This window comes from Malania oleifera, chromosome 8, assembly GCF_029873635.1.
Source record: "Malania oleifera isolate guangnan ecotype guangnan chromosome 8, ASM2987363v1, whole genome shotgun sequence".
Lineage (NCBI taxonomy): Eukaryota > Viridiplantae > Streptophyta > Magnoliopsida > Santalales > Ximeniaceae > Malania > Malania oleifera.
Window position 1 is genome coordinate 109,313,944 of NC_080424.1, and position 144,179 is coordinate 109,458,122.

A 144,179-nucleotide genomic window follows, 5' to 3' on the forward strand; every position below is an offset into this window, starting at 1 on the left:
CGACATTCTGGTATATTCGAGGAGTTCGGAAGAGCATGAAAACCATTTGAGGTTGGTGTCGCGACGTCCCGGGAGCGTGTGTGCCCCGGGGTGGCGAAATAAAAAATCAGTTTTAATTTTCAAGAAAAATCATGGAATATCGGAGTCGCCACTAACCTTTAGTGTGGTTAGAAAACGTGATTACTACCCCGTTAGGGGTAGGATGGGTCTACATTACCAGAGCTAGGGTCGGGAGTTCGGTTACGCGAGGGGAAGGTACGAGCACCCCCTACGCGCCTGTTCTTACGAACGGTACCTAATTAATTTAAAATTATCCCTAAGTTAATCTAATAAGTCTTTAAATTACTCCTTTTTATGAATTTATAAATACACATGAAAAATAAATAAATAAATAAAATAATAAATAAATAAAGATAATATATATACATATATATATTCCCTCAGAGCTTAGGGTACGTAATGCCCGAAGGCTCATACCCCTGCAATAAAATCATAGGGATAAAAAATCAAAAATAATTTACCAAATACACTCCCAAAATTTTGGAAATCTTCTAGAGTTTTTTTTTTTAAGTATTAAAATACTAGTTGGGAGGTTTTAATATATGGTAATAGAGTAATAAGCAACTCACAATTACCAAAATATCATGCATATCAAAATAAGTAATTAGATACCATATTACTATATATATATATTAATATACTAAGGATACTATAATAAATAACAAATTACCATAATACTATATATACTAAATATATAATATAATAGCATGATACCAAAACACCAAATATACATTATTAACTAAAATGCCAAACTTACCATAATAAATAATACCTTGTATATTAACATACTAAAAATATAATAATAATATATAATATTACCTAAAATGCTATATTACTAAATGTACACGGTCACCTAAATTAAATGTATAATGTTACTTAAAATTCTATGTTGCTAACTATAAATATCACTTATTCAAATAAATATTATAGCATTAAAAATTCCACAACAATATTATGAACACGACAAAATAATAATACAATCGTATACAAGAAATAAATAAATAATAAACAATAATGAACATAAATATATACGCAATAACAATATAAAGTAAATTAAATAAAACACTACTCAAAACCCTAATAACGTGAAATAGCTAAAACCCTAAAATAAAACAATAACCCAAAACCCTAAATGGTCGTATTATGAGAACAATGTAAATAATCAAGAATCTTGGATGTGCATAAATACTACAATCTTAAATAATAAACAAAATCCCTAAACATCGTATGAAAAATAAACATGATAAATATCCTAAATACATCGAAAACCTAAATAATATCTACACAACAACATGGTATACGAACCCCTTAGATATATATAACAATAATAAAAAATCCTATGATAATATACCCACCATAATATATAATATACCACAAATATGTAACAATGACAAAACTATATATCATAAATACATAATAACAATAAGGAACTAAAATGATAGACTATATACATGATAGGAGAACAATAATGAGAGCAAACCGGGTAATATTTATAATAATTATCACAAAAAAAAAAAAAATTTAAACAAACATCACCGCGATTAAATAAGATCGTGAACACAATATTTAAAAATTTATCATATATATAATAGAAAGCCTAAATGCGAATATTTACTTACTACGATAAATAACATATTAATATAAATACCTATACAATGAAGCCCTAAGCTTTAAGTATTAAAACGAAACCAAATAAGAAAAGAAACAGAAAAATAAATAAATAAATGAATGAAAAGAAGAAAAAAATAAAATAAAATAAAATAAAAGATAATACAAGCATATATCCTTACCTTCACAATAAAAACAAACCTGTAATAAAAACAATTTTGGACAAAATTCTTACTCTAATTATTGGAAGGAGCCCCAAAAAAAATCTGCAAAAACGAGAACAAACCAGTTAATATTTGCAGCGATGATAAGAAGAAAAAAAAAAGAAAAAAAAAGAAAGATAATAATATAAAAATGGCATCTTTAAATATACAAGGAAGTGTGTGTGTTATGTATGCTGTGTGTGTGTGTCGTGTGCTGTGTGTGTGTGTTGTGTATTGTGTGTTTATGCTGTATGTGTGTTGTGTGCATGTTGTTCCTGGTGTGATCTAGAGGTGGAGTAGAGGGTGGCCGTGCTCAATTCACAGCTGTGTGTTGCTTGAGGCAGCAGCCGACGCCGGGTTTTTGGCTGGAGCTCTCGGGTGGCTTGCAGCAGTTGGAAGTCTGGGGGTTGCTGCAGTGTGAGTTGCAGCAGCTGGAGTAGCAGGGCCACTGGGGGTGGCAGGGGTTGAGCGTGGCCGACTGGAGACGTTAGAGGACACTCCATTGCTGGTATGAAGACGCCGGCCGGCGATGATGAAGGAGGTTGAATGTGCGGCGACCAGAGGGCAGAGACGATCGGAGGCTAGGCAGTGGGGCGAGGTGAGGTTGTTTGGTGCTGGTTCAGATGTTGTGACGAAATGGGAGAGAGGGACGGAGGTGCTGAGAGATGAGGGTGTGGGAATGGATGCTGGAGGTAGGGCTGCGGCTGCTGGTGAGGGAGAGTGAGATTGGGAGCCTGGGGGACGGCGCTTGTGTGTCTCCGAGGAGAAGAAGATGAAGAAGTAGAAGCAGGATCTTTTTTTTTTTTGGCTCCGGCTGTGGCTGTGCGCCCCCGGCCCTTTTTGTGAAGAAGGAGAAGTCTTTTTATAAAAGAAATTGGAAACCTAGCTCCTCTCCCTTTCCGTTTTGGTTTATGGTATTTTTCTTTTGGAAATAATATATACTACTATTATGGTAATAAGGAAATAATAATAATAATAATAATAATAATAATAATAATAATAATAATAATAATAATAATAATAATAATAAGGTAAAAATAATAATAATAATAATAAAGTGAATATGGAAATAATGTTAATAATAAAATAATAATAATAATAATAATAAAAGTAATAGTGATAATAAGCCACTTATAATACTATAGGAAAATAACAATAATATAATAATAGTAATAATAATAAATTACTTATATCCATATAGGAAAATAAATAATAATAACATAATAATAGTAATAATAATAAATTACTTATATCAATATGGAGAAATAATTAATAATAATAATAATAGTGAAAAATAAAAATAAAAAAAATAATAATAATAGTGTAAATAACAACAATAGAAATCATAACAATAATGATAATAATAATAATAATAATAATAATAATAATAATAATAATAATAATAATAATAATAATAATAATAATAAATTACTTATATCAATATAGGAAAATGATTAATAATGATTATAATAGTGAAAATAAAAATAATAAAAATATTGGGCCTGGGTAAAAATGGGGTTTCTACAGTTGGTACTACAGATTCCGCAGGAAAGGAAGTTGTATGCTAAGCTGAAGAAGTCTGAGTTATGGTTGAATCAAGTCGCATTTTTAGGCCATGTGGTGTCTAAGGGTGGTATCTCAATTGATCCTAGCAAGATTGAAGCTTTAGTCTCAATTGATCCAAGCAAGATTGAAGCTTTAGTCGACTGGATGAGACCGAAGAGTGTTCAGGAGGTTCAGAGTTTTTTGGGACTGGCGGGTTACTATTGTTGGTTCGTGGAGGGATTCGCTTAATTTTCTGGGCCTTTGACATGATTGAACAGGAAGGGGGTGAAGTTTGATTGGAGAGAGGATTACGAGCAGTGTTTCTAGGAGCCGAAACAGCAATTGGTTACTACTCCAGTTTTAAACATTCCTTCGGGGGAAGGCAATTTTGTGATCTATAGCGATGTGTTTCTAAAGGGTTTGAGATGTGTGCTTATGCAATAAGGTAAGGTAATAGCGTATGCTTCTCAGCAACTATAGGAATATGAGAAGAATTACCCTACGCATGATCTGGAATTAGCTGTTGTAGTTTATGCTCTGAAGATCTGGCGACATTACTTGTATGGTGTGCAGTGTGAGATTTTCACTGACCACAAAAGCCTCAGGTACTTTTTAATGTAGAAGGAGTTAAATATGAGGCAGAAACAGTGGCTTGAACTGATCAAGGACTACGATTTCACCATTAGCTATCATTCGGGGAAAGCCAATGTGGTGGCTGATGCGTTGAGTCGGAAGTCAGAGCATGTGACGATATCTGTGTTGGTAGCTCAGCATCACATTAGACAAGATTTGGAAACCCTTGGAATTGAGTTGGTGGCCAGAGATCATCAGGCTTTCATTGCTAGCTTGGTGGTCCAATCAACTTTGTTTAAACGTATTAAAGCCGTGCAAGCTAGTGATGCAGAGTTAGTTGAGATTGTGGAGAAAGTGTAGCAAAGGTTGGCTGCAGATTTTAATATCTCTGGGGGAGGTGTGTTAAGGTTTGGAATTAGGCTATGTGTTCCAAATGACGACGAGATCAGAAGGAAAATTCTGGAGGAAGCGCATCGTTCTTTGTATACAGTACATATGGGTGGCACGAAAATGTATCAAGATTTGCTTAAGACCTTCTGGTGGAGTGGTATGAAAAAGTAGATCGCTCAGTTCATAGAGCAGTGTCTAATGTATCAGCAGGTAAAAGTTGAACATCAGAGGTCGGCAGGGCCGTTACAGTCCTTAGTTATTTCGAAGTGGAAATGGGAGCATATTTCCGTGGACTTTGTGACCAGTTTGCCGCCAGTGCTTCATGAGTGGAATGCCATTTGGGTGGTCATGGATAGATTGACGAAATCTGCTCATTTCATATCGATGAAGGTTAACTACCCTTTGAGTAGTTTAGAAGACTTATACGTGTTGGAGATAGTTAGAATACATGGGGTACCAGTGTCTATAGTGTCAGATCGAGACCCCAGGTTTACCTCTCGTTTCTAGAAGAGCTTGCAGGAAGCACTGGGGATGAAGCTTTCTTTCTGTACAGCGTTCCACCCCTAGACTGATGGACAGTCAGAGAGAACAATATAGATCTTAGAGGATATGTTACGGGCTTGCATGTTAGACTTTGGTGGTAGTTGGATGCAATTTATGCTACTAGTAAAGTTCGCTTATAACAATAGTTTCCTGGCTAGTATCGAGATGGCACAGTTCGAGGCTCTGTATGGTCGGAGGTGTTGATCTCCTCTGTATTGGGATGAGGTTGGTGAATGTCAGATGTTAGGACTTGAACTTATGCAGCAGGCGTCTGAGAAGGTCGGTTTGATCCGGGATAAGATTAAATCGGCTCAAAGTTAGCAAAAGAGTTATGCGGATGTTTGCCGCCGTGAGTTGGAGTTCAAGGTGGGGGTAAGATATTCCTAAGAATCGCTCTGATGAAAGGGGTGATGAGATTTGGGAAGAAGGGCAAGCTAAGGCTGAGGTATATCGGACCATTCGAGGTTGTTGAGTGAGTGGTTCTGGTAGCCTACAAGATTGCACTACCCCTAGTACTCTCGAGGATCCATGATGTGTTTCACGTATCCATTTTGAGGAGGTATGTGTCGGATCCATCTCATGTTATTAGTTACGAGAACTTGGAAATTTGGGATACTTTAGCGTACGAGGAGCTACCCGTTCAGATTATGGACCATAAAGTTCAGAAGCTATGTACCAAAGACATACCGCTAGTGAAGGTGTTATGGCAGAATCATGAAGTTGAGGAAGCTTCTTGGGAATTAGAAGCAGAGATACGCCGGAAGTACCCTTAGTTATTCTGAGTATGTATGTACTACCCTACTTTGTATTGGAATAGGTGGTTAGGCTTTGGGAGTGTGTGTTAATGTGAACACCTGAGATGGTTTATGTATGTAACCACGGTATTCCTCTGCCATAAGTGAGGGTATGTATGTATTGTGACAGGGTTTCTTTGTAGTAGCCGCCGGTTCGTTCTAGAGTCGACTGTGTATTTGATTGTATGAATTAGTTTGTGAATGAGAGATTACAAATTTCAAGGACGAAATTTTTGTAAGGAGGCGAGGTTGTAAGAACCCGAACCGTGATACATATAATAAATTAATAAAGAGAAGGGTAAAATAGTAATGGAGCAAGCTTCGTCGACAAAGCTAGAGTTCGTCGACGAAGGCCTTTTGCTGCTCTGCGACGGAATATAGGAGCTTGTTGACGAGGAGAAGTCAAGAGGTTTCGGGAATCCAGAAATCTCAGGCTCGTTGATGAGGCTACCGTTTTGTTGACGAGTTGTCTACATTGACTCGTCGACAAAGACGTCATCTCATTGACAAGGTTGGCCGAGTCAAAGGTGCTATAAATATCCATTTGGATTGCTTATAAGCTAAGAAATGAAATTTTTTGTTCTCTTTCTCTCTAAGAACTCAAAATTCACTCACTCACACACTCTCTCTCTCTCTAGATTTCTTCATCGTACTTTACTGAAATCGTCGATCCGACATTACTACTTGGATCAGGGAAGGATTCTCTTTGAGATTTACGAAACGAATCTTCCTTTTGAGCATTTTTGGGTTTTGACTTGAAATCGAGGTAAGGCTCGGTTTTCATTTCCGTTTCCGTAGTTGTGTAGGCAATGGATTTGTGAGTATATTTTGTACTGTGATTTATAGGTTTTGGGAACTCGGTTCGCTGTTTAGGAGCCGTAGAGTTCGGATTTGGTGTAGTTAGGGAAAGATAAGGGGATTCGCAGTCCTGTGTGTGTTTTGGCTACTCCTTTGGGGGGGGGGATCTAATGAGTAAAATTATGGGTTTTGCATATTACAATTTTGGGAAAAAGGGGGCATTAGGTTGTATCTCTGGTCTTGTTAGAAAACCATGAATATATTGTGATATATATTGTGTTATGGAGATGGTCATTCCTTAACTTCTTTTATACTGTATTTTGAAAACCATGATGTGATTACGTAATGAGTGTGGATTGATGTGTTATAAGAGCATATAGGAACTGGGTTATGAATTGTTCTAGGTTGTGAAAGAGTGTCCAGATCTATATTCGAGGGTGTGAAATATCACCTGCATTATTTGGAAAGAGTATTCGGCTCTATATCCGAGGGCATGAACCTTACCGGTTAATCATCGAAGGGTGTGGATCCACCAGTTGTACCGATACGATGCCATGGGAGCCTAGGGCTAGGCCATGTGTCGGGGATGCTGTGTAATGCGGGCTGACTTCGGGCTGAAGGGTGTGATGACACCGAGTTACTTGATTATGTGTGTGTGCGTGTGATGCACTATACTGGAACTGTTTTGTGAAAATAATGGAATTGTTTTGAACTATGTATGTTTTATGTCATGATAACACTTATATGTCATACACCGATATAACCTGGATCTGCCTTACTGAGAAGTATCTCACCCCAATCATACATACATATTTTTCAGGTCCTTTGAGTAATCGGAACTAGCGTCCTTATGTTGGGTGCGTAGTGGTCGGTGTATTGAGGGCAGTACTTGCGTAAGTACTAGGACTATATCGAGTTGTCTTTTTGGGGTTTTGGTTCACACCTAGGTTTATGTTTGTATTATGGAGCTCAAACTCTTTTGTATAGACTCTGGTACGGTACGATGTTTGTATAGAAGTAACTTTTTCTACAGCCTATTTTTCATGTATGTGAGTGTGTATAGAGTGTAAGGGAAGCACACGGGGTCAGACCCTCATTCATTATTGTATCATTGGTATTGTTGTATAATACAAGGACATGTTAGGTTACTACATCACACCATGGGTCCCATTATCGGGTTCGGGGCTTGACACTCACTCAAAAAATGAGCAGCTCGAAAGCTATCCCAAGTATAAGAGTTCTGTCGTATAATATTCAGCCCAAAGGTCAGATCATTTCCTTAGGAAATGCGATTTAATCTCAAATTTTACGTATTTTCAATCGAAAATAAAAAGTTACTGAACTCAGTCCAGATTCAGGTTTTCTAGATTGTTGAGATTTTCTTTTGACAAATTAAATAAACATGCAATTTAAACTCTAAACCCTAACTTGCACTAAATTTAACGAGAAACGGAATTCCTATGTGTAATCAGGCAGACATTGAAACACGCGTTGAACTTCGGAATGAAAACTAAAGATGGTATGTAATAACCCAAAAAAAAATAAAAAAATATATTAATTAATTAAAATTATTAATCAATTAATCAGTATTGGCCTTACAAGGCTTAACATCTTATTTTGATGCTAACAAACAAGTAGAACTTAAACATGCTTTGTTTAAGTGATGTATTTTCAGAACTCAATGATAGAGCGTTAAAGAATTGATGAAAGCTTGTATTTCAAAGAAGGAATTCAATATGAAGCTTAAAGCATGGATTCAAAAATGGATTTAAAGATAAAGCTTGAAAATCATGAGAGCATGAGGATTAAATTGATGAAAGCTAAAAAAAAAATGAAACAAGTATAAAGGCCTCAAGGAATTCAAGAATTGAAAAAGTCTAAGAAATTTCATGTAAGTACTTCAAAGAATTTCAAAATGGATGCATGAAGCTCTTAGGTAAATTTATTAGACCTAGATACCTTTGAACATACTTGGAAAATATTTTTATAAGGTCAAAAATTGTTTCAAAAAGGATAGAATTAGTTGTGGAATGAAAAGCACCAAAAAGAGGATTTCTCAAATACTGTCAATTTTTCTATATCTGCATTGATACAAATTTTTATCCATCAAAAAGTATTTATTTTAAAATTTGTTTAACGATAAAGTTGTATGATTTTTTCTTAGCTTTCATTTGACATCAAGATCATCAAATTTGGAGTTATATATAAAAAGTTATGACCAAAAGACTGAAGGGTACTTGAAGTTGACAACATGACAGACGACTGTCAAGAACTTGACAGATGACTGTCAGAGCAAAATGAGATGTCTGTGTGGGTTGGATAGATTACTGACACCCTATTGCCTCTTTGTTTTAATTGGACAGACGACTGGCCAAAATGGACAGTCATCTGCCACGTGGCTGTTTTGATTTTTTTTCATAACGGTCAAATTTTTAAATGGGGTTGTTTAAGGCTCAAAATTTATGAAAACTTGGGGGATACTTTAAGCCACTTGAGGATCAAGTTTTACACTTTTTAAATTCTATAAATAAGCTTCAAAGATCATTGAATCAACACAACAAAGAATTCAAATTCTGAAAAAATTCAAAGTCTCTCTCAAATTGCTCTCAAATTCTCAAGGCTCTCTCTTGCTCTCAAGCTCACATATTGTGCACGAATTCAACTGATTTTTAGCTGATCTTTTTCCACTAGAATTGTGCTACAAATTCTAAATCTTTCAATCATTGAAAGAATTGATCGGTGATATACTTCCTTGAGCTTCAAGTTAATTTCCATATTGTGATCTACTTTGAAGTATATTAGTTGTGCTGTAATTGGTGTAACTAGCTCTTTGAGGAGCAAGTTCTTTGTACGCATCGATTTGAACTTTATCTTGTAGATTGAAGATTCCAAGGGTTGTTTGGATCGTTGGCTAAGCAAGAGGATATTTCTTCGAGAGGTGGACTCTAGCCTAGTTAAGGAGTGACCGGACAAGGGGATATCTTTTGGAGAAGGCAGGCTTTAGCCTTAACTAAGGAGTGTTGTAAAGGTTTGTTCCACCCGTTAAAGGAATAGGTTTAGTGAATCCTTTGGTGGTTTACCAAAGGCGAGGACGTAGGGTGGGTATAAACCGAGTCTCGTAAAAATCTTCGTCTCACTCTCTTTTTCTCTACTCTTTATTTTCAGTACATATTTAAATTGCGTGGATGGTCTAACTTGAAAATCATATATACTACGTATATTTGGGAATCAAGTAAACTTAAAGTTTTATTTTGATTTGGGTTGCGGAAACCAAAAGGGGGTACGTTGGTTAAACCATATCTTGCGGAAACCATATGGGAGTACGTTACTTGGTTAAACATCCCAAAGAGAAATTAACTAAGAGTTTATTTGAATTCTAAATATTTGGAAAGAGTGATTGGATTATATATAGGACATCATATTAAAGAAGCAAATTCATTTATACAAAGCTTGGTTCAAATTTGGCTAATATAGACAAACAACCATCTTGAGTTTTTATATTACATAAGTGTTGTGTATTGACTTTGTTGTTTGCTTTCTAATTATAGTTAAGGATTAAATAAAGAAACTAAGTTCTTGAGTGCTTAACAAAATTAAACAAACAAGTCACAAATTGGTTAAAAGAAATAAAATAAGTTTAAGAATTCTAAGAAAATCTGCCACACACCCGCAGGGTTCCCCGTTCAATACCCCGAAAACAACATTCCCCAGAACTAAAGTTCAGTATTTCTACCCGTATAACACTTTCTATAACTGTAAAAAATCCAAATATTGAGTAGAAACCCTTACCCTAGATTTGGGATGGTTTCCACCTCAGCCCCACCTACAATCCACTTCGGTAGACTTGCAGAGAACTTTCCTAGGAGTGTCGTGGTAGCTTCAAATCGTCAAATCGGCGGAAATCCGGCCCAAAATCGAAGAAAGAAGGAGAAAGAACCGAAGGGTAGGAGAGAGAGAGAGAGGTGCTGCGCAAGAATTTCGGCAAAAAAAAAAAAGAGTTTTAGGCCTATTTAAACTGTGGCCTTCGTCGACGAGCCACGTCACCTCGTCGATGAGGTCAATAAAAAATTCATCAACGAACTCTCCCCTTCATCGACGAAATTTAGAAACCCCAAAATCACCCCCTCGATATTTCCTTGTCGATGAGCCACGTCACCTTGTCAACGAGCCCAATTATATTTTCATCGACGAACCCTATCCTCATCGACGAGCTCCTATTATACCCTCATCGACGAGTCCCTTGTATTCGTCAACGAGGAGCTGAAAAATTTCCTCGGGATTTATCCTTACCCAAATGCAATGTCATCGACGAACGCGAAGTCAACTGCTTCCTTCTATTTTCAATTTCCATTTCCCTTTCTTTTATTATTTAAATACCTTTATTCTTCAGGTCATTACATTCTCTCCCCCTTATAAAATTTTGTTCTCAAAATTTATTATTCATGTAACTCGCCATTCCTTAACAAGAAAAGGGTCTACTTATTTTATTACTTACCCTCACTTATGATAGAGGAATACCGTGGTTACATTTCGAGTCGTGGGAGATTACATATACAAAAGAAAAATTCTCCCAAAACTAAAATGCTGCACTAATTAAACCATTACATGTACCTACAAAAGAAATACTACCTAACCACTTACATTTTACCCAATTAGACCTCTTGGAATAAATGCGGATACCTCTGCTTCATTTGCTCATCAAATTCCCGAGAAGCCTCTTCAATTGCATGATTCCTCCATAAAAGTTTTACTTGAGGAATCTTCTTGTTACATAACTCCTATACTTTCCTATCCAAAATCTGTATGGGTACCTCCTCATACACCAGTGAATCATTAAGCTCTAATTCAATATAACTGATGATATGAGAAGGATCTGGGACATATTTCCTCAACATAGCAATATGGAATACGTCGTGGATCTTGGACAACACAGGTGGCAAAGCTAGCCTGTAAGCTACTGGTCCCACTTTATCTAGAATCTCAAATGGACCGATAAACCCAGGACTAAGTTTACCCTTCTTCCCAAATCGCATAACCCCTTTCATCGGAGCTATCTTCAAAAACACATAATTGCCCACATCAAATTCCAGATTCCTGTGGCGATTATTAGCATAAATTTTTTGTCGACTCTGAGCTGCACTGATCCTATCTTTGATAAGTTGAACCTTATCACGCGCTTGTTGCACAAGCTTTGGCCCCACTACTCGCCGCTCACCCACTTCATCCCAAAATAAAGGAGAACGACATCTCCTACCATATAAAGCCTCAAACGGTGCCATGCCAATGTTGGTCTGATAACTTTTATTATACGTGAACTTTACCAGCGGCATGAATTGAGTCCAACTACCTCTAAAATCTAATACACACGCTGGAAGCATATCTTCTAGTATCTGAATCGTCCTCTCTGTTTGCCTGTCTGATTGCGGATGGAATGTCGTTCAACACCCTGAAAACAACATTCCCTAGAACTAAAGTTCAGTATTTCTACGCGTATAACACTTTCTACAACTGTCAAAAATCCAAATATTGAGTAGAAACCCTTACCCTGGATTTGGGATGGTTTCCATCTCAGCCCCACCAACAATTCGCTCCAGAAGACTTGCAAAGAACTTTCCTAGAAGCATCGTGGTGGCTTCAGATCGTCAAACCGGCAGAAATCCGGCCTGAAATCAATGAGAGAAGGAGAAAGGACCAAAGGGTAAGAGAGAGAGAGGTGTTGCGCAAGAATTTCGGCAAAAAAATTGAGTTTTAGGCTTATTTAAACTGTGGCCTTTGTCTACGAGCCACGTCACCTAGTCGACGAGGTCAATACAAAATTCGTCGAAGAACTCTCCCCTTCGTCGACGAAGTTTAGAAACCCCAAAATCACCCCCTTGGTATTTCCTTGTCGACAAGCCGTCACCTCATCAACAAGCTCAATTATATTTTCGTCGACGAACCCTATCCTCATCGATGAGCTTCTGTTATACCCTCGTCGACAAGTTCCCTATATTCATCGACGAGGTGCTGAAAAATTTCCTCAGAATTTATCCTTTCCAAAATGCAATTTCGTCAACGAACGCGAAGTCGACTGCCTCCTTCTATTTCCGGTTTCCATTTTCCTTTCTTTTATTATTTAAATACTATTATTCTTCGGGTCGTTACATGCTACTTGTATGGGCGGGTAACCACTCCTATCCTTAGGCAGTCTTATGGGTAAATATTTTGCATTTGTATGATTAGGAAAAGGAAATGGTTTCAAAATTCACGTTAATGGTTTGCAAATGATATTAATATGTTATTTATAAATCTCATGTTGACCACACACTGTTTTAATATATATTGTTTCTTCCCATACTGAAATGTGTCTCACCCGAATATGAACTTATTTATTTTTTCAGGACCTCCACGAGATCGAGCTTAGAGAGTTCGAGGTTATTACAACATTTTTTTTGGGTTATAGAAGGGAAAAGGGTTTAATTTTGATGATATTTTTGGGATATATATTAAGTTAGGCTTTATGTTTTATGTTTTAAGTCTTTTGAGATATGGATGGTTGTGAAACATACTAGTGTTTGTGACTGAATGTTTTTGGAGATATGTGTATATATGAGAATAAAGGTGATGGATAGTTATTTTGGATTATGGGTAGAAATAGTAAACTCTGGTATTATATTTGTGCAGATTATATTTATGTTTTCTGCTACGTACGTTATGTTAGAATGTAGACTATGTAACAATCCAAGAAATTTTAAAAATTTGAAATAATTAGGAAGATAAAAGGGAAGGAGGAATAAGTTGGAAAAGGGGGGAGGGGGTAGAAATCATTTGTCGACGAACAAATTGGTCTGTTCGACAAATGTTTATACTGGATCGTCAATGAGGGTATGTGTCTCGTCGACGAGGAGGTACCGAGAGGAGGGCTTTCACGAACTAAAATTGTGATGACTTGCCTAATTTTCCTATATATTATAATTATTATTTTTTCTAATAATAATAAAATCAATATCATAAATCTTAGCAGATCATAATCAACCTAGACCCGTGGGTACCAGGGATACATCAGAAACACATCACGGAAGCCTATGCAGCAGGAAACATAAATCATAAACACCTCATTGTACCATACATCACAATACCAGAGTTACTACAATCACTGTATATATATATGTACACAATACACAACCCAAAAGATATCTAGGGCCATCCCACAAAATACATTCGACCCTATTAAAACACTTACCCTTCTAGAAGGGCAGACCAACCGTACTAGATCAGCGGGGCTTTACCCGCTCTCGTATCAGGGGCTCCTGAAATATTTATAAAATTCGGGGTGAAACACCTCTCAGTAAGGGAAATAAACTAATACTAGTGTGTGGCAACATGAGTATTCCATGTTATACATATACCATACAGAACATATTCAGTAACTGTTTTGTCAAATCTGGGAAAGCATATATATCATCAAAACATGGCAAAACATATTGCATTTTTATAAACATATTTCATCTCATATAATAATAATAACACAAAAAAATTCCTGGTAGGTTAGCTGGTTGTTGTCATGTATTACCCCCACATGACTGGATTATGTGGCCTGAAGGCAGGACCTAACAATGATTGGCCGACCACTACCAAGTCAAAAGTGCAGTCTGTAAGTCTGATGGGTCTGCTAGACCTGATCCGTACACCAGGGGCGCTCACACACTTCTTAAAAACCATATCGACCATCCAATCTCACACCACTCCATACAACGGCGTTAAAACAAATATCATGATCATGAAGACTATGGACACGCAGCAACGGTACCGTGCAAGTGCTAGCCTAGACCAAGCCAACTAGGTTATGATATTATATAACATATACTGAAACTGTGATACATGGATATCTCATATCATTAATTATCAGATCAATCATATCATTTTGCATATATACGTATATCAGGAAAATCATCGGCCCATACGTCGGTATTACACATTTTATCATAGCTCGGCCCGTACGCCGGCAAATCATAGCACATCTCGTACGCTAGCAAATCACATTGTTGACTCTACGAGTCCAATCTTATTTTGATAATGACAAATCACTTAATATTTGTTCTGTACATTGAGTTTGTGAACAGGACTTACACTAAGCATGCACGGAAAGTTAACAAAACTTGGCAAAGATCCATGGAACTCAAAGAGTACGGGAATCAAGATGTAAGCGGCAAAGTTCAAGAATATCTTAGGAAAGGGTATTTAGAACTCATGTATTAACATTTTCATATGATTTAATTTGAGGCTCATTATAACTTATAATGGTTTTAGGATTCATGCATTTCATGTACATCATTAGGAAACTCTCATGGACATTGAAATGTTTTCAAAATCATGAAAAATATATTTTATGAAAGACCCAAGAAAAGAAGCCAAGCAGATTTTGTAGTTAGAAATGAAAATTTGAGAGAATGGGGAGTTCGGTCGCCTGAACTCAAACCTCAGTAGCCTGAAGAATTTCTTCGGTTGCCTACAGATTAAGTTCATTCACCTGAAGAATTAAATGGAGAAGACAGAACCTGGCCGAGGCTCTTCGGTCGCCTGACCTTGGAACCTCAGGCGTCTGAAGTCGAGTTCGGTTGCCTGAACTCGCAGGAAAGCCTAAAAATCAGCTCTTTATTAAAAAGACACGCGAAATATCTTATTGATCCAACGGCTGAGATTAATTCTAAGAGGAATATAATATATATTATGAATATCTAAACCCTAGAGCACAAGCTAAGAGATACAACAAGAAAGATATACATCTAATTGCAAGACTTGAACCCTAGAGCTGATTTTCTGCACTTCAATCTTCTTCCATCTTTTTTTGGGAAATTCTCCACTGAAATCAAAAGGGCATTCATTCATCCAACTAAACTTTGATCCAGTATTAAGGTTTGATTTGTCAAGTTATTAATTTTCAAGAAGTTCTCATCTCTTTACGTATTTATCGTTAGAAAGAGGTTTTGATCTTGAGTGTGTATTCACATATAAAAACTGATTTTCTGGAAGATCATGTTTTGAGAAAAACTTGTTAGCTTGGTTGATTGATTTGAAATTCAAGAAGTACATAAACACATATTCATATATATATATTGTTCATTGGGTTTCTTATTGAAAAACCTACCTTGATTAAAATATTGGAACTTGAAGGAAAATTTTGTGATTTTTGATTGAGTTGTATTCGAGTCAAATTTTTGTTAAATAGCTCACTTCAAATATACTTAAGCATCTTTACAAAGTGAATCAAGAACCCTAGTGGACTCCAAAGCATTCCAAATATATTTTCCCTTGGGAGTTTTGATTAAATACAAATTTGTGTGTTGACACATATCATACATCAAACGATTGTATCGTTTTTTCATACATTCTTGAGTTTCAAGTTATATCATATGTTATTGTACTAGGAAATTGAATTGTACTCACGAGCTTTTGTTAGAAGCATTGTTTTGAGTGTTATTTTCAGATTTCATTGTAAACACGGTTTGGGTTGTGAACCATGTGTGGGGAGGAAGCTGTACTTCTAGTAAGCAATGGATAAGGAGGGAGTTGTACCTCTTGTAAGCAGTGGTTTGTAAGGGAAGCTCTGTCCCACTTTAAGGAGTAGGGTTTTTAGTGAATCCTTGAGTGGTTGCTCAAGGTGAGGACGTAGACCAAGTCAGTTGAACCTTGTAAAATCGCGTTTGTCTTCTCTCTTCCTTTTACTCTTTATTTTCCGCATTATGTTTAAATTGAGTATATTGCATGCATGGATAGGATTGCTGCACTCACACATACTTGAGCAACTAGAAGTAGTTGGTAAACTTATAAGAAGTTTGTAAAAGAAAATTAAGTGAATTTTTTTTTAATATCCAATTCACCTCCCCCTCTTGGGATTACACCTTAATCAACACACATTCATAGCTCAGTCCGTACACCAGCAAATCATATCACAACACTACCCGTACAATGGCAAATCACATCCATAGCGGGGCCCGTACTCAGGCAAATTATATACATAACTCAGCCCATACGCTGGCAAATCATACACATAGCATGGGCCGTACGTCGGAAAAACATATAAAAATCTCGGCCCATACGTCGGTTTTCCATTATAAAAATCCTTATTATAATCACATTTCTAGAAAACAGTATTTCATAACAATTTCTACTCATGCCACACTAAATAGGTTTTCCATATACTCAACATACCATCATTTTCAACAGTGTTTTCTCAAATATAAATCATATATATGAACATATTTACTTTCTTAAAATCAAATGCTATATATATACATACATGTCTAAAAAAGAACTAGCTTAGTTTATCCCCTTACCCGATTCCTGAAAAGCCCCTAAAAAAATTTGTCCCGCACCCACAGGGTTCCCAACTCAACACCCTGAAAACAACATTCCCAAAACTAAAGTTCAATATTTCTAAGCATATAACACTTTCTACAACTACCAAAAATCCAAATATTGAGTAGAAAGTCTTACCCTGGATTTGGGATGGTTTCCACTTCAGCCCCACCGACAATTTGCTCCTGCAGACTTGTAAAGAACTTTCCCAGGAGCATCGTGGTGGCTTCAGATTGTCGAACCGGAGGACAGCCGGCCTGAAATTGAAGAGAGAAGGAGGAGGGACCGAAGGGTAGGAGAGAGAAAGGATTTGCATAGAAAATTTCAGCTGAAAATGAACTTTAGGCCTATTTAAACTGTGGCCTTTGTCGACGAACCATGTCACCTCGTCGACGAGGTCAATACAAAATTCATCGAAGAACTCTCCCCTTCGTTGATGAAATTCGAAAACGCTAAAATCATCCTCTTGATATGTCCTCATCGACGAGCCATGTCACCTCGTCGACGAGCCCAATTATATTTTCGTCGACGAATCCCATCCTCGTCTACGAGCTCGATTTCCTTTTATTTTATTATTTAAATACCATTATTCTTCGGGTCGTTACATTCTCCCCTCCTTATAAAATTTTATTCTCAAAATTTACTATTCACGTAACTTGTCATCCCTTAACAAGAAAAGGGTCTACTTATTTTATTACTTACTCTCACTTATGGCGGAGGAATACCGTGGTTACATTCCAAGTCTCGAGATATTACACATTAACAAAAGAAAATTTCTCCCCAAACTAAAATGTTACACTAATTAAACCATTACATGTACCTACAAAAAAAAATACTACCTAACTACTTACATTTTACCTATCTAAACTTCTTGGAATAGATGCGGATAACTCTGCCTCATCTGCTTCTCGGATTCCCAAGAAGCCTGTTCAATTGCATGATTCCTTCACAAAACTTTTACCTGAGGAATCTTCTTATTACGTAGCTCCTGTACTTTCCTATCCAGAATTTGTATGGGTACTTCCTCATACACTAGTGAATCACTAAGCTCTAATTCATTATAATTGATGATATGAGAAGGATCTGGGACGTATTTCCTCAACATAGCAAAATGGAATATGTCGTGGATCCTGGACAACACCGGTGTTAAAGCTAGCCTGTAGGCTACCGGTCCCACTTTATCTAGAATCTCAAATGGACCGATAAACCTAGGACTAAGTTTACCCTTCTTCCTAAATTGCATAACCCCTTTCATCGGAGCTATATTCAAAAACATATGATTACCCACATCAAATTCCAAATTCTTGCGGCGATTATCAACATATCTTTTCTGTCGGCTCTGAGCTGCACCGATCCTATCTCTGATAAGTCGAACCTTATCACGCGCTTGCTGCACAGGCTCTGGCCCCACTACTCGTCGCTCACCCACTTCATCCCAAAATAAAAGAGAACGATATCTCCTACCGTATAAAGCCTCAAACGGTGCCATGCCAATGCTAGACTTGTAACTGTTATTATACACAAACTCTACTAATGGCATGAACTGAGTCTAACTACCCCCAAAATCCAATACGCACACACAGAGCATATCCTCTAATTTCTATATTGTCCTCTCAGTCTACCCATCTGACTGCGAATAAAAATGTCGTGCTAAACGATAACTGAGACCCTAGAGCTTCCTGCAAGCTCCTCCAAAAACGTGATGTAAAACGTGGGTCTCGATTTGACACAATCGATACTGGTACCCCATGAGAACGAACTATCTCTTGAATGTAGATCTCCACTAAACGGTTGAGGAAGTAGCTAATCTTTATAGGTATAAAGTGGGCGGTCTTAGTCAAATGGTCAACAATCACCCATATGGCCTGGCTATGTAATTCCATCGGCAGTTCTGACACGAAGTCCATAGATATATGATCCCACTTCCACTCTGGGATAATTAACAACTGCAACTGCCCTGCCAGCCTTTGGTGCTCAGCCTTTATCTACTGGCACGTCAAACACTGGGCTACGTACTCGGCAATCTCTCTTTTCATACCACTCCACCAGTACAACTCTCGGAGATCTCTGTACATCTTCGTACTACCATGATGAACTATATACAAAGATCTATGAGCCTCCTCTAAAATAGTCTTTCTGATCTCTGTATCAGCAGGAACCATAATCTGGAACCGAACTGCAAAGCTCCGTCATCTGTAATGCTGAATTCCTCCCCCTGACACCTCTACTAATTCTGAGCCTTCTTTCTGAGCAGCTTTAATTCTTTCCTTCAGAGTAGGTTGTACTACTAGGCTGGAAATACACACTGGAGGATCACTCTCTACCAACTCTATGTTGAGTCTCTCTAGATCTATCATGATCAGATTCTGGATCTCCATAGCCGCTAACACTGGTTCCCTGGATTTCCTGCTCAATGCATCAGCTACCACGTTTGCTTTCCCTGGGTGATAACTGATGGTACAATAAAAATTCTTAATCAGCTCTAACCACCTTCTCTACCTCATATTCAGTTCCTTCTACGTGAAGAAATATTTTAAACTCTTGTGGTAGGAGAAAATCTCAAACTGCTCGCCGTACAGGTAATGCCTCCAAAATTTCAATGCGTGTACCACTGCAGCCAATTCAAGATCATGTATAGGGTAGTTCTTTTCATATTCTTTCAACTGCCTGGACACATACGCCACTACCCTGTCATGCTACATCAATACACAGCCAAGTCCCTTCATGGACGCATCTCTCTAAATGACATACCCCTCACCCCCTGATGGGATAACCAATACTGAATCTGTGACTAACCTTTGCTTCAGTTCTTGAAAACTCTGCTCACAGCTATCGTCCCACTCAAATCTGACATTCTTCTTTATCAGTCGTGTTAAAGGTCCTGACAAAGCTGAGAATCTCTCAACGAAACGGCAGTAATAGCTAGCTAGCCCTAAGAAATTCCTGATCTCCTGGACATTTCTCGGTCTAGCCCAATTCATTACCACCTCAATCTTGCTAGGATCCACACAAATACCTTCTCCAGATACAACATGCCCCAAGAACACGACATTCTCAAGCCAGAATTTACATTTTCTGAACTTGGCGTACAACTTCTTTTCCCGAAGTGTCTGCAAAACCTGCCTCAAGTGTGTCTCATGCTCCATATAGCTCCTCGAATAGACCAGTACATCATCAATAAAAATAACAACAAACTGGTCTAGGTATTGGTGGAAGACTCTGTTCATCAAGTCCATAAATACCGCAGAGCATTCGTCAAACCAAATGGTATAACGAGAAACTCATAATGCCCATACCTGGTCTTGAAGGCCGTCTTCAAGACATCTTCTGCTTTCACTTTTACCTGATGGTAGCCGAATTTGAGGTCAATCTTCGAATACACCCGTGTACCTTGGAGCTGGTCAAACAAATAGTCGATACCGGGTAGAGGATACTTGTTCTTGATTGTCACTTTTTTAATCTCCCTATAGTCTATACACATCCTCATAGTCCCGTCTTTCTTCTTTACAAATAATACTGGAGCTCCCCACGGAGATACACTGGGTCATATGAAACCCTTGTCACGTAGATCTTGCAACTGATTCTTCAATTTTTCCAATTATGTTAGCGCCATCCGATAAGGTACTTTAGAAATCAGTGTTGTACTGAAAGGTAGATCAATAGGAAAATCTACCTCACGATTGGGTGGCAAGCCTGGTAACTCGTCTAGGAAAACATCTGTAAACTCCTTTACTACATGCGTGCTAGTAAGTTTTAATTCATTCTCTAACATCTCCTTCACAAACGCTACAAATCCCTAACAACCACTCAGCATTAGTCTTCTGGTCTGAATAGCTGAAACTAGCTAAGGTGAGGAAAACTTGAATTCTGCATCCCCCAGAGATCTGAATATCATTTCTCGTGCTCGACAATCTATGCTGGCAAAATTAGCTGCTACCCAATCCATGCCAAATATAACATCAAACCCGTGCATGTCTAGCACTATCAGATCAGTAGACAAAATCTTTCCTTGAATATCAATTGGGCAACCCCAGAGTATTTTACTACATCTTACTACAGATCTAGTCGGTGTAGACACCAACAATTCAACATCTAATGATTGTGTTTCAGCCCCACATAATTTAACACACCCCGAAGGCACAAAAAAGTGTGTAGCTCCTAAATCAAACAATGCAATAACTTTAAAATAAAGCATAATAACCATACTTGTCACCACGTCACTGGTCGTCTCAGCCTCACCCGGCGTTAGAGTAAACACCCTTGCTGGAGCCGTATTCCTTTACTAGCCCCCACGTGGCGCCTGATAACCTCCTTGGTATGGTCTGAGAGCTGGAACTACATTTGGTGGGGTAGGGTTGTCTCGCACCATATGCCCCGATCTACCACAACGATAGCACACCACACCACCAGTTCGGCACTCTCCCTAGTGCCTCCTATCACAAGTCTGACAAATTGGAGGACCCTACCCTGTCTGCACCTCACGTCCTTCTGTCTCCTGTCTCCGCCCTCTGTCCTGGTTTCCTCTCCTCCACTGACCCGGTCTACGACCCTGTTGGTAGCCGGTAGATGCAGATCTCTTCCTCTGTCCCTGCTCCTCTACATCAAGATGCTCACCAATCTCTGCCAAGGCCACCTTGTCGACCAACTCAACAAAAACCAGGATCCACAGCACCACCAACTTCCTGAATATACTCCATCTCAAGCCTCTCTCAAACTGCCTCGCCTTCTTTACTTCATCAGGAACAATATACGGGGCGAAATGAGAGAGCTCGATGAAACACGCTGTATACTGCTGGACGAATAGCTGTCCCTGCTTTAGATTCAGGAACTCTTCTACCTTAGCCTTCCTGATAGTAGCTGGAAAATACCTATCAAAGAACCATTCTTTAAACCGGTCCCATGTCATGGCTATTGGAGTCACCCTCTGCTGCTCTAATAATCTCACCACAGTCCACCACCTCTCGGCCTCTCCTGCCAATCTATAGGTGGCAAAGAGGACCCTCTGTTCCTCGGTACACTGCAATACAACCAAAACCTTCTTGGTCTCCTGCATCCAGTTCTCAGTGGCTGCAGGATCAACTCCACATGAGAATGTCGGAAGATTCATCTTCGTAAACTTCTCGATAGTGCACCCATGGCCTGCAGATGGACCAATCTGCTCCTTCGAGCTCCTAGCGATCTCAACAATAACCTACTGAACCACGCTACGTAATACCGCATCAGAGTCGGTCCCAGCTGCACGTGATGGTCCTGCTCCATCACTACCACTCGCATGGGCACTACTTCCTTTTGGATCCATCCTAGAAATAACAAACACAACTTATAAATTCTATCCTTATAATTTACCCACCTATCCTCACCATTTATATCAATATTTCTAACTCATTTCTAATCCCCAGTCCTAAATTCTAGGAACACAATCTGACAATAGCTTGCTATGGTTTTCCTGAAATCTTCACCCCAAGAAAAACATAAAAACTACCACGGAAGTCCAGCCTCTAGAATGTAGAACAAAACCTCAAATCATTTCCTTAACTCTGGTACTGTTTTCGCTGCATTCTGAAGTCTATAAAACCTAGCAACCTAGACTCTGATACCAAACTGTGACAACCTACTTAATTTTCCTATATATTATTATTTTTTTTTCTAATAATATAAAAATCAATATCACAAATCTCAGCAGATCATAGTCAACCTAAACCCATGGGTACCAGGGATACATCAGAAACACATCACGGAAGCCTATGCAGTAGGAAACATAAATCATAAACACCTCATTGTACCATACATCACAATACCAGAGTTACTACAATCATTGTATATATATATATATACACAATACACAACCCAAAAGATATCTAGGGTCATCCCACAAAATACATTCAACCCTATCAAAACATTTACCCTTCTAGAAGGGCAGACCAATCGTACTAGATCAGCGGGGCTTTACCCGCTCTCCTATTAGGGGTTCCGAAAATATTTATAAAATTTAGGGTGAGACACCTCTCAGTAAGGGAAATAAACTAATATCAGTGTGTGGTAACATGAGTATTCTGTGTTATACATATACCATATAGAATATATTCAGTAACTGTTTTGTTAAATCTGGGAAAACATATATATCATCAAAACATGACAGAACATACTGCATTTTCATAAACATATTTCATCTCATATAATAATAATGACACAAAAACATTCCTGGTAGGTTAGCTGGCTGTTGTCATGTATTACCCCCACATGACTGGGTTGTGTGGCCCGAAGGCAGGACCTGACAATGGTTGGCCAACCACTGGCAAGTCAAAAGTACAGTTTATAAGTCTGATGGGTCTGCCAGACCTAGTCCGTACACCAGGGGCGCTCACACACTTCATAAAAACTACATCAACCATCCAATCTCACACCACTCTATACAGCGGCGTTAACACAAATATTATGATCATGAAGACCATGGACACATAGCAACGGTACCGTGGAAGTGCTAGCCTAGACCAAGCCAACCAAGTTCTGATATTATATAACATATACTGAAACTATGATACATTTATATCTCATATCATTAATTATTAGATCAATCATATCATTTTGCATATATACGTATATCATGAAAATCATTGGCCCCATACACCGGTATTACACATTTTATCATAACTCGGCCCGTACGCTGGAAAATCATAGCACAACTCATACGCTAGCAAATCACATCCATAGCTCGGCCCATATCCCAGCAAATCATATCATAGCATAGCCCGTACGATGGCAAATCACATCCATAGCTCGGCCCGTACGTCAGCAAATCATATACATAGCTCAACCCGTACGTTGGCAAATCATACACATAACATGACCCGTACACCGGCAAAACATATAAAAATCTTGGCCTGTACGCCGGTTTTCCTTTATAAAAATCCATATTATAATCACATTTCCAGAAAACAATATTTCATAACAATTTCTACTCATGCCACACTAAACAGGTTTTCCATATATTCAACATACCATCATTTTCAGCAGTTTTTTCCCAAATATAAATCATATATATATGAACATATTTACTTTCCTGAAATCAAATGATATATATATATATATACATACATTTCTAAAAAAGAACTAGCTTAGTTTATTCCCTTACTTGATTCCTAAAAAGCCCTTAAGAAAATCTATCCCGCACCCGCAGGGTTCCCAACTCAACACCCTTGAAACAACATTCCCCATAACTAAAGTTCAGTATTTTTAAGCATATAACACTTTCTACAACTACCAAAAATCCAAATATTGACTAGAAAGTCTTACCCTGGATTTGGGATGATTTCCACTTCAGCCCCACCGACGATTCGCTCCGGCAGACTTGCAGAGAACTTTTTCAGGAGCATCGTGGTGGCTTTAGATCTTCGAACAGGCAAAAATCCGGCCCGAAATCGAAGAGATAAGGAGGAGGGACTGAAGGGTAGGAGAGAAAAAGCATTTGCGCAGAAAATTTCAGCTGAAAATTAACTTTAAGCCTATTTAAACTATGGCCATCGTCGACGAGCCACGTTACCTCATCGACGAGGTCAATACAAAATTCATTGATGAACTCTCCCCTTCCTCGACGAAATTTAGAAACCCCAAAATCATCCTCTCGTTATTTCATCGTCGACGAGCCACGTCACCTCGTCAACGAGCCCAATTATATTTTCATCGACGAATCCCATCCTCGTCGATGAGCTCCTGTTATACCCTCATCGACGAGTCCCTTGTATTCGTCGATAAGGAGCTAAAAAATTCTTGGAATTTATCATTTCCAAAATGCAATGTCATCGACGAACGCGAAGTCTACTTCCTCCTTTTGTTTTCGATTTCTATTTCCCTTTTTTTTATTATTTAAATACAATTATTCTTCAGGTCGTTACAAAAATTCATCGACGAGTTCACTGTCTTGTCGCCGAATTATGTACTTGGACTCATCAACGAGTCCACGTGTCTCGTTGATGAACCTCTGCTTATAAATAGTGAGATCCTTCATTTCTCATGGAATTTCCTCTGTTCCAGCCACCTGCTGGAACCCAAGCAGCACCAGCAGCTCCAGTAGACAGCACCTGCGCACAGCAGCCCCATGGAGACCCGAAGCCACCACCATCCAAGTTGTTCCAACTCTGCAGATCAAGCTTACGGCCAGCTGCTCCGGACACTCCCATGGCTGCCTCTCTCTCTCTCTCTCTCTCTCTCTCTCTCTCTCTCTCTCTCTCTCTCTTTCTCACTAAAATTTGGCCCTACCACCTTCTCTCTTTGATTTCGGGCCGGATTTAGTTCTTTTCGACGATCGGAAGCTACCACGAGACTCCTGGGAAGATTCTCTACAATATAGGTGGAGTGGATCTTTAATTTGAGAAGTTTGGGAAACAGCCCAAAACCAGGGTAAGTAAAATAATTTAAGGTATTAACATTATTTTGAGATATTTGGAGTCTAGGAAGTATTATACGGGTATTTTATTTAGATTTGTGGAATTAGAGATTTTTGGATTATAGGGTCTCGTTTTGTTGATTTTGGGTCGAATTTCAAAGAGTAGGTAAGGGGAAATATTTAATTGGGAAAAATAAAATGCTGGCTGGTATTACAGGTATAATTTTCTAAATCTCGCTGGTATTGAAAATGCTGTTCTTAGATAAATAAATTATATTGGGAAAAATCATGTGGTTGAAACCATTTTGATAATTAAATGATTGTGAATAATGTGGAATGAAGAATTGTTGTGGGTGTGAATACCGTTTGATTGTGAATTCTGGATGATTGAAATACTGATGTTGTTATATTGTGGTAAAATTGTGATTATGTTGAATGATTGATTATTGTTGATTTGGGTTGTGGTTCATGTAAATTACAATATAGCGTTGACAGTGGTATGAAGAGGTCGTTATATCGTACCTAGTATAACCATCATATAATGTTGGCAATGGTATGAGGAGGCTATTATATGGACGTTTATATTGGGAGGCAAACATTGGCAATGGTATGAGGAGGTTGTTTACCTATTTACCATGAACGGAGTGTTGCTTTGTAACCTGTGTGGACATATATGTGTGATTTGATGTGTGGACATTTATGCTGTAATTTGATTAGTCCTGTGTGGACCATTCATGTGTGGACATTTATGATGTGATTTGATAGGGTCCTGTGTGGACGATTACATGATATGTGGATGTAAACCCTGTGTGGGTAAAATTGGGAATTGTATGAATATCCTATGTGGATTGATTGAGATATGAGTGTATATGTGACTTTAATTAAATAAGTATTTATGGTAAAGTAGTTTACTCCACCTGAGGGCTTGCTGAGAAAGGCGAGTACTCTGGTAATTTATTTGTTTATACCAGAGTAGAGGGAAACCACTTGTATGAGCGGGTGATCTTCCCTATTCTCAGTGACTTTACCTGAACACATAACCCAAGGGCTTACTGAGAAAGGTGAGTGCCCTGGTGTTAGCACTAGAGCATAGGGAACTACTTATATGGGCGGATAGATTTCTCTATTCTCGAGAATTATCATAAAAATATTGTTAATTATGGGAAGGTGATTGGTTGGCAAAGATGTTGACTTTATGTGATTATGGGCACTATATTTTGGGTTACTTGTGGTTTATGAATACAAGGGATTCATCAACGAAGGCTTTAGAGAATTCGTTGAAGAATACACGAGACTTATCGAAGAAGAAATGCCAAGAGGGGGGGTTTGAGCTGACTGAAGTTCATCAATGAAGGACTGAATTTCGTCGACAAAATTAATAAAGAATTCGTCGGCGAAGGATGGGTTCGTCGACGAAATCCCCTGTTCTATAAATATGGGAAAATCCGACTTTTACTTAAGGATTAAGAAATTTATCCTCTCTCTCTCTCCTTTTCGGTTCTCCCTCTTTCTTTTGCCGATTTCGGGCCATATTTTCACCAGATTGACAATTCGAAGTCACCACGACGCTCCTGGAGAAGTTCTCTCCAAATCTGCTAGAGTGGATCGTTGGTGAAAAGAAGTTGGAAACCATCCCAAATCCAAGGTAAGGCTTTTTACTCATTATTTGGAGTTGTGACAGTTGTAGAAAGTGTTATACACTTAGAAATACTGAACTTTAATACTGGGAGTTTTCATTTCCAGGGTGTCGAGTGGAGAACCCTGCGGGTGCGGGGAGGATTTCTTAGGGGCTTTTCAGGAATCAGGTAAGGGGATAAACTAAGCTAGTTTTGTTTTGAAAAAATGCATGTATATATATAGCATCTAGTTTCAGGAAAAATAATTATATTTATATATATATATATATATATATGATTTATATTTGGAAAATACTGTGAAAATGATTGTATGTTGAATATGTGGAAAATCTATTATGTGGCATGAGTATAAAATGTATGAGATACTGTTTCTGGAAATGTGATTATGATATGAATTTTTATGATGGAAAATCGGCGTATGGGCCGAGATTTTATATGATTTGCCAGCATACGGGCCGTGCTATGTGACTTTGATTTGCCAGCGTACAAGTTATGCTATGATTTGTCGGCGTACGGGCCGTGCTATGTGACTGCGATTTGCCAGTGTACAAGCTGTACTATGATTTTCCAACGTACGGGCTGTGCTATGTGGATGTGATTTGTCAGCGTACGGGCCAAGCTATGATAAAATGTGTACTACCGGCGTACGGGTCGATAATTTTTATGATATACATATATGTGCAAAATGATATGGTTGATTTGATAATTAATGATATGAGATATCCATGTATCATGATTTTAGTATATGTATATGATATTAGAACCTAGTTGGCTTGGTTTAGGCTAGCACTTGCACAGTACCATTGCTATGTGTCCATGGTCTTCGTGATCATGATATTTGTGTTAACGCCGCTGTACGGAGTGGTGTGAGATTGGGTGGTTGATGTAGTTATTAAAGAAGTGTGTTGTGATCGCCCCTGGTGTACGGACCAGTTCTAGTAGACCAGCCTTCGGGCCACACAACCCAGTCATGTGAGGATGATACATGACAACAGCCATCTAACCTACTAGGAATGTTTTGTGATATTATTATTGTATGAGATGAGATATGTTTATGAAAATGCAGTATGTTCTGACATGTGTTGATATATATATATATATATATATATATATATGTTTTCCAGATTTAACAAAATAGTACTGAATATGTTATGTATGGTATATGTAGAACACAGAATACTTATGTTGTCACAAACTGGTATTAGTTTATTTCCTTTACTGAGAGGTGTCTCACCCATAAATCTTATAAACTTTTCAGGAGCCTCAGATAGGAGAGCGAGAAAAGCCCCGCTGATAGTGTTACTTATCTGCCCTCTGTGAAGGGTAAGTTGGTAGGGACAGTTAGATTTTTGTGGGGTATGTCCCTAGATTTTATTTTTGAGATGTATATATGGAAATACAGTGGGTATAGTAATTCTGGTATATTGTGATATATGGTATTGAGATGTACATTATTGTATGTTTTCTATTGCTAGGGCTTCTGCTTATGTTCTGATATATCCCTGGTACCCACGGGTCCAGGTGGATTGTGACCAGTTGAGCTGGAATATGCGATATGTGGTATTGATATCTTTATAATTAAAAAAAATGTGTGGAAAATGAGCAGGTCGTGACACTTTATTTTTCTTCCAAGTTTTGTAATATAGAAGCTGTGGATGTGTGAAATGAGGTTGATGATGTATAAATATAGAACTCTGGTATTTCATGTTTAAGGTTGCCTTATTATTTTTCTACTGCATAAATGGTATCAGAGACACGTGTCGGTCTCATAACACTTTGGGCCCCACGTGGAGGGTCCAGAGCATTACAGATTATTAGGTAAATGAATGGATTAGTAGCACTCTGAGCAGATGGTATCAGAGCAATGTCCAGCTGAAAGTGTGATTAGATTCACATCGCCTGGTTATGGAAATATTAGAGTATTAGGTTAGGGATGATTTATACCAGAGTATAGGATTTAGTTGTGATAAGGATAGGAATGGGTAGATTAACTTACCGTTAGGATTTCTTAGTTGTGTTTCGTAAGCTTGGCAGCAGAAATCCCTTGATGGTATTCTATATTTTTCTGAAGAAGTAGCTAGCTTTAGAAAATGATGGTAAATCCATTGATGATGATATTTTCGACTAGAGAAATTAGAACTTGGAATTTGAACTCGAAGTCTAGGTTGCTTGATTGAGGGGAAAAAAAAGTCTTTGAAGGAGAATAATTTAGGTGCTCAGTACTCATCGTTGTTACTTTGCCCATTTTAGTTTCTAAATTATGTATATGCATATTGAACTCATCCCAGCTGTGAAACATCATAACAACACCATTTACTTCCCCCATGGTAAGGGTTGTGCGGTTTGTGGACCCTTACTAGCCTTGGCGACCACCACACTAGTCACATACTTTTTCTTCAACCCAACTTGGCCTTCACCATCTCGGTACGTAACCAATGGTCCATCGTACCAATCGACTACACATACATACCCATACTCAAGAATAACATGTGGTTGTACTGTATCTCTCTTTCTAGCAACGATATTGTGCTCTCTTAGTAACAAGCTTGTTGACTCTACGAGTCCAATCTTGTTTTGATAATGAAAAATCACTTAATATTTGATCTGTCTATTAAGTTTGTGAACGGGACTTACACTAAGCATGCACGGAAAGTTAACAAATCTTGGCAAGATCCGTGGAACTCAAAGAGTATGCGAATCAAGATCCAAGCGGCAAAGTTCAAGAATATCTTGGAAAATGGTATTTTGAATTCATGTACTTACATCTTCATATGATTTAATTTGAGGCTCATTATAACTTAGAATGGTTTTAGGATTCATGCATTTCATGTACATCATTAGGAAACTCTCATGGACCTTGAAATGTTTTCAAAATCATGAAAAATATGTTTTATGAAAGACCCAAGAAAAGGAGCCAAGCATATTTTTAGTTAGAAATGAAAATTTGAGAAAATGAGGACTTTGGTCACCTGAACTCAAAACCTCAGTAGCCTGTAGAATTTCTTCAGTTGCCTGAAGATTAAGTTCAGTTGCCTGAATAATTAAATGGAGAAGACAGAACCTGGCCGAGGCTCTTCGGTCGACTGACCTTGGAACCTCAGGCGCCTGAAGTTGACACTTCAGGAGCCTGAAGTCGAGTTCGGTTGCTTGAACTCACGGGAAAGCCTAAAAATTAGTTCTTTATTAAAAAGACACGCGAAGTATCTTATTGATCCAATGACTGAGATTATTCTAAGGATAATATACTATATATTATGAATATCTAAACCCTAGAATAAAAAAAAGTTAAGACACACAACAAGAAAAATATACATCTCATTGCAAGACTTGAACCCTAGAGCTGATTTTCTGCACTTCAATCTTCTTCCATCTTCTTTGGGCAAATCTCTATTGAAATCAAAAGGGACTAAACTTTAATCCAGTTTTAAGGTTTGATCTTTCAAGTTATCACTTTTCAAGAACCTCTCATCTCTTTACGTGTTTATCATTGGAAAGAGGTTTTGATCTTGAGTGTGTATTCACATATAAAAACTGATTTTTAAAAAGATCATGTCTTGAGAAAAACTTGTTAGCTTGGTTGATTGATTTGTGATTCAAGAAGTATATAAACACACACACACACACACACACACCCACACACACACACACACACACACACACACACACACACACACACATATATATATATATATATAGTGTTCATAGGGCTTCTTAATGAAAAACCTACTTTGATTAAAGTAATGGAACTTGAAGGAAAACTTTGTGATTTTTGTTGAGTTGTATTCAAGTCAAAGTTTTGTTAAATAGCTCACTTCAAACATAATTGTGTATCTTTACAAAGTGAATCAAAAACCCTAGTTGACTCCAAGGCATTTCAAATATCACTTTACTTAGGAGTTTTTGATTAAATACGAATTTGTGTGTTGATACATATCATACATCAAACGATTGTATCGTTTTTCATACATTCACGAGCTTCAAGTTATATCATATGTTAATGTGCTAGGAAATTGAATTGTACTCACAAGCTTTTGTTAGAAGCATTGTTTTGAGTGTTATTTTCAGATTTCATTGTAAACACAGTTCGGGTTGTGAACCGGGTGTGAGGAGGAAGTTGTACCTCTTGTGAGCAATGGATAAGGAGGGAGTTGTACCTTTTGCAAGCAGCGGTTTGTAAGGGAAGCTCCGTCCCACTTTAAGGAGTAGGGTTTTTAGTGAATCCTTGAGTGGTTGCTCAAGGCGAGGACGTAGGCCAAGTCGGCTGAACCTTGTAAATTCGCGTTTGTCTTCTCTCCTCCTTTTACTCTTTATTTTCCTCGTTATATTTAAATTGGTTATATTTCATGCATAGATAGGATTGCCACACTCATACATAATTGAGCAACAAGAAGTAGTTGGTAAATTGATAAGAAGTGTGTAAAAGGAAACTAAGTGGGTTAATTTTTTTTTTATATCCAATTCACCCCCCCCCCCTCTTGGGATTACACCTTAATTAACAAAGCTTTCTAAGGCGGTTCATATTTTATACATACAATTTATAACATAAGTACCATAACCTGTTTTCATTTCATAAAGCATTTAAGCAATCCCAGTATCTTTCACAATTTCATCCATTCATTCTTTCATTCTTTCATTCTTTCATTCTTTGGTATAAAATGGCAAACATAGCTCTAGGTTTAACCCTGTACATACATTTCTCCGTAATTAACCGGCATCTCTTTTATACATTTCCTAATAGCAATTTGGAACTCCAGTTCCCATATCTCATTCTCATATTCCTCACTTCAGTATACTAACATTTAATATCTCATGCCACACTCATTTGGTTTAATATGCAAAAGTATAGTAAATGGCTTGTGAAATATCATTTAAATTGAAAACAAGGGTTTCAAGCATCTCCTACTTTAAGTTTAATACAAATACATGAGTTTTTAAAAGATTGGAGACCATACCCCAAAACCCTAGTTTTTACCAAAACCATAAAATAGAAAAAATCAGCAATTCTACCTGGTAAAATTTCCAAACAAGCAGTCATATCGTACATATAAACATAAGTTACAGTTCTACTAATTTAGATTTTGAAAACAATTGATGTAAACAAATCCCCTTACGTTTTTTTGCAAAAATAAACCTGAACAGCTTGAAACGGTAAAATCCTAGGATTTCCAACCTGTGAAAACACGTATGCTGGCTATACCAAGGGTGAGAGAGGTAACCGGGACCCAAGGGAGAGCTCGGAAAAGCTTTTTGGTGAAAAAGTTTTGAAACCCTAGGAAAGAGAAGAGAGGGATTTGAAATTTCCTAAAAAAATGAGTTCAAACTTATCTATAGGTGAGCAGGCTCAGAGGAAAACCAGCGCCGGTTTCCCCTATATCCACAAAACCATCGCCGATTTTGTAGTTGATTGACCTGATTGACCCAAAACCGTGGCCAGTTTTCTTCAAGCTTACAAAACCATCACTGGTTTGGGTCCTAACTTTCCAAATTCCTTCTTTTTCTTTTAATTTCCTTTATTTCTCTCTTTTATATTCATTTTCTTTTATTTTCCGGGTTCGAGATCCTACACACCATGCCCTAGCAAATGAGAAAATTTAAAATATAAATGATTTTGAAGAGTATATATCATAAATCAAACCTCCAAGCCAACCTCTATTATTAATAAGGCCACAAGAAAATTTTTTTTTTCACTCATAGAAAAAAAAATGGAGAAATAATTTGAGGATGGAAAGTGAGAGTGCTATCTCTTCATAGGGAGAACCACTTTGAATAAAGTGATTGCGTTGTTAATATTTTCATGTCAATGTCAATGTTCTTATAAGGTGTAAGACCACTTAATGGAATAGAATTTTGTGCAAAATGTTTAGGTGTCATAGATTAATTAAATTTCTACTATCATTTATGAACTATCAGTGAGGCAGTGTACAAGGAAGGATTCAAACATTTTCGGTGCTACTAAATGGAAGTCTAGTATACTTTTTTAAATCTCAAAGAGGTCTAAGACAAGGAGACCCTTTAACCTCAAACTCTCTTCATTCTATCTACTAAAATCTTACCTACTACTAAGCTAACATGTCTTCTAAAACAACTTGGTATGAGTTGTTTTGACGGGCCAAGCTACTACTAAACTCTCTTCATTCAAATTAAGGCTTCTAAAATACATATAGCACTTATATTCTATCTCTCAAGACATTCATTTTACCCACTGCATTCAATTCATTGTGTTTGCTGTCGGTGATGGTTAGGCTTACGGATGATGTGTAAGAACTCGTAAAACAACTTGGTATGAGTGTTTTGACGGGCCAAGCTAGTGCATCTTAATTACATGCACACCAATTTGCAGTCCAACATTTTAGAACGTTAACGAATAAAAGAGTACCTCACACAGTTCACACTAGCAAATATTTCTAAACTTGAAACTCAAAGCTAACATGTCTCATGCTTCCAACAACAAAAGAAAGCTAAAAAGGTCTTCTTGCACTACTCTTCTTCTTCTTCTGTCATGAGTATGGCTTTTGACTTTGAGATGTTTGTGTTTTACTTTTCATTTTTTTAGAGAGAGAAAAATATATTTGTATGTTCTACTTCTTGCACTAGAAAAAGTCGGCTGGCTCCCTCAAATTTTTCCTGCCAACCTTTCCATTTCTATTTCTATCTTTTTCAAAGTTTGAATCTCAATGCCTGTCTCTCTCTTAACTTTTCAACTATTATGTGAATTAGATGTTAAAGTCGTGTATACATATGAGATGAGACATATAAGAAAAAAGCATTATTATTTGGTTTCTATTTGAAACGTTTTACAAAATAAATATTTTTTTTTCAAAAGAACGTACTTTTTATAAGTACTTGCATCAACAAGTAGTGTTTGATTTATATTTAAATAAGTACTTATTTCAAAACATATTTTTCTCATTTTTTTTGTTAAAAAAAGAGTATTTTTTTAAAAATATATATTTTTAATTAAAAATTTATAATAAGTGATGTCAAACTATTTTTAGGTAAGTACCTTTTTAGATAGGTACTTTTTTTTCTCCTATAAAAGTAATTTTCTATAAGTGATTTCAAACGGTCTCTTAGAGGAGAAATTAATTATTATAAAGGTTAATTAATTTTTTAATGTTGGACCATGCATATAAATTTATCAATTAATTTATAATTATTTTTATGACGGGAAATATGAAACAAGTATTGAACAAAACTTGCTGTATACTTTTTTTTTTGTTAACAAACAAAATTAATTATCATCTAAAATTGACTGAGGTAGTGTTTTGGAAATATGAATCTTGAACATTGGATTTGGATTTGGTTAGATTTAAACAAACTTTAAAATAATTTTATATCACCGCTTATTCAAATTCAATATAATTTCAAATTTATGGTATCTCTACAAAATCAAATTCTTGGTTGTGCACTAAGTCTTCATCTTGAATTGACTTATAGAACATTTGACCAACCTATTGTCAAGGATTAGCAATTAGTCCCAATCCTCATGTAATGACACTAGCTTTTGGTCATCAATGACATGCAATTACAAAGACATAATAGATATATAGGGAGGATTAAGAGAGAAGGACGGAATACATAGATGTAACATATATAAGATTTGTAATAGTCCAATCCCATATTACTAAGTCAAAAACTATATATATATATATATGATAATGTACTTATTGGTTAGATTTATTCAATGTCAACGCTTTGAACCTACCTTATTTATATACATATTGTAAACATAGCAAAATGGGATTTGAGAAGTATAAACCTTGCATGTAAGTAGTCGAGGCTATTGTCCACATTAGATCGACATATTTTATAAGAATGCTTCGGACTTTAATAATATAAAGCGGGTTTAGATTTCAGACCGTTATATTTGACATCATAGTCCCCATAGGAGTACTATTTTATGGGTGGATATGAAATAGGAGACATGTCGCAGTTCCACATAGGATGCATATAAGGAGATATTGGGTTTATAAGGATAGTTCAGCCTTCAATTTTAAGAGACACTTTTTGTATAACAAAAACATAAAGTTAGTGAGTAAAAGCAAAAATATCTCACCAGAGTTGAGTTAGATACTTCCCCTGAGATTTCAAAAAAGTCACAAACCTCTCCTAAAATTTTTCACAAATCTCCTAAATAAAGTTTGTCAAAAAGATGCAGATTTCACCTAATTAAACAAAAGTTATTTTCTTATAAGATACAAGAAGGCTTGTATGTTTTTGATAAATTTGAAGGGAAATCTTTGAAAATTTATAAATCTTAGTAGAGATATCTTTCATTTTTAAAACTTCAATAAAAGACAAATTTTTTCTGCCCTAAGAATAAATATGATCAGCCAAATATTTTTAATTTCCATCCACACACCCAAATTAATGATGTGTTTAATAAGAGTGTTACATTGGGAATTCATCATTAGTAGGTTTGATAAATTTGAATGAGTACCAAACGTGACATTATGTCATGTTTGGCTCGTGGAATAAAGTAGGATAGAAAAGAAAATTTCAAGGGAACATTCATATGGAGCCTAGCTCCATCGCACAGGTTCAGCGCGTAGCTAATATCTAGTAGTATAGCTACCACCAAGTTCCAACCTTCAAATCGATAATAATAATAATAATAATAAACTTGCCCAAAAACGGGTTTACAAACAGAGCCTGCCAATGTTTTAGCTTTATAATTGGGCAGCATGCTGAGCTAGCTATTTTAATTAATAAATAATTTTTAAAAATAGCTGCAACGGATATCCATTAATAAATAATTTTATATTATGTTTGGGAGTATAGATTTTGAAACTTGAATTTAAATTTGGATAGATTTAGATAAATTTTAATATAATCTTATTTCATATTTATCTAAATCAGTGATTCACTTGACGGATTTCTCTAGACCCCTATAAATGAAGATCATCAAATGTTTAAAGTCTAACTCGGCCTTAGTTTTTGGGATTTGTAGAAATTGTGATGGGCTCTTAGGTGACTTGAACAAGCAAAGCAAAATCATAGAAACAATAGGGACCCTTTGAGTTTGAGTTATTATAAGAAAGAAGTTTTTTCTATTTTTAAAAGAACGTAACGTTTAGTTTATAAAATGATTATCCTTATTTTAAATACGGTAGCAGGTTGTATAATGTAATAGTATTCAATGTAGAGGAAGTAGGAGTAGCAGATGTTACATAGTAGCAAGCGGGCATTCGGGGCATGAGGGCTATGAATATTTTTTACCAAGCATACACAATCTTATGTATATTGGTATATTACATGTTTTAAGCTTAACTCTTCCTAAAAAGTGTTTTAGTGCATTTTGAATCTTTTAATTCAACTTACTAATATTATTTAATAAGGACAAGAAATTTTTACATTTGTTTTAAACCGCTATCGACTGAAAAATTTTATATATAAAAACATTTATTCTTTTTTCATTAATCTTATGCTTGATGAATTAATTAATAAAAAATTTCATAGACTCAACTAAACAAGCATATAAGACATAGATTATTTTGTTTGTTTAAGTAATAAAAATTTAAAAATTTAAACTAACAGTTGTATGTGGTGTATAATTTAACTATAACTTAAGCTTCAAAACTATAATATATAATTGTTGGGGCCGCCTCATTTAATTAAGCAAGACAAAGTTGCAGTCAATTGATAGTGTCCGCTGGTGCAAATAATTAATAAAGAAAAACAAGGCAAACTTCACATGGGGTCAAATATGACAGGCTTCACATAGGGTCAAATATGGCAGTAGGATTGTTGCAGCCGGCTGGTGTAAAGGAGATAACTTGCTAAAATAATTTTCTCCTATCTACCTATAAAAGGAGTACTCCTCCTCCATTGTTTTATGCTCTCCGGTGGTGAATTGATACCTCCATTGTTTTATGCTCTCCGGTGGTGAATTGATATACACAGAAAAGTGTTGATATACACCCAAATGAAGTTTGAGTGAGAGTGAGTAAAGACACAATAAGTGTGAATGCACTGTGAGTGTGTACTGAAGTGAGTGAGTTGAGTGTATTTTAATTCTCCTCATATATATATATATATATATATATATATATATATGGGTATATAGTGAAAGAGAAGGAGAATTAAAATACACTCAACTCATATAGTGAAGTTACTCTTCTCTTTTGGACGTAGGCAAAATTGGCTGAACCACGTAAATCTCATGTGTTATTTGTGAGTGTGTTATTTGATCTTGGGTCAGATTCATATCCTAACAATTGGTATTAGAGCTACTAGTTTACTGCATTGTTGAAAGGTTTTATATATATATATATATAGGCAGGTTTTATTTCCGTGTATCAATGCCGCCTTAATGGCAAGTTTTATTGATGTGTATTGATATTGTCTATGGCGACGTCCCGGGCCCGCCAAACACACACAGGTGCGGCTGCGAACTGGGAAAAATGGAGTGAATTTTGAAAAGAATTTTCTTGAAAAAACAAAGTGTGATGGAGTCGCCACTAACCTTTTGAAGTGTGATTAGAACACTTGATTACTACCCAATTAAGGGTAGAATTGGTCTGCGCTACTAAAGTTAGGATCGAGAGTACGGTTACGCGAGGGGAAGATATTAGCACCCCTCATACGCCCGTTCTTACGAACTGTACCAGATTAATCGAAAATTATCCCTTAAACTAAACTTAGTAAGCCTTTGAAATTACTCCTTTCCAAAAATTGAACAAAAAATAATGAAAATACTATATAGATATTCTAAAACGACCTGCTAATAAAATAAAATATTTTTCCCTAATTTTAAATTCAATCATTAACCTAAACAGCGGAACGTCAATCACATAAAACAAAACCACACATAATACAATACCAGAGTGTCAAATCATGCCACAATATACAAACATTATTGTTCCTCGAAAACTACCCTTACAATTACCAAGGGTTTACAAAACATGCCACTCAAAATTAATACTCACTCTCAAAAGGGGAGGTACTACAGTCCCTCTACCTGCGAGCCTACTTCGCTCGCTTAACTGGTTCACCTGAAAAACAATTCAACACTAGGATGAGTCAACACTCAGTAAGATGAAACATGCTATTACTAGTGTGTGGTTACTGAGTTATATTCTTGTATTTATAATCTGTTTTAAAAAAATAGTATCATGAATAACTGGAACTATAAATGCTAGTATAAGGAACGTATGTTAAAACTATATAAATTTACTTTTCATAATACTACTACTATTTCTGCAAATCTACTTATAATATTTGAGAAACTTTTCCTAGATGGTTATATGTCATGATTTAACCTATCATGGCAGGGTTGTGCGGCTCGAAGGTAAGACCTATCCAAGCTGGCCGACCAGGGTAAGTCAACTAAACTCCTACAGTCTGATCGGCCCCCTCAATCCATATATGATGGAGAGCCTGTCCCGACGTGGGTATGATCGACCTCATACCACTTACTATCTAAGTAAAGTGGTTGCACTCTGAACTGAATATATGTAGCTACGGTACCGTGCTCTGCTGTCTGATCCATCAGGGTCTAATACTATATAAGTAGCTAATATTTGTAATATACTGTTTTTACTGTGGTTTCTAAAATAACCATAACCCATAGAATTTATCTGAAATTTTAAATAAACTGACTGAAAATCTTATTTCTGTATAACTGAACTGTTGTTTGAATATTTGTTTATTGGGGCATTATGGTACTGATGAACGTGTTATTTTGAAATTACTGATAATGCATATTTCTGAGTATACTATACACTGAAAAATTCGTCATTCTATAAACATGCAAATATCATGGTATTTTTGTTAATAACTATAAACATGGTACTCACAAATTCTATAAATATAGCACTGTTCGGTTATCCACTCAAGCCACACAAATACATATTAATATTATCAAGTTCTAGAAACTGTACATATATATATATATATATATATATAATTTGAATAATAATTTGATAAAAATATATACTTCATGCTGAAATCGTAAAAGAGTTTCCTAGCATAACATATTTTCTTTACCTGACTAACACCCGTAGGGCTTCCTACTCAATACCCTGAAAACAACATTCGTCAGAACAGAATATCATTATTTCTTTGCCCCCATCATTTCCTACAACTGCGAGAATGTCAAAAACTGAATAAAAGACCTTACCCTGATTCTGGGAAGAAATTCAACTCGATTCCACCGACGATCTGCTCCGGTAAACTTGGAGAGAACTTCGCCAGGAGAATCGTGGTGGCCTCAGATCATCGATCCTGTGACTGACGAGGCCGAAATCGAAGAGAGATCGAGGAGAGAGAGAGAGAGAGAGATAGAGGAAAGTTGCGTTGATTTTTCTGCGATTAAACTGAGTTTAGGGCTATTTATACTATGAGATTCATCGACTTGCCACGTCACCTCATTGACGAGTCCTGTAGAAAGTTTGTCAACGAATCTGCACCCTCATCGACGAATTTCAGACTTCCCAAAAATCCTCTCTCGGTATCTTCTCGTCAACGAGACGAGACCTCGTTGACGAGATCCTGAAGAACCCTCGTTGACGAAACCGCGAGCGCTTGGAAAATTTCTTGGGTTAATCTATTCCTGTTCCCATTTCCCTTTCTCTTTATCATTTAAATAACATTATTCTTCGGGTCGTTACATATTCCCTCAGAATCGAAGACATATTGCACTCCAAAGAGTTCATGCCTCCCTTTGAAATTATCGAGATTGGAAATTTGAGAAAATAAGGTACAAAATACACTCTCAGGATTTTTTGAAATTTATAGGATTTGTCTAAGTATAAAAATAATATTCCGGGAGGTTTTCAAACTCCTTTAGGGCGACATAGACCTTAAAATTATTTTTATGGCTTTCCAAAGAACTTTTCGAATTTTTTTTTTTTTTTTTGTGGTTTTTTTTCAAGTGCAAAGACATTTTGGGAAATTTTGATTTTTTTTTATTTTCCAACATTTTTCCCGAAGTAATTAAATAACATAAAGGGAATTAAGGCAAAATCCGTGAAAATTGAAAAAAAAAAAAAAAAAAAAAAAAGACGAAAAATAAAATTGAAGGCTAAACCGATTTCATACTGGTTTAGAGGACCCAAACCGGTTCAGGAATGAACCAGTCAAAGGGGGGTCAACCAGTTTTAGGCCCGGTCAAGGCCATCAAGCCAACACATAGTGATTTTTGTGAGGGTGCGTGAGAGTGAATGTATCAGGATGACAAGGTGCTAGGAATAGTCTTCATGTTCCAAAACATTTTTTCTAATTTTTATCTTCTCTATTTTTTTTGTAATTTTCCATATCTCCCTAATCTTAAATATCGAAAAGATAATTAAAAATAATGAAATTCAAGTTGAAAACATTTTTAGAATTTTCTCCTGAATTTTTTGAAATTTTTTTGTGATTTTTCTAATATTTTTATGATTTTTGTGGAATTTTTAAGAATTTTAGGCATTTAAAAGGAATTATTAAAGATAAAAGAAAAGCAAATCGGTGTAAACCAGGTTCTCATGAATGCTCCTGACATAGGAAATCTTGTTCGTTGACGGAATGTATGATCCAACAGCTGGGAGACGAAACGTCTTCCAGCATTGATGACCTGGGTGATAGGCCTACCACGTGTTGCGCAGAGGGACGGGACGCGGTTAATGCCCCTATGCAGATGATCAGGACTGTTAACTCTCTGCAAGGATTTAACGGTGGTAGTCGAATATGTCATAGATGCTTACGTCGAGGAAATTGTGGCCATTCAAGCTTATCTGGATCAGACGGTGGTGGGTGAGGCTAGAGCGGATTGCTGATGCATGCAGATTTTAGCCATGCAAGACTACCTTGATCAAATAGCGGATAATCCAGTGCACACAGATTGGTGATCTGGCACGATCATGACCGTGCAAAGGAAACACACGACGGATGGCCATGATTTATTCACACCGAACGGTAATGATGTGACCAGGTGTCAATATCCAGTGGCTCCGGGGGTCAAGATACTTAAACTCCATTTTTTTGTTTCTTTCATTTTGTATTCCTCATCTCGAATGCTCTCTCCCCTCTCTCTTTGTAATCAGAGTGAACTCAAAAGCCCTAGGGCTTCTATTATCTACCCTCTTCGAACACTCACCCTCTACACTTCACTTCTCCCATCATCCCCATCTCAGTGTCTCTTGATTTCTCTCTTCCTCCTTTTTCTTCTACCTTCGCAAACCCTCTTCTTGCTTCTTCCTTTCCTAAACCCCAATCTTTGAATCATAAACTCTCTCATGTTCTCTCTGTTCCCAATAAAATGAGACTGAAAGCATTAACTAGCCTTCCAACTAGTTTTGGAGAATTTGAAGGCTTTCCAGTCGTGGTGAGGCAAACTGGGAGATCGAACAGATAAGTTCCTCTCCTCTCTTGAGTTTTTTTTTATTACTTTATTTTTTTGTCTTGGTTTTTTTTTTTTTTGGATTCGAGGTGTGTGTAAATTTGAATGCGATGGTTCAGATTCAAATGCTTGTTTGTGATATGGTTTAGGATTCTCTATGTCGGGCCTTAGGGTTTCGATTTCAGGTTCAGGAAGACGAGGCAACTCGTTACCATACGTTGTTTTTATGGACTGTTTCGGCATTACTCTATAATCTGGGCATAACTTTCTCGTTCAAACTTCAATCGATATGATTCAAAATTATGAGGAAATTTGAGAAAGAGTTCTACAACTTTCATGTTTTGATCATTGAGAGATACGGGCGTTTACTAGGTCAAAATCGGCCTTAAAAATTCAGAACTGATTATATGTTAACAAAAAGAAGAAAGAAGAAAAAAATAATAATAATAAAATAAGTTGATTTGACCCGGCCATGCAGTCGGGTCTGTTTCCTCTCCCATGCGCTAGGCTGTGTGGGTGCAAGTTGGGAGCCCAATTGGATTGAAAAAAAGATTTTGAAAAGTCAAAGTGAGGAGGGTTAGAATAAAAAGGTAGTTTTCTAGCTAGGTTTTGTTTTTATGTTTTGGGGAGGCCTTTGGAGGCCCGAGGGCAGCAAGAGGAGATCCTCCATATAGCTAGCTCTCTTTCTCTCTCTCTGAATTCAATAGTGTAGAATTATTTTTTGTTAAGAATTTAGATTATTTCAATTCTAAGTTGGGATTAATTTTTTGTTTAAGTTAGTTCTTTAATTTAAGAATATTATTGTTAGATAAATTTTTGCTCCATCTCTCTTCTTTTCCCTCTCTTTCATTCTCTATTTTCCTTTAAATAATTGTTTATGTTCATCTTGCTTATTTAAGTTGTGTTTTAATTTAAGTCTTGAAATTTTTAATTTCTGTCTGATTATTATTAAAGTTCAGTTTTTAATTTACGTTTTGTTAAGTTTTGATTGTGTTAAAATTTAATTTTGGTTGCGTTAGTGGTTGATTGAAGATTTTAAGGTTGAATGTTTCACTTGCATAATAAAGTTTCCATTTTTAGGCTTTTGTCCGAAATTTCAAACGTAGGTTTTATTCCCTATATGAATGGTTAGATGTAGGATTATTTTTTATGCAGTTAATTTTGTTACCACCTATTTTATTGTGCTTGTTTCCTGTTTCTTGTCGTTAATTTAGTGCGTGTTAGGTTCATAAATTAAATTTCACGTTGTTTTAATTTCGTCACAAAATCTCAAAAGTCCTAAGAAATTGAATTTGGTAAAACAGTTATTACATAATCATGGTAAAACAGATAGTTGTATATATAAAGATGTATTATATAGTATCAGACCTTGTTAGACCATACAGTTTACAGAGCACGGTACCGTAGTTACATACAGTTTATAGAGTACAACCACATATTCAGATAACACGTGGTATAAAGGTCGATCACATAGATCCCACGAGTGGACAGGCTCCCCATCAAATATGGGTTGAGGAGGGCTGATCAGACTATGGAGTATAGTAGTTTATTCCTGATTGGCCAACCAGGGTAAATCCCGCCTACGGGCCGCACAACCCTGTCATGAGGGGTTAAATCATGACACACAGTTATCCACAAGGAAGTTTACAGTTATTATTACTATTTATACAGAGTTACAGAAACAGAAAATATATATACATGTTAGAAGTATTTTGAATAGAAACCTAAAGTATAGAAATGTTAAGCAACAAGAAAAAGTGATGGTTTATATTACTGGTATTGTATTTTACAGATTCAGATGGACATGATTATATAGTAATAGATTTTCACAGTATTGTAACTCATTTTCCACACACTAGCAATAGCATATTTCGTCTTACTGAGCGTTGGCTCATCCCAATTACTTTAATATTTTTCAGGTGATCCAGGTAGGTGAGCAGACCAGGCTCCCAGAAAGAGGGGCCACAGTACTGCCATGTCAGTAGATAGTGAGTATATTTTGGAGTATTTTTTTATAGCCTCAGCCAATTGAGGGTATTTTAGGAAACAGACGTACATGTATATTTTGGGAAATAATTTAGTACTCTGTTATTGTATATAATTACATATGATTATGTTTATTTGATTTATGCTTCTCGCTGCTTAGGTTGATGATTGGGTTTAATCCAGTATGGTATCAGAGTATTTTAAATGTCATAGTGTATATAAAAAAAAAACCCCCCATTAAAATAGCAGGTCGTTACAATTTGGTATCAGAGCCTAGGTTACTAGGTTCTGTAGAATTTAGAGTGTAGCAGAAGCAATACAAGAGTATAGGAAAAGGATTTGTGGTTTGTTCGGTTGTCTAGATACAAGATTTTCGTGGTGGTTTCCGTGTTTTTCCTGGGGTGACGATTTTAAGAAAACCATAGTAAACTATTGTCAGGTCATGTGTCTAGGTGATAGAATTGGATATTGAGTTAAGGTTAGGGAAGGTAATTAATTTTGAATTGGTACAGGATAGGTCCGTATAGGAGAAAAAGTGTTTAAGTATATTTCTTGTTTTCAGGATGGACCCAGGGAGCAGTGGCATGAATGTTGGGGAAGATAGGCCAGGACCTTCCAGCATAGGTGAAGGAGATATAGATGGTGTACTGCGTAGTGTCACTCAGCAGGTGATGGCTGAGATGGCCAAGAGCTCTGGGGAGCGTGGCTATTCGATCGAGCAATTTACGCGGATGAAACCCCCATCCTTTGCTAGAGGAGATGACACGATCATAGCTGAAAATTGGGTCTAGGATATCGAAGAGACACTGGTTTTGCTTCCATGTACGAATGAGTAGAAGGTAGCATTTGCCACATTTAAGTTGACAGGGGAGGCGAAGCGCTGATGGAGAGTAACGCGATTGATGGAGGAGTAGAGGCCGGTTCCAGTACCAGTGACTTGGGATCGATTCAAGAAGTTGTTCTTCGAGCGATATTTTCCTTCTGTCATTCGGAGGGCGAAGGCAGCAGAGTTTCTGCATCTGGTACAGGGGTATATGACCGTATCCCAGTATACAGCTCGATTTATCAAGTTGTCGCGTTTTGCTCCACATCTAGTACCTGATGAAGAGAAAAAGGTAAGGAAGTTTGAGGAGGGACTGAGGCAGAATTTGTTTGAGCAGGTAATTGGTTTCATGGCTCAGACATTTACAGAGGTTGTAGATAGAGTTGCAGTCATTGAGAGTGGTATACAGAGGGGTGTAGCAGCTCAGAGTCAGAGAAAGAGACCTGCGCCTCAAGTTTTTCAGGCTAGCTCCAGTAGGGGTCCATAGAGAGGAGGTCACGATAGGGGAGACTAGAGGCAGATGGCGGGACCTCGAGGAAATCAGGGTGCCCGCCGATCATCCCAGTATGTCAAACGTGCGGGAGACGTCATCCGAGGGAGTGCCGGGTAGGGAGTGATGTATGCTATCGATGTGGGAGGCCCAGCCACATGGCACGTGCATGTCTAGGTTCGCCAGACCAAGTCCCAGCTCCCAGGCCCTATCGGAAAGGATATCAGACAGCTCGGGGAGGATATCAGGAGCCTAGTGGTGGCCAACAGAGAAATGTGGCCCCAGCACGAGTATATGCTCTGACGCAAGGTGATGCTGAGGCTACTACGGATGTGGTGACAGGTACATTTACTGTTTTGTGATATCCAGTCATTGTTCTTTTTGACTCAGGTGCTACTCATTCTTTCATCTCTACATCTTATTTTAATTTATCTAAGAGTGAGACCCAGTTATTAGATATAGCATTGTCAGTAGCTACACAATCAGGGTAAATGATCATATGTCAAAGGGTACGTAGGGGCTATCCGATAGAAATTTAGGGGAAAGTGTTTCCAGTTGACTTGATTGTGTTTGATATGTGTGGGTTTGATATAATATTGGGTATGGACTGGTTGGCTGCCAATCTCGCCAGCATTGATTGTCATCGAAAAGAGGTGATTTTCAGACCCCCTGGTACGCAGGAATTCAGATTCGTTGGTTCACGGGTACGTGCTCCAACACAGCTGGTGTCAGCCATGCAGGCGAGCAGATTACTTCTGGACGAAGGTCAAGGGTTTATAGCGTTTGTGAAAGAAGTATCTAAAAATGAATTGAAGATTGACGGCACCCCAAAGGTACGAGAATTCCCAGAAGTTTTTCCAGAGGAGTTACCTAGATTGCCTCTTGTGCGTGAGGTGGATTTTCCTATGATTTACCTCCAGGGACCGCGCCGATTTCTAAGGTTCCTTACTGTATGGCTCCAGCTAAATTAGGAGAATTAAAGGAACAGTTACAAGGCTTGCTGGACAAAGGGTTTATATGAACCAGTGTATCGTCATGGGGAGCTCCAGTGTTATTCGTAAAGAAGAAAGATGGGTCTATGAGGATGTGTATCGATTAAAGAGAAATCAACAAGGTTACTATTAAGAATAAACATCCTCTACCCCGTATAGATGATTTCTTTGATCAGCTCCAGGGTACACGGGTATATTCCAAAATCGACCTCAGATCCGAGTATCATCAAGTGAGAGTAAAAGCAGAGGACGTCGTGAAGATAGCCTTTAGGACCAAGTATAGGCACTACGAGTCCCTCGTTATGCCGTTTGATCTGATGAATGCCCAGCCGTGTTCATGGACTTGATGAATAGAGTTTTCCACCAGTATCTAGATCAGTTTGTAGTAGTTTTCATTGATGATATACTGGTGTACTCTAGGAGTTTTGAGGATCATGAGGTGCATTTGAGGCAGGTATTGCAGATGCTTAGGGAGAAGAAGCTCTATGCCAAGTTTAGCAAGTGTAAGTTCTAGCTTGAGAAAGTTACATTTTTAGGCCACATGATCTCAGGGGACGGTATTCAGTGGATCCCAGCAAGATCGACGCGGTGGTAAGTTGGGCTAGGCCGAAGAACGTATAGGAAGTTAAAAGTTTCTTGGGACTAGCAGGTTATTACCGTCATTTTGTTGAGGGGTTTTCAGCTTCGTCAGTACCACTCACGTGATTGACTAGGAAAAATGCCAAATTTTTGTGGGATGAATAATACGAGCAGAGCTTTCAGGAATTAATGTAGTGGCTCGTCACTGCACCAGTTCTGACGATTCCATCAGGAGGTGATGGTTATGTTATCTACAGTGACGCGTCTTTGAAAGGGCTTGGGTGTGTACTGATACAGCATGGTAGGGTGGTGGAATATGCATCTAGGCAGTTGAAAGAGTATGAAAGGAACTATCCTACGCATGATTTGGAATTGGCTACGGTTGTACATGCACTGAAGATCTAGAGGCATTACCTTTATGATGAGAGGTGTGAGATATTTTTGGATCACAAGAGCCTAAAGTATTTCTTTACACATAAAGAGTTGAATATGCGACAGAGGAGGTGGTTGGAACTCATCAAGGATTACGACTGCACCATTAGTTATCACCCAGGTAAAGAAAATGTGGTACATGATGCACTGAGCCGTAAATTAGGAGACACAGCTCAGCTTGCAACAGTAGTTTAGCATCCAATTCAAATGGACTTGGAAAGACTCGGTGTGGGGTTAGTGGAAGATGATCCTCAGGCGCTTATTATCAGTTTGGTTGTACAGCTTACACTTTGTGAGAGAATTAAAGCTGCTCAAAATGATGATCCAGAATTGGCAGAAGTGATAGCCAGAATACAGGATGGTTAGAGGGAAGAATTTAGCATTTCTGACGATGGGGCTTTGAGATTTCACACCAGATTATGTGTGCTTGCGTATGACAGTATCATAAGAAAGATTCTAGAAAAGGCACACAGATCTCTATACATTGTCCATCAGGGTAGCACGAAAATTTATAAGGGTCTGCGGGAGTATTTTTGGTGGAGTGGCATGAAGAGAGAAATAGCAGAATTTGTGCAGTAGTATTTGACGTGCCAGTAGGTTAAGACTGAGCACGAGAGACCGGCTGGTCAATTGCAGCCATTATTCATTCCTGAGTGGAAGTGGGACCACGTATCCATGGATTTTGTTACTGGGTTGCCACCAGCATCACATGGTCAGAATGCCATTTTGGGTGGTGGTTGCTAGGTTGACAAAGACAGCGCACTTTCTTCCCATAAAAGTCAGCTACCCTATGAACCGGTTAGCAGAGATATATATATAAGAGATTGTTTGACCCCATGGAGTTTCGATATCCATAGTCTCGGACCGTGATCCACGTTTTACATCACGGTTTTGGAGGAGCTTACAGGAGGCATTAGGGACTCAATAAGCATTCAACACTGCTTTCCACCCTCAGACCGATGGTCAGACTGAGAGAACAATCTAGGTATTATAAGATATGCTTCGTGCCTATGTGCTAGACTTTGGAGGTAGCTAGATTCAGTTTTTGCAACTAGTTGAATTTGCTTATAATAACAGTTATCAGACTAGCATCGGCATGGCACCCTACGAGGCATTATATGGTAGGAGATGCCGATCTCCTCTTTTCTGGGATGAAGTAGGCGAAAAGTGATTTTTGGGTCCAGAGATAATTCAGTAAGCGTGCGATAAAGTCTGACTTACTTGAGACAAGATCAGTGCAGCGCAGAGTCGGCAAAAAAGTTACGCAAATACTCGCCGCTGAGAACTGAAATTTGAAGTGGGTGATCATGTATTTTTTAGAATAACTCCATTGAAGGGGATCTTGAGGTTTGGGAAGAAGGGTAAGTTGAACCCTAGGTTTATTGGCCCATTTGAGATACTTGAGAAGATTGGGTCAGTAGCCTATCAACTAGCTTTACCGCCATCTCTATTTCGAGTTCATGACGTATTTCATGTTTCCATACTAAGGAAATACGTCCCAAATCGTTCTCATATCGTCAGCCATGTGGAACTGGAAGTCAGTGAGACTTTAGCATATGAAGAAGCTCCTGTACAGATCCTAGATAGGAAAGAACAGGAATTGTGCAATAAAAAGATACAGTTGGTAAAATTCTTGTGGAGGAATCACGCAATAAAAGAAGTTTTGTGGGAGCTTGAAAGAGAGATTAAACAGAAATATCCCCACTTGTTTAGTGGGTCATAGCAGTGATGTATAATTAAAGTAATAGTAATTTTACTTTGTTTAGCATAGTGGAATTGTAATGTAGTGTATAGGATAGGTAGTATTTCGGTTTTTGGAGAATTTTATTTTATATTTGTAATCTCCCAGAACTACCCATGTAACCATGATATTCCTTCACCATAAGTGAGGGCAGGTAATAAAATAAGTAGACTATTTTCCTTTACTCAATGATGGAGTGTAAAGATAAAGAAACAGATAGTAAATTTCGAGGACGAAATTTTTATAAGGAAGGGAGAATGTAGTGACCCGAAGAATAATAGTATTTTAATAATAAAGGGGGAGGAAAATGGAAACAATAACAGAAGGAGGCAGTCGACTTCGTCGACGAACGCGCATTGCACTTTTGGAAAATAAAATACCCTAATAAATTTATCAAGGCCTCGTCAACGAATATAGGGGATTCGTCGACGAGGGCACAACAGGACCTCATCGACAGAGGGCGAGCTTCATCAACGAGAAAATACTGAGAAAAGAATTTGGGCTACTCTAAAACGAGATGACGTGGCTCGTCGACGAATCCCATAGTATAAATAGCAATAAACCGATTTTTATCGCAGAAATTTGCCGCAAACCCTCTCCTCTCTCTCTCTCTCTCCTACAGCCTCTCTCTCTTCTCTCTTCGATTCTGGCCACGTCAATCACCGGATTGACGATCTGAGGCCACCACGACGCTACGAGCGGAGTTCTCTTCAAGTCTGCCAGAGCAGATCGTTGGTGAAACGAAGTTGAAATTCATCCCAAATCTAGGGTAAGGACTTTTATTCAATTTTTGACCTTTTGGCAGTTGTAGGAAATGATGTAGGCCAAGAAATATTGATATTCTGTTCTAGAAAATGTGGTTTTCAGGGTGTTGAGTGGAGAACCCTGGGGGTGTAGGACCCGTTATAGTAGGGGATTTTTAGTAGGAAACAGGTAAAAGAAATATGTTATGCTAGGTTATTTAAGCATGATTTCAGTATAAAATTATAAATGTTCAACGAGAGTATTATTCACAGTAGAGATTTATACAGTTTATCAAAAATGATTAATATGTTTTAAAATTACTATGTGGCTTGAGAATATAGATATAGTATAGAAACATGTTTTACAGTATTTTTCAGATATGTGTTTTACAGAATAAACAGACAGTGAATGTATTTTACGAAAATTACAGAAATACCATAATTATACAGTCTTACAGTACCATGACATACATATTTACAGTTAATTACAGAAATACAGTTGATATAAATACAGTTTTCGACAGCATCATGGTTTATACAGTTATTATAGAATCATGGTAAAACATATAGTTGTATATATAGAGATGTATTATATAGTATCAGACCCTGTTAGACCATACAGTTTACAGAGCACGGTACCGTAGTTACATATAGTTTATAGAGTGCAACCACCTATTCAGATAACACGTGGTATAAAGCTCGATCACATAGATCCCACGAGTGGATAGGCTCCCCATCAAATATGGGTTGAGGAGGGCTGATCAGACTATGGAGTATAGTGGTTTATTCCTGATTGGCCAGCCAGGGTAAATCCCGCCTACGAGCCGCACAACCCTGTCATGAGGGGTTAAATCATGACACACAGTTATCCACAAGGAAGTTTGCAGTTATTATTACTATTTATACAGAGTTACAGAAACAGAAAATATATATACATGTTAGAAGTATTTTGAATAGAAACCTAAAGTACAAAAATGCTAAGCAACAGGAAAAATTGATGGTTTATATTACTGGTATTGTATTTTACAGATTCAGAGATACATGATTATATAGTAATAGATTTTCACCGTATTGTAACTCATTTGCCACACACTAGCAATAGCATATTTCATCTTACTAAGCGTTGCCTCATCCCAATTACTTTAACATTTTTCAGGTGATCCAGGTAGGCGAGCAGACCAGGCTCCCAGAAAGAGGGGCCACAGTACTGCCATGTCAATAGATAGTGAGTATATTTTTGGAGTATTTTTGTATAGCCTCAGCCAATTGAGGGTATTTTGGGAAACAAACGTACATGTATATTTTGGGAAACAATTTAGCACTCTATTATTGTATATAATTACATATGGTTATGTTTATTTGATTTATGCTTCTCGTTGCTTAGGTTGATGATTGGGTTTAATCCAGTATGGTATCAGAGCCTTTTAAATGTTATAGTGTATATAAAAAAAAACCCCATTAAAATAGCAGGTCGTTACAAACCCTGCTGTAACTCCCTTTTTACCTTTTTCTTAGTTATTTTTCCTTATTTAGGGGTTCGGGTCTCTACAGTTTAGACCTCCAGGGAACTAGGAGTTTAAATTCATTGGGACATGTGTGCGTTCTGCACCACGGATCCTTTCAGCAATTTAGGCAAAGAGGTTACTTCTAGAAGGTGGCTAGGGGTACCTTGCATTTGTAAAAGAAGCACCGAAAGAGGGACTTAAATTGGAGGATTTCTCAGTAATAAGGGAGTTCTTGGATGTTTTTCCTGAGGATTCACCAAGATTGCCTCCTGATTGCGAGGTGGAGTTTGCCATTGAATTAAATCCAAGGTCAGCACCCATTTCTAAGGCTCCATACAGAATGGCTCTAACTAAATTAAAGGAGCTAAAGGAGCAGTTGCAAGACCTACTTAACAAGGGGTTTATCATACCTAGTGTATCACCCTGGGGAGCATCAGTGTTGTTTGTAAAGAAGAAAGATAGGTCGATGAGGATGTGCATTGACTACAGGGAAATTAATAAGGTAATAGTGAAGAACAAGAACCCATTACCTCGTATAGACGATCTGTTTGACTAGCTAAAGGGCACACAAGTTTTCTCCAAGATCGATCTGTGATCCGGGTATCATCAGGTGAAGGTTAGGGCAGAAGATGTTCCAAAGACAGCATTCAGGACCAGGTATGGCCATTATGAATTCCTAGTTATGTCGTTTGAATTGACAAATGCTCCTGTAGTGTTCATGGATTTGATAAACTGGGTTTTCCACCAGTATTTGGACCAGTTCATGGTAGTATTTATTGACGATATACTGGTGTATTCAAAGAGCGCTGAAGAACACGAGGAACATCTGAAGATAGTGCTTCAGGTGCTGAGAGAAGGAAAGTTGTATGCTAAATTTAAGAAATGCGAGTTTTGGCTAGAACAAGTTGCATTTCTGGGACATGTAGTGTCCGGGGAGGGAATTTCAGTGGACCCGAACAAAGTAGAGGAGGTAGTTGATTTGTTATGACCCGAAGAATAATAGCATTTTAGTAATAATAAGAGGGAGATAATAGAACCAGAATTAGAAGGAGGTCGTAGACTTCGTCGACGAACGCGGACATTGCATTTTGGAGATAATATTAAATAATCATAAATTCAGAAAATTACCAAGCTTCGTCGATGAACACAGGGTTTCGTCAACGAAGGTCTTCAGAATTTCGTTGACAAACACAGGGCTTCGTCGATGGGAAAATACCGAGAGAGGTTCTGGGGCGATATGAATTTCATCGACGAATACAGGGCTTCGTCGACGAATTTATTGAAGGATTCTTTGACAAAGTGACAGGCCTCGTCGACGAATCTGGCAATATATAAGGCGAGAAACCGAGATATTTCTCATTTCTCTCGCCGCTCTCTCTCTCTCCTCTCTCTCTCTCCTATGACTCTCTCTCCCTTCTCTCTTCGTTTTCGGCCCCACCAGTCGCCAGATCGATGATCTGAAGCTACCACGACGCTCCTGGCGGAGTTCTCTACAAGACTGCCGGAGCGGATCGTCTGGAAAACAAAGTTGGATTTCATCCCAAATTCAAGGTAAGGACTTTTATCCAGTTTTTGACTTCTTGGTAGTTATAGGAAATGATGTAGGCAGAAAAATACTGATGTTTAGTTCTGACATATGTTGATTTCAGGGCATTTTGTAGGATGTCCTGCGGGTATCAGGCTAGAGTACAATATGGGCTTTTCAAAGTTAAGGTAAGGGATATATGCTATGTTAGGAAATTTTTAAATATTATGCAGTGTATTTATTTACGAAGATTATGTATTACAGTATGGTGTGGCTTGAGAATGTGTATGTAGTATGGGAGTATGTTTTATGAATTGTAGTTTCATGATTTTATGTATTTCAGTGCTATGATTATGTGAATTACAGTACCATGATTTTACGGATTTTAATACCATGATTATATGAATTACGGATACAATATTTTGATTACGTAGTACCAGTATTATGATTTACAGAGTTTAAAGCATGACATGTTTTCTATTACCATAACATCCAAAGTATACAGACAGAGCATTTATAGAATATATAGACAGTATTACAGAGATAGCATCGAGATGCTACAGTTACAGTATGTACAGAACAGAAAGATAGCGTTATGGTAATTTTGAAATCATGATGAAAACAGTGAAAGAGTATATATATACATATATGAATATGTATATAGTATCAGACCCTGTTGGACCATACAGTTTATAGAGCACGGTACCGTAGCTACATACAGTATACAGTTTACGGAGTGCAACCGCCTATTCAGATAATAGGCTGTAGGTCAATCGTATAGTGCCCTTGACATGGACAGGCTCCCCATCAGATATGGGTAGAGGTAGGAAGATCCGACCGAGGGAGTATAGTGATTTACTTGGTCGGCCAGCCAGTGTAGATCCCGCCTACGGGCCGCACAACCCTGTCATGAGGGACTAAATCATGACACACAGATATCCAAAGGGGAAAGTTTACAGTTACTATTATGTATATACTGATTTATAGAGACAGGGAAATTACTTATGTATGTTAGAAGTATTTTGAACAGTAACTTAAATATAGATGTGTTAAATGACATGGAATTGGGGATGGATATTATGATTTGTACTGTATTTATAAATTCAGATATACATGATTATATGGAAATAGATTTTTATGAAATGATAAATCAATTGCCACACATTAGTAATAGCATATATCGTCTTACTGAGCGTTGGCTCATCCCAGTGTTAAAACATTTTTCAGGTGATCCAAGTAGGCGAGCAAATCAGGCTCGCAAGTAGAGGGGCGACGGTAGTGACCTGACAGCAAAGTGAGTACAGTGGAAGATTTTTTTTGTTTACCCCAGCTAGCTGAGGGTATTTTGGGAAAACAGTGTTATGTGTATATTTTGGGGAAAATTGTAGCACTCTGGTATTGGTTTTTGTATTGTATATAATGGTTTATGGTTATGTTTGTATGACTTCTGCTTCCTACTGCTTAGGTTAATATCATGGTATCAGAGTATGTTATTTTCTATAAAAAAAAATTATGTTAATTAAGCAGGTCGTTACATGATTGGACGAGACCAAAGAAAGTGCACGAGGTTAGAAGTTTCTTGGGTCTGGCAGGATACTATCGCCAGTTCGTTGATGGCTTTTTGAGGCTATTAGGTCCTCTGACATGGCTTATGAGAAAGAAAATGTAAGTTTGAGTGGACTGGTGAATGTGAGCAGAGTTTTCAAGAATTGAAGCAATGACTAGTCACTGCTCCAATGTTGACCGTTCCGTCAAGAGAGGGTGGATTTGTGATCCACAGTGATGCATCCCAGAAAGGACTCGGGTGTGTCTTGATGTAGTAAAGGAAGGTTATTGCGTATGCTTCTCGCCAACTCAAGGAGTACGAGAAGAATTATCTGACACACGACTTGGAGTTACCAGTTGTAGTTTTTGTAATAAAGATCTCGAGGCACTACCTAAACGGTGAAAAGTGTGAGATCTTTACTGATCATAAGAGCCATAAATACTTTTTCACAACATAAGGTAGAGAAGATGGCTTGAGTTGATTAAAGACTACAACTATACCATTAGTTACTACCCAGAAAAGGCTAATGTGGTAGCTGATGCTTTGAGTCAGAAATCAGTGGGTGCGTCAGTTTCAGTAGTTATTGTACAGCATCATATCAGGATGGACCTGGAGAGGTTGGGTGTAGAGTTAGTGGACAGGGATCCACAAGCGATCATGGCTAGTTTGATCATTCAACCAACCTAATAGGAGAAAATTAAAGCTGCTCAGATGAGAGACACAGAGTTGATGGGAATTATAAAGAAAGTGGAAAGTGAGTAGCAACCAGATTTTAATGTTTTTTAGGATGGAGTTCTCAGATTTCGCACCAGGTTGTGTGTACCTAATGACGCAGAGATTAAAAAGACGATTCTGGAGAAGGCTCATCACTCTCTCTATAATGTTCATCCAGGAAGCAGAAAGATGTATAGAGATCTGCGAGAATCCTTCTTGTGGAGTAATATGAAAAGGGAGACTGTCAGATTCGTGGAATAGTGTTTGACATGTCAGCAGGTTAAAGCAAAGCACTAGAGGCTAGTAGGACCACTTCAATCACTTAATATCCCTAAGTGGGAATGAGAGCATATCTCGATGGATTTCGTATCGGGGTTGCCTTTAGCGATGCATGAGCAGAATACTATTTGGGTTATACTGGATCGGCTGACAAAGATTGCGCACTTTGTTCCAACCAGAGTCAGTTATTCTCTGAATAGGTTGGTAGAGTGTTGGCCTTACAAGGCTTAACATCTTATTTTGAAGCTAACTAACAAGTAGAACTTAACATGCTGTGTTAAGTGATGTATTTTCAGGACTCAAGGATAGAGCATTAAAGAATTTATGAAAGCTTGTACTTCAAAGAAGGAATTCAATATGAAGCTAAAAGCATGGATTCAAAAATGGATTCAAAGATAAAAGCTTGAGGATCATGAAAGCATGAGTATTACAAAGAACTTGATGAAAGCTCAAAGAAAGATGAAGCAAGCATAAAGACCTCAAGGAATTCAAGAATTGAAAATTTGAAAGAGTCTATAGGAAATTTCATATAAGTACTTCAAACAATTTCAATATGGATACATGAAACTCTTAGGTTAATTTATTGGACCTAGATACCTTTTAATATACTTGGAAAATATTGTTATAAGGTCAAAAATTATTTCAAAAATGTTAGAATCATTTTTGGAATGAAAAGCACCAAAAAGAGGACTTTCCAAATGCTGTTAATTTTTCTACATAAGAATTGAGGTGAATTTTTCTCTATCAAAAACTCTTTATTTTAAAATGTATTCAACATTAAAGTTGTAGTATTATCTCTTAGCTTTCGTTTGACACCAAGATCATCAAATTTGGAGTTACAAAGAAAAAGTTATGACTGAAATACGGAAAGGTACTCAAAACTGACATTAGCCTGACAGCAGCCTGGGTGGTCAAGCCAGGCGACTGGCTGTGTCCTGGCAGGAGAATGCCACCCTACTGCCCCTGCTGCCCCTTTAAAAATAACGTGGCGGGCGACGGCCATGAACAAAATTTTAAAGAAACCTCAACGAAAACATTTTTAAATGGTTTGCTTGGGGCTCAAACTTTGTGAAAACTTGGGGGATACTCCGAGTCATTTGGGGACCAAGTTACATACCTTTTAAAGTTTATAAATAAGCCTCAAAGATTATTGAATCAATACACCAAGAATTCAAATTCAGCAAAAATTCAAAATCTCTCTCAATTGCTCTCAACACTCAAAGGCTCTTTCACTCTCATCTTGTATATGAAATTTGCTGAGGTATTGCTGATTCAATCACCAATCTTGTACTACAAATTTTAAATCTTTCAATCATTGAAAGAATTAATCGGTGATATACTTAATTGAGTTTCAAGTTAAATTTCATATTGTTATTTACTTTGAAGTATATTAGTTTCTAAATTGTTGTACTAATAAGCTCTTTGTGTGAGCAAGTTCTTGTACATATCTATTTGATTTATTTCTTGTAGATTGACAATTCCAAGGATTGTTTGGATCTTTGTCTAAGCAAGGGGATATTGCTTAGAGAGGCAGGCTCTAGCCTAGATAAGGAGTGATTGAACGAGGGGACATCGTTTAGAGAAGGCGGGCTTTAGCCTTAACCAAGGAGTGTTGTCAAGGTTTGTTCCACCAGTCAAAGGAATAGGTTTAGTGAATCCTTTGGTGGTTTCTCAAAGGCGAAGACGTAGGCTGGGTATAAGCCGAACCTTATAAAAATCCCTGTCTCACTCTCTCTTTCCCTTACTCTTTATTTTCAGCATATTTAAATTGCGTGGATGGTTTAATTGACAATCATATATACTACGTAATATAGAAATCAAGTAAACTTGAAGTCTAATTTTGATTTGGGTTGCAGAAACCGAAAGGGAGTACATTGGTTATACCATATCTTGCGAAAACCATACAGGAGTACGTTACTTGGTTAACCGCCCAAAGATAAATTAACTAAGAGTTTAGTTGAGTTTTGAATATTGAGAAGAGTGTAGATATTGTGTTGATTGGATGTTATATTTCACATCATATTGAAGAAGCAAAACCATCAATACAGGGCTTTATATCAGCAAGTACAAATTTCATATATATAGGGCTTATATAAACAAACAAACTATTTTAAGTGCTTATATTGCCAAAGTGGTGTATGTGTTAATTTTGGTTTGGTTGTTTACTTTTAATTTGTGATTGATTGATTGGCTTGGCTATTTGGTTGAATGATTGATTACTTGTTTGGCTAAGTAATAGTATTGTTGATTGGATAAAAGAATCTAAGTTCTTTTGTAATTAAAGAGTTAAACAAACAAGTCAAGAATTGTTTAAAAGAAATAAAAGAAGTTTAAGAATTCTCAAAAGGAATTAAAATAAAGTTTTAAAATCCAATTCACCCCCCTCTTGGGACTACACCTTGCTTTTCATAGAGCTTTATGTGTAGGAGATTGTACGACTTCATGGCGTCCCGATTTCTATTGTTTCAGATCGAGATCTGCAGTTCACCTCTTGGTTCTGGAAGAGTTTGCAAGACACCTTAAGATCTCAACTCACTTTCAATACAGTGTTTCACCCACAGAAGGATGGGCAATCTGAGAGGACCATTCAGATTCTAGAAGATATGTTGCATGCATGTGTACTAGATTTTGTAGATAGTTGGATTCAGTATCTACCGCCCGTTGAGTTTGTGTATAATAATAGTTATCAAACTAGTATCGAGATGGAACTATATGAGGCTTTGTGTGGTCGCCGGTCCTGATCTTTGTTATATGGGGATGAGGTAGGTGAGCTACAAATTTTGGGGCCAGAACTAGTTCAACAGACCTCTGCAAAGGTCGAGCTTATCAAGGAGAGTATTAAAGCAGTACAAAGTTGGCAAAAGAGCCTTGTAGATACTCGCTGACGGGAGCTGGAGTTTAAGATTGGTGATATTGTATTTTTTTAGAATTGCTCCAATGAAAGGGTTGATGAGGTTTGGGAAGAAATGCAAGTTGAGTCCTAGGTACATTGAGCCCTTTGAGATTCTAGAAAGGATTGGTCCAGTTGTCTATCGAGTGGCATTACCCCCAACGTTGTCTAGGGTTCATAATGTTTTCCACGTATCAGTACTGAGGAAGTACATGTCAGATCCTTCGTACATGATAAGTTACGAGCCTTTAAAGATAGGGGATGCTCTGGCATACGAGGAGGTACCAGTTTAAATTATGGATCGAAAAATACAGGAACTGCATACTAAGGATATACAATTAGTGAAGGTGTTATGGCGCAATTATGCAGTTGAGGAGACTTCTTGGGAATTAGAGACAGAAATACGCCAGAAGTACCTTTTCAGAGAAGTTTAACGCTAGACAGATCAATACGATGGTACAGGTAAGTGTTGGTTTGGTTTGCAAGTTAGGTAAGGTAGATTTGGTTAGTTTTATCAATTAGTTACGGTTTAGTATATGAATGTTCTTGGGAGAGTTTTGTTTGATATTGTAATCTCCAGAGACATTGTGTGTAATCATGGTATTTCTCTGACATAAGTGAGGGTATTTAATAAACTAGGGACGAGTTCATTATGTGGGTGGCTACCGACTCTTCTGTAGAGATGGATCATGAGTTAAGGATATGATCGGTAACAGTTAGCGAATTTCGAGAACGAAATTCCTATAAGGAGGGAAGAATGTAACGCCCTAAAAAATTAATATGTACAGAAGTGTAAAAAAATATAATAATAATAATTAATTAATGAATTAATTAATTATGTGATTAATTAAATAAGATAATAAAATAAATAATATATATAAAGTAAAAGATAAAGATAAGAATTATTTTAATATATACATATAATAATATATATCAATCTAATTGAATTGAATTCAATCAGATTGGTAGCCTCCCCCCCCCCCAACACCTTTCCAATTCACTCTACGCACACCCTCCCCCCCCCCCCCCAAGCCGAATTTTCTCTCCTCTCTCTCTTTCTCTTTCGATTTTTTCGGCCAAATGGGCACCGATTGAAAAACGAAAGATACCACTGAGTTCTATTCTCTGCTACCGACATTCCTACTTGAGTGGATTTGTCGTAAGAGTGACGTAGGCACCACTCCTAGGGTAAGATAAACTCTTTTCTTTTCCTCAGTTTTTCCTTAAATGTTTAACCAAATCGACGATCACAAACCACCATAGGGTCTTAGCCTTGATTGTCGCCATTTTAATCAGAGTGATTTTCAATTTGGGTTTCGTAGGCACCACTTCAAAGCTAGGGTAAGGTTTAGAGAATTAAGCAAATTTTCTATTTTTGAGAATTTAATTATTTATTTGGAGTTTATAAGTTTAGGAAATGTTAAAATAGTTATTGGGAATTTTGTGAGCCTAGGAATATTAAGGAAATTCTAATTTTGGGGTTGAGCTGATGGAATTGGGAAAATGTGGTTTCAGGATTTTTGAGCTCCGTGGCGCCGTGGGTTTGGTTTAGGGTCGTCAAAGGAAATATCTTAGTAAATAGGTAAAGGGATTAAGTTAAGTTAGGTTTTTATTAAATTTGAATAGATTAAATTGCTTTATATATATATATATATATGTATATATATATATATATATATATATATATATGTATGTATGTATACTTGATTTCTAGGATTATTTCAAAAACTGACCGTTCAAAATGGATTTTTACAAATATAGGATATATGGTACGGTATTTTGAATAATACGAATGGTAGAAAGCTTGTTTTATCATATGGATTTAAAATGCTGTGTTTCTTAATTGTTTATTAGGCTATGTTCAAATATGGAAATTGTGTGGCAGGTGAATAATTCGTATGGCTTATTGTAGTAACCGGATATGGATATGGTTGTGAAATTCTGGAACTATTTGTGAAACATACTGGAACTGCTTGTGTAAAATACTATGATTTTTATATGACGACTAAGAGCCGGGATTTTTATATGACGGCTAAGAGTTGGGATTTTTATATGATAGCTAAGAGTCGAGTTCTTTATTGGCGGCTAAGAGTCGGGATTGATACGACAGATTTATACTGGATTTTGAAACATATATTTATACTACTGTTTTATTATTTAAAATTGCATGATATGGTTTTAAAAGCCCTAAGGATCTGTTGTATTGTGAGCACGGTGTCGTGGCTAGGGGAATATTTGGCCATGTGTGCCCATTTTGTAGTGGAAGTGTAGGGTGGTTGCAATAGGCGATTGAGCTACGTAAGGGTGGAGTTATATAAGGCAATCTGACTTACAAGAGGGTTGCAGACGCACTTGCAGATGATTATGTTGAGTTAGTTTTGGGCTCATCACCCAGGCTAATTCTAGCCTCCAGGCCGTACATGTAACGACCCGAAGAATAATGGTATTTAAATAATAAAGAGAGAGAGAAAAGGAAACAGTAACAGAAGGAGGCAGTTGACGAACACAGGGGATTCGTCAACGAGGGTACAAGAGGGTCTCGTCGATGAGGGCAAGTTTCGTCGACGAGAAGATATCGAGAGAGGATTTTTAGAAGTCTGAAATTCATCGACAAGTGTGCAGATTCGTCGACGAACTTTCCAAAGGAGACGAAGCCCGCAGTATAAATAGCCTAAACTTGGTTTATACGCATAATTTCCGGCGTAAATCTCTCCTCTCTCTCTCTCTCTCTCTCTCTCTCTCTCTCTCTCTCTCTCCTGGACGGTTCTTCCTCCCTTTTTCTTTGATTTTGGTTCCGTTAGTCGCCGGATTGACAATCTGAGGCCACCATGATGCTCCTGGCGAAGTTCTCTTCAAGTCTGCTGGGGTGGATCGTCGGTGGGATTGAGTTAAATTTCTCCTCAGAATCAGGGTAAGGTCTTTTATTCAGTTTTTGACCTTCTGGTAGTTGTAGGAAATGATGTAGGCCAAAAAATATTGATATTCTATTTTGGAAAATGTGGTTTTCAAGGTGTGGAATAGGAAGCCCTGCGAGTATAGGACCAGTATACGATAGGGGCTTTTTGACAGTTTGGTGAGGGAAACATGCTATGCTAGGAAAACTTAGTATGATTTCAGTATGAAGTTTACATTTTTACCAGATTACTATTCAGAGCAAAAATTTATGCAATTTATTATTAAGGTTAAAATATTCTAAATTATTGTGTGGCATGAGAGTAAGAATACAATATAGAAACATGATTTTACAGTATTTTCAAGAATGTGTTTTACAGAATATACAGACAGTGAAATGCGTTCACTGTATCTTTTAGAATACCATGATTTTACAATTTTACAACACCATAACAGGAAGATTTACAGTTTATCTCAGAAAAACACAGTTGATATAGTTACAGATTGTTAGCTTTACCGTGATACCAAGAGGGGGCTAAATTGGTATTTAAAATTTATCTCCTAGGTATTCCTCCTAAGAGTAGTATGTTCACAAACCTATGGTCAATCTAGTGCAAGTAATATAAATATATCAAAAATTAAGTAAAGCAGTTTAATTACTCACACAAGCACCAGAAAGCAATAAAGAGAGTGTGACACGCAGATATGTTATCGAGGTTCGGCCAACTGCCTACGTCCCCACCTTGGCTAACCAACACAAGGATTATCACAATAACTTGCTCACTTAAATGGGTAGAGTGGCACCTATACAAACTAGGTCAATTAGCACAGGGCTGACCTCAACCTTTACACCAATCTTTACCGGGCTAGATTACCACCCCCTTAGGCCACTCCTGGAATCTCTCAAATATACAATCAAAAGGTACAATATAAGGGTGCTTTCATGTAAAGCAGATTTGTACCCCAAATGCACAATCACAAACATCACAGATGATTTAAAATGTAAGCTCAGTGTGGTCTAGATAGTTCAACTCTCAAAAGGTATTTTCTATCAGTGTAATGCATACGTGAGAGTGTCAATAAGCAATCTTTGTATTTCAATGTGTTCTCAATCAAGATGCTCAAACAAAGATATTATGCAAGTTTTAAATATTTCAACTAGTGTATATGCTTGGTTTGCAAAGCTAAGCAATCTTTGTATTCAACAAATAATATGAACTTGAATAGATATTGCCACAAAGATTTGTATATCAAACACAAATATCTTTTCGCAACAATGTCAATATAAGTACCACAAGATATTTGAGTTAGTTTGATTATATTTTTGCAAGTTAAAAACAAATACAATCTTCCAAAGATATTACAATGAAAATGCAACACTCTGAATTTCACCACAAGCCTTCTTAGGGTAGGCTTATTAGAAAAGCCTCCTAAGAATGCTTGGGTTATGCTCTCGTAAAAATCGATTCAAGCACTCACGAAATGAGAGAGCAAACCTCTAAATGAACACACTCAATACACTTACAAATGATACCAAGAAGTGAGGAAGGTAAGTTTCAGTGGATTTGGAAATAGTATGAGCAGTAGGAAGAATTTAGCTTGAGAGAGAAATTTGATTTTTGTTTTTACTAATCAATTACCTAATTTTCCCAAATGAAAGGGTATATATAGACATACAAGAATTTTTTACCGTTGGGGACCTATTAGGGATTCTTAGAAAAGTTTAATGATGTTTAAAAAATTTTAATCCTATTTAAAAAATATTTAACCACGGTAAAAATCAGGGCAACCCGAGAGGTCCGGTCGACTAGAAATGTTTCGATCGACCAGATCTCATATGGTTCGATCGACCAAGAGGATTTTGAACTAAATGGTTGGTCGACCGAAAGTGCCTTTCCAAAGGTGATTTTCCTATTTTATCGAGGTTCGGTCGACCAGGACAATTTAAACTGGTTGGTTTGGTCGACCAGACCGCTGGGATATTTTTCGAGGACCCTCGATCGACCAGGTAGTTGGTGTACAAAAATGGCTCGGTCGACCAGATGGTCAAACTGTTGACCAAAGAGGGTTTCGGTCGACCGAGGGTTTTCAACTGCATTGGTTCGGTCAACCAAGACCTTGGTCAACGGTTGACACAGGTCTGGTTCGGTCGACCAAGCCAAAATGAACTGTGTTGGCCGATCGACCGAAAGTGCAACAAGTGTGCATTTCTGTCCCGTCTTGAAACATACAGACCCTATTGAAGTTCCTAACAAACATATATGCAAATGTGTGTGTCTTAGGGTCATTTCTATGGTCATTTTTAGTTCATATTTGGTTTGAGCTTACAAAATAAATCATGCATGTGTTGTGTGTGCTTATTACAAACCAAATATCCTAATTACTATTACAAACAAATTTCACTACTGAATATTACAATTGAGAACATAAATTTGTCTTCAAGCTTTGAGCTTTCACATGCCATCAATGTATCTACTAATATAGACCTGCACATGAACTAGATATTTATTAAATACAAGAATATTTGTCATTATCAAAACTAGGCGTGACCTATAAGGTCAACACAGATTATTACAACGTTATGGTTTATACAGTTATTACAGAATCATGGTAAAATAGTTAGTTGTCTATAGAAACGTATTATATAGTATCAAACCCTGATGGATCAGACAGTAGAGCACAATACCATAGCTACAGATATACAGACATTCAGTTCAAAGTGCAACCACTTAACTCAAATAGTAAGTGGTATGAGGTCGATCGTGACTAGTTGTGGACAGACTCCCCATTAGATATGGTTTGAGGAGGGCCGATCTAACCGAGGAGTTGAGTAGTTTACCCTGGTAGGCCAACCAGGATAGATCCAGCCTTCGGGCCGCACAACCCTATCATGAGGGGTTAAATCATGACATACAGCCACCTAGGAAAATATTCTCAGATATTATAGCATTATCAGATTTTTTGAAATAGTAGTATTATTATGGAAAGTAATTTCATACAGTTTGACATGTTAAATTATGTAGTTAAAGGTTTTATAATATGTTATGTAGTATCAGCATTTTCAGTTTTAGTTATTTGTTCTACTCTTATCTCGGATTAATATTTTTACAGATCCACATCTCAGTTGTCACACACTAGTGATAGCATGTTTCGTCTTACTGTGCTTTGGCTCATTCCAGTGTTGAAGTATTTTTCAGGTGAGCCAGTTGGGCGAGCGGAGCAGGCTCGCAGATAAATGAGCTATTAGTCTGTCCTTTTTTAGGGTGAGTGTTTTTTGGGGTACAATTTTGTTAGCCCTAGTATTAGTAAGAGTAGTTCTGGAGAGTACAGTGAAATATGTAATATTTGTGAAATATTTAGACACTCTGGTATTATATATATATATATAAGGTTGTCTTTCATGTTATTTGATTTCTGCTGTTTAGGAAATTGTTGTAATTTAAAATAGTAGAGAAGATTTTAAATTTTATAAGGAGGTTGTTATAGCACAACCCGTCATAGAGGTTAAACATGTCGTTGGACCTAGGGAGTATTTTGACGTGTATATATATACGTTAATTTAAGTGAAAGGTGATATTTATTAAACTGATTTACCGGTGGTATTGTGATGCCCCGATATTCGTACAAATTTTTTTTATAAACAATAATAAATATTCACTCGCCATCAACAATATTTACAAATCGGCCACGTCAACAACCCTGTTACCACTCATATGACCTGACCCGCATTGGGTACTAGGTAAAAAGTCATTTCATTTATACAATCTAACAACAAAAGATAGTATATACTTAACAACCAAAATATGATACTCAGAGTATCAACATACATATATATACACACACATTACCATCACATACCCAAAAACAACACAACCCTAGGGGAATTACACCCCCTTAGTCCAAGAACTCACCTTGTGTGTCAGGGTCTCAGCTCCATATGGTCTTTGAGCTCTATCACTTGGCATATTTCTGTTCCCTGAAAAATTTAGATAATTTGGGTGAGACACATCTCAGTAAGAAGAAATAAATTATTTACAGTGTGTGGTCATATGAGTTCAGTTATATCACACTTTACTTTTCAAATCTTCATTTCATCTGAGAAAATAAGTTTTAAAACCATTTCTCAAGTTCATTCATTTCCAACACGTATTTACCCGCGAAGTTCCTGGGAATAGGGAAGATTACCCGCCCATACGAGTAGCTTCCCTCTGCCCTAACACGTTATGCAGTCAAGTATGGCCACATCTGATACCTATCAGAGCACTCACCTTACTCAGTAAGTTCTTCGGCGGAGAGTTTCACTTTGCTTCAATTATTTATATTATTAACTCACATGGATCCATTTCTCAATTTTATCATTCGTTATTCCTCATTTTTCATTATTTCTTTCATTTCTCATTTTAGCCCATTTTATCATTCTTTCACTTTTTGTTTCCATGTCACTATCCGGCTCATGAGTATCCTTGGTATCTAGTACCAACATCGTGTCTATAACTCATGGCTACCCTGAGGATCTTTCTTTTCATGCCATGCTTCCCCCTATGGTCAAGGTTGTGCGGTTCGAAAGTTGGATCTAACCATGGTTGGCCGACCCGGTTAAATCAAAATATCATATCACATATCTCACTCCTGTAGTACGACTAGCTAGCTTATAACCCTAATCTGGACTCAGAGGGCACAGCAACTCTACTAAACAACTCAATCGACTGTCACGCCATATACTCCAAGAGTCTGTGTGGTTGCAGTAAACCACTAGCAACGGTACCATGCTCAATATCACAACCCATCATTAGGGTGTCCATAACCATCCATCATGGTTATCATTACCACATACCCGCAATCATTATGCGGTATTGGCATTTCATCAATCATATTTCAATGATCCCATTGCAGCAGTCGCACTTTGCAATGTTCACATTTTCCCTATGTTCACAGTGAGTATACTCAATTCAGTCATTACTTTTTAATTCCATATTGCAGTATTCATATTTCTCATTTTCACATTTCATTATATACGTTTTAAAATTCATGTTCCCATTTTTCACCTTTCAATATTTTCATATCAATATACACCATTAATCTCATATCAGTATATCTCAATTCATCTCAATAAAAATGTTCTCATCATTCTCTGTACACATTTTATCATCTCATAATAGTACATATCGTGTTTCACGTATTTCAATATTTCTCAGAATACCCGTATCAGTAATTTACACAACCTCATTTTCATAGAAATCAATTCTATTCACATATAAATACCATATTTCATTATTTTCCACTAACATATCAATAATTCTCATTTCATTATTTTCTCAGAAATTACTCATCATTATATTTCACATTTTTCAATATGCGTCATATGCCACAAGGTTTTCATCTAATATTCATTATATATTAATTTCAAAAAGAAATATACCATAGCTTTATTTTCCACATATTCATTCAATCAATAATATAAAAATACTACTATAATTTATTCCTCTTACCTGCCTTACTAAGAGTCTCGTTAAAACCCAAATCCTACGCCCCTAGCGCCCGAAACTCAAATCCTGTAATTCGCATTTTCCCCAGATTAATTAATTCATTTCCCAAAATAGTACCCATATAACCTTCCCTAGGTTCCATATACTCCAAATTAACATTTAAACTAATATTTAACACCCTTACTTGGTTTTATTATGCTTGTAGGATCCTGAAATTACACTCGCGGTGCTTACTCGAGTCCTGAATTCAATAACCTAAATTCAAATTTTGAATGCCCAACTTTTTAACATTTCTAAATCTATGTTAATTATATAATAATTAGCCCCTTAAAAACCTTCTTATCCCAATTTTGGGATTATGCTTACAACAATCCCACGAGAAATCCGCTTCGCTAGACTTGTAAAGAATTATCCCTAAATTATCGTGGTGGTATCCGATCGTCAATTGGGCTTAAGATTTATAAGAAATTGAGGTAAAAGTAGAAATTTAACTTACCCCAGGAGATATGTTTATGCCACTCCTACAACTAATTTGCTCCAGTAGAATTGACGGCGGCAAAAAATAGAGTCCAGTGGTATTTTTTTATTTTCGATTAGACGAGTATCCGTCGAGAAAATGAGAAAAAATGGAGAGGGAACGGAGAGAGGGACGGATCTCAGGGCGGCGCTCTGCTTCTTCTTTAAAAAAAAAAACTCAGTTCCTTCCTGAAGCAAAGACTTCAGGTTAGGTTATATATATATATATAAAAAATATAATATAATATAATTTTTTAATTAATTATTTAATTAATAAATTTTTTTCTAATTTTATTTTTTTAAAATTTTAATTTTTAATTTATTATTATTATTATTATTATTATTATAGGATCAATCTCCTAATCTTATTTAACTATTTTTGGGGTTATTACAAGTATCATGGAAGTATATTTTTAACTGGGTAGGTGTGAGTATGATATACAAATGCTATGTTTATCAGATATAACAATTTGGGTATTGTATATATGTTTAATAGAATTCATGTTAGCCATGCCCTGATATTAATTTAATCCGTCTTACTAAAAAGTGTCTCATCCCAATATGCAATTTATCATTTTTCAGGACCATATCGAGATCGAGCTTAACCAGCTTCGGGGCGGGATGATAGCTAGTTCTTTTTTTTTTTTTTTTTTTGAGTATCGTTGGGTGTCCACACGTTCGTTTTACGGTTCGCGCAACTAATCCCATGCCCCATGGCAGCCGACCCCACAGCTCCACAGAGATGGTAAATTCAGGAGCCAGCCGCAGGAATCGAATCCGAGAGGGGATGTATCCCAAATATGTAATATGGTCGTATGGATTAAGTTAACTTTCTTTCTTTTGTTTGGGATGTAATATGGATATTATGAGACTTCTATGTATGTTAGCAGTTTAGAACTCTAATAATGTATTTGGAGGATGTATCAATTATTTCCGCTGCTTTTATATTATGAATATGGTATCAAGAACATAGATGTCACTAAAGTAGCACCCCGGATCCCACATGGCGGGTCGGGGCGTTACACCAATAATGTTAAATATTTTGTATTATTACTTGACATATGGATATCAAACCTTTTTAAACTTTTCTTTTTAAAACACTTTATCACTATCAATTTATTTCAAATTTTGGACTATGCCGATTTTCTTGAGAATTTTGTTTCCTATAAATGATTTAGGAATCGTTTTTGTTATGTAGTCTTGCTCTTTTATTTTCCGTATAAGTAGAGGAAAAATGAAAGATAAGAACAATGTAATTACAAAATTAAAAGCACAAAATTGAACTTTTAAATTGAGATTTAAATTTAAGTAACTTTAATATTGCGCGTTGTGAAACATGTAACAATTATGATGTATAATACGAAAAATCAAAAAAATAGAACAACAAAAACACACAAATTTAACGTGGTTTGTTAGTATACCTACATCCACATGAGCGAGCAATGACTGGATTTCATTATATAAAAGTAGGATTACATCATATGTATTTATATTAACCCTACCCGTAGAGATGTATTATAAAAATTCCTTAAATATCCATGTACACGTGTCCACTCGATATGAGTCATGTACTACAACATCGCCTTCATTTCACGTTTTGGATTTGGAGTTACATGAATTTGAATAAATTTTAATATAATTTATATTATATTTTATCTAATTTTAATATAAATATAAATTCAAAAACTACTCAAACATAGAATAAATAAAATTAGATATGACAGGTGTTTTAGGGAAGTGGTATGGTATATTGTATATTGTACGTTGCTGTTGGATGGTGTGCCACGTGTCAACACCTGCATTCTTTTACTTGCTCCTTCCTTCATTGTACACCGCACATTACTTCTTGCCAATCTTTTAGCATTTAAATTAAAGGCCCCATTGCTGTCTGTCAAGCCATTACTCACGTGTCATCTTTGACTTACTTTTGAGAAAAGTTCACATTGAGATTTTAAATCTAGATTTTAAGTCTGTTGCCTAAAATAAATTTACCTTGTAAGATATTAGTTGGGGACACATGCTATGCACGTGTTTTACAGCTTTTAAGTGGTAATTATTTATTATTTATATATAAAAATATAATAAAATAAATCAATAAATAAATAATTTTTTAAAATATATTTTTATACTTTAATGTATGAAATTAATGAAATTTTGCTAATTTAAATAATATTATCGTAAAGTAGGCGTAAGTAGTTATGATTTTGTTTAAAGTATTTACGAACAATTATAGGTATTGTTTAAAAAATATTTATTAATAATAAGGGTATTTTGAAGATTTTAAAAAATTTGATCAGAAAAATAAAATTTCTTTTTAAAAATAGAGATTAATTTCAGTCCAACGATACGAGAAACAATACTTAAAATCTTTCCCTCCATGCCCCCATACTCCTGTCTATTAAATATAAAATATGTGATAAATTAATCTTACATTTATTAATATCAAACATGTAAAGAAAAGAACTTATTTTCTTATATAATATAATTGCTTTTAATACAACTTTTACAACAGGCTTTCCTTTACATGTAAACACGTGGTACATTTAAAATTTCTAATATGTAGGGCCCAAGTTACCTAGCCCAAGCCCGAAAGAAGTTTTATGTGATATCGGCTCGAGGATGTCCCCGAATAGGCTGCCAAGAGCCCAGTCCAATAGTCGCAGAGATTTTCGGCACTTGCATGTTATCAATTTCCAACGTACCTTTTCTTCTTACATCTCCGCCATCTTAATTATATTGTATGTAGCTTAATTTGTTTCGGTGAAAGTACATAGTTCAGAAATTTTCAGAATGAAGAAACACTGTATTAAAATTGTATCTTATTGTTTGTATATTATTATCATATTAAAATAAGAGAAAATAATTTTAAAAATATATAAATTGAATTGAAAAAAATTAGTTTAGATGATAAATCAAAGCATCTTAATTAGTTAAGTAAATTAAGATGCTTTGTCCTACCAATTTTTTTCTCTTTTAATTAATGAATACATATCACAGCAAGTTCTATTTTTAATAAAGGTTATTAAGGAAAGACACTCATATATGCTGATGAAAAATATTTGGTAGGAATAGTTTCTACTAGTAGGATTTAGAATCCATGAATCATAACATATATTGGATAAGGGTGTACAAAAATTATCGGTAATCGAAAATCAAACCAAAATTACAAACGGTTCAGTTTTTTGGTTTCGGTTTCGATTTTAGAAAGTATAAATTTTCGGTTTCGATTGTTTTTTTTGTTTGGTTCAAGAATGTTGTTTGAAAAACAAATAAATCATTTTCCATTATATATTCCTTTTGTGTCAAATACTAATAAAAAAATAAAAATTGTTTTAGTATATATGATTAAAATTAAGAAAAAACAAATGTTAAAATGGTGTGTAAAACTAAATTTTGTTCATTGAATTGATATGTTTTTTTTATTTTATTTCTTATCTTTCATATAGTCAAATATATAATTGAATATTCTTTCGCCCTGTTTAGTTTTTCAAAGAATTAAAAAAAATTTTATTTTTATTTTTTGTTTTTCGCAAGTTGATTCAAATGTAAAACAAAAAAACAAAAAACAAAAAAAAAACAAAACAATTTGTTTAAATATAAAAGTATATTTAATTTATTTAATTATAATAAAGAATTTGTATAAATTTACAATGTACGCAATTTTTCATTTTTTATTTTTAAATTTCAGAATGATTTACAAAAAATGACAATTTGTTTTTTTGTTTTTCAAAAATTATATAAGATAGTATTTGAATAATGGATTTTGAGACTTGAATTTGAATTTATATGCATTTGGAAGAAATTCAATACACATTATACACACAAATCAATATTCAAGATCCGAATTGCATGATCTCATATACACTTAGAAAATTATAAAATGATATTTCCCAACTTTCCTATATAAATTTTAAATATTAAAAAACAATGCCATATTTTTGTGATTATTTAAAAAATTAAAATAAAAAATAGAACCATCTCAATATGCAAATGGTGCCAACATTTTTATTTCCATATGCAAATAGTGCACTTTTGAAAAATTAAAATAAAAAATAAGGATTGTTTTTCACAATTAAACCCTTTCAATTTTTTTTTTTCTAATACTTTAAATTATAAATGCTTCTATTTTTTTCTCCTCTTAATATTTAGTAAGCCTTAGCTAGTTGGTTCAAAAGAAAAATTATAAAGAGTGCTCCTCTTTAAGTATACATCTTATGTTAATGACTGTAAGATCAATTTATCACATTATTAGCATATGTAGAATACACTCACACAGTAATACGTAAAAGAGTAAATGCTTTATATATATAATTTATTGTTGTAAAAGAACCAATCGACTTCTCTTTCCAAAGGTTTGCATATTAAAAAATTGCAACCCTTTGTTCTCATTTTGTCTTCTTTCCTTTGATGGCTGCCCCCAACCCTCAACCCAATTATGAAGGAATGTGGAAATATATATACTTTTATGGGCACGAATGATGAAAGCAACTTTGAGCTGTCTGGTACGTAAAAAAATTAAGAATGAAATTAATTTTTATATGAATTCATCCTGTCAAGCACTGTATAAGTAATCTAAAAACAATTGATTAATCAATTGAGGTGCAAAGTAAATTGAGAAAATTTGATATCTCAATAACATATAAAACTGTTATGAATTTAATTATTAAAGACTTGCAAGGTACAAACTTCAAATATTCTGAAAAGTATAATAGTAATATTCTAAAATTATAAACATACATGTACCTGAAAACTAACACTACAACTAATTAGGAAAATGCTCGATCGACTCCTGCATGTGTCCTCGCCGCTCTACCAGCTGATGTATATATATATATATATATATATATATAGAAGTAGCTGATGATGGAAAGAGAAGAGAAGAGAAAAATGGAGTAGTGGGGGGGAAGGGTGTGGTATTTGATTAAGGAAGTGGATGAATTGAAGGGGGTACTCAATTAAGGAGGACCCCTCATGCGCATGTTGGTGCATACGATGAATTGGGTTGTATTTGAGGGGGAGGGGTATATGATTAATTAATTACTTAATTAATCACACCAAATTATATTAGTAATATAGAGTGAAGGCTTCATGCCTATCATGATCTGAGAAGGAATATGCTCAACTCCTGGGCGGAGCTACCGACCGGGTTAATGATGTGGAAGGCTTCGGAGTCGGGCGACCCGACCACCCGCTCGAAACTGGCCCGTAGGTACATCAGCGCGTCTCCTTCCCTTTCTGGGGGCGGCAGCTCCACCACCTCCTCCGTCGACTGATTATTAATGCCGCCGACCCCACCCACTACTGCAGGCAGCACCCCCGCTCCCACCGACACCGACTGCATCAGCTTCAGGACCGTGGCGTCCCCAGCCGTCATCTGTCGGCGGACGGCGTACCCCATTTTCCGACCGTTGCAGAAGATGGACCAGACGGGAACGCCGTAGAGCGGACCCCGGTAGTTGTGAGTATTGGAAAATGTAGGGTGGGGCACAGGGGGAGTGGTGGAGCACTCGAGTGCGATTCGGAGGAGGCCGTGCTGCATCTCCCGGGCGAGGTGGGCGGTGGGAACGGCGAACTCCAGGAGAAGGAGAGGGGAGCTTCTGGTGTCGGCTTGAAGGCAGAAGCTCACTCGCCCCTTCCGGTAACCGAAGAAGGTGCCGGTTACCACTGCGGAATTAGTAGCAGCGATGCTGGGAGGGTTGGGAGTGGGGGTCTGTACGGATGATGATGATGAGCTGTTATTGGCAACAGCGACGTCGGCAGGGGAGGCGGAGGAGGCGCGGCCACAAGAATAGGATTGAGGGAATAAACCACAACAGGGGACCATGCACTCGACAAGGGTACGAAAGCAGCGGCGGAAGCGGACTTCCCTAGCGCAGTCGACGGACGTGGGAGTGTCCATGATCCGGAGATCGCGAGAAGAAGCCCTGTGGCTGTGCCTGCCGGCTGCTTCCATCGTAATCGTCCTCATCGATCGACGATCCACTGAATGTATATGTAGATATACTGTAGCTAGATGAAGAAGAAAGATGAGAGAGAAGCAATTAGGAAGATGTATAAAATCAGTGGGGAGAAATACATATATATATATATATATATATATATATATATATATATATATATATATATATATAAAAGGTAATGAACAGCTAGGTGGCACAGCCTGGCACGGGGGTTTGAATAATATTGAGTAATATGAATGAGAACAGGAATATTGAAGCTATATATATATTGATATTGAAGATTAAATAAATTAAGGATAAGCGACGGGGGGTGGGGGCGGCGAGGCAATAATTGAGTACACGGGTGGGGCGTGGGGCAACGCTGTTGGGCGTGACCAAACATTATACTTTGCCACATTCGGACATTAGTTCAGACACTTGGGACATTCCGACCCACACCCCTCCACATCATATCCATACCACAGTACTGTATTAAGTTTTAACCCCAGCTGCTCTTCTCAGATCCACATCCAATGTTTGCATCCTCTTTTCCATCTTGATTACTAAATTAATCAATTAAGATTTTTGCCATTCACGTAATACAACAACTTAATAAATAAAAATTGTCGTGTATCGTTCAAGTTTGACGTACGGTACGTTAGAAACAAAAGTGCAAATCTTAATGAATCGAATCATTACAAAAGTTACATTGAAGTTATACCGTTTCATGTACGTTATATATCAGATAAACTTCACATAAATTTAAATTGAGGGTCTCTAATAAAGACGTCCAAAATCAAACCCACAATCCCTTGAGCATATGTGTCTAGAGTAAAATTATATATATAGGCTGGATGCTAATTATTAGCGACGAATTTAAGACCTGAAGCCCGGGGTCAAGTCAATATGCCTATGAACAAAACAACTTTTAAATTTTACTTATTTATGTCATAAAATTTAAAGTTTTACAACTATTTATTCATAATCATAAATTATTGGATTATTACTTTTTACATAACAACAAAGTACTAATAAAAATAAGATATTTTTTTATTTTGAACAAAGATACAATTGCCCTTAACAAATTTTCATGTTTAGGAATTACTTCATATTAAACTTATCTGTGATGCTATTGAAAACCTATTTTAATACAATTGACTAAACAACCACTTATTCAATAATTTAGGATTCAATATGAAAAAAATAATAATTTAGGGTTCACGTCAAATTGGAACCCGTAACAAACTAACTCAATGTTTTAAAATATTCTACGAAATTTTTAGAAAATATTGATAGGAATCTAAGAACCTGATCTTGTTTAGTTGAATTAGCTTAAAATTAAAAAAAAAAAAAAAAAACTAAAAAATGAATTTAACCCCCAAATCTTGTTTATTGAGTCTTAAATCTTATATTAAGTGCGTACAATTCTCAAAAATCATGTTGTTCTAAGCTTATAACATGAATATTATTAATGGTCCTTTATGAGTTGAGTAGATGTTGTAGCCTCACTACCTTCTCACAAGTAGTGAAACAAAATTTTATAATTCACTAGATTCTAATTGTTTGATTTTTTTTTCCAAGTTCTCATTAAAAAAAAAAAAGTTGACCTAAATAAATGAAAATTAAGATTACGATAAGTCCTATATATGTAATGAAATAAATATAATGGTCACATTAATTACTTTTTCAATTGATTAATAGTTTATAAACTATTTTTAAATTTAAAAAAAAAGATTATATGATTTTTATTACTTGATTTAGATCACAAAATGGTCAATGGTTTAACTAGTCAATTCTTACAATGAATTGTTTATCTTTTATATCAAAAGATAATTACATTATTAATTTAAAAATTAATATTAATAGCATTTTAAACTATTTTATTTTTTAAGGAAACTGCATAAATTTTCTTATATTTTAACCCAAAATAAATAAACCATGCTAAGGTTTCATTATAATCATTAATCGCCTCGTGATTTGTGAAACAATGGAAAGTTATAACACTTTTACTCAAATATGTTAAAGTACTAAAATGCCCTATTTGTTTAATTGACATGAGGAATATAAGAGGGTACTAGAGATCTTTCAATTACATGAGTTAAGGGATTAGGTATGGATCTAAGGACCGGGAGCGTCATTTGTTCTCATAATTCATATTTTTTTTAAATATTAATATATTTTAATTAATTTTTATTAATGTCATATTATTATTCTTCCACTGATTTTAGGTTAATTAGATGGAAATTAAAATTAGACGCCAAAATAAATATCATTAATTTTTATTTTAATTTATATCTATTAAATCTAGTGATTAATGATATATATTCCTAATTTTTCCTAAAAAACATTATTATATACAAAAAAAACATAACTCCTTAACCAAATTCAAACTCAATAAATTTTGAAATTCTCTCTCTCTCTCTCTCTCTCTCTCTCTCTCTCTCTCTCTCTCTCTCTCTCTCTCTCTCTCTCTCTCTCTCATATGTTAAATGCATAATTATTTTTTAATCACTTTCTATATTATTAAATTATTATTGATGACAAAAAAAATTGAACCAAATAAATGAAAGTCCATCATTATATGAAAAATAGAACTCCATTGTCAAATTCAATCTTTCTAAAACTTTGAAATTTATTCTCTCTCTCTATACACTTTAATGTTAATTTTGTTATTAATTTTTTAATCACTTTCTATATTATTAAAGATTAATCATATTTCATGACAAAAAATTGAACCAAGTAAATGAAAGTTGAGGATTACACTAAATTGAGCATTATGTAAGGAAATAGATTAAATGTCCTTATTAATTTTTAAATTTATTATTTAGAATTTGATTTTTTAAAATTAAAAAAAGATTGAATCGCTTTTATTACTCGATGTAAATGATAAATTAGTCAAAAGCTAATATTCAATTAATCAATTGTCCAATTTAGTAATTTAATAATGAAAAATATATTTTATACTCACTATTTGATCTTCTCAAAGTCTAATGGAAAGATAACTCGTCACAATATATTTATTAAATTCATCTTTTGAATAGTTGTTCATGTTTACATATATAAAGAGCTTAACTAATGAAAATCAAAAAGTTTGTGAATGAAAAAAACGAAAATTAATACGAATAAAAGTCAAATTACTTTTTCAATTAATTGTTTAGGTCTTAATGGCACGCGCATTAATGTTAAATTAGAAAAAGATTAATTAAACTATTTGTATTTGATAAAATAGTTAGGTAGCTTGCTACTCAATTTGTACCCTTTTTAAGTTTATGATAAAAATGAAAATATATTTTCACATTAATTAAAAGATAAACATACTAGTAATTTAAAATTAATACTAATGTCTAGAAAAAATAAAATAAAATAAATACTAACTGTTGCGGGATAAAATGATGATAACCTGCGACGTTGCTCTCCGACTTCCAATGACCTGAAAATGATGAAAATAAAGCAGACTTGGAGGACCCGAGGTATACTCCGGGAGTCACTCTAATGCCTTAGTAAGGGAATTCCGGGAGGTCACTTCGATACCTAAGTAAGGGAATTCCGAGGGGTCACTTGGATGACCATTGGAGTGATTCGTCATTATGATGCGGAGGCGTGGATCGCTCCGAAGGTTTAAAGAATGAGCGTGGATCTCTACATTCATTATTGGATTAGATCTAGTTGCTTCTACCAGAGGATTAGACTTGGATGGTAATTGTTGGATTTTGACTTCATTTTATAAGCTGATATATTTAGAACATATCTTTCAACTAAATTTATTTTAAATATTTAATTTTTTTTCCTTAATTCTTTTTTTGATGATCGATTCAATTTTCAATTAAAAAGATACACTTTGATTATATTTCATCTGTTTAACAAGGTTAGTGAGGAGGATAGCGTCCCTATTGTTCTAATACAGAAAAGAACCTACAATTACTTTTTCAGAAAATTTCTAAACCAACAATTTCACCGGAATCTTTCAATTTCTCAGTATATGTATGTATATGTATGAATGATATATGATGAGTTGCTTTCACAGGTGCACGCTTAACTTGCTTTTAGCTGCCAAAGGGCATGGCTTTTTGTGAATCAATAATTCATGATGTCTCCCCCTGCGCACCCAGGCCGGCACTCCTCTCTACTGCTGTACTATTTATTCCTCTGCTACAAATTTGACACTAGACCCATCCTCTTTTTTGTTTTGTTCCTTCTTAACTCATTAATTAATTTAATTATTATCGTTATTATGCAAGCCACGAATGCATGGCTTTAGGCCTTTGGATTTTAATGATGCGTCACAAATAATTTAGTGGCCTACTTGAGGATAAACCAACCTTAATATATTTGTATGTGAATCTCTCTCTCTCTCTCTCTCTCTCTATATATATATATATATATATATATATATATATATACACGACTTCCCACGTTGGGGTGCTACCCAATAATCATTGTACTATTATTATAAACATTTGTTTTTTTTTTCTTTTCCTTGAAGAGAAATACTTCATGATGAATGTAATAATTAATAATGACGCTTCAAAAATAATTATTATAGGGAATATAGTGATTAAAAAAATTAATTAAATTAAATTAAATAATTTATTTATTTATTTATTTTTATTAATTAAATAAATTATAATTATTATTAATTAAATATTATAATATTATATTGATATATATATATATATATATATATATATATATATATGTTATCATTTGAAGCTTCAAAGAAGCTTCAGAATTTTACATTTAGGGAGAACAAAAGCTCCCTTGAATCTCGTCTCTCTCTCTCTCTCTCTCTCTCTCTATTCCTCCTTCTCTCTTTCCTCAATTTCTTAGTGAGTTCTCAGCTGATCGGAGAACGGAAGATACCCTTAGGTTCCATTCTCTACTACCGACATTTTTACCAGAGTGGATTTGTCGTAGGAACAACATAGGTACTACTCATTGGGTAAGGTAACCTCTTACTCTCTCCTCAATTTCTCCATAAATTTTTAACCAAATCGACGATCGGATATCACCACAGGGTCTTAGGTTCGATCTTTGTCTTGTTGGTCAGAACAGATTTTTAATTTGGGATTCCTAAGCACCATTCCAAGGCTAAGATAGGATAGTGGAATTATATTCGTAAATTATTGGTAAAGTTTAATTGACTATTTGGAGTGTGTGGGTTTAGAAAATATTAAAATAATTATTATTCTGGGAGTTTAGTTGATTAATCTAGGAAAAATGTGAATTTTAGGGTTTTGAACGTCGAACGCTGCTATGACACCCCGATTTTTCATACCATTTTATTTTCCATTATAAATAAAACATATTAACATATTGACCACGTCAAAACCTTTGATACCATTTATATATAACCCGACCCGAAGTGGGTAACGGGTACACAACCATTCTCATAGACACAAACCTAACAGCAGAAGTCATCACTTATATACATATCACAGTGAATACACATACCTGAATACTAAACCATCCATATAAACATGTCTAACACCTTTCCAAAACAACAAAATTCTAGGGGATTACACATCCCTAGTTCATACACTCACCATGTATATCAAGGTACCAACTTCTTCTATCTCAGAGTTCTATCACCTGGTCTATCTCGGTTTCCTAAAACATTTAAATGATTGGATGAGACACATTTCAACAAGACGAAATAAATTATTTACAGTGTGTGGCAGTATGAGTTTCATTATATCATATTATATAATCATTTCAGTGATAATATCTTTTGATAAAAATATACCAATTCCACATTTATAATCATATAGATATATAACACAAGCTTTTAAAAGCTTTAATTCCATTACCACATTCATTCGCATGCAACCCATGTTTACCAACGAAGCTCTCGAGAATAAGGAAGATTACCCGCCCATACAAGTAGTTTCCTCTGCCCTAATACCGTTTTTATTCTAACCCGATAAACTCAGGTTTGGCTATAACTGATACATATCAGGACACTCATCTTACTCAGTAAGCCCTCAGGCGGAGAGTTTACTTCGCTTTAATTAATTATGTTACTAACTCACGCTCTTTCATTTCCCAACTACATCTCACTATTCAGCCTATGAGTATCCTCAGCAATCAATACATCTGCATCTATAGCTCATGGCTGCTCTGAGGATATTTCACCATGCCATGCTTCACCCCATGATCGAGGTCACTCTCCATACTCAACGCCATGCTTCCCTCCATGGTCAGGGTTGTGCGGCCCGAAAGCTGGACCTAACCGCGGTTGGCCTACCCGGTTAGATCAAAATAATCATACCATATACCCGTATGCAATAAGAATGGCCTACCATATACCCTGATTTAGACTCAGAGGGCAATACAACCCTTCACACAGGCTCATTCGAACTATCACGCCACACGCTCCACGAGTCTGTGTGGTTGCACGTAATCACCACTAGCAACGATATCGTGCACAATATCACAATCCATCCATCAAGGTTTTCATTTCCACATATCATCATTCACATTTCTCATTCACATTCCAGTATTCATAATTGCAGTATTCACATTACAATTTTTCACATTTCTATATTCACAATTCCATTATTTACATTTCACATTCATATTTCAGGATTCATGTTGCAATATTCACATTCTCATATTCGCATTTCAATATTTACATTTCAACATTTTCATTGCAGAATTAACATTGCAATATTCACATTTCATACTCACATTTCAGTATTCTCATTTCAGTTTTCACAATTCAGTATTCTCATCTCAATATTCACATTTCAAGATTTACATCACAATATTTTCATTTTCAGCATTCACAACTCATTTCATCATTTCAATGGTATTTCATCAATTTAATACTCATTTCATCTCATAATAACATATATATATATATATATATATATATATATATATATATCTCATTTCACGTTATTCAATATTTCTCAATAAAACTTTCCACATTTCATATTTCATCATTTCTCAGAAGATACTTTTCAATACATATCACTTTTCATCATATTCTACATTTCAGTATTTCATATTTCAATACCCATTTCATAAACTCATAATTCTCAATGTAAATCATTTAACCCAATTTCAAAAAAATTATAGTATAAATCATATGTCACACAATTTTCATCTGATATTCATATCATAATAATTTTAGGTAAAATATCATATCTTCATTTCAGAAAAACTGCTATAATTTATTCCCCTTACCTAACTTACTGAGAGGTCCACTAACACCCTAATTTATACGCTCCATGGCGTTCACAGCTCAAAAGCCTGAAATTCACATTTATCCCAAATTATTCAACTCAACTCCCAGAATAATTTTCGTTTAACACTTCCTAGGTTTTGTATACTCCAAATTAACATTAAAACTCTAAAATACTCCACTTACCCTGTTTTTGGGATGGTGCTCCGGAACCCCAAACTAAAAATCTACTCTGTTTAAGTTGCAGAGAATCTTCCTAAAAACCTCGTGGTGGTTCCTAATCATCAATCTGGGCTAAAATGAGGCCGAAATCAAAGAGAGAAAGAAGAGGGGTTCGTAGGGTTTTAGGAAAAGAGAGAAAAGATTTTGTTTTGATAAATAAATGAAACTCGTGGGTTCCTTTATCAAGCTCACTGCAAAGAAAACCATCGACGGTTTTCTGCACTATTCACAAAACCATCGATGGTTTGGATTTTAAACTGCCCCTTTTCACCGTTTTACTAGTTACCGAGCCGCGGTAAAAAGGAAACCGTCGATGGTTTTCTGCGATCCTCACCAAATCGTCGACGGTTTGGGCTTCTTAAATCGAATTTTCCTCCTTTTTCTTATTATTTTATTTTCTGAGTCTCTACATTCTCCCCTCCTTATAAAATTTCGTCCTCGAAATTTGTCATCTCTTACATTTCTCATTCTTAAGAAGAAACACCACCATTTTATTAATTATCCTCATTTATAACAGAGGAATACCGTGGTTACATTTATGGTCCTGGGAGATTACAATAATCCAAACAAAACTCTCCCAAAACCATTCTTATCAAAATCTAAAACTCTACCTATCCTATAATATACAAATCAAAATACATACCTTAACCCTAGTTCCCACTGAACAGATATGGGTATCTTTGGCACATCTATTTCTCTAATTCCCAAGAAGCTTCCTCTACTGCATGGTTGCACCACAGAACCTTTACCAGTGGTATGCTTTTCGTACACAGCTCTTGCTCTTTCTGATTCAAAATATGCACTAGCACTTCCTCATAAGACAAGGTATTACTAAGCACCAGTGCCTTATATCTGATCACATGGGAGGGATCTAGGACGTATTTCCTCAACATGGAAACGTGAAATACATTGTGAATTTTAGTCAAAACCAGTGGTAACGCCAATCTATAGGCAACTGAACCCACTATTTCAAGAATCTCAAATGGTCCAATATACCTAGGACAAACGGTGCCACTGTCAGATCTCATAACTCCTTTCAACGGTGCCACTCTCAGAAACACATGATTCCCTACGTCAAACTCCAATTTTCATCGGCGAGTATCTGCATATCTTTTCTGCCGACTCTGTGCTGTTCTGATTCTGTCTCTGATGAGTCTTACTTTATCCTAAGTCTGTTGTATCAGATCTGGCCCCAAATATCTGTCTTTCCCTAATGTCATCCCAATATAATGGGGATCGGCATCTCTCTTTTCATACCGCTCCACCAAAAAGACTCCCGAAGATCCCTATACATTTTAGTACTTACTAGGATGTACCGTATACATAGATCGGTGCACTTCTTCTAGAATCAATTTCTCAATTTCAAGGTCAGCAGGTACATACAGCCTGGTACAGAACCTCAAGGCTTCATCATTTAAGATACTGAAATCTGTCTCTTGACCATCCTGTACTAACTCTACATCACTCCTCTGAGCCGCTTTAATTCTTTCTTATAGATTCGGTCACAACACTAGATTAGCAATGAATGCCTGGTGATCGCCCTCTACGAGTTCTATCCTAAGTATCTCCAAATCCATATGAACCGAATGTTATATCACCACTGCAGATACTAATGCACCCATTGATTTTCGGTTCAAGGCATCAGCTACTACGTTAGTCTTTCTCGAGTGGTAATTGATGATACAGTCATAATCTTTTATCAGCTCCAACCATCTCCTCTGCCTCGTGTTTAATTCTTTTTGTCAAAAAGTATTTTTAACTTTTATGATCAGTTAAAATTTCACACCTACCCCCATAAAGATAATGTCTCCAAATTTTCAGCACGTAGACCACTGCTGCTAACTCCAGATCATGGGTAAGATAATTCTTCTCATATTCTTCATTATCGTGAGGCTTATGCTATCTATAACACCCCGAACCTATAAACCCGGTCCGATGGGTTATACCTGATTAACCGTGCTTTTTGGAGCCCCAAACCCGCCTTGTGGGACCTGGGTGCCACGTCATTCATTTTCTTGTACCTGTTATTCCATTAATAATTACGCAGCAAAAACATAACTACAGTCCTTTATCAATAATATACCAAAGTTTTCTACTTCTATCTACATTCTATAATAATCCATTCAACTATCTACATCCATATATATATACATATCTCTAAAAACATAACAAACAACTTCCAGTATTCACAACCTAGAAGATTTAAAACATAAAACATAAATCATAAAATATTTACATCCCAAAAATATCATCAAAATTATACCCTTTCCCTTCTCTGTAACCCAAAAATGTTGTAATAACCTCGAGCTCCCTAAGCTCGATCTCTTAGAGGTCCTAAAAAAGATAAATTTGTATTCAGGTGAGACACATCTCATTAAGGGAAGAAACAATATATTAAATCAACGTGTGGCCAACATGAGATTATAATCAACATATTATTCAACATTTGCAGATCTTTAACATAATTTCTAAAATCATTTTTTGAACCTAATCAATCACATGCAAGATATTTTACCCACGAGAAAAACCTAAGGATATGGATGATTACTTGTAACGCCCCAACCTGGGTCTGCCAGGGAGCACTGCATCTCTCCTCCTCCTCCACCTGGACCAAACAACAGGGGGGCGGGCCTTATCGGACTAATGACTGGCCCCATAGATTAACACTTGTCCTTTTCAGTGTGTTTTGTCCTCACTCACACACTTCTTGAGAAAACTTTCCAGGAGGTCACCCATCCCAATATTGTTTCAAGGCAAGCACGCTTAACTGTGGAATTCTTATGGGAGAGCTCCCGAAAAGAAAGATGCACCTTATTGATATGGGTAGTAACATCTAATCTTTTTAAGTCTTTCATCCATGGGGTATCACATTAATGTAAAGACCCGAAAAATTAAAATGATTAAAATAATTAGAAAATAATAATAAATAAAATAATAAATGAATAGATAAAACGAATAGTATGGAAAAAAATAAAAATATATATATGAAATAAAATGAAATTAGACTAATTATTAATTAGTTAATTAATTGAATATTATTTGATTGAATTAATAAATTAATTAAACGTTATTTCAATAAATTAATTAAGTAAATTATATGATGGGTATATATATATAAGGATATGGTATATATATATATGGTTAAAGTTATAAGTATATATATATAATACAAAATAATATAAAGATAGAATTAAGTGAATTGGATTTCAATTTGAAATCCAATTCAATGTTTAATTCTTCTCCCTAGTGCCTAATTCACGCAATTGCTTCCTGCGTGCAGCGCGCTCCACCTCCGTCTTCGTCTCTCTCCTTCTCTCAATTTCTTGGCGAATTTACGGCAGATCGAAAAACGGAAGGTACCGTTGGATTCCTAACTCCGCCACCGACATTTCTACTTGAGCAGATTTGTCGTGGGAACGGCTTAAACCCTACTCCTAGGGAAAGGTAATTTTTTCCTATTTTCTCAATTTCACTTTAAATATGCGGTTAAATCGACGATTGGGCACCTCCACGTGGTCCTAATCACGGTTGTCGTCATTTTGGCGTAGGTAAACTTCCAATTGGGGTTTTCTAGGCCCTACTTTAAAGCGAGAGTGAGATTTGAAGAATTTGGAAAAATGGTTATATTTGTGGGTATTATTATTTATTTAGGAATTATGGCCATAGGAAATATTTAAATAATATTTTATTCAGGAATAATTTATTGGAACTAGGAATTTAATTTCATGGTCCGGGTGAGCGCCGCAGACATCTTTTCGGGGTCCCTGTTGGCGTAGTGCAAGAAATCAGGTAAGGGGAAAAATATATATTAAATCAGAATTTTTATGAATTAAATGAAAAATGAATTGTGTTATATGTACGTGTAAATTTTCAGTATGGGTTTAAAATGACAACCATGTAAATTATTTTTTTCTGAATTTAAGACAGTTTATTAGATACATATATGTAAAATTGAACTGATGAAAGTGAAATATTTTTTCAGAATAATTATGCAAGAAATTAAAAGTATTTTTCTAGTATATGAATGTTAATTGTGGGTTGGCTTATTTTCAGGCAATGTATGAATTTTACTGCTAAATTGTGTGGCATGAGTAAATAGGAATGTTGTGTGGAAATATGTTATATGTATGAGATGCATAATATATAGGGAATGAACTGAGTATGAAAATGTTAAATGAAATATGTTGCTTGTGTGTGTTAATGCAACCATGTAAACAGTTGAAATATACTAGGTAAAACAGTAGAAATATGCTGGGTAAAACAGCTGAAATATGCTCGGTAAAACAGCTGAAATATGCTGGATAAAACAGCTAAAAGTGGCTGGGTAAATGTATGACAGCTGAAATATGCTGGGTAAAACAGCTGAAAGTGGCTGGATAAATGTGTAACAGCTGAAAAATATTAGGTAAAACAGCTGAAAGTGGTTGGGTAAATGTATGACAGCTGCAAAATGCTGGGTAAATGTATGACAGCTGAAATATGTTGGGTAAAACAACTGAAGATGCTGGGTATGAAATGAAATGAAATGAAAAGGGAAATGAATGAAATGGAAATGAAATGTGAAATGTGAACAATGTAAAATGGGAAAGAGTCACTTAAAGTGAAATGCAATACAATGTTAAGCCATGAATATGAACAAATGTGTATGATTGAATAATGATAGAAAGAATGATGTATTATGATATTAGAAGTATGTATGTACGTAGAACATGTTATGATTGGACGAAGCATCCCTTTGGCCTGAAGGCTTGCTGAGTAAGGCGAGTGCACTAGTAGCTTCAGATATGACAGTAGCTGCATAACGTACTAAGGCAGAGGGAACCTACTTGTATGGGCGGGTAGATTTCCCTATCCTTAGGGCCTTTACCGGTAAGCTATTGTTGAACGGTGTGAGTACGAGATCAATCTAACACTTGAGGGCTTACTAAGTAAGGTGAGTGCCCTGGTATGCTTTATTAGTGAGCTTCAGGTTACCTAAGTATCAGAGCAGAGGGATGCTACTTGTATGGGCAGCTAATCAACCCTATCTTTGGGTAATCTCGTGGGTAAACCTTTGCATGTGATTGTTAGGTTCAGAAAATGACTTTCAGTGTTATGTTAATGATTTTCAAATATTATAAAATGATATGTATAATCTCATGATGGCCACACGCTAAGTTTAATAAATTGTTTCTTCCCTTACTGAGATGTGTCTCACCCGAATATAAATGTATTTCTTTTTCAAGACATCCTCGAGGTCAAGCTTTGAGAGCTCGAGGTTTTTATAGCATTATTGGGAAATAGAAAAAGAAAAGGGTATATTTCTATGTTAATTTTGGGGAATGTAAATATTTATATTTTATGTCTTTATGTTTTAAGGTTGTTGAGTAAAGAATGTTTGAAAACATACTGAAATGTTTTGGAGATATATGTAATTATGGAAATGCAGGTGTTGAAGGATATTATGGTTGGTAGATGGATTTAGAAAACTCTAGTATTTAATAATTGGGAGATTATATTTATGTTTTCCGCTGCGTATATGTTATGGATCATGATTATCAAGATATTATCAAGTATAACGCACCGGACCCAGGTTTAAAGGTTCGGGGCGTTACAAATGGTATCAAAGCCAACACCCAGCCGGAAGTGTGATGAGATTCACATCGCTTGGGTTTGGAAATGTGGGTTCGCAACGAGGACATTGCATTCTATAAGTGGGGGAGAATGTGATACCTCATGGATGAAAGACTTAAAAAGATTAGATATTACTACCCATATCAACAAGGTGCACCTTTCTTTTCAGGAGCTTTCCCATAAGAACTCCATGGTTAAGTGTGCTTGCCTTGGAGCAATATTGGGATGGGCAACCTCCTGGGAAGTTTTCTCAGGAAGTGAGTGAGTGAGGAGAAAACACACTGAAAAGGAAACGTGTTGATCTGTGGGACCAGTCATTAGTCCGATAAGGCCCGTCCCCCTGTTGTCTGGTCTAGGTGGAGGAGGAGAGATGAAATGCTCCTTAGCGGACCCAGGTTGGGGCGTTACATTACCCACTCATACAAATAGCACCCCTCTGCTCTGATACTTTAGGCAACCTGAAGGTTACAACTGAAGCATACCAGGGCATTCACCTTACTCAGTAAGCCCTCAGGTAAATAAGTAATCTTGTACTCACACAGTTTATCCAAAGGTTTATTAGCGAAGGCCCCCAAGAATAGGGAAATCTACCCACCCATACAAGTAGTTTCCCTCTGCCCTAGTACGTTATGCAGCCTACTACTACACCTGATACTAACTAGGGCACTCGCCTTTCTCAGCAAGCCCTTGGGCAAAGAGTTTGCCCCGCCCAAACGTAACATGTTCTACAGGCATAAATAATGATACTACCATAATACATTATTTTTTCTGTCATTATTCTGTAATTCTCATTTGCTCATATTCTCAACTTTGACATTTCATAACATTTCACTTTACGTGGCTCTTTCCCATTTCACATCATTCACATTTCACATTTCATTCTCATTTTCCTTTCATTTCATAACATACCCAGCATCTTTCAGTTGTTTTTGTGTTAGTCCACATAGAAATGCGCTAGTCTACTACCCAGCATCTTTCAGCTATTTTCATCCAACATCTTTCAGCTGTTTTTGTTTCTATGGTTGCATTAACACTCACATGCAGCATATTTCATATATCGTTTTCATACTCAGTTCATTTCCTATATATCCTGCATCTCATACATATAACATAATTCCACACAGAATTCTATTTTACTCATACCACACTATTTAGCAGTAAAATTCATATATATATATATATATATATATATATATAATATAATATAAGTAACTGAAGGATCCCGAAGGATCCTTCAGATTCAAGTGGGTTGAAAAAAAAAAAAGTAGAACTGCACCCTCTCTCACTCTCCGAGTCTCTCCTCCTCCTGCCTCTCTCTCTCTCCTCAATTTCTCGGCAAATACTTGGCCAATCGAGAAACAAAAAATATAGTTGGGTTCCTATCTCCGCCACCAACATTCCTACTAGAGTGGATTTTTTATAAGAGCGTCATAGGCACCACTTCTGGGGTAAGGTAAACCCACTCTCTCTCTCTCATCGATTTCTTTCAGATCTTCAGCCTAACTGACGATCTGAAACCATCATGTGGTTCTAGAAGTGTTTCTCTACAAGTCTAGTAGAGCGGATTTTTGAATTGGGTTTTCTAGGCACCAATCCAAGGTTAGGGTAAGATTTACGAAATTGAGCCAATTTGTGGTTTTTGGTAATTCAATTATTTATTTGAAGTTTTTGAGTTTAGGAAATATTAAAATAGTATTTTATTTGGGGTGGAATTGATAAATTAGAATTTATGAATTCAGGGTTCAAGTGAGCGTCGCGGATATAATTTCGGGATTCTTACTAGCGTAGTTTCAAGAAACTAGGTAAGAGGAATAGATTAAACCAGTAATTTTTGTGAATTTACCGGTTAAAATGGAAATTTTATGTGTTTATAAATATATATATATATATGATTAACATGTGAGTTTTATAAGAAAAGCCAACCGTTTGAACTGTGGTTTTTCAGCCTAGGGCTATAGTTAGTAATTGTGAAAATGGAATGATTAAAGTAATGTGTTTTCTGGAAATTGTGGGAATAATTTGATGTGTATCTTCAGTAAAATGGATGATGAACATAGGTTGGCTTTTGTTTATTTAAATGATATAATTATGTGTATTACTTAAATGGTGTGGCATGAGTAAAATGAAAATACTGAGTTGAGTTGTGATATATATATATATATCACAACTCAATATATATATGTATGACATGTTGGAAATACTGAAATGTACTAGGATTATTAGCATGTGTATTGTTAATCAGAGTTGAATGTGAATGTTAAATTGCAATTTATGATTTGAGAACTCCGGTGGACCATAGTGAGGCACAGTACTGTTGCGTATGATTTTTAATAGAGATTAGTGCACCCACGTGTGTTAGAGAGATTGTGGAGATGGGATAGTCAATTGTACTGTGCAGGGTAGAGTTCCCCCTATAGTTCGGACTAGTGTGGAAAAGCCAATCGGACTTACAGACTGTAGAATGTGGTGTTGATTTAGTTCTGGTAGGCCGACCAGGGTTAAGTCCCACCTTTGGGCTGCACAACCTTTCATAGGGGGAAGCATGATAGTGATTTATCCATCTGATAATGAGTTATAAATGCATATTTGTTTAATTTAACCAAATGTATAATATGAAAACAGTGAATGGGAAATGAATTTATGTGATGTGTAATATTGAGAAAGCTCTCGGATGACGGCAATACGTAACGTCTCAATATTAGCGAATGTGAACTTGAAAAGATGAATTTTACAAAAATAACATATTCAGAGTATAGTATAAATGTATTATATATTGTAGTATTAAATTTATTTGGGGCGAAGTATACACTTCGCCCGAGGGCTTGCTGAGAAAGGCGAGTGCCCTGATGGGTATTAGATGTAGCCATACTAGGCTGCATAGCGTATCAGAATAGAGGGAAGCTACTTGTATAGGCGAGTAATCTTCCCTATTCTCGGGAACTTCTGCCTGTAAACTTTTGTGTGAATGTGTGTATACAAGATAAACTATCCACCTGAGGGCTTACTGAGTAAGGTGAGTGCCCTAATGAGCTTCAGTTGTAGCCATACCCAGTTGCATAAGGTATCAGAGCGAAGGGGTGCTATTTTTATAGGCGGGTAATCACCCCAATCCTTGGGAAACTCTCGTTAATAAAATACATTGCTTGTGTGTGAGTAGGAACAAAGAATGATTTCATAATTGTGAATTAATTTGTATATGATGATTATAATTTGTACACAAACCTCATAATAGTCACACACTAGTTGTAGTGACCCAGAGAATTATAATATATAAATAAGGGAGGAAAAAGGAATTAAAGAAGCTAATTAAGCAGGGCCTCGTCGATGAACACAGGGAGTTCGTTGAAAAGTGCACATGAGGGGCTCGTTGACGGGGACGTATCTCGTCGATGAGAAGATATCGAGAGGCTAATTGCCCATCTCTGAATTTCATCGATGAAAAAAAACGTTCGTCAATGAATAACCTTCTTGACCTCGTCGACGAGGTGACGTGGCTCGTCGACAAATGCCAGTGTATAAATATGCCTAAAATTCATTTTTGGCCGAAAATTTACATGCAGACTTTCCTTCCTCTCTCCTCTTCAGTTCCCTACCCTTCTCTCTTAATTTCTGGGTTCGTTCTTCGTCGAATCGACAATCCAAAGCCACCACGACACTCCTGGGAAAGTTCTCTTCAACTCTGCTGGAGTGGAACGTTGGTGGGGCTAGTTTGATTTCCATCCCAAATTCAGGGTGAGACTTTTACTTAGTATTTGGCCTTCCCTACAGTTGTTGAAAAAGTAGTACGCGTAGAAATACTGAATTTATGTTCTGGGAAATGTTGTTTTTAGGATGTTGAATAGAGAACCCTAAGGGTGCAAGACTTATATATTTTAAGGGATTTACTGGAATCAGGTAAAAGGATAAATTAAACTAGTTGTTTTATGAAAATATATGTATAATCTTACAGCATTTGATTTCAGGGAAATAAATATATATATATATATACACATTATGTTTGGAAATACAACGGTAAATGATGATATGTTTTAAATATGTGTAGTACCCATTTTGTGTGGCAAGAGTAGTATTTACTATGAATTATTTTTTTCTGGGAAAATGTTAAATGATACAAAGTTTTACAAATGATATATCGGTGTACAGGCCGAGAGTTTTTAAATGATATACCGACGTATGGGCCTAGAGTTTTATATGATATACCGGCGTACGAGCCGAGAATATTCTCACCTGATATGCCGTCATACAGGCTGAGCCTTTAACATGATATGCCGACGTACGGGTCAAGCCATTTATATGATGTGCCGGTGTATGGGCCGAGCCTCTTATTTGATATGTGATACGGCGTACGGGTCGTGATTGATAAAATACCAAATGCCAACGTAAAGGCCGATGATTTTCATGTTATATATATGAAATGTGATATGATGATATTGAAATGACAATTAATATTATGGAATAGAAATGTATCACAATTTGAAATATGTATATGTTATTAGAACCTGGTTGGCTTGGTTTAGGCTTACACGAGCACGGTACCGTAGCTATGTGATCACGATCATTGTGATATTGTGTTATCGCTGTCGTATGGGGCAGCGTGAGGATGGATAGTCGATGTGGTTTATTGAAGTATTGGCGCCCCTAGTGTACGGACCAAGTCTAGCAGACCCATCGTACTTACAGACATTTACTTTGACTTGGCAGTGGTCGGCCAGCCATTGTCAGGTCCCGCCTTCGAGCCACACAACCCAATTATGTGGGGGTAAGACATGACACTAGCCAGCTAACCTTCTAGGATTGTTTTGTATTATTATCCTATGAGATGAATTATGTTTATGGAAATCCAGTATTTTTTGTCATGCTATGATTATACATGTTTTTCCCAGATATAATATAGACAGTTTCATTAAATATGTTTATGTATGGTTTTATGTATAACACCAAAATACTCATATTGCCACACACTGGTATTAGTTTATTTCCCTTGCTGAGAGGTGTCTCACCCCAAATTATATAAACATTTCAGGAGCCACTGATAGGAGAGCAGATAAAGCTCCGCAACATTAGAGTTCAGTCGTTCTACCCTTTTTGAAGGGTAAGTGTTTGCTAGGGTCAGACAAATTTTTGGATGGAGGCCCTAGGACTATTTTGGATACTTTTGAGATGCGTGTATCCATATGTTGGTGGTAGTAAACTTTGTTATTGTGTTAAATGGTACTTTGAAATGTATATGATTTTATGTTTCCTGCTGCTTGGGCTTCCGTGTTGCATTTTTGATATATCCTTGATACCCACGGGTTCAGGTTGATTATGATCTGTTAGGTTTATTATATCGGTTTTTATTATCATGGAAAAAAGGGTAAAATAAGCAGGTCGTTACAGTTTGGTATTAGAGCCTAGATTGCTAGGTTCTATAGACTTTAGAGTGCAACGGAAACAGTACCAAAGTATATGAAAATGATTTAAGGTTTTGTTTTACAGTCTAGAGGCAAGACTTCCGAGGTGGTTTTTGTGCTTTTTCTGGGGTGACGATTTCAAGAAAACCATAGTAAACTATTGTCGGATTGTGTTCCCAGAATGTAGGGCTGGAGTTAGGAATGAGTTGAGGAAGTTAAGATAAGGAACTATGTTATGCGTGTAAGCTATAAGTATAGGGTTCCTAAGTTACGTTTATTGTTTTTTAGGATGAATCCAAAAGGAGGTAGTGGCCATGCGAGTGGCAGTGATGGAGCAGGGCCCTCGAGTGCCGGCAAGACTGATTCTGATGCAGTACTTAGTAGCGTGGCTTAGCAGCTTATGGCTGAGATCGCTAAGAGCTCCCAGAGAGCAGGAAAGTCTGTCTGCAAGTCATGGGTGCACTATAAAGAAGTTTACAAAGATGAATCCTCCAGCATTCTCAGGGGGAGTTGATCTTGTAGCCGCTAAGAATTGGATGCAGGAGATCGAGAAAGTTCTGACAGTATTACAGTGTACAGAGGAACAAAGGGTCCTCTTCGCCACCTATAAACTGATAGGAGAGGCCAAGAGGTGGTGTAACGACCCAAATATATATATATAAATTAAAAAAATATTATTAATTAATTAATTATTATTAAGAAAATTAATTAAATTAAGAAATTTGAGGATTTTGGATATATATATATATATATATACATATATATAAAAGTATATATGTAAGTGTATATATATATAAGTATATATAAGTGTGTGTGTGTGTGTGTGTATATATATATAAGTATATATAAAAGGTTAAAGTAAGGATAAATGAAAGAAAAAAAAAAAAGGAAACTTAGCGGTTAAGTTCTGGAGAAGCAAGAGAGGAAAGAAAAAAAAAATTTTCTCCTTCTCACGTGCAAACAGGAAGGAAAGAAAGAAAGAGAAAAAAAAATTTCTCTTAGCTCACATTCTCCACTCCTCTTCTTTCTACGATTTTGCGGCGAATTCTCGCCCAATTAAAAATCCAAAAATACCACTAGACTCCATTCTCCGCCACCGACATATCTATCGAAGTGGATTTGTCGTAGGAGTAACGTGGGCATATCTCCTGAGGTAAGCCAAATTCTCATTCTTGTCTCAATTTTTCTTAAATTTTAAGCCAAATTGACGATCGAACACCACCACGAGAATCTAGGGATGATTCTCTACAAATCTGGTAGAGCAAATTTCTCGTGGGGTCGTTGTGGAAATAGCCTCAAAATTAGGATAAATGGGTTATTTAGAAATTAATTGGTATTTAATTATTGTAAATTAGGAAAGGTTAAAATAATATTTTATTAGAGTTGATTTGATTGAATCAGGGCTAGGGTGAGTGCTTCGGGTATAATTTTGGGAACCCTGCAGGCGTGGTTCAGGAAATCAGGTAAGGGGGAATAAAATTATATCAGTATTTTATTAAGGTGAACCAGTTATTTACAAGCCTATGAAATTTATTATTTATCTATATGATTTTTAGAACCGTCTGAGTACTAGAAAATGTTGATATTGTTTAAGGTTTATATTTGAGATAATTGCATATGATATTAAATTCGTGTGACATGGGAGTAATTTTTCATAATAAATTGAAGATGAATTATTGTGGTATTTGGGTTTGCATGTGGGGGTGTTTGGAATGATTATGACATGATGAATGAATTTTTATGTTTGACTTCTGTGTGGGAATGTATTGGTATGTTGGATACCTGTGTGGTAATGTATTGATGCGTCTGTGTGAACTAACTGGTGTGGTTATTCGTATGCATCTTAATATAACATTGGCATGAGGAGGTTGTTATATTGCCTAAATGTAAATCATGATATGACGTTGGCAGGTCGAGGAGCTTGTCATATTGTCATTTATATGGGGTAAGACATTGGCAGGTTGAGGAGCTTGTTCTTCTGATGTATGATGGGTAGGTCATGGGGATTAGATACTAGTGAATAGTGGTACCTGTGTGGGCCACGTGTTGCGGAAGCTAAAGTGGTGCCTGTGTGGGCCACGTTATATCCTATGTGGATAATGGCACCTGTGTAGGCCATGTTATGTACCCTGTGTGGGTAGTGGTGCCTGTGTGGGCCACGTTATATCCTGTGTGGATAATGACGTCTGTGTGGGTCATGTTATGTACCCTGTGTGGGTAGTGGTACGTGTGTGGTCCACGTTATATCCTGTGTGGATAATGGCGCCTGTGTGGGCCATGTTATGCATCCTGTGTGGATGGTGGCACCTGTGTGGGCCATGTTATATACCATGTGTGGGTAGTGGTGCTTGTGTGGGCTACTTGTAGATAAGAAGTACATAGGTGCCTGTGTGGGCCACGTACTGACATGTACGCAGTTGCTCTGTGTGAGCCACGTACTGAGGACATTGGAAGATGAAGTATGAGATGCATGATTCATGTGTGGATGTGTTGTGCACATGTGAATTTAATTAAAACATAATAATAATGATATAGCATATTGTGAATGCATGTGTGTGCATGCGGCGAGGTAAACATACCACCGGGGGCTTATTGAGAAAGGCGAGTGATCTGCTAGGTAGTTTCTTGATATCAGTGCAAAGGGATGCTACTTGTATGGGCGGGTAGACATCCCAATCCTCGGAAACCTTCACCTTTAAAATAATAAAGATGTGTATACTGGCAGCGAGGTAATTCTTCACTTGAGGGCTTACTGAGTAAGGTGAGTGCTCTGGTAGGTAGTTTTTAGTACCAAAGCAAAAGGAAGTTACTTGTTTGGGCGGGTAATCTTCCCTATCCTTGGGGACTTTCGCCTGCATAAAAATTATGTACTTGTGCATATTGGATGTGTGTATGACATTAGATGTCGGGAATGATATTAATAGAACATTTTCTCAGCTGTTATTGATATTATGTGAAAAACAGTTTATTTTGATATGTAAATATTAAAACTCATTTGTCACACACTGTTATAATTTATTCCACTCTTACTGAGAAGTGTCTCACCCTAGTGGATTAACAATTTTTTAGGTTCTTTTGGAGACCGGGTTTGAAGGCCTAGGCTGGGGTTGTATTTGGTGGTTTCTTTTTGAGGTATTGTGAGATACTGATGTATGTATAGATATATTTGTATGAGATTACATTTTAAATACTGGTTGTGGATATAGATATTTGGATGTTATAGTGTTCGTTTTTGGGTTGTTATATAGAACTATGGTATTTATTTGAGGCTATTTATTTATGTTCCGCTGCGTGCATGATAATTTTGTTATTAGATGCAAGTGATTGGAACACGTGGCACCCGGGCCCCACTTGGCGGGATTCAGGGCGTCACAGGTGGTGGACTACTGTGAGACTTCTGGAGCAATGGAGGACGACGGCAATAGCGATGACATGAGATCGATTTAAAGAATTATTCTTTGACAGATATTTTCCAGCTACTATCAGGGAGGCTAAAGTGGAGGAGTTCCTGTGTCTGAAGTAAGGATAGTTGTCGGTCTAGCAGTATGCGACGCAATTTATAGAGCTCTCTCGCTTCGCTCCATATATTGTTCCTAATGAGATAAAGAAGGCAAGGCAGTTTGAAAGATGATTGAGGAGAAGCATATACAAGCAGTTGGTAGTGCTCAAGATTCAGGATTTTGTTGAGTTAGTCGACAGAGCAGCTGTAACCACCTCCTTATAAAGATAAATTCTCTACTATTTTAAATTAAAACAATTTCCTACACAGCGGAAAGCAAATAACATGAAACACAACCTTATATATATACAATACCAGAGTGTCTAAATATTCCACAAATATTACATATTTCATTTTACTCTCAAGAACTACTCTTACTAATACCAGGGCTAACAAAATTGTACCCCAAAAACACTCACCCTCAAAATGGATAGACTATTAACTCCTCTATCTGCGAGCCTGCTCCGTTCACCCAACTGGCTCGCTTGAAAAATAATTCAACACTGGAAAAAACCAAAGTTCAGTAGGACGAAACATGCTATCACTAGTGTGTGGCTACTGAGATGTGGATCTGTAAAAATTAATCCAAGTTAAGAGTAGTACAAATAACTAAAATTGAAAATGCTAATGCTACATAACATATTATAAAACCTTCAACTACATTATTTAACATGTCAAACTGTATGAAATTACTTTTCATAATAATACTACTATTTCAGAAAATCTGATAATACCATAATATTTGAGAATATTTCCCTGGATGGTACATGTCATGATTTAACCTCTCATGACAAGGTTGTGCGGCCTGAAGGCTGGATTTATCCTGGTTGGCCTACTAGGGTAAACCACTCTACTCTTCGATGAAATCGGCCCTCCTCAACTCATATCTAATGGGGAGCCTGTCCACAACTAGGCACGATCGACCTCATACCACTTACTATCTGAGTTAAGTGGTTGCACTCTGAACTGAATATCTGTATATCTGTAGCTATGGTACCGTGCTCTACTATTTGATCCATCAGGGTATGATACTATATAATACGTTTCTATATACAACTAACTGTTTTACCATGATTCTGTATAAACTGTATAAACCATGATATTGTAATAATCTGTAACTATATCAACTGTATTTTTGTGAGATGACTGTAAATCTACCTGTTATGGTGCTGTAAAACTATAAAATCATGATATTCTGAAAGATATTGTAAACGCATTTCACTGTCTGTATATTCTGTAAAACATATTCCTGGAAATACTATAAAAACATGTTTCTATAATGTATTCGTACTCTCATGCCACACAATAATTTAAAACACTTTAACATCAATAATAAATTGCATAAATTTTTGCTCTAAATGATAATCTGGTAAAAACATAAACTTCATACTAAAATCATACTAGGTTTTCCTAGCATAGCATGTTTCCCTTACCAAACTGTCGAAAAGCCCCTATCGTATACTGATCCTACACCCGCAAGGCTTTCTATTCCACACCCTGAAAACCACATTTTTCATAATAGAATATCAATATTTCTTGGCCTACATCATTTCCTACAACTGCCATAAGGTTAAAAACATATAAAATGCCTTACCCTGATTCTGGGGAGAAATTCGATTCAATCCCACCGACAATCCGCCCCAGCAGACTTGATGAAAACTCCGCCAGGAGCGTTATGGTGGCCTCAAATCGTCGATCCGGCGACTGAAGGAGCCGAAATCGAAGAAAGTTGGAAGGAGAACCGTAGGAGAGAGAAAGAGTGAAACGTGGTGCTGAATTTCTGCATTTAACCAAGGTTTTGCACTATTTATACTATGAGATTCATCGACGAGCCACGTCACCTCGTCGACGAGTCCTATAGAAAGTTTTTCGATGAACCTACCCCTTTGTCGATGAATTTCAAACTTCCCAATAATCCTTTCTCGGTATCTTCTCGTCGATGAGACGGGACCTCGTCGACGAGATCTTGAAGAACCCTCGTCAACGAAACCCTTATGTTCGTCAACGAGTGCTTGGAAAATTTCTGGGGTTATTATATCCAAGATGCAATGTCGTCGATGAAGCCTGCTGCCTCCTTCTGTTCCTGTTTCCATTTTCCTCCCTCTTTATTATTTAAATAACATTATTCTTCGAGTCGTTACAACAGCCTTGGCAGAAGTCGATGAGCGTATGGATGCAGAGAAACAGGAACAGAAGAAGGGATCTACATCTTTAGGCTACCAGTAGGGTCATAGGTAGGGTCAGTGGAGGAAAGGAAACTATGGCAATGGGCGAAGATAAAAGATTGGGGATCGTTAGGTTTATACAGTGCAAAGTCCTCTTGTCTGTCATACTTGTGGGAGGAGACATTGGGGAGAGTGTCGAATGGGACGAGTTGTCTGCTATCACTTGCGGTAAACAAGGACATCTGGTGTGAGACTGCCCTACACCGCCAGATGCTGCTCCTACTCCTAGACCGTACCGGGGTGGCTATCAAGTATCATGTCGAAGCCAGCAGAGGAATATGGCTCTAGCTAGAGTTTTTGCTTTGATGCCAGGTGATGCTGAGACAACCGGCAACGTGGTGACAGGTATGGTTAGCATGTTTTCCTTTAAAGTCATTGCATTATTTGATTCAGGTGCCACACACTAGTTTGTTTCTTTGAGGTGTCAAATTATATGGAGCAGAAACACAGTTATTAGATGTTGAACTATTAGTGGCTACACTGACTACGTCTGCAGTGATGTGTAGTAGGATGCTCTGGGGTTGTTCAGTTGATAGTCAGGGGAAAATTTTGTCTGCTGATTTAATAGTGCTGGACATGCATGGGTTTGATGTAATATTTGGTATGGATTGGCTAGCAGCTAATTTTGCCAATATAGATTGCCATTCACGAGAAGTGATATTTAGACCTTTAGGAAGAGCAAAATTCAGGTTTGTAGGGTCACGAGTGCAATCCTCGCCTCAGTTAGTTTCAGCTATTCAGGCGAGGAGACTACTGTTGAATGGTTGTCAGGGATTCATGGCCTTTGTGAAGGAAATGTCAGGGAATGAATTGAAACTCGCTAGTACACCAGTAGCAAAGGAGTTTACAGATGTTTTTTCAAATGAGTTACCAGCCTTGCCACCTGATCGTGAGGTAGATTTTCCTATTGATCTACTTCCAAGTACAGTGCCAATTTCTAAAGTACCTTACCGAATGGCACCAGCAGAGTTAGAAAAATTAAAGAGTCAGTTGCAAGATTTTCTTGATAAGGGCTTTATACGACCTAGTGTATCTCCATGGGGAGGTCCAGTTCTATTTGTGAAGAAGAAAGACGGGTCTATGAGGATGTGTATAGATTATAGGGAAATTAATAAAGTGACAATCAAGAACAAGTATCCTCTATCCCGTATAGATGTTTTATTTGGCCAGCTCCAGGGTACACGGGTGTATTCTAAGATTGACCTTAGATCAAGCTACCATCAGGTGAAAGTGAAAGCAGAAGACGTCTCGAAAACAGCATTTAAGACCAGATATGAGCATTATGAATTCCTCGTTATGCCGTTTGGTTTGACAAATGCTCTTGCGGTATCTATGGATTTGATGAATAGAGTTTTTCACCAATATTTAGATCAGTTTGTTGTTGTTTTTATTGATGGTGTACTGGTCTATTCAAGAAGTTATAAGGAGCATAAGACACACTTGAGGCAGGTTCTACAAACGTTTAGGGAAAAGAAGTTGTACGCTACACTTTGGAGGTAATAATAATAATTTCACGAAATTTCCAGGCCTCGTCGACGAGAAGATACCAAGAGAAGAATTTGGGTTACTTTGAATTTCGTCGACGAAGGGTAAGGTTCGTCAACGAAATTACTTAAGGACTCGTCGACGAAATGATGTGGCTCATCGACGAATCCCGCAGTATGAATAGCCCTAAACTGATTTTAATCGCAGAAATTCGGCCGCAAACCCTCTCCTCTCTCTCTCTCCTACGGCCCTTCCCTCTTCTCTCTTCGATTCTAGCCCCGTCAGTCACTGGATCGACGATCTGAGGCCACCACAACGTTCCGAGCGGAGTTCTTTTCAAGTCTGCCGGAGCGGATCGTTGGTAAAACGAAGTTGGAATTCATCCCAAATCCAGAGTAAGTCTTTTATTCAGTTTTTGGCCTTCTGGCAGCTGTAGGAAATGATGTAGGTCAAGAAATATTGATATTCTGTTTTGAAAAATGTGATTTTCAGGGTGTTGAGTGGAGAACCCTGTAGGTGTAGAACCCGTTACAGTAGGGGGGATTTTAGTGGAAATAGATAAGGGAAATATGCTATGCTAGGTAATTCTAAAATGATTTCCAGTATGAAATGTATATATTTTTACCAGGTTATTATTCATAGTAGGACTTTATACAGTTTATTAATTATGAATATTATGTATTAAATTATTGTGTGGCTTGAGAATATAAATATAGTACAAAAACATGTTTTACAGAATTTTCAGGGTATGTTTTATAGAATATACAACCAGTGGATATGTTTTATAGTAATTATAGAATACCATGATTATACAATTTTTAGTACCATGATTATATAGTTTCCAGTACCCAGATTACAATTCAGTTCAGAAATACAGTTGATACAGTTACAGTTATTTCAGAATCATGGTAATTCATATAGTTGTATATAGAAATATATTATAGAGAGCACGATACCGTAGCTACAAATATTTCATTTATGAGTGCAACCACCTATTTAGATAATACGTGGTAGTAGGTCGATCGTGCCCTGACGTGGACAGGCTCCCCATCAGATATGGGTTTAGGAGTGGCGATCTGATTGAGGGAGTATAGTGATTTACCCTGGTCGGCCAGCTAGTGTAGATCCCGTCTACGGGCCATACAACCCTGTCATGAAGGGTTAAATCATGACACATAGTTATCCACAGGGAATTTTTCAGTTACTATTACGTATATACAGATTTACAAAGACAGAGAATATACTTATGTACATTAGAAGTATTTTGAGTAGAAACCTAAAATACAGATATGTTAATCAACATGGAAATGGTAATGGTTTCTATTACTTGTACTATATTTACAGACCCAGTTATACATAATTATATAGAAATAGATTTTCATAGTATTGTAACTCATTTGCCACACACTAGCAATAGCATATTTCCTCTTACTGAGCGTTGGCTCATCCCAATTACTTTAACATTTTTCAGGTGATCTAGGTAAGGGAGCAGATCAGGCTCGTAGATAGAGGGGCCTCAGTATTGCCCTGATATTAGAGTGAGTATTTTTGGGAGTATTTTGTATAGCCCCAGCCAGTTGAGGATATTTCTAGGGAACAGTTATATATGTATATTTTGGAAAACAATTTAACACTCTGGTATTGTATATAATTACATAAGGTTATGTTTATTTGATTTCTACTTCTCGCTGCTTAGGTTCATAATTGGGTTTAATCCAGTGTGGTATCAGAGCATTATAAATGTTATCGTAAATAAAAAAAAATCTCAAGTTAAATAGTAGGTCGTTACAGTATATCTATGGATCCTAGTAAGATTGAGGCGGTAGCGTATTGGGCTAGAGCGAGGAATGTCTAGGAGATCAGAAGTTTCTTGGGGTTAACTGGGTATTATTGTCGTTTCATTGAGGGATTCTCAGTGCTATCAGGACCTCTGACACAACTGACTAGAAAGAATGTCAGATTTGAGAGGGACGACAGCTGTGAGTAGAGTTTTCAGGAATTGAAGCAGACGTTTGTCATGACACCAGTACTGGTTATTCTGTCAGGGGGTGAAGGTTATGTTATCTACAGTGATGCGTCCTTGAAAGGACTTGGTTGTGTATTGATGTAGCATGGTAGAGTAGTAGTGTATGCTTCCAAGCAATTGAAAGAGTACAAAAAGAACTACCCTACCCACGATCTTGAATTGGCTGCAGTAGTACACGCATTGAAAATTTGAAGGCATTACCTGTATGGTGAACGATACGAAATCTTCTCCGATCACAAGAGTTTAAAGTACTTTTTCACTTAGAAGGAACTAAATATGAAGCAAAGACGGTAGTTGGAGCTTATTAAAGATTTTGACTGCACTATCAGTTACCACCCAGGGAAGGCGAACATGGTAGCTGATGCTTTAAGCAGGAAATCAGTGGGACCAGCGTTGGCAACTATGGAGATCCAATATCCAATCATGATGGATCTGGAGAGACTCGACATAGAATTGGTTGGGAATGGTCCTCAAGTATGTATTGTCAGTTTGGTGATGCAGCCTACTATACAGGAAAGGATTAATGCTACTTAGAAAGATGATCCAGAATTAGCAAAGGTATTAGTCAGAGTGCAGAATGATCAAGGGGAAGAATTTTGTATTACAGATGACGGAGCTTTACGGTTCCATTCTAGATTATGTGTTCCTGGCGATGTAGACATCAGGAAGACCATTTTAGAGGAGGCTCGTAGATCTTTAGACACAGTTCATCCCGACTGTACAAAAATGTATAGAGATCTGCGAGAATCTTTTTGGTGGAGTGGAATGAAGAAAGAAATTACTGAGTATGTAGCCCAATGTCTGACGTGTCAGCAGATAAAAGCTGAGCACCAGAGACCGGCAGGTCAGTTGCAGCTACTTTTTATCCCAGAGTGGAAATGGGATCATATATCTATGGATTTTATTTCAGGGCTGTCGTCGGCATTGCATGGCCAGAACGTAATTTGGGTGATTGTGGATCATTTGACCAAGACTGCCCATTTCCTTCCCATCAAGATCAGCTACTCCATTGACAAACTAGCAAAGATATATATTCAGGATATAGTCCGTTCTCACGATGTTCCAGTGTCTATAGTGTCATACAGAGACCCACGTTTTACGTCACAATTTTGGAAGAGCTTGCATGAGGCTCTAGAGTCATGGAAGTCACAAAGTAAAGCTAACATATCTTGGCGAGATCCATGGAACTCAAAGAGTACAAGAATTAAGATGCAAGTGGCAAAGTTCAAGAACATCTTGGGACTGGGTATTTAGAACTCATGTACTTACATTTTCATATGATTTAATTTGAGACTCAACATAACTTAGAATGATTTTAGGATTCATGCATTTCATGTATATCATTAGTGGACTTTCATGGACTTAGAAATACTTTTTAAAACATGGAAAATGTGTTTTATAAAAGACCCAAGAAAGAGAGCAAAACATATTTTTAAATTAGAAAAGAAAAATTGAGAAAAATGGGACTTCGGTAGCCTGAACTCAACCTCAGTGGCCTGAAGAATTTCTTCAGGAGCCTGAAGATTAAGTTTGGTAGCCTGAAAAATTAATGGGAAACACAACAAGTTGGTCGAGGCTCTTCGGTCGCCTGACCTTAGAACCTCAGGCGCTTGACCTGGCTTCAGGAGCCTGAACTCCTCTCTTTAAGTGCTTGACCCTGCATTCCAAGCTAATTTTTTCAAAGGAGGAACTTCGGTCGCCTGGGCTTCACCCTCAAGCGCCCGACCCTATGGGAAACTTAAAATTTTGATTTTTATTAAACGAACTCGCGAGCTATTTCTTTGATCCAACGGTTGAGATCAATCCTAAGGGTAAGACACTATATATACTGAATATCTAAACCCTAGAACGAAGCTAAGACACACAAGAAAGAGAAGAACATATCTTGTTGAAAGAATATTGGAAAACTTGCTCCTATTGCTATACGATTGCCTACACTTCAATTTTTAATCATCGAGCTTGAGCAAATCAACTCTGAATCTCAAAGGGAACTTGTTTACTCATCTGGAATCTCATTCTAGTATTGAGGTTTGATCATTCAAGTTATTATTTTCAAGAACCTCTCATCTCATTACCTGTTATTGAACATCATTAGAAAAGTTTGATCTTGAGTGTGCACATACATATAAAAAATTGTTTTTGAAAAGATCATTACTTGAGAAAGTTTTTTTTTTTTTGCTTTTGGTTGATTGGTTTTTGATTCAAGAGTATATATATATATTGTTCATAGAGCTTATTATTGAAAAATCTATTTTTGATTAAGTATTAAAAGGTTGATCTTGAATGTGCATATATATATACCTATTTTTTAACAAGATCATTACTTGATTAAGGTTTTGTTATTGATTGAATGGTTTGATTCAAGTGTGTTTTCAGTTAAAGGATTCATAATTTAGATATATATTAAAACAATTGAATATATATCCTTGATATTCATAAATATTTATCTTATTGAGGGATATTGTGTTTTGAAAACCTGATACTCAGTATTTTGATCTTTGAATTACATATCATATATATTTACATATTACAAAGATCGGGTTGTGATTAAATATTTAATAGAAAGCTTTTTGATATAGATTGATAAAACATTCAAAATAAAGCTTTTAATAAGTTCACATTAGATATATTTGTGCATCTTTACAAAGTGAACTAGAACCCTAATACACTCCAAAGAATTTCAAATATTTCTTTACTTGGGAGTTTTTTATAAAACGGGTCTTGTGTGTTGAAGCATATCATACATAAAACAATTGTATCGTTTTCATACATTCTGAGCTTCAAGTTATATCATATGTTAATGTGTTAGGAATTTGATTTGTACTCACAAGCTTTTGTTAGAAGCATTTTTGAGTGTTGTTTTTCAGATTCTATTGTATACACGGTTCAGTGTGTGAACCAAGGTTTGAGGAGAGAGTTGTATCTCTTGTAAGCAATTGGTGAGGAGGAAGTTGCACCTCTTGTAAGTAGCGGATTGTAAGGGAAGATCCATCCCAATTTAAGGAGCAGAGATTTAGTGAAATCCTTGAGTGGTTGCTCAAGGCGAGGACGTAGGCCAAGTCTACTGAACCTTGTAAAAATCATGTTTGTCTTCTCTCTTCCCTTTACTTTTTACTTTCAGCACTGCATTTAAATTGTTTATATCGCATGTATTGGTTGGATAGCCTTGCACATAAGTAATTGAGTAACAAGAATTCATTGGTAAATATATAAGAAGGGTTTAAGTAGTAAATAAGTGTCAAAGAATTTTTAAATACCCAATTCACCCCCCCCCCTCTTGAGATTACACCTGATTCAACATTTGGTATCAGAGCAGGTTTACATAGACTTGATAGTTAATTTGTAAAAAGATCACATGACACACATTGGTGTAACTCCATTCGGTAAGGGACACTCATCCACTAGACCACCCATTTTCTGTGGTGTAAATTACACCTATTGGAAACATAGGATGAGCATATATCTACTGAATGTAGATTGGAAGGTTTGGAAAATAGTAACTAAGGGAAATCACATTCCCATGAAAGTAAGTGATAAGATTAATGTACCTAAAACTGAAGATGAATATACTGAAAAGGATTGGAAGTCAGTACAAATCAATGCCACTACCATGAACTTACTTTTCTGTGCATTAGATGTCAATGAATTTAATAGGGTAATGACATGTAACTTAGCTAAATAAATCTGGGAAAAATTAGAAGTTACATATGAAGGCACCAAGGAAGTCAAGGATAGTAGGATATACATGCTCACTAGTGAATATGAAGCATTTAAAATGACGACTGATGAATTCATACAATCCATGTACACTAGATTCACACACATCATTAACTCTTTAAATGCTCTTGGAAAAACTTACCCTACTTATGAGTTGATCAAGAAAATACTCAAGGGATTACCTCCAATATGGGAAGCAAAAGCTACGGCAATAGCAGAAGGGAGAAATCTCAAGGAGATGTTGGTGGACGGACTCATTGGATCGCTCATCACCTATGAGCTGACAATAAACGAGAGGAAAAATGAGCAAAGCAAAGCAAAGAAAGTCACTGCACTTAAGGCATCATCAAGCTACTCAAGTGAAGGAAGTGATTCCGAAATGGATGATAACATGGCCTTGCTAACAAAGAAGTTCGGGAAGTTCTTGAAGAAGAACAAGAAGTTCGAAAAAAAATTCTAGAACTCTAAATCGGAAAGAGGAGAGTCTAGCATGAAGAAAAAGAAGGAGGATCCATCAACGTGCTACAACTGCCGAGAAGTTGGACACATCAAACCTGAGTGCTAAAAGCTCGTAAAAGCCTCAAAGAAAAAGAAGAAGGCGCTAAAAGTCGGCTGGGATACACACAGCACTAGCGGTTCAGAATCTGAATCCAATGACGACGAGGTTGCCAATTTGTGTCCAATGGCACATGATGACCTTGAGGTACAATCATCATTTTCATCATCTTCATAATATGATTTCTTATGATGAATTGAAACAAGAATACCTGTACACTATTAAAATTCTTGAGAAGAAAACAAAGAAAATTTCTGAGTTGAGAAGTAAAGTCAAAGAACTTTCAAGCTTACTTGAACGTCAAAATGAATCTCATGCATCCTTCATAAGAAATAAAGATTTCAAAATTGAGGAGTTAGAAAAGGATTTGAAAGATAAATATGAAATTATTTGTAAATTTACTGAAGGACAAAACAATTTTGAAAAGCGCCTAGGATTTCAAAGAAATTCCCTAGAAAAGGAAGGGCTCGGTTTTAATGGAAAGGAAAATCTAAAGAACATACATCTTTACATGGGTTATTTTACAAAAGAATCAAAGAAATATGCTCCAACTAAGAATTCTTATAGAAATAATTGTGACGCCCCGATTTTTCCGTACAAATTTTTTTTCAATCAATAATAAATAAATATTCATTCATAAATTGGCCACGTCAACAATCCTACTACCATTTGTACGATCCGACCCGCATTGGGTACCGAGTAAAAAGTTATTTTATTTATAAAACCTAATAGTGGAAGATAGTGTATTTATATCATTCAGAATGCAATATCCAGAGTATCTACATACACACATATACATCATTATCACAAACTCAAAAACTACTCAACACTAGGGGAATTACACCTCCCCTAGTCCAGAATCTCACCCTGTGTATCAGGGTCTCAACTTTGAATGGTCACGGAGCTCTATCGCCTGATCTATGCCTGTTTCCTGAAAAATTTAGATAATTTGGGTGAGACATATCACAGTAAGAATGAATAAATTATTTACAATGTGTGGCCATATGAGTTCAATTATAATACACTTTACTTTTCAAATCATCATTTCATCTGAGAAAATACACTGATATACACATTATCATAATCATATAAATATACCACACAAGATTTTATAAGCTTTAAAATCATTTCTCAAATTCAATGATTTTCAACACATAATTATCCGCGAAGTTCCTGAGAATAGGGAAGATTACCCACCCATACAGGTAGTTTCCCTCTGCCCTAACACGTTATACAGCCAGATATGGCCACATCTGATACCTATCAGGGCACTCACCTTACTCAGTAAGCCCTCAGGCGGAAAGTTTCACTTTGTCTCAATTATTTATATTATTAACTCACACAGTTCCATTTCTCAATTTTATCATTCTTTGTTTCTCAATTTCCATTCTTTTTTTCATTTCTCATTTTAGCCAATTTTATCATTCTTTCACTTTCTGTTTCCATTTTTATTTTCCAGCTCATGAGTATCCTTGGTATCAAATACCAACATCGTGTCTGTAACTCGTGGCCACCCTAAGAATCTTTCTATCCACACCATGCTTCCCCCCATGGTCAAGGTTGTGCGGCCCGAAGGCTGGATCTAACCGCGGTTGACCGACCCGGTTAGATCAAATATCATATCACATATCGCGTCTGTAGTACGACTGGCCGACCTATAGCTCTGATTCGGACTCAGGGGGCCCAACAACCCTACAAAATGGCTCAGTCGACTATCACGCCACACGCTCCAAGAGTCCGTGTGGTTGCACTAACACCACTAGTAACGCTACCGTGCTCAATATCATAACCATCCATCAGAGTTCACTACCACATACCCGCAATCATTATGCGATTTTGGCATTTCATCAATCATATTCCAGTATATCACAATTCAGTTCAATATAAATATTCTCATCATTTTCTGTGCACATTTCATCATCTCGTAATAATCTATATCATATTTCACGTATTTTCACATTTTTTCAAAATATTCATATCAATAATTTGTACAAACTCATTTCTCACGCAAATAATTTCCACTCACAAATAAATACCATATTTCATTATTTTCCACTAATCACATCAATCATTCTCATTTCAACATTTTCTCAGAAATACCCATCGTTATATTTCACATTTTTCAACACATGTCATGTGCCACACAGTGATCATCTAATATTCATAACATATTATTTTCACACTCCAAAATATCACAATTTAAAATCACTCAAATGCCACACAATTTATCTGATATTTATATCATAATAATTTCTAAACAAAATACCATAAGCACATTTTCATATATTAATTTAAACAGTAATTGTAAAAATACTGCTATAACTTATTCCTCTTACCTGACTTACTGAGAGACTCGTTAGCACCCAGATTCTACGCCCTTGGCGCCCAAAACTCAAATCCTGAAATTTACATTTTCCCTAGATTAATTAATCTATTTCTCCAAAATAATATCCATCTAACCTTCCCTAGGCTCCATATACCTAATATTTAACAACCCCACTTAATTTTTTGAATTTTACCTGCGGGTCCCAAAATAACACCCGCGGTGCTCACCCGGACCCTAAATTTCAGAAATCCTACTTCAACCCCAGATGTTCAACATTTTAGCATTTCCAAATTAATCCTAATTAATTAAAAATAAGCCCCTTAATAACCCCCGTACCCCAAATTTGGAATATTACACATAATGACCCCACGAGAATTCCGTCCTACTAGACTTGTAGAGAATCATCCCTAGATTCTCGTGGTGGTGTCTGTTCGTCAATCAGACTTATAATTTGCAAGAAATTAAAAAAAAAAAAAGGGAAGTTGGTTTACCCCAAGAGATACATATATGCTGCTCCTACCACCGATCCACTCTGGTAGAAATGACGGCAGCGGAGAATGGAGTCCAGCGGTATCTTCTGATTCTCAATCGGGCGAGAATCCACCACGTAACTAAGGAGAGAGGGAGAGAGAATGAGAGGAGAGAAAGAGAATTGTGGGGAGGGCTCTGCGCAGGTTCTCTGAAGAAGAAGAAGAATAAAAAACATCCTGAAGCTTCTCAACTTCAGGATGATTAATAATAATAATAATAATAATAATAATAATAATAATAATAATAATAATAATAATATATTTAATTAATATTAATAATAATATATTTTATTAATAAAAATAAAAAGAAATTTTAATTATTATTTTTTTTTTTTTTTGAATCACTCCACTAATCTTGTATAGCCCTTTTTGGGGTTATTACATTCTCCCCTCCTTATAAAAATTTCATCCACGAAATTTGCTATTCCCCTACTTCCCATCCTTAGTGGAAATACTTCCAATTTTATTAATTACCCTCACTTATGTCTGAGGAATACCATGGTTACAAAGAGGGTTCTGGAAGATTACAACTTTTCCAAAATTCTCCTAAAGCCCTTCATATTTTAAGATTAAAAACTTTATCTATCATACGTTACACTATACAAATAAAAATATACAATATTATTCCATTCACTTGACGAACTCAATTCTAAGTTCCACTGAATAAGTGTGGATATCTCTGGCGCATCTGATCCTCCAATTCCCAGGAAGCCTCCTCAACGGCATGATTGCGCGACAAAACTTTTATTAGTGAAATCTTCTTTGTGCGTAGCTCCTGTTCCTTCCAGTCAAGAATCTGTACTAACACTTCCTCATAAGCTAAAGTGTCTCTCAACTCCAGTGCTTTATAGCTGATCACATGAGAGGGTTCGGGGACGTATTTTCTCAGCATAAAAATGTGGATTACGTCATGGATCCTAGATAGGACCGGTGGTAATGCCAAATGATAGGCAACTAGACCCACTCTTTCAAGAATCTCAAATGGTCCAATATACCTAGGGCTCAGCTTACCCCTCCTCCCGAACCTCATAACTCCCTTCATCGGTGCCACCTTCAGGAACACGTGATCTCTTGCGTCAAACTCCAATTCTCGCCAATGAGTATCAACATAACTCTTCTGCCGGCTCTGCGCTATCCTGATCCTGTCTCTGATGAGTCTGAATTTATCCTGAGTCAACTGTATCAGCTCTGGCTCCAATACCTATCTCTCTCCAACCTCATCCCAGTATAACAGGGATCGACACCTCTTGCCATAAAGCGCCTCATACTGTAAAAACCCCAAAAAGAGATATAAAAGATTAGTGGATTGATTTCAAAAAAAAAAAATTATTATTATTATTATTATTATTAATTAATTAATTAATTAATTAATCGGATTTAAAAGAAAAAGGAAAAAAAATTAATTATTTAAAATTTTTTTTTATTTTTATTAATAAAATATATTATTAATATTAATTAAATATATTATTATTATATTAATATATATATATATATATATATATATATATATAAGTAATAACACATGAAGCATCATAGAAGCTTCAGGTGGTTTCTAATTTGAATTCAACCCCCCCCCCTCTTTATCATCTATCTTCTTCTTATTCTTCTTTATTTATTTATTTAGTTCTTTCCTGCAACCTGCAATCTCTCTCTCTCTCTCTCTCCCTCTCTCCTCGATTTCGTGACGGATTTTCGCCCATTCAAAAATCCGAAAATACCACTAGAAACCATTCGTCGCTGCCGTCATTTCTACCGAAGCGGATCGATGGTAGGAGCGGCGTAAGTGTATTCTCTTGGGTAAGCCATTTTCCCATTTTTCTTTAATTTCTTGCAAAATATTAGCCCAATTGACGAACGGACACCACCACAAGAATCTAGGGATGATTCTCTACAAGTCTAGCGGGATGGAATTCTCGTGGGGGTGTCAGGCCAAAACCCCAAATTTGGGGTGCGACGATTATTAAGGGGCTTATTTTTAATTAATTAGCATCAATTTAGAAATGCTAAAATATTAAGCATCTGGGACTAAAGTAGGATTTCTGAAATTTAGGGTCCGGGTGAGCGCCGCGGGTGTAATTTTGGGACCCGCAGGCAAAATTTAGAAAATTAAGTAAGGATGTTAAATAATAGTTTAAATATTAATTTGAGGTATATGGAGCCTACGGAAGACTAGATGAGTATTATTTTGGAGAAATAAATTAATTAATCTGGGAAAAATGTAAATTTTAGATGTTGAATTTTGAGCGCCAAGGGCATGAAATTTTGCGTCCTAACGAATTTCTCAGTAGCCAGGTAAGGGAATAAACTAAAGCAATAATTTTCCATGCAAATTATTATTGATTATGAGTAAATTTATTTTCAGAAAAGCATATGTTATATTGTGTATTACGAATGAAATGTACGATTGGGAAAATAATGCTATGATGATTAAAATATATATGTATGTATGAGATGCCGGAAAATCACGATTTTTTTTAGAATATGAAGTATGACTTTTAACAGATTTTATGAACAAAGCATGATTTCAGGTATTATGAAAATATGAGTTATGTTATGATGGTTTTGACGATTATGTGATAAATGATGTATTTTCAGAATATATATACCTAAAACAATTTTGGCGCGAGGCCATATATTTATGTTATCGGCACGAGGCCGTATTTATGTTATTGGCGCGAGGCCATGTATTTATGTTATCGGCACGAGGCCGTATTTATGTTATCGGCACGAGACCGTATTTATGTTATTGGCGCGAGACCATATATTTATGTTTTCGGCACGAGGCCGTAATGATGTTATATATGTGATCATGTATTATATGTTATCACCACCAGGATGTTAGTTCAGTTCAGTTCAGGGGTTCGGTACCGTAGTTATATGTGTAGATCAGATATCTACGTCAGATTAGTGCTAACCATCCCATAAGGGGATGGGAGATGGATAGTAGATGTGGCTTTCAGTAAAGTGTGGATGTCCACCTGGCAGTCCGGACCAGGGTGTGGCGGGCTCATCGTACTTACAGACATATTTGATTTGGCAATGGTCGGCCAACCATTGTTGGGTCCCGCCTTCGAGCTGCACAACCCGTCATGGGGGTAATACATGACACCAGTTAGCCATTCATCCTGGGTTTTTTTTCAATACTACAGTTATAACAGATGATTTTATGTATGTTATGATTTATTAACAGATGTGAAAATATATGTTTACCCAGTACGATATGATAATGTTTATAGATTTATGAAATGTACTATATACATATAAATGCATCAAATATTTATGTTAGCACATAGCTGTATTTAATTTATTTTCCCTTACTGAGAAGTGTCTCACCCCCGAACATTAAATGATTTTCAAGAGCCCCTAAGAGACCGGCGGGTCAGGGCCGCCATTGAGCTAGTGAGATTACCCTGTGAGCAGGGTAAGATTTTGTAATAGCGTTAGAGTTATTTTGTATTTGACCCTAGAGATATTTTGATGTATGTGAGGATGTATAGAATTCTATGGTATTATGTTTTATGATTGGATGTTTGAGATTTTATGTTTACTGCTACTAGGTTTTCCGCTGTGTTTGATAGGTGTCCCCGCTACCCACGGGTTCGGGTTGACCATTTTATTTATTATATGATATTTTATGTTAAAAAATTGAGGGACGTTACACATACGGTACCATACCAATGCTGGCCTAGTAGCTGTTGTTATATGCAAACTCAACCAGTGGCATATACTGTATCCAACGACCTCCAAAGACCAGCACATATGCTCGCAACATATCTTCCAGAATTTGTATCGTCCTCTCTGTCTGCCCATCTGTCTGAGGATGAAAAGTTGTGCTAAATGACAATTGAGAACCCATGGCCCCTTACAGACTCTTCCAAAAATGAGAAGTAAACCGTGGGTCTCTATCTGAAACTATGGACACTGGGATGCCATGAAGTCTAACTACCTTCTGGATATACAACTCAGCCAATCTGTCCATGGAGTAGCTAACTCTAATCGGTAAAAAGTGGGCAGTCTTTGTCAGTCGATCCACCACTACCCAGATAGCGTCTTGTCCATGCAATACCGACAGTAATCCTGAGACGAAATCCATCGCTATATGCTCCCACTTCCACTCAGGAATGTGGAGTGGCTACAATGATCCCGCCGGTTTTTGATGCTCAGTCTTCACTTGCTGGCACGTCAAACACTAATCCACATACTGGGCTATCTCCCTCTTCATGTTGCTCCACCAGAAGGACTCTCGAAGATCCCTGTACATTTTAGTGCTACCTGGATGTATAGTATACAAGAACCAATGTGCTTCCTCCAGAATAACCTTCTTGATCTCAGGGTCGGCAGGAACGCATAACCTGGTACGAAACCTCAAGGCTCCGTCACCTAAGATGCTGAACTCTGTTTCCTGACCATCATGTACCTTTCCTATAAGCTCTACTAGTTCTGCATCATCCCTCTTAGCTACTTTAATCTTCTCCTGTAGAGTCAGCTGCAAAACCAAGTCAGCAATGAACGCCTGGTGATCGCCCTCTACTAGCTTTACACTGAGCCTCTCCAAATCCATCTGGATCGGATGCTCAATCTCCACTGCAGACACAGACGAATCCACTAATTTTTCGCACAACGCATTAGCGACCACATTAGCCTTTCTTGGGTGGTAGCTGATAGTGTAGTTGTAATCCTTTATTAGCTCCAGCCATCTCCTCCGCCTTATATTCAATTCCTTCTTCATGAAGAAATACTTTAAGCTCTTATGGTCAGTAAATATCTCACACCTACCCCTATATAGATAGTGCCTCCAAATCTTCAGCGCATAAACAATCGTTGGTAACTCTAGATCATGGGTAAAGTAGTTCTTCTCATATTCTTTCAAATTGTCGGGAGGCATAGGCTATCACTTTCCCTTATTGCATCAACATGCATCCAAGCCCTTTATGGGACGCATCACCGTAAATTACGAAACCCTTTTCTCCTGAAGGAATCGTCAACACAAGCACAGTAATAAGTCGTTGCTTCAACTCCTAGAAGCTCTAGGCACATTCATCAGACCACTCAAATTTCACTCCCTTCCTGGTCAATCTGGTCAGTGGGCCTGACATTCTAGAAAAGCCCTCAACAAACCTACGGTAGTACCCAGCCAATCTCAGGAAACTCCTGATCTCGTGCACATTCTTTGGTCGTACCCAGTCTACTACCGCCTCAATCTTACTCGAATCAACAAAAATACCACCCCTGGATATAACATGTCCAAGGAAGGTAACCTGTTCCAGCCAGAACTCACACTTCTTGAGCTTCGCATATAGCTTCTTCTCTCGCAACACCTGCAGCACTATACTCAGATGCTCCTCATGCTCCTTTAGGATCTTCGAATACACCAGTATATCATCAATAAATACTACCACAAATTGGTCCAAGTACTGGTGAAAGACCCTGTTCATCAAATCCATAAACACTGTAGGAGCATTCATCAAACCAAATGACATAACTAGAAATTCATAGTGACCATACCATGTTTTGAATGCCGTCTTCGAAACATCTGTCGCCCTTACTTTCACTTGATGGTACCCAGAGAGTAAGTCTATTTTCGAAAAGATCTGTGTCCCCTATAACCGGTCAAACAAATCATCGATACGCGGGAGCGAGTATTTATTCTTGATAGTCACTTTGTTTATTTCTCGATAGTCGATGCACAACCTTATCGAGCCATCATTCCTCCACACAAATAAAACCAGTGCTCCCCAAGGTGACACACTGGGTCGAATAAACCCTTTATCTAATAGTTCCTGCAGCTGCTATTTCAATTCTTTCAGCTCTGCCGGTGCTATTCTATACGGGTGCCTTTGAAATCGATGCTGTTCCCGGAACCAGATCAATAACGAACTCTACCTTATGATCAGGAGGTAATCCCGGCAAATCCTTGGGAAATTCATTAGGAAAATCCCTCACCACTAGGATGTCCTCCACCCTGAGCTCCCCTTCTGATACTGCCTTCACACAGGCTAAATATCCCTGACAACCTTCTAATAACAATCCACGTGCCTGAATAGCGGATAGTAACTGAGGTGGGGTGCGCACACGTGATTTCACAAATCTATACTCCTGTCCTTTTAGAGGTCTGAACACTACCTCCCTTTGCTGGCAATCAATGCTGGCATAGTGGGTAGCTAGCCCGTCCATTACCAAGATTACCTCAAACCCTTGCATATCAAGAACCACGAGATTAGCTGGCAAAAAACTCCCCTGAATACCCACTGAATAGTCTCTGAGTACCTTTCTACATATCCCTACAGCCCCAGTCAGCGTAGCAACAGACAAACTAATATTTAACTGCTGAGGCTCAAACCCACACAATTTAACATATTCACGGGCGATAAAAGAATGAGTCGCCCCAGAATCAAATAAGACAGTAGCTTTAAATGACAATATTGAAACTGTACCTGTCACCACATCTCCTACTGCCTCAGCATCTCCTGGTGTCAGTGCATACACTCGTGCCGGAGCGGTATTCCTCTGCTGTCCACCTCGAGGTGCCTGATAGCCTTCTCTGTATAGTCAAGGAGCAGCTACTACCACTGGCGGTGCCTAATAGTTCCTCGTGATATGCCCAAGCTAGTGGCACTTATAGCAGACAACCTCCCTCGCTCGGCACTCTCCTGGGTGCCTCCCCAAACATCTGGGACAAGGAGGGGGCATCTGTCTGCCCTGCATTGCTCGATCTCCTCCTCCCTATCATTGTCCCCCTCTGCTATCATATCTCCTCCACGGTCCTCGACTGGGCCTTGCCTGAAAATCAAAAGGCGCGGGCCTCTTTCTCTGGCTCTGGGCTACTGCGCCTCTCTGCATGCTGCTCTCAATCACCGCAGCCCTGTCCACTATCTCCGAGAAGGTCTGACCTCAGAAACCTACCACCTGCTCATACAGGTTCTGCCTCAGGCCCTCCTCAAAATTCCTCACCTTCCTCTCCTCATCTAGCACCATATACGGGGCGAATCGGGATAGCTCAACAAACCTCGCTGCATACTGTTGCACTATCATAGACCTCTGTGTCAGATACAGAAATTCTGATGCCTTCGTACTCCTAATCGTAGCGGGAAAGTATCGCTCGAAGAAAATCTCCCTGAAGCGACTCCATATCATCACTACAGGGTCAGGTCTTTGCTCCTTAAGTAATCTCACTGACCTGCACCAGCACTTTGCTTGCCCAGCGAATAACACCCTCTGCTCGTCTGTACATGAGAGAACTGTCAGTATATCCTTTATGTCCTTAACCCCGTTCTCTGCTACCAGTGGGTCCGCTCCTCTAGCAAAAGACGGGGGTTGCATACGCATGAACTACTCAATCGTGTAGCTCCGCTTTCCCAAACTCCTAGCCTCTCAACCATCACCTGCTGAGTGACGCTACGCAATACTGCATCAGAGTCTCCACCACTCATATTGGAAGGTCCTACTCCATCACCTCCCGCATTCGTGTTACTGTTCCCTGGATCCATCTTGCAAAAAGGGTAACTAATCTCAGCATACAATTACTATCACACAACCTATACACCGCTATAACTCATAAATTACTTTTCTATCCACATCCTTAATCCCCATTTAAGATTCAGTCCTACCACTTAAAAACAAAACCCAGCGATAGTATCCATGGTTTTCCTGAAATTATCACCTTGGAAAAACACATAAACAACCCCGGTACTCCTGCCTCTAGGCCGCAAGATAGAATCATAAATTCTCACCTCATCCTCTAACAATCACTAATTCACATTTCAATCTACCCATCTCCTATTTCCCTCAAAATTCACTCTATACTCTGGTATTGTATTCCGCTGTCTACTAAAGTCTACAGAACCCAGGAACCCAAGCTCTGAAACCAAACAGTGACGCGCCGATTTTCGTACAATTTTTTTTTAAAACATAAACAATAATAAATAAATTACACATCATCGACAACATCTATAAATCGGCCATGTCAACAATCCTACTATCATTCATACAACTCGACCTGCACTGGGTACCGGGTAAAAAGTTATTTTATTTATAAAACCTAACAACGGAAGACAGTATATTTATATCATCTAGAATACAATATCCAGAGTATTAACATACATATTTACGCAATACTGTCTCATACCCAAAAACAATACAACCCTAGGGAATAACACCTCCCTAGTCCAAACTCACCCGGTATATCAAGGTTCCAGCTCCTTATGATCACTGAGCTCTATCACCTGGCCTATCCCTGTTTCTTGAAAAATTTAGATAATTTGCGTGAGACACATCTCAGTAAGAAGGAATAAAATGAGTTCAGTTATAACATGCTTTATTTTTTTTCAAAACAACATTTCATATGAGAAAATACACTGATATTCACATTCTCATAATCATATAGATATACAACACAAGCTTTTATAAGCTTTAAAACCATTTCTCAAGTTTATTCATTTCCAACACACATAATTACTCGCGAAGTTCCTGAGAATAGGGAAGATTTCCCGCCCATACAAGTAGCTTCCCTCTTCCCTAACACGTTATGCTGCCAGGAATGGCCACATCTGATACCTATCAGGGCACTCACCTTACTCAGTAAGCCCTCAGGCAGAGAGTTTCACTTCGCCTCAATTATTTATTTTATAAAACGCACACTCTTTCATTTCTCATAATCATTTCCCATTCTAACTCAATACATATCAATGTATACATAAATTCACATTTATGTACTTTATATAATACAATAGATTACATAATTACAATTCTCAACACATTCACGATTTCTTTACTGAGCATACCTCCCCAACGGCATCAATAGGAACCTCACAACACATTCTATACTGAGCATACCTCCCCAACGACATCAGTAGGAACTTCACCACGCAATTTCCATACTAAGCATACCTCCCCAACGACATTAGTAGGAACTTCATACACACAATCTCCCTACTAAGCATACCTCCCCAACAGCATTAATAGAAACTTCACACACACACAATCTCCATACTGAGCAAACCTCCCCAACAGCATTAGTAGGAAAGGAATACCATCCATCCGCAATTATTGTGCGGTATTGGCATATCATCAATCATATTTCAGTATATCTCAATTCGGTTCAATATAAATATTCTCATCATTTTCTGTGCACTTTCATCATCTCAAAAAAATATATATCATATTTCACGTATTTTCACATTTCCCAAAATACTCATATCAGTCATTTGTACAAACTCATTTTTCATGCAAATAATTTCTACTCCCGTATAAATATCACATCAATCATTTTCATTTCAATATTTTCTATCAGTCATTTGTACAAACTCATTTTTCATGCAAATAATTTCTATTCCCGTATAAATATCACATCAATCATTTTCATTTCAATATTTTCTCAGAAAATACACATCGTTATATTTCACATTTTTCAACACATGTCATATGCCACACAATTTTCATTTAATATTCATAATATATTAATTTCAGACTCCAAAGCATCACAAATTAATATTACTCAAATGCCACACAATTTATCTGATATTTATATCATAATAATTTTCAGGCAAAATACAATATGCTCATTTTCATATATTAATTCAAACGGTAATTCTAAAAATACTACTGTAATTTATTCTACTTGGCTGACTTACTGAGAGTCTCGTTAGGATCAAAATCCTACGCCCTTGGCCCCCGAAATTCAACTCCTGCAATTCGCATTTTCCCCAGATGAAATAATTCATTTCCCCAAAATACTACCCATATAGCCTTCCCTAGGCCTCATGTACTCCAAATTAACATTTAAGTCAATATTTGACACCCCCACTCAATTTTCTAAATTTTGCCTGCGAGTCCCAAAATTACACCCGCAGCGCTCACTCGGGCCCTAAATTCTAAAAATTCTACTTCAACTCTAGATGCTCAATATTTTAGTATTTCTAAATTAATCCTAATTAATTAAAAATAAGCTCCTTAATAACCCCCGTACCCCAAATTTGGGGTTTTACACACGATGACCTCACAAGAATTTTGTCCCGCTAGACTTGTAGAGAATCATCTCTAGATTCTCGTGGTGGTGTCTATTCGTCAATTGGTCTTATAATTTGTAAGAAATTAAAGAAAAATGGGAAATTGGCTTACCCCAGGAGATACGTCTACGCCGCTCCTACCACCGATCTGCTCCGGTAGAAATAACGGCAGTGGAGAATAGGCCTTAATGGTATCTTCTGATTTTTTTTTTTTGGATAAAGCCGAGTGTCTGGGCTTAGCCCGACTAATCCCACGCCAAGAGCAGCTAGCCCATCACATTCTTGAAGGTAAACGCGGATGTGCAGCGCAGCAGCTAGGAATCAATTTGTGCCCACACATCATGAGATGCCAACACCAAGACCGCCCTTTGCCACTACACCATATGACGGGGGGCAAGGTATCTTCTGATTCTTGATTGGCCTAGAATCCGCCACGTAACTAAGGAGAGAGGGAGAGAGAATGAGAGGAGAGAGAGAGAGAGAGAGAGTGTTCAAAGAGAATTGGGGGGGGCGCCAATTCTACACACATCTTGAAGCTGGTTGGATTTTTATATTATAATAATAATAATAATAATAATAATAATAATAATAATAATAATAATAATAATAATATTTAATTAATATTAATAATAATATATTTTATTAATAAAAATAAAATAAAATGTAATTATTATTCTTTTTTATAAATTTAATTAATTAATTAATTTTTTATTTTTTATTTTTTTATTTTAGGAATCACTCCACTAATCTTCTATAGCCCTTTTTGGGGTTATTACAAAGACTCACTAGTACACCAATAGTAAAGGAGTTTACAGATGTCTTTCTAGATAAGTTGCCTGGCTTGCCACCTGATCGGAAGGTAGATTTTTCTATAGATCTGCTTCCAGGTACAGGGCTGATTTCTAAAGTACCTTTGATTACACGTCAAAACTGCGTAATTGGGCATTTAACCCGAGTTTTATGGTTTATATTTTTAATTAAATGTCTAAAATTATCCAATATTTTAATAAAGTGCCAAAATCATCATTCTTGAACTTTATTGCACAATTTATGAAGTTTTGGTAATTTTTTGTCGCAGGAAAATTCCCGGGAATCAAAACCGATACCTGTTCGTATTTCATGCATAACTTTTCCGTCCGAGCTTCGATCGAGACAATTAAAATTTTTGGAGAAAGAGGAAAGGATTATCTACAACTTTCATGTTTTGAGTTTTGCGAGAAAAGGACTCCAGAAGAGCAGAATTTGCAATGAACAGAGAACAAAAAAATATAATAATTCGGGTCCTCTAAATGGGTCAAATCTCTAATCCGGGTCTAGGGCACCCAACGCCTCCTATTTAAGTTCCTCTGTTTCTTCCCCCTACGCAAGCAGCCCACGAGGGCTCCCCCTCTCCCCTTCTCTCTTTTCCCTTCCTCTTTTCTCTTTTCTCTTCCATGGTTTTTCTTTTGACTACTCTCTTTTCATTCCTCAGTTTCTCTCCTTGAACTCTCTCTTGTTCTCTCCTTCCGGCAGTTTTTTCTTTGTCTCTATTTCTCTCTCAACTTTCTCCTCTGGCCATAGCAGTGCTGCCATACCAGCACCATCAACAACACAGAAGACCCCCATCCCACAGCCAACTCCAGCAGCAGCCCCGGCCTCCATCACAGCAACACCAATTGCATTCCTCTACCTCACCTTTGCTGCAGCCACGGCCAGCACAACCAGCCTCCTCCACCATTCTCTGCTGTACCAGCACGCAGCAGCGCCTCCTTACAGGACTCTGGCCCCTCCTTCCTGCTGAAACTCACCTCTACAACCAACCATGCACAGCAACCTCCACAGGAAACCAGCAGATGCAGCAACCATGGCTGGGCTTTTCTCTTTTCTTTCTTATTTCCTTTCCTTTTCTTCTTTTCTTTTCCTTTTATTTTTATGTTAAGTACTGTGGTGTTATTATTCCAACTCTCTCTCTTTCTTCTTTTATTTCTTTCAATATTAAGTTGGATGCTACTATTTTAAATTATTTGCTGAAGTTATTTGGAAAGACAAGATCTTGAATTTTAAATATTTTATTATCATTGTAGTGGTTAATTATTTATTAATGTTTTTTTATTGTTTTCGGTGGTAGATTTAATTATTGTTCGAGTCATTTAGTTAATTTTGTTAAGGTGCGGTTTGGTTATTAAAAAGAAAAAAAAAAGAAAAAATATTGTTTTTGTTTTGAAGTTTCCCAAGTTTTAGTTTTTTTTTAAGCTCGGTTTATTTACGGTCAGATTTATCAAAGTTTGCATTTTTATTGTGTTTCGTTAGTATTTAAATTTAGGTTTTTATTTGTGTTTTTTTTATTTTGGTTCGAGTTCTTGCTTTGTGTTAAAGTCTTGGTTTTTAGTGTGTGCGTTTGAATCTGATTGAGTATCCTTGCCTGTGTGTTTTTAATTCCATGTTCAAAATTATCATCTTTAATTAGCGCGTGTTTTGATATTTCCTTAAGTAGATTAGAGTTTCCATCCTTACTCTTTAATTCGAAGCATGTTAGTTTTAGGACTTTAATTTATGTTTTTATTTAAGTCTCCACAATCTTGAAAAACCCGAATCCGAACTGAGTTCAGTAGAATTTTGTTTTTGATTGGACGAACGTAAATTTTGAGATTAAACGCATTCCCTGAGGAGACGATCTAGCCCTTGGGCTTAATATTACACAACAGAACTCCTATACTTGGGATAGCTCTTGAGCTGCTCATTTTTTGAGTGAGTCAACCTTACCGAATGGCACCAGCAGAGTTAGTAGAATTAAAGAATCAGTTGCAGGATTTTCTTGATAAGAGATTTATCCGACCCTTTATCTCCGTGGGGAGCTCCAGTATTACTTGTGAAGAAGAAAGACAGGTCTATGAGGACGTATATAGATTATAGGGAAATTAATAAGGTGATAATCAAGAACAAATATCCTCTAACCCGTATAGATGATTTATTTGACCAGCTCCAGGGTACATGGGTGTATTATAAGATTAACCTCAGATCAGGCTATCATCAGGTGAAAGTGAAAGCAAAAGATGTATCAAAGACGACATTCAGAACTAGGTATGGACATTACGAGTTCCTTGTTATGCCATTTGGTCTGACAAATGCTCCTACAATATTCATGGATTTAATGAATAGGATATTTCATCCATATTTAGACCAGTTTGTTGTTGTATTCATTGATGATGTACTGGTTTATTCAAGGAATTATGAGGAGCACGAGACTCATTTGAGGTTGGTTTTACAGATGCTCAGGGAAAAGAAGTTATACACCAAGTTCAGTAAGTGTGAATTTGGCTCGAGAAAGTTTTGTTTTTAAGGCACGTCATCTCAGGGGATGGAATTTTGTGGATCATAGTAAGTTTGATGTGATAGTGAATTAGGCTAGACCGAGGAACGTCCAGGAGATTAGGAGTTTCTTGGGGTTAGCTGGGTATTACTGTCATTTCGTTGAGGGATTCTCAGCGCTATCAGGACTACTGACACGACTGACCAGGAAGAACACCATATTTGAATGGGACGATAGCTGTGAATAGAGTTTTCATGAATTGAAGCAGAGACTTGTCACAGCACTAGTATTGATCATCCCGTCAGGGGGTGAGGGTTATGTTATTTACAATTATGCGTCCTTGAAAGGACTTGGTTGTGTACTAATGCAGCATGGTAGACTAGTAGCGTATGCTTCCAAACAGAAGAAGGAATATGAAAAGAACTACCCTACCCACGATCTTGAATTAGCTGCAGTAGTACATGCATTGAAGATTTAGAGGCATTATCTGTATGGCGAGCGATGTAAAATTTTCTCCGACCATAAGAGTCTAAAGTACTTTTTCACCCATAAGGAACTAAACATGAGGCAGAGAAGGTGGTTGGAGCTTATTAAAGATTTTGATTGTACCATCAGTTACCACCTAGGAAAAGCAAACGTGGTAACGGATGCGTTAAGCAGGAAGTCGGTGGGACCAGCGTTGGCAGCTATAAATATCCAGTATCCAATCATGATGATCTGGAGATACTCGGCATAGAGATGGTTGAGAGTGGTTCTTGGGTTTGTATTGCTAGTTTAGTGGTGCAGCCTACGTGTAATGACCTGCTTAATTAACTTAATTTTTTTTTTTTAAAACACCATAACAATTAACATACTCTGATACCACAACATTAACATAAGCAGCAAGAAGCAGAATCATATAAACATATCCATAACCATTACATACAATACCAGAGTTCTGAAATGTTTTCCAATATTTACATATATAACTGTATTCCCAAAATATCCTCAACTGGTAAGGGCTATACAAAATGTTCCCAAAAATGATACTCACTCTCTGATAGGGCACTACGGACGCCCTCTATTTGCGAGCCTGATCTGCTCACCTACCTAGATCACCTAAAAAATGTTTTAACACTGGGATGAGCCAATGCTCAGTAAGAAGAAATATGCTATTACTAGTGTGTGGCAAATGAGCTACTATATATCATGAAATCTGTTTTCATATAAACATGAATAACTGAATACGAAAGTACCGAACAAATAATAAAATACACCACCCATTTTCCCTATTGTTTAACATAATAGTATTATGGTTGTAATTCAAAGTACTTCTAGTGTACATAAGTATGGTCCCTGTTTTTGTAAATCCGTACGTAAGTAATAATAACTGAAACTGTTCCCTGTGACTATCTATGTGTCATGACATGCCCCCTCATGACAAGGTTGTGCGGCTCGTAGGCTGGATTTACCCTGGCTTGCCAACCAGGAATAAATCACTGAACTCCATCAGTCAACCTGCCCACCTTAACCCATATCTGGATGGGGAGCCTAACCTCTTCAAGGGCCTAGGTGGTCGACTTTACCACGTATTATTTGAATAGGTGGTTGCACTCATAAAGTAACATAGTATCTGTAGCAACGGTACCATGCTCTGTAGCTGCAAGTCCAACAAGGTCTGATATCATATAATATATTTCTATACATATCTAACTGATTTACCATGATTCTGAAATACTAAAATAACCATGATGCTACATAAACTGTAACTGTAGTTCATACGTAATACTAAGAACTGTATAATCATAACACTGTCATCTACATAATCATAATACTGAAACTGCATAATCATAATATTGATATTCGTGTAATCATGGTACTGAGATCTGTATAATCATGGTACTAAAATCCATAAAATCATGGTACTGAAATTCGCATAATCATAATACTGAAATTCGTAAAAATCATGAAACTAAATTCGTAAAACGTATATTCGTACCATATTCATATTCACAAGCCACACCATACTAAATACATAATTTTCATAATTAAATAAACTGTATAATGTTTCTAAAAATACCTAGCATAGCATATTTCCCTTACCTGACTATTGGAAAGCCCCTAGGGAATACTAGCCTAACACCCGCAGGGCCTCCTACAAAACACCCTGAAAATAATATATGCCAGAACATAATATTAGTATTTCTCCGCCTACATCATTTTCTATAACTATCATAAGGCCAAAAAGGGACTAAAAGACCTTATCCTGAATTTGGGATGAATTCCAACTCTGTTTTCCTCACGATCTGCTCTGGCAGATTTGTAGAGAACTCCGCTAGGAGCGTCGTGGTAACTTCGGAACATCGATCCGGCGACTGGTGGGGCCGAAAAAGAAGAGAGAAGGGAGAGAGTGACGTAAAGAGAGAGAGGAGAGAGAGAGCTCGATGAAAAATGAATAAAAATTCGATTTTTATCTATTTATAGGGCCAAATTCGTCGACGAGACACGTCACTTCGTCTACGAATCCTTCAGTAAATTCATCGACAAAGCCCTGTATTCGTCAACGAAATTTAGAGAAACCCGAACCATCTCTCGGTATCTTCTCGTCGACGAAACCCTGTATTCGTCGATGAATCCTTAAGGCCTTCGTCAACGAAACCCTATATTCGTCGATGAAGTCTACGGCCTCCTTCTATTTTTGGTTCTATTTCTCTCCCTCTTATTATTGCTAAAATGCTATTATTCTTCGGGTCACTACACTACGCTACAGGAAAAGATTAAAGTTGCTCAGAAAGATGATCCAGAATTAGCATAGGTAATGATCAAAGTACAGAGTGGACAGGGAGAGGAATTTTGTATTACAGATGACGGAGTTTTGCAGTTCCATTCTAGATTATGTGTTCCGATTGATGCTGATATCAAGAGGACCATCCTAGAGGAGACTCACAGATCTTTATATACTATACATCCCGGCAGCACGAAAATGTATAGGGATTTGCAAGAGTCTTTTTGGTGGAGTGGTATGAAGAAGGAGATTGCTGAGTATGTAGCTCAGTGTTTGATGTGCCAGCAGGTTAAGGCTGAACACCAGAGACCAACGGGCCAGTTGCAGTCACTTTTTATCTTAGAGTGGAAATGGGATCACATATCGATGGATTTTGTATTAGGGTTGTCGTCATTGTTGCATGGCCAGAATGCTATTTGGGTGATTCTAGATCATTTGACTAAGACTGCCCATTTTCTTCCTATCAAGATCAGCTACTCCATGGATAGACTTGCAGAGATTTATATTCGAGAGATAGTCCGTTCCCACGGTGTGCCAGTGTCTATAGTGTCAGATCAAGACTCGCGTTTCACGTCACGATTTTGGAGGAGCTTGCAGGAAGCTCTAGGGTCTCAGTTATCTTTCAGCATGATGTTCCATCTTCAGTCAGATGGGCAGACTGAGAGGACGATTCAGATATTAGAAGATATGCTTCGAGCATATGTGCTGGATTTTGGGGGTAGTCGGACCCAATTTATACTACTAGTGGAATTTGCGTACAATAATAATTATCAGACCAGCATTAGCATGACACCATTTGACGAACTCTATGTGTAATGACCCAAAGAATAATGGTATTTAAATATTAAAGAGAGAGGAAAATGGAAATAGAATAGAAGGGGGCACCAAGCGTTCGTCGACGACGTTGTAGTATAAGCTCATCGACGAAGGTGTGTTTCGTTGACGAGAGGATACCGAGAGGATATTTGGGCCTCTTAATTTCGTCGACGAAGGGGAGAGTTCATTGACAAATTTCCTCTTGACCTCGTCGATGAGGTGATGTGGCTGGTCGACGAAGCCCCTTGAATAAATAGCCTAAAACTCAGATGTAAACGCAAAAAAATCAAAAAATCACTCCCTCTCTCTCTCTACCTATGGTTTCTCTCCCCTCTCTCTTTGATTTCGGCTCCGTCGTTCACTGGATCGACGATCTGAGGCCACCACGACGCTCATGGGGAAGTTCTCTCCAAATCTGCTGGAGCTGATCGTTGGTGGGAGTGAGTTGGAATTCATCTCTGATTCAAGGTAAGGCTAAATATTCAGAATTTGGTCTTCCCATAGTTATAGGAAAGGTTATTCATGGAGAAATACTAAAGTTTAGTTCTGTGAGTTGTTGGTTTCAGGGTGTTGCTCGGGGAACCTTGTGGGTGCAGGACGAGTAGATTTTTAGGGGGGGATTTCTTTTCAGTATCAGGTAAGGGAATAAACTAAAGCAGATATTTTCCATGTAAATTACTATTATTTATCAACAAATTAATTTTTAGGAAAACATGTATTATATTTGAATATTATTGAGTAAATGCATATTTGGGAAAATACTGCTGTTATACAGGAATTGCAATTTTAAAATGAAATGTATGCTTTTATTCAGCATTGTGTGGCATGAATATTATTTTTACATGATATGTATTATATTATGGTGATTTTGCAAATAAGCATGTTTTCAAGAATTATGGAATAATACAGTATATAATGATTTTGAAATACATGATTGATGACTTATTTACTCATAATGATATGTATGAAATTTTCGGCACAAGGCCGTGTATGTTATATGTTTCCAGCGTAAGGCCATGTTTATGAAACGTTCGGCGCAAAGCCGTATTTACGAAATGTTCGGCGCAAGGTTGTATTTATGAAAATATAGAAATGCTATCAATCCATTTATATTAAATGCTATATTATCATGTACTATATGTTATCAGAACTCAGATGCTAGTTTAGTTCAGTTTCAAGAGCACGGTATCGTAGCTATATATATCAGATATCTATGTTCAGACTTGTAACCACCCCACAAGGGGGTGGGAGATGGATAGTCGATGTGGCTTTTAGTGTAGAGTTGTAGACGTCCACCTGGCAGTCCAGACCAGGGTGTGGCAGCCCCATCATACTTCAAGACATTTTTTACTCGGTAGTGGTCAGCCAGCCATTGTCGGGTCCCGCCTTCAGGCTGCACAACCCGTCATAGGGGGTAATACATGACATCAGCTAGTTATACATCCTAGGTATGTTTTCAGTATTATCAGTTATACCAGACATTTTATGAATCATATGATTTATTAGAAAATATGAAAGTATTTGATTATTCAGTATGTTATGATGAATGTTCCAAATATATGAAATGTACTGCATATGTATAATTACATTAAATATTCATGTTGCCACACAGCTGTATTTAGTTTATTTTCCCTTACTGAGAAGTGTCTCACCCCCTGAACATTAAATGATTTTCAGGAAACCCAGAAAAATCGGCGGAGCATGACTGTCGTTGAGTCGGTTGTACTACCCTACTAGGAGGGTAAGTTTGGACTAGGATCAGAGAATTTTGGTATGAGGTCCTAGGGATGTTTTGTATTTTTGGGAGATTGTATATGAACACAATATTTTGAAATATACTTGACTCTGGTGTTATGTTTCTTATGGTTATGAGAATGTAATTTATATTTACTGCTGCCTAGGTTCCGCTGTGTATGACAGGTGTCCCTGTTACCTATGGGTTCGGGTTGACTATTTTACTTATTATGCTTTATTATATGATAAGATAAGAAGGTCGTTACACTATGGTAGGAAATGTCGTTCTCCTCTATATTAGGATGAGATGGGTGAACGGCAAGTTGTAGGGCCAGAGTTGGTACAGCAAGCATATGATAAAGTTCGACTCATCAAAGATAGAATCAGTGCATCTCAGAGCCGACAGAAGAGTTACGCTGATAATCGCCGCAGGAAGTTAGAGTTTGATATCAGCGACCATGTGTTTTTGAAGATAGCTCCGTTAAAAGGGGTTATGAGATTTGGAAAAAAAGGTAAACTTAGCCCTAGGTTCAATGGTCCATTTGAGGTTCTAGAGAAAGTAGGGTCAGTTGCCTACAGGTTAGCTTTACCACCTGTATTGTCCAGGATACATGACGTATTTCATGTTTCCATGCTAAGGAAATATGTTCCAGACCCTTCTCATGTAATCAATTATCGTGAACTAGAGTTCAGTGATTCACTTGTTTATGAGGAGGTGCCAGTATAGATTCTAGATAGGAAGGAACAAGAATTACGAAATAAGAAGATTCCACTGGTGAAAGTATTGTGGAGAAATCATGCAATAGAAAAAGTTTCTTGGGAACTCGAGGAATAGATAAGGCAGAAATATCCACAATTGTTCCAAGAGGTTTAGTTATAACTGTAATGACTCGAAGAATAATGGTATTTAAATAATAAAAAGAAAGGGAAATGGAAATCGGAAACAGAAGGAGCCAGTCGACGACATTGCATTTTGGAAAGGATAATCCCGAGAAATTTTTGGCTCCTTGTCAATGAATACAGGGTACTCATCAACAAGGGTATAACAGGAGCTCGTCAACGAGGATAGGATTCGTCGACAAATTTTCTACAGGACTTGTTGACGAGGTGACGTGTCTCGTCGACGAGGAAATGCCGAGAGGGGTTTTGGGCAGTTTGAATTTCGTCGACAAGAAGTGGGTTTGGTTAACGAAATTATTAAAGGACTCGTCGACGAGATGACGTGACTCGTCAATGAATCCAACATTATAAATAGTGAAAAACTCGAATTTTGATGGAAACTTAGCGCAGAACCCTCTTTTTCTCTCCCATTCGGATCCCTCTCTTTCTTTCTTCTATTTCGGGCTGGATTTTTGCCGATTCGAGGATTTGAAGCCACCACGACGCTCCTAGGAAAGTTCTCTACAAGTCTGCCAGAGCGGATCGTCCGTGGGGCTGAGTTGGAAACCATCCCAAATCCAGGGTAAGACTTTCTACTCAGTATTTGGTTATTTGACAGTTGTAGGAAGTGATATACGCATAGAAATACTAAACTTTAGTTCTAGGGAATGTTGTTTCCAGGGTGTTGAGTTGGGAACCCTGCAGGTGCGGGACAAATTTTCTTAGGGGCTTTTCAGGAATCAGGTAAGGGGATAAACTAAGTTAGTTCTTTTTAAGAAAATGTATGTATATATAGCATTTGATTTCATGAAAGTAAATATGTTCGTATATATGATTTATATTTGAGAAAACACTGCTGAAAATGATGGTATGTTGAATATATGAAAAACCTGTTCAGTGTGGCATGAATAGAAATTGTTATGAAATACTGTTTTCTAAAAATGTGTTAATGATACGGATTTTTATAATGAAAAACCGGCGTACAAGCCGAGATTTTTATATGTTTTTCTGGCGTATGGGCTGCACTATGTGTATGATTTGCTAGCGTACGAGCTAAGCTATGATATATTTTTTCGGCATACGGGCCAAGCTATGGATGTGATTTGCCAGCTTACAGGCTATGTTATGCTATGATTTACCGGTGTATGGGCCAAGCTAATGTAAAATGTGAAATACCGGCGTACGGGCCGATGATTTTTCATGATATACGTATATATGCAAAATGATATGATTGATCTAATAATTAATGATGTGAGATATCCATATATATATGTTTTATGATATCAGAACCTGGTTGGCTTGGTCTAGGCTAGCACTTGCACGATACCGTTGCTATGTGTCCATGGTCATCATGATCATGATATTTGTGTTAACGCCGTTGTACGGAATGGTGTGAGATTGGATGGTCGATGTGGTTTTTAAGAAGTGTGTCAGCACCCTTGGTGTACGAACTAGGTCAGGCAGGCCCATCAGACTTACAGACTATATTTTTAACTTGGCAGTGGTCGGCCAACCATTGTTAGGTCCCGCCTTTGGGCCACACAACCCAGTCATGTGGGGGTAACACATGACAACAACCAGTTAACCTACTAGGAATGTTTTTGTATTATTATTATATGAGATGAAATATGTTTATGGAAATACAGTATGTTTTGTCATGTTTTGATGATATATATGTTTTTCCAGATTTGACAAAACAGTTACTGAATATGTTCTGTATAGTATATATATAACACGAAATACTCATGTTGTCAAACACTGGTATTAGTTTATTTCCCTTACTGAGAGGTGTCTCACCCCAAAATTTTATAAATTTTTCAAGAGCCCCAGATAAGAGAGCGGGAAAAGCCCTACTGATCTAGTGTTGTTTGTCTGCCCTTTTTGAAGGGTAAGTTTTAGTAGGGACAGTTGGATTTTGTGGGGAATGTCCCTAGATTTTGTTTTTGGGATGTATATACTGAAATACAGTGGATATAGTGACTCTGGTATTTATGATAATATGATGGATGTTTTCGTATTTATAATATTGTGATTGTATGTTTCCTACTGCTTAGGCTTCCGTTACGGGTCCAGGTGGATTATGATCTACTGAGCTAGGATTCATGATATTGATTTTATTATAAATAAAAAATGTGAAAATCAAGCAAGTCGTCACAATAACTGAGTAAAATGTAAGTAGATAGGTAATATTTCTTTTGCAGGTACATGTAATAGTTTAGTTAGTAAGTAGCTTGTTAATTTTGGGGGAATTTTATTTTATATATGTAATCTCCCAGGACTGGGAATGTAACCACGATATTCCTCCGCCAAGAGTGAGGGTAAGTAATAAAATAAGTAGACCGTTTTGCCTCTAAAGGATGATGAATCATATAAATAGCAAATTTCAAGGACGAAATTTTTATAAGGAGGGGAGAATGTAGTGACCCGAAAAACTATGGTATTTAACTAATAAAAGAAGAAGAAAATGGAAATTGTAAATGGGAGTGACAGCAGGCCTCGTTGACGAAGTGGCTTTTGGGCTCATCGACGAGAAGATACTGAGAGGTTATTTTCCAGCTCTGAATTTCATCGATGAGGAATAGAATTCATCGACAAACTTCCTTCATGACCTCGTCAATGAAGTGACGTGGCTCGTTGACGAAGGCCAGTGTATAAATAGCCTTAAACTCTATTTTTCAGCAGATTTTCACGCAGAATACCCTTCTCTCTCTCTCTCTCTCTCCCCTTTTGGTTTTCCCTTCTTCTCTCTAAGATATCGGGCCGATCTCTTGTCAGTTCGACGATCCGAGACCACCACGACACTCCTGGGAGAGTTCTCTTCAAATCCGCTAGAGTGGATCATTGGTGGGGTTAGTTTGAACTTCATCCCAAATTCAGGTAAGGCTTTTATTTAGTATTCGGCCTTCCCTACAATTGTAAAAAACGTAGTACGCATAGGAATACTGAATTTCTATTATGGGAAATATTATTTTCAGGGTGTTGAACGTGGAACTCTACGGGTGCAGGACTAGTTGTTGTAGGGGCTTTTTAGAAATCAAGTAAGGGGATAAATTAATCTAGTGGTTTTCATGAAAATGTATGTATAATTTTACAGCATTTAATTTCAAGGAAATAGATATTTATATTAGCATTATGTTTGGGAAAATACTTCTGTAAATGATGATATGTTTTAAATATGTATAATATCCATTTTGTGTGGCATGAGTAGAATTTATTATGAATTACTGTTTTCTGGGAAAATGTAAAATGATACAAAGTTTTACTATGAAATAACGGCGTACGGGCTGAGAGTTTTTATATAATATATCGGCGTACGGGTCCAGAGTTTGTATATGATATACCGGCATACGGGCCGAGGGTGTTCTAACATGATATGTCGGCATACGGGCAGCCTTTTATATGATATGCCGGCGTATGGGCCGAGCCTTTTATTTGTTATGATGTTGTATGGGCTGTGAATGATAAAATATGAAATGCCAACGTAAGGGCTGAAGATTTTCATATTATGTTATAAAATGATGTAATGATATTGATTTGATAATTATTATTATGAAATAGTCATGTATCACAATTTGAAAATATGATATATGTTATCAGAACCTGGTTGGCTTGGTTTAGGCTTACACGAGTACAGTACCGTAGTTATGTGATCATGATCATTATGATGTTGTGTTATCGCTGTTGTACGGAGCAGTAAGAGGATGGATAGTCGATGTGGTTTATTGTAGTGTTGGCATCCCTAGTGTACGGACCAGGTCTGGCAGACCCATTGTACTTACAGACTTTACTTTGACTTGGCAGTGGTCATCCAGCCATTGTGAGGTCCCGCCTTCGGGCCACACAACCTAGTCATGGGGGGTAAGACATGACAACAGCCAGCTAACCTTCTAGGGTTGTTTTGTATTATTATTATATGAGATGAATTATGTTTATGGAAATCCAGTATGTTCTACCATGAAATGATTATGTACATGTTTTTCCCAGAAATGATACAGACAGTTTTTACCAAATATGTTTATATACTGTTATATTTATAACATAGGAATACTCATGTTGTCACACACTGGTATTAGTTTATTTTCTCTTACTGAGAGATGTTTTACCCCAAATTATACAAATATTTCAGGAACCACAGGTAAGAGAGTGGATAAAGCTCCATAGCATTAGAGTTCAGCCGTTTTACCCTATCTGAAGAATAAGTCTGTTGCTAGAGTTTGGCGGATTTTTGGGTGGCGACCCTAGGCCACTTTTGGACATTTTTGGGTTATGTGTATTTTTATGATGTATGTAGTAAACTCTGGTATTGTACTGTTTTGGTGTTTTGGTATGTATATGATTTTACGTTTCTTGCTGCTTAGGCTTCCGTATTGCATTTTGGGTATATCCCTGGTACCCATGGGTCCAGGTTGATTACGATTTTCTAGGTTTATTGGTTTTATTATCATGGAAGAAAAAAAATATATGTAAATTGAGCAGGTCGTTACAACTTCGAATTGACAGAAGTTATAGAAGAAGAGGAAGACCGATTTTTCCCTTTCTTGACCCAAATCCTACCGATTTGGAAGCCTGCTGCACATAATAAGCAGAGTTGGAAGATGAGTGGGAAACATATCTTTCAAAAATCTCATGACTCAAAGCTTTCAGAACAATCTCGGCAAAGGAGGGTAGCGGAAGTTGTGACATCATGGTGGTAGAAAAGATTTTGTCTTAGGGTCCCAATGCTCGTAAATACCAATGGACTTTATCTGTGTCGTCAATGGGACAACCAATAGCAGCCAATTGATCATAAAGACCTTTGAAGGTGCGGGAAAACTCAGCAATGGACTGAGAGCCATGTTGCATCAGTTGGAGTTCGTCCTTGGGTTGCAGTTCTCGAGTCTTCGATTGGTGCGAGAATGAGACTTCAAAAGCACGCCAAGCCTCATAAGAATGACATAAATCCAGTACCTCACTCATAGACTCCTCTGTAAGAGAAGAGTAGAGTAAACTGAGTAACATTTGATGATATGCAGCCAAGAAGTGTACCCCGAATTTGGCTTTGTGGTTCCATTAGAGGCACGAATCGTGGTCAAGGGAGCCATGATGGTACCATCCAAATAACCAAAAAGTTATTAACTGGCTAACAGATGAACAAACTGATTTTTCCATAATAGATAATTAGAGGAAGTCAGTTTAATGGTGAGCATATGCACCATGGTGTTGAGCAGAAGAGTAGGAGAGGAAGAAGCCGAATCAGCCATGGTAGAATCAAAGAAAAAACCTTGCTCTAATACCATAAATATGTTTAACAAACAAAGAGTAATGACTGAAGTCCTCCTTGACCATATGGAGGAGATAACGTCTTGTATATGTAAAATAATTACACTTGTGTGTTCTTATAAAATAGGAAAAAATCAAAATACAAATATTAAAAATATATTTACATATATCTACAACTACATCAATGGGATATTGTGGAACCGTATATCTATAGCTATATCAATCGAATATTATGAAACCGAAATTGATTTAGCAAATATCATGGAGAATCTTCAATTCTCCCTTATCACTACTTAAGCGTGTAGTGTTCACAATTCAGTTATTGCAATAGAATATCATTGGTTCTTCATGTTTCAGTTTTTCTTCATGGTATCAAAGCCATTGTGAACACTATGTCAAATAAAATAAAATAAAATAATCCTAGCCCCTGTATTATTCATACACCTCTTGCTTATCTTCTATTTTGTTTTTCTTTCACCATTGTGTACACTATCTCTCAATGCTACATCATAGCATGGCGAAAGTCTGATCATCTCCTTCGAGGGTGGATCAGACCTGTCGGCACCATTTTTTAATTACAAATGTGAAAGTCATCAACAGATCAACTACATTTGGAAATAAGATCACACAACAATAGCCGAACATATCCGCACCTTCAAATGCAGCTCTTTATTATTTTTCGCAACAAATTTTGCCTCCAGTCCCAGCAAAGTTTGTAGGAGGGTGTTAACAATGCACCACAACTCGACACACTCAATGAGAGTAATACCGTCGACGGTTTCAAATAGAATGTAATTTTGAAGCAAACCTACGACGATTACATTTATTTGCTGTAGATTTAAATAACGAAGATTCGAGCAAATCATCACAATAATGACTAAGGAGCATCAAAAATCCAAAGTCAACTATTTGAAGATCATATATGCTAACAAATCAGAGCCTATTTATTAAAAAGGAGAATATATGTCAACAACGCAAATCTTATCTTAGAGTTATTGAGATTTATGATATATCATTTATTGTCTTTTATATTATGTAATTGTGTTTAAACACCCCTGCTTGTATCATCCTTAAGCATGTAGCGTTCACGGTTCATTTATTGCAATAAAATATTATTGATTATTCATATTTCAATTTTTCTTCGCATAGCATGTTGTATTGAAAAAGGTCCTTTGTGGTGACGCAAAGTCATTATAGCATTGTGTTATGACCATTTTTTCAGGATTCTGGTTTTTGAATGGTTCAACACTTGAATTCCATACATTCTTGGCTGCTGTAATGCCCATTGCCCCATTAGCTACCATCTCTGGAGGTTTTTGTTTTCTTCTGGTTGCAAAGACTAACCTTATGAATTCCAATAATAATACTAATAGACTACTAAATATTTTCATTTTATTAAACGTAATCAGATTCAAATCTAGCTTATTTATTAATTAAAATTTAAAATGAGAATTGACTCATTGACTTAATGAACTTTTACCAAGCAACAAAAAAAAAAAAAAAAACAACACTAAAAAAATAGTTTTAATACTAAGCAAGTTGCTCACAAGTGGCTCCACTCATTTACAAATGACACACTACAAAGTGCATAGCACTTCACCAAAAATTAAACCCCCACTACTAGGGGTGAGCAAACGGTCGGTTCGGCCAAATTTGGTTAATTAACCGAATTAACCGAAATTTTCGGTTAATGAATGCTATTAACCAAATCGACCGAACGGCTAGGCCTGACCGAACCGGACCCGACCGAATTATCTTTTCGGGTAATTTGGTTAACCGAATTAATTAATTAATTGAAGTTTGGAATAGAAAATAAGTTATATTTTGTCATGTAATTGGAATAGAAAAGAATTCTTAAAATTCATTGTCATATGAATCATTGTAAGGAAATAGTTCAAGGCAAGAATGCAAAGATGGCATTCATGGCCCTATCCTCTGTCAGAGTTTGATAACAGAACGTCAACAAGAAAAAGACTACAGCAGCAGAGCTTGAAGTGGGCAAATGAAGTATCAACAGAAGAGTTTCAGGTTGGAAGAGTAATTTTGTCAAACAATTGCGACTCAATGTATCGCTGTTATGCGAAAAAGAAAAGAGCTAACAACAAGAAATAGAAGGAAACCAACAGCACAAAAACAAGTGCATGAAGATTACGAATTAGGAGGTGGTGGGTAAATGGGTACTTAACAGATTCTGGTTTACCAATAATCTTGGCAACAGCTTTGGAGACATCTTTAAGAATGTAAGAGGCAACCACAACATCTACTGGGATGTTGGTGTAAAGATTCAAAGTGGGCATTATCTTCTTTCCGTTATTTTCAACTGCTCCCCTTCAATATGCCATTAATGCCATCTCCAATTTTGAATTTCAATCCGATCCTCTCATGGCCACCCACATCCCTTACTCTTCGTTACCCAGTTCAGTTTCAGACTCCAAATTTGTTTCTCTGTGGCACTTCACGAGCAAGCACAGATCCAAGGAAGAAGGAGCTGCCGCCTGCCGCCTTTAACAAATTAATAGATACTAATTTATATTTAAAATTTAATTAATTATTAAATCGATTAATCGGTTAACCGAATTAACATTTCCTATTCACCGAATCGAAACCCGATTCACCGAACTTTAATGAAACATAACCGAACCGACTGAACCGATTTTTTTAACTAAACCGAACTGACCAATTTTGGTCGGTTAATTCGGGTTTCCCCAAATTATGCTCACCCCTACCCACTGCCCTACGGGTTACTTTTTTCAACTAGTGCGTTTTCTTTCTTTCATTCATTTTTGCTCCTTCCTTTTCCTTCTTTTTTTGGGAGGAGATCGACAATGGGTCTAAATTATTATTATTATTATTATTATTATTATTATTATTATTATGACGTGGAAACTCCATAGTCACTGACGAGCCCTTTGGACCTCCTGCGACACCAAACCCATAAGGTAGCGGCCTTTCCCCCTAGTTCGCGACCCAGGTAAATCGGATGCAGCCGCAACTTATTCACACTTGGGTCGGGGTACTTTTCCACGAGTGTGTTTTCTTTCTTTCATTCTTTCCTTCATTTTTGCCCCTTCCTTTTGGGGGAAGATTGACAACATCTAAATTATTATTATTAATTTTTTATGACGTGGAAACTCTACAGCCACTCACGAGCCCTTTGAACCCCTTGCGACACCAATTCCACGAAGTAGCGGCCTTTCCCCTAGTTCGCGATCTAGGTAAATCAGATGCGGCAACAACTTATTCACACTTTGGAGTTTTTCCCTAGTTTATTATTAATTTATAATAATATATTAAATAATATCCTATTCGAAAAAATTATTCCCGAAATGACGCTCACGTAATCTCACTACTTGGTCCAGTGAGATTTAAACAATTCTCACTAGACCAAGTAGCGAGATTTGTCACACGTTAGGATCATGATCAGTTTATTTCCCAGGCAAATCTCGCTGGGCCGTCTAGCAAAATTTGCATGGCACGTCTGTCCCCTGCACCAGCCTACGCTTTGAAGTCGCCAACTCCAGCGGCTACCCCTCTACAGTCTCTGATGTCGGCCTTCACTCCCACGATGTCGTCTCCCTCTCCATCAATAGCTACGTAACGCCCCAGAACAATAATGTAATAACTCAAGAAATTTTTCCAAGCCTCGTCGGCGAATACAGGGGTTTCATCGATGAGGGTTCTTCAGGATCTCGTCGACGAAGACCCGTCTCGTCGACAAGAAGATACCAAGAGAAGATTTTTGGAAGTCTAAAATTCATCGACGAGGGTGCAAGTTCATCGACAAACTTTTTACAGGACTTGTCAACGAGGTGATGTTAAAAGGGGTTATAAGGTTTGGTAAGAAGGGTAAGTTGAGCCCTAGGTTTATTGGCTCATTTGAGATACTCGAGAAGATAGGGTCAGTTGCCTACAGGCTAGCTTTGCCGCCAGCGTTAACTAGAATACACGACGTGTTTCATGTGACTATGTTGAGGAAATATGTCCTAGACCCGTCCCACATAATCAACTATGTAGAAATAGAGCTTAAGGATTCATTAGCTTATGAAGAAGTACCCGTACAGATCTTAGACAGAAAGATACAAGAATTGCGCACCAAAGAAATCCAGCTAGTAAAAGTTTTGTGGAAGAATCATTCTATAAAGGAAGTTTCTTAGGAACTCGAGGAGCAGATGAGACAGAAATACCTGCAGTTGTTCCAAGAGGTTTAGAGATAATCAGGTAAAGTATAATAGCTAGATAGTGTTTCTTTTGCAGGTACATGTATTGATTAGATAAGAGTAGTTATTAGTTCTATATATGTAATTCCCCAGAATTTGGAATGTAACCACGGTATTCCTCCGCCATAAGTGAGGGCAGGTAATAAAATAAGTAGACCATTTGCCTTTATGGGATGATAGAAGGTAATACTGATAGTAAATTTCGAGGACGAAATTTTATAAGGAGAGGAGAATGTAATAACCCAAGAAATTTTTTCAAGCCTCATCGACGAACACTGGGGTTTCGTTAACGAGGGTTCTTTAGGATCTCGTCGACGAAGACCCATCTCGTCGATGAGAAGATACCGAGAGAGGGTTTTTTGAAGTCTAAAATTCATTGACAAGGGTGCAGGTTCGTCGATGAACTTTCTACTCGTCGATGAGGTGACGTGTCTCGTCGATGAATCCAACTCTATAAATAGCTTAAACTCATATTTTTAACAGAATTTTCAACGCAGAAGCCTCTTTTCTCTCTCTTTACGTTTCCCTCCCCTTCTCTCTTCAATTCCGGCTCCATTTCTTGCCGGATTGAAGATCTGAACGACACTCCTGGTAAAGTTCTCTGCAAGTCTGCCAGAGCTGATCGTTGGAGAAGTTGGTTTGGAATTCATCCTAATCTCAGGATAAGGTATTTTATCTAGTTTTACCTTTCCCACAATTATAGGAAATGTAGTACACAAGGAAATAATGATATTTTGTTCTGAGATTTATGGTTTTCAGGGTGTTAAGTGGAGAACCCTGCGGGTGTAGGACCCGTCACAGTAGGGGATTCTAGTAGGAATCAGGTAAGGGAAATATGCTATGCTAGGCATTTTTAGTATGATTTTCAATATAAAATATATATTTTTACCAGATTATTATTCACAATAGAAATTTATATGGTTGATCAAATATGTTTAATATGTTTTAAATTACTGAATGGCATGAGAATATGGATACAGTATAGAATCATGTTTTATAGTATTTATACAAAAACATATTTTACAGTATTTTCAGGATTATGTTTTACAGAATATACAGACAGGGAATATGCTTTACAGTATACCATGATTATACAGTTTTATAGTACCATGACATACAGATTTACAGTTAATATAAAAAATACAATTAATATAGTTACAATTTACTACAGCGTCATGGTTAATACAATTATTATAGAATAATGGTAAAACAGATAGTTGTATATAGAGATGTATTATATAGTATCAGACCCTAATGAAGCATTACAGATACAGTTTACAGAGTGCAGCCACATATTCAGATAATACGTGGTAGATAAGTCGATCGTGCCTAATTGTGGACAGGCTCCCCATCAAATATTGGTTGAGGAGGGCCAATCTAACTGACGGAGTATGGTGGTTTATCCTGGTAGGCCAACCAGTGATAGATCCCGCCTACGGGCCACACAACCCTGTCATGAGGGGTTAAATCATGACGTGCAGTTATCCACAGGGAAAGTTTTTCAGTATTTATGTGTATATATAGTTTATAGAAACAGAGGATGTACTTATGTATATTAGAAGTATTATGAATAGAAAACTTATAAAAGCAGTTATGTTAAACAACGTGAACGTGAACAAGGTAGTATTATATATTATTTGTAACTGTATTCCTATTCTTAGCTATTCATGATTTTATAGAATCAGATTTTTATAAAAAATGTAATTCACTTACCACACACTAGTAATAGCATATTTCGTCTTACTGAGCGTTGTCTCATCCCAATATATTAACATTTTTTTTCCAAGTGATCCAATTAGGCGAGCTAATCAGGCTTGCAGATAGAAGGGGGCTACAGTGTTACCCTGCCAGTAGGGTGAGTGTTTTTGGGAAAGAGGGTATTTTTGTGTAGCCCTAGTTTGGTTATGTATGTATACATTTGGGAGCATTTAGCACTCTGGTATTGTATTGTATATTTATGATTATGGTTATATAAATTAAGCTTCTCGCTGCATAGGTTGATGGTATCGGAGAGGTGGTATTCCATAGTATTTATTATTGGAAAATGATGAAATATTTATAGAATTTAGCAGGTCATTACAAATAATATGAATGGAAGTATAAAAATAAATAAATAAATAAATCTTCTTGAAGGATCTTTTGATCCTTCAAGTGAATGGATACATATATATATATATATATATTATAACATTATATTATATTATATCATTATATTAATATATTATATTATATTATTTAATTAATAATAATTATTTATTTAATTTAATAATTAATTAATTAACCTTTTTTTTACACTTCCATTCATATTATTGTTTTGGGGTGTTACAACCTGTCTCTCCCTCACTCACTCCATCCTCGGCATCACCATTTCTATCGGCGACTTTCCTCGCTCCGAAAACTGCACCAACCTTGTTGCCTCCCACATTGGCACCCTCTAATCCCACATTATCCCCGTCGACACCGGCAAGATCCCGTGAGTCTGGCGGGAGCCCGACAAATGTTGTGGTGCCATCTCCGAATTCTTCACGTGCATTCGTGTTTACTCCCGTCATTTTTTAGAATAAATTTATGTAATTCCAAACCATTTCTCCATCTCTAGTCTTTATTACTCCAGCTCTTGCAGGTGGGTATAATTCATTGGAACAAGGTTTTGGAGAAAGCATGTAAAAGCTTCTGTAGAGTTTTTAGAGAAAAATGTCTGACACAATCAAATAATTAATTAAAAACTATAACATTGATTTATATATAATATTATATATGAAGAGAGAGAGATGCCCCGTGCATGCTGCATGCAGTAGTCTTGGAAAAAGGTTTTGAAAAAAGATAATATTAAATTTTTTATCTATGCTAAACCTGCAACCATAAATGACATATTCCTTGTCAAAAACGCAAGCCAGCTTTAATTCATCACGACTTCTCGCAACTTAGTTTGCCAAACCATTTGCAGAATTTGATGAACATTAATGAATATTTTTGACTCCGCGTCTCCATCAATGCCAAAATAAAAATAAACTTGCATGACAAGATTAGCAAGGAACATGCAGGAGCACCGTCGACGCGCCCACAACCATTCCTCCTTCGATACGAAGCTTTAGGCTATTTGCCAAAGCTTGGCCAATTCCAAGAAATAGGGTAACATAGGGAAGAAGAACGCAACGTCGAAGGCGGCTTCCTCGGCGATGACTACTCCCCTGGAAAAGATGGTTTTGATAATTCACCGAAACCGAATCAAAGAGTTCGGAGCCGGAGGATTTGGAGCAAGATACCTCGTCGTCACCGACTATGTCCGATGAGGGTTCTTCCCCTGAATCTGATATCATGTTCTGTTTCTCAGAATGGCCATGGGAAGAGTCTAACAGTTTGATGTTGGAGAAGTATCCATCTGTGGAGATTGACTGAGCATCTATCAGAATTATAGGTTGCAAGAAGAATTCCTCTAATTATTTTTAATGTGACATTTAAAAAAAAAATCAAATCACAAAGATCTTTAATTGATGCTCCAATTGCATCACAGAGAAGCACCTGGTTGTGTAGAACTTAAGAAAACAATTACAAAATTCGAAGAAAGCCAAACCCAACCATCGTTGTCGTCGAATGACTCCTTTTTTTCTTTCTTTTTTTTGCAGTGAGAAGAGTTGTTAATAAAAATACAAGGAAGCTATTGCCGGGGCACCAGGAATATTAATCTTGTAAAGCAAATGAATGGCGTCTCTCAAAAAATCCCCAGTTTTGAGTTCCAATACAAGGAATATGTCATTTGTGGTTGCAGATTTAGCATAGATAAAAAACTTAATATTATCTTTTTTCAAAACCTTTTTCCAAGACTACTGCATGTAGCATGCAGAAGGCTTCTCTCTCTTCATATATAATATTATATATAAATCAATGTTATAGTTTTTATTAATTCAGGTGTAATCCCAAGAGGGGGTGAATTGGGTATTTTAAAATCTTTAAGATTATTTACCACTTAATCCCTATTTATATATTTAACAAATTAATTGCAGGGGTTTGAAATTGATTCAAATTATTATCTCAATAAATTCGATTTTACTCAATTAATTATCAAGTGCGTGTAGGGTTATTCAATGTACACACATGTGAGATAGGTAATGAAATGCATTGCGGAAATTAAAAGAAGTAAAGGGAGAAAGAACGCAAACACAATTTTTACGAGGTTCAGCCAACCCGACCTACATCCTTGCCATGAGCAGCCCACTCAAGGATTCCACTAAATCCCTACTCCTTTAATCGGGACGGAGCTTCCCTTACATCCGTTGCTTACAAAAGGCACAACTTCCTCCTCACCCGCTTCACAACCCGAACCATGATTACAATATAGAATTCAAATCTGCAAAACAACTCAATATTGCTTCTAACAAAGTTAGTCAGTACAATGGAAAACCTAACACATATCCATATGATAAAACTTGAAGCTCAGTATGTATGTAACGATGTAATCCTTATATGAATGATATGCTTCACAAAATTTCCCTTTGATCAAATCTCCCAAAATAATTATATAAGTAAATGCTTTGGAGAACTTAGGGTTTTAATTCAACTTACTAGACGCAAAAATACCGAATGTGATCTTATTAAAAAATTGGTCTTGAATATTATGAAGATCTAAGTTCTTGCTATCAAATAATTTGTGAAGTTGAATCTTTGAATAAATAAAAGACTTTGGGTATTGCAAAGATTTAAACATTACTTGTCACAACAATATTTCTCACAAATGTATATTGAGAACCTTTATACTTTTCAATTAGGTAGATTTCGCAATAACAAAGTATTGAGTCTTTGAATGAAAATAAGAACTTGAAGATCACCAAATATTTGATGTTTAGAAAATCCTTTCACAAATAAATTTATGTGTAACAACACAAGGATTTTTATTTTTCAATAAGAGTAATAGATGTATGAGTATGAGATATGAAAAATCTTCAAGGTATCTATATATTGAAAATGCAAACCAATCCCTTGTTTACAAAACCTCAATCACCAGATCTTGCTTTCAAGATGTGTAAATGAAATCCCTTCGTTTTGCTGAGATGATTTGCCTAAACTTGATGAGTATAAGTTGGAGTGCAGGCAATCGTATTGCAATATGTTCAAGTCTCTCAATTCTATTCCAAAAGTTGGGGCACTATGTAGTGACCCGAAGAATAATAGTATTTAATTAATAACGAGAGAGAGAAATGGAAACAGGAACAGAAGGAGGTAGTAGACTTCGTCGACGAACACGGAGATCGCATTTTGGAGATAATAATAATAATAATTTCAAGGAATTGCCAGGACTCGTCGACGAATACAGAGCTTCGTCGACGAGCACATAAGGAAATTTGTCGACAAAGCTACGTCTCGTCGATGAGAAAATACCGAGCGAAGGATTTAGATTACTCTGAATTTTGTTGACGAAGGGTAAGGTATGATTCCCTAGGTGTTGATTGAAAACGTGCACACATACACACACTAAACATTATATCAGGTCTACTGGCTGTTAGATATAATAGACTTCCAATAATGCCTCTATAGTGCTTTGTGTCTATGGATTTTCCCCTTTCATCTTTGTCTAGGTTGATGGAGGTACTCATAGGCGTGCCTATGGGTTTACTATTTTCCATACCAAATTTTTGTATCATATCTTTTATATATTTTATTTAACTTATAAAAGTCTCATTTTTTGCTTGTTTAATTTGCAGTCCAAGAAAATAGTTTAATTATCCCATCAAGCTCATTTCAAATTCTTCTTGCATACATTTTTCATTTGTAGCACCACATATTATATCATCTACATAGATTTGAACTAAAAGTATATTATTTTCCTCATTTTTAATGAACAAGGTGCTATCAATTTTTCCTCTTAAAAATCCCTTCTCAATTAGAAATCCACAAAGTCTTTCATACCAAGCCCTAGGGGCCTGTTTAAGTCCATACAAAGCCTTAGTTAGTCTAAATACATGGTTAGGATTTTCAATATTCTCAAAACCAGGGGGTTGTTCAACATATACCTCTTCATTGATATATCCATTTAAGAATACACTTTTGACATCCATTTGGTATAACTTAAACTCTTTGTAGGAAGCATAGGCTAACAACATTCTAATAGCTTCCATTCTAGCTACAGGGGCAAAGGTTTCATCATAGTCTATTCCTTCTTCTTGATTATACCCCTTTGCTACAAGTCTAGCTTTGTTTCTAGTGATTATACCATTTTCATCCTTTTTATTTCTAAATACCCATTTAGTTCCTATGATCGAATGATTTTCCGGTTTGGATACTAATTTCCATACTTGACTTCTTTCAAATTGGTTTAATTCTTCTTACATTGCAACTATCCAAGATTCATCCTTAAGGGCTTCTTCAATATTTTTAGGTTCATTTTGGGATAGGAATGCATAATGATTGCAAAGGTTCTTTAGTGAAGATCTAGTAGTCACACCTCTAGATGGTTCACCTATAATTTGTTCTTAAGGGTGATCTTTCTTATATTTCCATTCTTTTGGAAATTCCATATTTTCTATGAGTTCATCTTTTGACTTTTCTTTGATTATTTCATTTTCCTCCTTGATTTCTATCTCATCCTCCTTTTTGAATACATCATCTTTTTCTTCATTTTTAACCTCTCTTGAAAGAGGGCTAGATTTATCAAAGTCTACGTGAATTGATTCAACTATGGTTAGAGTTCTTTTGTTGTAGACTCTATAGGCTTTACTATTTGTGGAGTATCCTAGGAAAATGCCTTCATTCGATTTAGCATCAAATTTTCCTAAGTTGTCTTTGTTATTTAGGACGAAACACTTACATCCAAAAGCATGAAAGTACTTTATGTTAGGCCTTCTTCCTTTCCACAATTCAGTGGGTGTTTTGTTTAGGTTTGATCTAATGGAGACCCTATTAATTATATAATTAGCTGTATTACAGCTTCGGCCCAAAAATATTTGGGTAGGTCATTTTCATTAAGCATGGTCCTTGCCATTTCTTGGAGGGTTCTATTTTTCCTTTCCACAACTCCATTTTGTTGTAGGGTTCTAGGTGCCGAAAAGTTGTGATTTATGTCATATTTATTACAAAAATTTTCAACATTTTGATTCTTAAATTTTCTTCCTTGGTCACTTCTAATATTTGAGACATAATACCCTTTCTCATTTTAAAGCTTCTTACATAAAGTGATGAATGAGTTGCAAGCTTCTTCTTTGTTAGCTAGGAACAACACCCATGTGTATCTTGAGTAGTCATCAACAATTACAAAGGCGTATTGTTTTCCTCCTAAACTTTAGGTTCTAGTAGGACCAAACAATTCTAAGTGTATGAGTTCTAGGGGTCTACTAGTTGATATATGTTTATTCTTTTTGAAAGTTTTCTTGGTTTGTTTTCCTAATTGACAAGCATCACACACTTTATCTTTGACAAATTTTGTTTTAGGCAAGCCTTTAACTAAATTCTTTTTGGAGAGTTTGGATATAAGATCCATGCTAGCATGTCCCAACCTCCTATGCCAAAGCCAACTATTTTCACTCATGGCTGCTAGGCAAGTTATGTCTTAAGAGATTAAACTATCAAAATTTATGTAATAAACATTGTTCATTCTAAGTGCAGTGAATAACGTTTTTTGATTCTTAGAATCTCGTATTATACATTTGTCTCTCTTAAACATTATTTCACATCCTTTGTCGCTAAGTTGAGTAACACTTAGTAAATTTGCTTTAGACCATCAACTAACAAGACATCATCTATAGAAAATGAAGAGTCTTTACCTATTTTACCTATTCCGATGATCTTTTCTTTTGCATTGTCACCGAAGGTTACAAATCCTCCAGCCTTTGGAGTAAGAGAGGTAAACTTAGATTTGTCCCCGTCATATGCCTTGAACATCCGCTATCCAAGTACCATTTATCCTTAGACGGAGTGGTCCTAAAGCAAACCCACAAGAAATAATTCAAGCTGTTACTTTTGGAACCCAAACCTTCTTAATTTTCTTTAAATTTTGTCTATTTTTAGTATTTATCTTCCACTCATCCTTTACTTTAGTATACTTTTTCTTAAGTGGACAATTAAACATTATGTGTCCTTTCTTTTTGCACATGTGGCAAGTGGTGTGCTCATGAATATTTGTTGATGAAGTACTTACATAATATTTAGATTGATTTACAAAATATCCTATATACAAGT

The 144,179-nt window shown here is 36.8% G+C and overlaps 1 protein-coding gene across 1 annotated transcript; it reads right to left on the bottom strand.

Moving 5' to 3' along the window:
* Positions 1–70,960: 70,960 nt before the first annotated feature.
* Positions 70,961–72,389, bottom strand: LOC131162986 (protein MIZU-KUSSEI 1). Its single transcript, XM_058119639.1, has one exon. The coding sequence runs from the start codon at positions 72,297–72,299 to the stop codon at positions 71,427–71,429; it is 873 nt and encodes a 290-aa protein (XP_057975622.1). The 5' UTR covers positions 72,300–72,389; the 3' UTR covers positions 70,961–71,426.
* Positions 72,390–144,179: the final 71,790 nt, after the last annotated feature.

Excerpts from the sequence above, each read along its gene's own strand:
- LOC131162986 (XM_058119639.1), bottom strand. The coding sequence starts at position 72,299 with ATGAGGACGATTACGATGGAAGCAGCCGGCAGGCACAGCCACAGGGCT.